The 144,179-nt window shown below is 44.3% G+C and overlaps 1 protein-coding gene across 2 annotated transcripts; it reads right to left on the reverse strand.

Annotated features, from left to right (window-relative positions):
• Positions 1–15,738: 15,738 nt before the first annotated feature.
• On the reverse strand, positions 15,739–77,212 carry SLC41A1 (solute carrier family 41 member 1). 2 transcript variants are annotated; one of them, XM_069238570.1, is made up of 11 exons: positions 77,089–77,212; positions 56,024–57,388; positions 47,437–47,544; positions 36,266–36,337; positions 35,611–35,755; positions 29,335–29,481; positions 28,903–29,050; positions 28,659–28,738; positions 26,520–26,654; positions 26,166–26,314; positions 15,739–19,200 (listed from the first exon to the last, which is right to left on the reverse strand). In XM_069238570.1, exons 2-11 carry the CDS (start codon positions 56,372–56,374, stop codon positions 19,015–19,017), a joined length of 1,521 nt encoding a protein of 506 aa, XP_069094671.1. In that variant the 5' UTR covers positions 56,375–57,388; positions 77,089–77,212; the 3' UTR covers positions 15,739–19,014. The 2 variants fall into 2 exon arrangements, with proteins under 2 accessions (XP_069094671.1, XP_069094670.1); XM_069238569.1 differs by having other exon boundaries at positions 77,104–77,203.
• Positions 77,213–144,179: the final 66,967 nt, after the last annotated feature.

Consider the following 144,179-nt stretch of genomic DNA (forward strand, 5'->3'; position numbering starts at 1 on the left):
TCTGTTGTGAAATATCCTTGTCCCTCACCTAGTATTTACTGCACATTTCTGCGCAAGTGAGGAACTCCTGTCCTTAAACCACTGTAGCTTCCTCATCTGGTGATTATTGCAAAGTTCTGCTCACTTCATAGTACCCCTGCCATATACAATGCTGCCCCGGACACCATGTTCTTGTCACCTGGTTGTTCCTGCAGAGGTCTGCAGACATGTTGGTGACCTCTCCCCTGGAACCTCGTACTCATCCCTGGTACACTCTGCCTTTTACCTACCCAAACCCTTCTCACCTGTTTGTCGTTGAATAGTACTATGTAATGGTAGTACCCGCTGCACTGCACCCTTATACTTGGTAAACTGTCCAGTAACCTTCTAAACCTGGATGTCTATGCACAGGTATGCACAAATGTGGCATCCTCCGCCCTCTACTGTCTATCCCATACCCTCCCTTCTCACCTGGTTGCTCATATACAGTTCTGCCTACATAATGGGAACTCCTTCAATGCACATCTCTGTGATGACCCTTGTAAACAGCACTATCACCTGGGAGGGTATCATGGTGCTGAAGAGGAGGGAGTCTATTCTTGCCTAGGGCAGGGCACAGTCTATTCCACAAGCCAGATCTTCAGTTTCTTGGGTAACTCAAGAAGAGAGGAAGAGGCCTGGATTTGGAGTGAGAGGCCATAGAACGCTTTAAGAGCAGTGTAGTAGAACACTCATCTTCGAGATCTGGTTCTCTGTATGGGATGGAAGGTTTGTGAAAGGAGATGTGATTGTTGAGGTATGCATGGCCTAGGTTGCGTATCTAGCTTATTAGAATGTGTAGTGCTCTGAAGGTTTGAGTGAGGAGTTTGAACTGTGCACGTTTGTATATTGAAAGCCAACGGAGTGGGGGGGGGGGGGGGGGGGGTGATGCAAGTACCAGGTTGGAGGTTAAGGGCGATTCTGACTTTTGAGTTCTGGATGGCTTGTAGTCTTCTGGTGAGTTGCTTGCGTATCCTGACAGAGGATGTTTCCATAGTCCAGCTTGCTGGTGACAATGGCGTGTGTGACAATAATTTTGCAGATATTGCTCAGGAGCCATTTGAAGATTTTCTTCAGCATCTTCAGGGCACAGAAGCAGGATCCTGGTATGGCGCTGACGTGCGTGGTCATATCCAGTTTGGTGTCTATAATGAACCCAAGGTGTGAAATCAATATTTCTAAAGAGGCAAACAGTGCACCGCCGTGATAAAATAAACGGCAACGTTTATTTGCCCAGCTCGAGCATGAACCCGCAGTTTGCATCTGCCAAGAGTTCCACCTGGCTGGGGCTACAGTGAGCTCTTTATACATGATTAGATACTTAGGATTACATTAGAAGAGCTTAATCATCTACTAATTGCATCTAAAAGGTCATTCTCATCGGGCACCTGAAAGCACCAATTTTGACAGCTATGCGGCTTGGAAGTAAATTTGTTACCTATAGCTAATTAGCTGTCTTAGTTTCCGGGCCCCAATCAAAATAAAGCAGATTTTACGTGCCTATTCCTGCATTCTTAAAGTAATTAGACAGGGAGTAAAAACTTTCAGTTGAAGGGACTCACCCACGTCTTCACCTGTATCCTGATAATTGCAAGTGAGTAACAACAAACCCCAAACAGATGAGAATGAAAGGGCAGTCTCAGAATGTTCAAACAAATTTCAGGGAATGATTCATTCCCAGCTGTAATGTAGTCTGATGGGAACAACACGATGTTTATTTGTATTCTGCACCTGCACATTATATGCCAGTCCCTGAAGCTTACCCTGTTAATGAATTGAGAAATATGGTCTTGGTGCACCCTATAAAAACCATTATAGTATTTTACATGTGCAAACGTGAATACATCCATAACATAACTCCCCTTCAGCATCATCAAACAGCGTATCCTGCATATTTATTCTGCCCTTTGTTGGCATCTCCATCCTGTGAATTCAGTCATGATTATTAAAGGGTTGCAGTGCACTTTCAACATGAGGCAAAACTGTAACTGCATTTAAAAGATTGCTAGAAATTCAGTAAATTTACAGTATCTGTTGTGCACTACTCTTTAGTAGTGCTGACAAGTAACACATCATTTATTTTATGTACTGCATCAATACATACCTTGTTAACATGTAACAGTATCTAACTTTTCTTTCTTTTCAAATACCTAACTGTTAATATACCCCAAGGAGCCTTTGTGAAACAATAATTCAGTCCTTTTTGTGTAGTGCATTAGACAAGCATGTTTACCTGTCTGCACATTCTGCTCAGTATTTTGTTCTCCTTGTCCTTCCATTAACTGTTCTTATTGTTGCGGCAAATGCCCTATTTTAAATCCTAAATGAGGTGGTGTAGTTGGACAATGTAGTAATGCCATTCCATAAATTCGACCCTACTTCTGTCTTTGGGGGTACTATTGCCTTTGTACCTTGTCCCTTTTGTACTGCCAGGTCCTGCACTGACAGGCTGCACTATGTATCTCTTCCATCATTTCCCTTCATATGGCATTACTTTCCCAAAAGTATCTCTTGACTCCTTCCACTGTTTCCTTCTTGCATAATCTTTCCATGCATGAAATGCTTCCCACTGTAATAACCTTATCTTATTCCCTTTCTGGTCTCTTTAGGGCTGCTAGCTCCATTATAGTATAGCCTAGATATGTTGAGTTTGGTGTCAAACAACTTGCCTTCTCTTCCCCCAACGTGATTTTCATGTTGAGGGGCAACTGGCATGCCCCCAGGTGACACGCTAGTGCTTGACCGCCTGTTTGCCACCCTTCTTTGTGCTCTGACCGAGCAGCCTGGACTTTTTCCAGTGGTTGCTGCCACCAAGACAGAGTTCTGACCTCCTGCCAGGCAGCCTGGGCACTCCCACAGGTCAGAAACAGGGCTGTAGCGAGCAGGAGGTCACACCTTCCACCCCTCAGCCGGGTAGTGAATAGGGCCATCAGGGAGGCGAGTTTCAAAGGCTACACCATCTCTGATAGCCATCAGTGCTGTCCTCCAGCAAGGAAGTAGCCCTCCCCCTGCCCCCAGGCACATTTGCTCATGGCCACTTGGAAAATTAGGTATACAAGACTGTGCACACCCCGAGCAGGCTCACCACATCTCTAGGGTGAGCAGCCTGGTCTATGCACTAAAGGTTAGTTTCTGCTATCTTAGGAGTGGCGGAATAGAGGGTCCTGGGTAGCTTAAGGTGACCTGTCCTCCCGGATGTTGTCACCTGAGGGGCAGATTAACTGTAGGAGCTAGCTGCCAATTTACCACTAGTCTCCACTCCCTTAACTCCCCTAAATCCAGGATTTGAGGGACACCCCTGTCACCAAAGCCTCAGATTTGACCAACCTACTTTGAAGAAGGACCAGAAGAAGCTCTGCACCACTGACAACCAGACTTTGCCCACTGCTCCAAAGCAAAAGAGGGAAACTCGGTCTCTAAGGCAACAGACTGGGAATTGCGTAATTGACTTTCGTCCTTGGCTGAAACTTGTCATTCCTGACTAGAGGGACACCTGTGGAAGCCAGAAGCACAGTCAGTTTCCCTAGAACTAGCGGCACTAGTCCCCTGCAAATTGCAGGTAAAAACAACTGCTGAACCCGAAAATACACCAGCCATCGGGCCCACCACAGGATTTTAGAAAACCAAGTGGTCCACAGTCTTTTGGGAGTTGTAGTCCAGCTTCCCACCACGTTTCAGGCCACTACCTCACTCCCTCAGATCCCTGTTACTTCTCAAAGGATTAGTGCACCCTTACTGCTTCCAACACTTGTTGGTCGCCAACCCAGTGACTGACACCTTTACTCGACCCTCTGTGCAACCTACATCGGACATAGGCAACCCAGCCCCACCTGGGATTTTGCATCCCCTTTTCAGTGACGTCCTGTCAGTGGTAAAACTGCTTTGGCGCGAGCCTCATTCAGCACCATGGACTGCCAGGACACCTCTGCAACCGGACCCCACAGACCTGCTTGAAGTGAATTGACTGTTGTGGCCTGGTGCTAGGGCCCGCACTAGGTTAACCATGCAAGGGTTCCCCGCAGATCGACCCCCAAGTGGTTGTTTCCCACTGCATCCCTGCCATTGACTTCCATAGTCCTGTTCAGAACCCCAGACAGCCAGAACAACTCTGCACCCGGACTCCACAGGCTGACTAAAACTGCTCTGACTGTCGTGATCTGGTCCCATAACTACACTAACATAACCCCACCCAGCCCCCCCCCGACTCTATCCAGCTTGTTCGATAAGTGCATTTTTGCTATATATTACATTTTCCCCACAGACTTCAATGCAACAATAAAATAACATTTCTGCAGTGATTTTCTATTGCTATCAGCAGCTCTCCTGAACCAATACTGTTTGTTTTGGTGTCTAATTTTATTTAAAAATAAGGTCTATTTTTATAAATTGTTTTGGATTTCTTTTGGGTCATGTCAATTACTTATAGTTCATGTTGATGCAGTGAAATACTTAGCACATGTTCCTCTAAGTAAAGCCTGGCTGTTCTTTGCCACACTACCAGGACTGAGCTTAGGATTTACTAGTGTGAATCCAAGGACCTTCTCTGGGGTATGGTTAGAGTATTACATGGTGAGGATTAACCCCCACACCACATAAAACTTCACTTTCCTCCATACATCAATCCCACAATGGAGAACATATTTACAATAGTTTATGTAAAAACATCTTCTCATTGCAAGAACGTCCCATACCACCATTTGTATTGTGATGACGAAGTTACAAAATCATTTCATGTATCCGCAAAATATATTCAATACATCCATAGTGGAACAATAGCAAACATATGCACAGATCCCGGGCCAGATCATCGTTATACCATATCTTTCAATATTAATACACAAAACAAAATAAGAGTATACAAATGCAACAAATAATATCTATGCGTATTGGCACGGTAAACAAATGTGGAAAACATTGGGGGGGAAAAAGCTTATCTGAGAAAGTGTCCACCACAGACTGTGCAGTGTTGAAGAAAGGGATAGGGCAGAGTCGAGCCCATATGGGCCATTGCTACATCTCACAAGAGATCCCCTTCCTTCTCTTCCTGTGTAAGGGAGACAAGATTACAAGTTAAAAAAAAAAGAGGGATACCCTCACTGATTTGGCACGCGATGTGATGATAGTGTGTTGGAGTTTTTATGCCGTTATACTTCCCTATAAGGTGTTATATTTTAACTTCAGTGTTGAAATTAACAGCTACATTCTGCTGACATTTTTGGAAGAGCCAGCAGCACTCAGGAATATAGTATTAGACTTCAGCTTTGAACTGAGAGGACACAGTGCTGGGATTTTGCACTGACCTGGTTTATCTGACTTTCCATTAAATACATTGGTGCCATGCATAGCTGTTTATACCAGTACATAGCAACAACATAGTCTTCGGTGTGTAGAGGTGGGTGCTCCAAGTCTTATACTGTCAGGTGACCTGACACACCAGTGGGCATGCAGGTGATCTGGGGGTTGAAGGTGATAGGGTAACTACATGATTCTACTTCCTTTTGTAAAAACTTGCATTTGACAATTTGCAGATTTGCTAGTGTGTTTGTCCTGTCTTTTATTCTCTCCCTCTGTTTTCTTTGATAATTTTAATGATAGGTTTTTGGATAAACTAATGCTGGAAATAGCCCTTTTTGAAGGGTTATCCCCAACTGTTTTTGCCTTTCTCCTCCAGTTTTTCTGACCTTTTTGTAGGCTTTAGGACTCGGGCACTTTACCACTGCTCATCAGTGCCAAAGTGCCTGTGCTCTCTCCTCCAAACCTTGGTGTGATTTGCTTACACCTATTTGGCATATTTAATTTACCTGTAAGTCCTTTGTAAAGTGGCATACAACATACCTAGTGCCTGTAAATTAAATGCTACTAGTGGGCCTGCAGCGCCGATTATACCACTTACCAATGTAGCCTTGCAAGCCTATCTCAGACCTGCCACATCAAGGCCTGCGTGCACAGTTTACTGCCACATTGACTTGGCATTTGAAATTGCTTGCCAAGGCCTAAACTCCCCTTTTATTAACCCTAAGTGACCCCTAAGGTAGGCCCAAGGTAGCCCTGTGGGCAGGGTGCACTGTATGTGAATGGTAGGACATGTATTTGTATGCTTTACATGTCCTAGTGGTGACAAACAACATAATTCATTTTTCACTACTGTGAGGGGTGCTCCTCTCATAGGTTAGCATTGGGAATTCCCTTATATAGTTTTAAATGGTAATTTCTGATCTGAAAGAAGTAGCACTGGCCTGGTTGCTGTGTTTGGAATGGTAGTGAAAAATCCTGCTTACTGGTGTAGTTGGATTTTACATTACTGTTTTAGAAATGCCACTTTCCGAACGTTGGCATTTCTCTGTGCTTATAACTCTACTGTTTTGCAGCCTGACTGGAATCAGCATCTAGGACAGAGTGACAGTTACATTTTGTGAATACTTTCCAGAAAGCCACAACACAGAAGGGGCTGGGTGTGACGGGAAAGGTATCTGCATCGATCTGCATACTGATGGTCTTCCTGAGCTGGGAGACAGAGATGCCCTCTGATTTACCCCCTGCTGACGTCTGGAGCCAGGGCTGGGTTGAAAGGGGTGATCAATATAATAGGACTCACTGAAATGTTCATATAACATGTAATATATGTTCAATGCAATTGCATGAGATTGCTCTAGACATTCTGCATTACCTATACTGATACTATAGATGTATGTCGTTTTGAGGCTTTTATTGGCAAGATGAGCACTATCTGAGAAATTACACTGGATGTACAGTATTTGTGATGATGTCATGTTTGGTCTAAGCTATACATATGTATTCACAATATAAGAAGCATATTTTTATATATAATCCTGCATGGAGTTTGTGTGGTGTAATTGTGGCACTCATATGATGTGTGTTGTGCAAACTCTTTACACATTGCCTCTGATGTTAAGCCTGCCTGCTCTGCAGCAACCTACCAGACGGTGAGCACAGGTTTTCTTTAGTGTGTAACGTACTTGTCCTAGCCAACCAAAAGCCCCATTTCTAACACAAAGGATTGTTAGAGCACCTTCACTACTTGACTGATACGTAGTGGCCATCTACTGAATGTTTACATTTTGTTTGGCACTCATGGGCATTGTGTGTAAGGGGGGGGGGGGGGGGAAATCACTATCTTTTTAATGCTTACTGAAGTTATATGTGGTTGTAGTTGCACCACCTACACATCTGACCATGGCAGAAGCCACTGAAATATGTAGAGCGAATTAGGCACAGGCACTGTTTGTATTAAATAAAAATAAAAAAATAAAAACTTTAAGAACAATGACGGCATACAGTCTAACAAGAAGGGTGACAACCTGAATGATCTACTGGAAAATGTATTAAACCAGAAATAGCTAAGAGGTGGGAAGGAGCTTCACTACAGAATTATCTAAATAATTGTATGGTGCCACAAGGTTTATGTATACAGTGATGTATGCTTGGATGGATTGAGAAATCAAAATGAAAGAAATTGCTTCATTGAGGTATCAATTGAAACTCTGTCCTGAAAAAGAACTGGGGATAAATATGTAATAGAAACAGAAGCAAGACTTAAGAAACTTGGGCGTTGTATTGGAGGTATAATGTTTTTGTTTTACTGTATTACACTAGTTTTCAAGAGTCATTTTAACCGTTTTACGTTTTGTGTACTGTCAACTGTATAGCTGTTGGTTCTGTTGTTGTTCTTGTCCAGTCTGGCATTCTCACCTCGAACGATAGACTGGACAGCTGCTCTGACCAGTGGCTCCTGCCTGTGCTTTAGGGTCTTTCATCTTTGAAGCATCTCAAAAAATAAACGCTGCCCTCAACATTATCCTTTGTCTCCTGCCTCCTACTTGAAAATCCTTGCAACACAGGATGAAATCAAAGCTAGAAAACAATGCCTATTTTTAAGGAACAGGCAGGATTATGATGCTGGCAGGATCCTGACCTACAGTCACAGGTTTGATCATATAGATCAGATGTGGCTGTACCTCCTGCATTTATTTTGTTTTGTGATGTTGCTTTGTGCACCCTAAGTGGCAGGGGTATGCCCAGACGTGGGTCCCTTGCTCGCTGCGCCACTGGATTCAAGCTAGCCTGGCTGATGAAGGGTGATACCCTGAAACCGGTCCCAGGATGTTTGTTTCCTGTCCAGGGAGGACCTGGCCTAGCAGTTCGGGCTGGACTGTTCCCTTGAGGAACAGTGTCAAGATTGGGGTGACGTGGCAGACAAAATAACAATGGATTAAACCCAGATCTGTGACTGGGGGTGAGAGTTTGAAAAGTTTCAACACTCCGTCTATCATTTTATTTTGTGATGTTACCTCCTGCCTCAACACCAATGGACAATGTACTGTCTGAAACAGGAGATGAAATGGTTACTTCCATAATGACATCAGGAAGCCGCACATCTGAGATTACAGTATATAGAAGCCTATTACTTATTTATTTTTTTGTTGGAAATTTCAGAATATTACAGAAGGGAAAGAAAGATAATGAATCAACCACCAAAAGGACGAGGATCAAGAGGTCGAAGAGGAACAAGCAGAGGAGGAAAACAAACTACAGCAGTGAAAGAAAACATCAAGGTAGTTCAAACCAATGGGATAAGGTGAGAGGGGTCAACCAGCAAGTCAATGATGGATGGTAAGACAAATACTACTATTGTCTATCTCTCTTCAAGTGCATTAATGACTCCTGAAATATCAGTGCTTAGCTATGTTCTTTCATTTTGTCGCATCACTGGTTTTGACTATGTAAATACACATATTGACCTCTTTAAACTGATTAGAGATCTCAGACCTACGAAATGGCATTATCTGAAGGAAAAAAAAAAAAATCCACTGGTGATAAAAACAGAATCCACAGCATACTGCAGATAAGACAAACAATCTGACTATAAGTGACATTGTTATGATGATCACTTTATATGAATTAGATCTGAATGGAACTGTAACAGTTGACCAAAATAACTTGTTAGGCTTCCTGGAATTATTGAGGATCACTTATCTCCCACAGTACTTTCCAGTCTACCTTCCTGCCTCAAATGGCATACAATGCCATAGACACCCTCCACAAGAGATCTTAAGGAACAATGATAAATACAGGAAGGATAATTTAAGGGTATTTAGTTGGATTACAGATTTCTGCTTTCCTGGAGCAGTTTTTTGTTTTCACTATGGACTGTTTAGGTTACCATGGAGCGGCAGTAGTAGGATTATAAAATACTACTCTTCATTAAAATAAAAGACTGCTCTACTTACAAACATTTAATATTTCAGTATGCTATTCAATTGTATTTATATGTATTTTGTGACAGGGAATTAAGCTAGGTTTGTTATTTACTGTTAGTTTGTCAATAGTAGTGTAAAATGTAGTCATTTTCTGGAAACACTGCTTCATTTTCAAAATTTCCAGGAAATCATAGAAATCGGGATGAGATTTGCCAACGGAGCATGAAAACCAGCTATACCAACTATCAACAACATTTTTAGTTTTTGCATCCTCAAAATAATGTAGCAGTTCCACCATTCAAATTTGTAATCCTTTTGCAATTTGATTTATATAGGCAATCCACATTTCTTCTAAGTTATTTAGTAATGCTGCCAGTTCTTCATTTGGTAGAAAGTATTCTAATTGAATAATAGCTGTGTAGAAATCATCTACAGGTGTAGACAGCACACAAGCTAAGGCACTTAGTAAATTGCAGGTTCAAATAATATGTAGTGACCGGCGAAGGTGGTTTTATTTTTTTTCAAAATTTGCCTGTGAAAAGTGAAAAAAAACAAAAAACATCCCTGAATTGGTCTCTGTATTCCTTTTAATACCAGTTATCACTGCAGTTTAAAAAATTCAATTATTTTTCTCCGCACATTTTTTTTTTCTTTAACAATTGTCAAAAAAAATCACTAAAAGTGGCTTGCTGTTAACCTGAGAGTATGGAGAGTACAAGAAATTAAAAATTTTTAGAAGGTTGCAATTATGATATATAAGAAGAGTTCATGGTTACATTTTTCTGTTTTTTAGGATGGGGAGAAAGACACTATTTTTCAATTAGTTTTCTTTTTTTAAATTTGGTATGTTAGGCATATCTCGTCAACCTGAATAGGGATCTTTATTTTTAATACCGTGCTAAGTACTGCACCACACAGCTCATTTGATAGCTAGCAACTTCAGCAGTAAAATAGTTAACACACCTTCAACGAGCCCTGGGTCCAGACTGCTTGTCCTCTCATTAAAGGGATACTTCATGTTTTAACAATAGGTTCCCTCTTTTTGATAAAAACCAAAATAGTCTCAGCCATGCTCTCCACTTTAATTTAGAATGTTATATTTAAAAAATGTATAGGAAAGAAAAAAAAGTTACTAGTAATGTTAATTTATAGTTATTTTTACAGAGTGCTATTTTTACTGTATTTTGGTGTACTTACTTTCCAGATTGTAATTCAGGTGTTCTTAACTGGTTAGGAAGATTTTCTTTTAAAGTTATTTGCAATCTATTGAAAGAAAGATGAAATTGTAACATTTTGTTTTCGAAGATTTATTTTTAGAGGTCCGCCCCCCCTCCCCCACAACATTGCACCTGCAAATTTAAATTTGGAGTATGTACTTATATTTGTTTGGAGAAAGAAGGTTAGTTTGAAAGTAGTTAATTGTTGGTTTATTTGCTAGATCTTCAAAACCAGCTTAAAATTAACAGTATTTTAGCATTTTCTTTTTTCCCCTTGCATTAACGGTGAAAGTGTTTTTTTTTTTTTTTTTAAATACTTATTTTAAAAAGCATTCGCTGAATTATCAATTTCCGAAAAGGTGTTTAAAAAAAAAAAAAAAAAAAAAACCCTATTTTTTTCCCCCGGTTCTTGACGCTCAATACAATTCAATTTCAGAATCGGTATAGTTCTGTCAATATGGTTCATCGAAAATAAAATAATTAATCATTTTTAATTGATTACTCTAGATGGGTTTTGGTTTGTATCCAGAAGTTCTTCCAAAAGATTGATGGGAGTTAGAAGTCTTCTCAGCTTATACTCTGCAGTAGAACATCCTCCTATGTGTAGTGAGGACTATTCATTTTATAGCAATCTGATTTAGAATGTATCTTTAAAACGCTTTATCTGTGGCTAAAAAAATATTTGATTAAGATTTTAAAAAAAATAAAAAAAATAAAAATATGCATTTCAACCTCCTTTTGTGCCCCATAAAAGTGGCCATCTTGGTTTGTGATGCAGGTCAATGTTTCTCTTTAGAAAAAAAAGAAACCAAATTATTTATCTAGTACACTTCCTTTTTACTTTTTAGTGCATTTACTTTTTTTTTTTTTTTAAACATACAAATGGAAGAAAAAAAAAAAAAAGACATGGCAAAAATATATTGCAAAGTGTCACGTTGTAAGTGACATATTAATATAAATCTACTAAGTTACATGGTAAGATGTACAGTTCTAAAAATAACGTATTGTAAACTACCATGTTGTAAAATGTTTGTGGTGTAATGATTAATATTCCATCTCTACCTGGATCCTCAAGTTCCTATCAGCTGGTTCTTGCACAGGCCTTCCCACATGGTGGTAGCCTCTGCATTGGACCCTCATACTCATGTGGCACCCTCTTTTCTGTACCTCCATACATGGTTCGTTTTGCACCATTCTGCTCCCATGTACACCTCTGCCCTCTACACCTGCCCTTGTCACTTGGTTGTTTTTGTCCCCTTGTCATGTACACCTGATGGCCCCTGCTGTGTAGAGTCCAGCAGTCCGCAACAGCCCTGGGTTCCATGTGCTTCCCTTGGTTCTAGTTGTAAGTCCCACAGATTGTCTGCCACCCACGTGGGACCTGGATGAACGTGGGCAGAGACTGCAGTAGCAAATTAGGAAGGCTGGCATCACTGGGTGCCATTTGAGCCTTACTGTGCAGCAGGCACCCTGAATCTCATTGAGTTGCTGACCGCGTTGACCAGCACGGATAGGAGTACAACCAGCCACAGCACCATTACCATCCCCTTTACCCCACTACACTGGCCACCAGCAGTCAGCTCAGTAAAGCCAGATTCTCCTGCTTTATGAAACCAATTTCATTCACATTGTCAAGAAATACCCAATACCTTTATGCTAGAGGGAGAAACCTTCCAACTACATTACATTATATGCCTTCCAAATTTGGTTATTCACTGCAGTGATGCAGCAAGAATTGCAGACAAAAATGGTTTCCAACTGTTCTGTCAAAGGAATGCCGGCCTTCTGTGACATGGCTCTCTTGGACCCTTCAGTGCAGTGCTTGCTCTGAAAAGGGAGCAGGAAAGAAGGCCCAGAAGATTGTGTGGGTGGTTGGCATTTGGGGCAGGTAAAAGTGACCATATTAATTATAGCTCTACTATTACTTCTCTGCCCAAGCATAGCAGTTGAAGGCTTAGGTAGTTTTGGAAGCCATAGATAAAAAAAGTTAGGAGTTAAAATAAAAACAACAAACAACAACAGGGGTGTTCACCTTTGGTACTGAGTGACATTGTGAACACATTGTGCTTTAGTCTGTTTATATGGCCTCACTCAGAACCCCTTGATGAAAAACATCTGTGGTACAGGGCTAGCTGTAGTATATGTGTGGTACGGACAATACAATGGAATGAGGGAATATAAAAGGTTAGGCACAAAGTGTGGAATTTAAGCATGGAACGCAAGTTGAAGGGAGAACTGGAAGAAAATGACCTCAACTTACCTCTCATTTGTTGTTAGAGGTCGTCATTAAATAAGTTACATTGAAGCTTTGGACTCCATGAGTCTGTTCTTAACACAAAGCTGACAAGCACGTGAAGCAACAAAGTAACCAGCCACATTGACAGACTGAGGATCCAGTAGTTAAATTGTTCTCCTCTCCATGGATACATCTTCGTGTCTGATTCTGCTAATGCAGAGTGTGAATAACTGGGTGATTGGGGTTTGTTGTTTTTGCCAAAAACAAACTAGCATCCTGGGGTCTACCACGGAGGGAACACGCCGCAACCACTATTTGCACTCAACCACAAGAGACAAATCTGGTTGCATGCATTTGATAGTCATGTCAATGTGGCAGTTATTTAGAATTAGGGAAAGCCGTCGTACCTGGATCATGGCCAAACATCATTAAAGACAAGTCATTAGGCTGCTGCATCATCATGGCAGACATTTTGAATTGGGAGACACCAGTGTCTGGGTCATGTCCCACTGCCATTAGAAAGTGGCCGTGCTCGATACCACATTGGATGTTTTAGCAATTTTCACGTAAGGAAATGGGCATATGAGTGGACACAGTCATACAAGAGTATTGTCATCCAGTTGAACAATTAATGTGAATATCAGCATCAGTGAGGTCACAAGGAGCGAGGATTACTTAATTAGAAGTCTTCTGGGGATGGGCACACCATAAAATTACTTGTGACTGAATCAACCATATCACAAAGGAAGAATAAGGAGTATTTTATTGTACTGCTTGCATCTTTCAAGTCAAGGGCACACCATAACGTAGAGAAACTGAGCATCCATTTTTTTGTTTTCCCCCCCCCCCCCAAAAAAAAAAAAAAAAAAAAAACACAACACGGAGGAGGGGAAATATTTTGATTCCACCATTACTTCCCCTGCCACCAATGTAGTAGCTGAAAGAACATAAAGATGATTTTGGGGGCCATAAATGACAAAACCATAGAGTGTTAAAAGGTGAATAACTGGTATATTTAACCTCTGTGCTCTGAGTGGCATTACAGACACCTTGGGGCTGATTATGACTTTGGCGGGCAGAAAAGCCCACCCGCCGAAGTCCAGATGGATAGGTTACTGCCAGTGGGGCATCCTTCCAGCCAGACCCATTACGAGTATCCCGCTGGGTCAGCATGTGGAAACACAGTTTCAGCCCGCTGGCACTGCGGGAAACAGCCTACAGCATTGTCCCTGACTCATAATAGAACCGGCAGCAGGGTGGCCCCTGCACTGCCCATGCCAAGAACATGGGCAGTGTTTGGGAAGGAGGGGGGAGGGGAGAGGAGGGGTCTACCACACCGTTGTGTCAATGAAAAAGTAGCGTGCTGGCGGTCTAGCCGCAGTGCTACCGCTGCAGTCATAATGTGGCAGACAGACCACTACATTGGCAACGGTCCAACCATCACCGCAAAAACAGGGTTGTAATGAGGCACCTTGTGCTTTATGGTCTTTGTCTAACTGACCTCACTCAAAATCCTTGGTGAAAAACATCATGTTATTCGCCATTACCCATCTAGAATTTTACACGTAGACATGATAGGGTGTTTGTTATCCTGATTATAAATGCGCTAAAATAATATGATCAACGTTGTAGTAACCATGGAATCCCTAAATGTAAGACATGTACTTCAGGTTTTACAAAGGTCATTATTAAAACCATAGCTGCCAGCTACTGAAAGATAAAATGTAAGAAAGGAGATGAAACTTAGGATTTCAACACAAAAATGTTGAAAGCCCAGCGTCAACCCAAGATAGGGAAACCTAGGAATATCCATTAATAAACTTTAGGGTCCGATTTTGTTTTCTAATGCATAGAAAAAAAAAAAGAAAGGAAAAAAAAAAAAAAAAAAAAAAAACCACATTCAAGCAGATGGAAAATAAAGGTCAAGCAGTTCTGAAGAGGGCTCGACAAAGTCGGTGACCAACGTATTCTCTGCCTAGGCATCGAGGCAGTAAGTCAAAGAACACTGGTGTACCAGTAAGGAGGAGAACAGCATGCAGCAGATTATTGTCCAGTTGTTAGTCTCGATGAAAAGAACAGTTATGACTGAAAAAGCAACGAAGAACGTGTCCTTCTCGGGCAGTTGAAAAACACTTCAAAACCAGATGGTGAATTTTAAAAAATAAATACAAATTATATATATATTATATATTTTTTTTAAAACAAATTAAGGTGGAGTTGCTGCCTATGCCCACTGAGGAGTCCCGGACATCCATTGCCCCAATGCTTCTTCAAACAGCAGCTTATTCCGAGCCCAACACTAGGTGGCAGGAGTATACAAAGCATGTTTATCTATTATGGCCACAAGTTCTACGAACACGTAATTACAACAGCAGAAGTAATGCAAAGTATGAGCAGCTCAAAGAATAACACAAATTGAGGGAATTATGGAAAAGGGTGTTAAGTCAGTCCACAGCTGGAAAAACTACAGCCATATGGCAGGGTTTTGGAAGGAAACCAAGGAAATTCTGAGTAGCTCCATAAAGGCAAACATCAGAACAGGAATGGTCTGTGTAAAGGTGGCAAAAGGATTAATATCCTGTAAGATCTAAAAAGCAAAATTTCCAAAACATGCGTTACAGGGAACTGACTTGGTGGAACCAGAGGCAGAACAAATGGGTACAGAATGAGGGGGCCAGAAATTGTTAAACATCTGTTATGCAAAGATCAAGTGATTAAAGCGTCTATTACGAAGTTAAATCTCAGTAGTAGGTGGGCTATGGTAACCCTTAAAAAATTGAGGCAAATGCTTTACAGCCTTGTCTGCACATGGGAAAATATATGTAACTAATTATACCGAGGCGATATCAATACAATCATCCAGCTTTAACCCACCCTACATGTTTTCTTGTGAATTTCTACCTTTATATAAAATGCAAAGTTGATATCCATTCATGAATAAAAACTTTTTGAAGGCTCTTCAAATGTATTTAGAGTGTGATGATTTTTTTTGTTTTTTAACAGTAATAGGCCATTGAGTGAAGTTGAGCCAAACACTTACATCCAAACATTTTAAATAAACATCTTTATTATACCAAATATAATTTATTAGCAGACCATTTGTCACTTCAGTAAATTGCACATATAAATAATTACTCTTAAAGACATTTGTTAATTCAGTTTCCTTGCCGAACGCACAAAAGTAGAAAGCGATCTCACTAAGTTCAGGTGCATGGTAGTACAAAACATGCGGGTACCGAAACACCCACACTGGTCAATCGCATCTCATGTTCCCTGCAAATGATTTAATAAAAAAAAAAAAGAAAAAAGAAAGAAGGCTAGAAGCCTCGCAGGCAAAAACAGATCCAAATGGGCTTTACCTTCAGGCCATTCCAAGCCATTCCATGCAAGGGTCTAGGCTCATGACTAAGGAACGTGCATGCCAATTGTAGAGCGCCCACATGTATATGGCCCAGTCTTGTAAAACATTCCAGCTCTTCTGCACCCATTTTAAAGCAGGTCCACGTAGTAGCCGTGTTATGGGTGCCTTTGCAGCATACAAGTATGTGCTAAAGCATCAGGTCTCCACACTACGGTTAAGGACACCAAGATTGAACAGCTAGAACAAAAGAGGCAAATCTGAGCATCTAACCAAAAAAAAAAAAAAATAATAATAATTCTAGTTAATCTCCAGGAGTCCATAACCAGAAAACGGCACCTCCGTAACAAAAGGTGCAATAAGTAGTAACAGTTTTTTGTGCAAATGAAAAGAATAAATGTAAAAGTAAATCAATGCTGAGAAGACCAAGATGAAGAATACTTTGAAAGACATTGCAAATTACACTGCTGTGTACAAATAACACAAAGCATGTACATGTAGTGCGATCCACATCTTCGGCTCCTTCATTATCCGGCATAGGGGATGCCAGGCACAAAGCCCAAACAGTAACCACTAGTGAAAGGCATCACAAAGAAGGTCATAATTGTACATCACAGATTATCTAACGCCCTCCTCCCTCCCCCCGGGGAACAAATCCATCCCACAAACCCATATGAGAGGAATGCCCTGCTCCAGCCCACTGACATGAGGTTCTTGAAGCATGGAGATCCACATCCCAAGTGGGCCCTTTTCAGAATGCCTCACTTTTATAAAGTTCCCATGAGTATTTCGTGGCTTTGGTGTCAATGTGCAACCCTTCCATGGGGCTGGTTCAGTCCTTTTCAAGATCGTCTTGCTCTCGAGTGGCCGGATGTGGAGATGCGGCTGGAAAGCCGAAACCTAGGCACTAATACAGAAAGAACACCACTACTTATCAGCTTAAAAAAAATTAAACACATTATAGGGGATGATCACAGGACTCATGATGTGCAGAAAATGTAATTAATTTGCTCTTTGGCTCTTTCTGAATATTTCACAGCCTACTTTTTAAGTGTTACCCATTTCCATTATTTTGCCATTTAAAAAAAAATACATACACCTCGAAATTATACTGATTTAGTGCAGTTAAATACTTGTACCCACCACCTGATCACCTTGAAGATGAAGAAAAAGGAAAGGCCGTAACAAAGTGAAACATTTTAAACTGCAAAACTCGCGCCTTTGATCGGTCAGGATATTTTAAGATGTTTTACTACTTGGTTCTAATCCCCCGAGTTCTGCGAGTACACTCTTCGAAAGCCCAAGCCCTTCCAAAAGCCTACATGCTCACTTATTTCCTGCATGCACGAACTTCTCTTGCAGACCATGGTTCTCTGGAATAAATCAAATAATGCACCAAATGACCTTTCTAATATCATTCATGCCTGAGCATCACCTGTTTAGACACACCTACCACCATTTGGCAGGACGAACAAACTCTGTAAGCAACATTGAATTTCAGACACCACACTCACCCTAAGAATATCCACTGACCCACAGTGCCCAGATGTCCAATTGTATTGGTTATCTGGTTAAATAGCTGGTTCCTTCTTCACAAGAGCTGTTCTCGAAGAAGGACTCTTAAACAGTGGGCAAGATCACACATTCCTGCCCCCACAAATAAACTTAAACACGGTCATAATTCTTCATTTTGGCTAAATACTACACATAAGGTGGATGTGATTGCCACACATTCTGGCTTAAGGCATCTCGACATGGCCAAGCATGCAATTTGGAGGACAGTAACAGAAGTAAATTAGCAAATAAACACCTAAAACAGTAATTGTGCCAAACAGGGACAATGCATCACGAACAGATAGCAACATAGGGACTCCTTGACCTTTACTACACCTCAAGGTCCTCTTGTTCGAGACCTAAACACATGGTGCCCCATGCACTGGAACATCCACAATGCCTACTTCCAATTTCCAGATTTGTGATGTTCAAGTCTTTGCCACAGCACTCCAGTCCTAGATTTCTCATTCCCCATAACCTCAGCCATCGGGTAGAACATCTAAACCGCGGTTTCCCTTAGCCCACAAATTCCATCCTCTGAACTTCCTTTCCTGTAGTCACAGAACACACCCATTCTTCCTTTGTCCCTGGACTACCCATTACTTGGTTCCTCTGGCTTCAAGACCTCAGCTGGTTGTTCACGGCCTCCGATCCCTTCTTAATTAATGTTGAGGCAAAGGAAGTCATAGAATTCATGTTACTGAAACAAAAGGCTGGGTAACAATTCAACACTAGGCCATAAATACCAGCACACAGATTAAGACGCAGCAATTGGCTAGGATTCGTGTAAATTAAGCCAAATTACACAGCACCTCAAATTCAAATAAAGAGAGAAAGAAGAAAATTCCAGAAAGTTGCTTGGAAGATCTTGGTGTTGTCGAGGTTTGCACTGCACATTTTAGTGACTGAGGAGACAGGGAGGTGGCCCAAAAGTGCATCATGAGGTGAGACAAGCAGAAACCTGGGCAGCACCACCAGTGCACGGCCCTTAAACTCTTCAAATGCGAGAACAGACTTCACAAAGTCCAGCGCTGGAAAGAACTATATTCAGAAATTGCACTTAGTGACCCCCTCTGTCCCCTTACAGTCTGTGGCTTTAAGAGACCAGCTGGCACAGAGAAACCAGGCAAACAGACAGGCAAGTCAATGTTTAGAAAAAGGCAGAGGCACACGTGGATGGTCACAGCTTGGGTACATTAAGAGACACTTTGCCTGTCCGACATTCTCCTGATTTTCCCTTATACCATTTTGAGCTTCCTCTTGGGGTGGCAGAGGGGAGAAACCATCTGTACAAAAGTTTCAGTAGCAGCTCTAAGCAAAGTCCCCATTGGAAAATAATGAGAACTGTAAGCCACAAATCGTCCATAAGTCCACTTGTGAACAAAGTGGTGAGAATAGAAGTTGGGAGGGGGGTTAGTCCCCAACATCTGTGTCTCGGTCCCCAATGAGCCAGAGGACGTGGAAGCTCAAGGCAAGCAGCCCTGTCCCAAGCAGGTCACCCAGCGCCGTCAAGTACGGGATGGCAAAGTTGTCAGGGTCCATGCCACGGCCCCACATCCAGTGAACCATCCAATCCGCAATATAGAGCAGTGTCAGCACCTGCGATTAAAGAGACAGTGTTACAAACAATGGACAGTGCACTTGCCCACGATTACACTGCATGACTATTAAAAACCACCAGAACTCGCAGCCTTCAAAACCTAGCACCATTACAAAATCACGTTTTGGGATAGGATAACCAACATCTGGAATGTTGGTTCGTAGGGATGTCAACTAAAGTGTAGATCATATAGGGTTGGGAGGGAAATCTAAGGGCCTAACACATGGCCTGCATATTATGTCCATATGGTTTACGGCAGCCAGAGATTGTGCGTTATATATATATATTTTTTTATTAACTCTTGCTAGAGGAGCTAATAAACAAAACACTAAGAATTAAGTTGCAAATATCCATATCCTTTTCTTGCTGGGAACGGAAACAATATGCTTATAGAACCACTTATAGATTTACTGCTTGCAAGTACAGAGGAAAAAAAATACTTTGTGCCTTAGAAACTAAGTAGCACGAGGGGCACAATTCTGACCATCAACATATTTTTATTAAATGCGTGGATGGATAGTGTTTTTGGGCAGTACATTATATACCCCTTTTGTTTGAAAGACTGCTTACAGTGAAAGTGGCACTTCGCAAAGGAAGGCATCTACCTAGCACAAGGGGGCTGGGTGATGTGGTTTCCCCAATGATAACATCTGGTCAAGGAGTAACACTAACCAATCCTTTGGTCCTATAGCTTACCAACGGGCTTGATCACATCCCCACGTGGATCCATGAGAAAATAAAGACACCTCATTATCACAATAGATTTTTTTAGGTTGGTCTACACTACCCTTTTGATTTTGGGATGACTGCCTCCCCTACCTCCTGCTCACTAAACCGAACTCTGAACATTCCTGCATATGTCAGATCTATTCCACCATCACCGTTCCCACTACTCGAACCGCCTTATCCCAACAGTCTTCTTCCCAGCCGCCGACTGGCGCTAGGGATAGATCTTAGTTTTCCATGGTATTTTTTTCGTTTTAGTTATGGGCAGATTTTGACATGTAGCTCCTCCTATGGTATTGAACTGTTTTGGTTGACTAGTATGTTGAGGAACCCAGCGATGACTCTACAGCGCAGTTGTCTCACTCAAAAAGACTAGATGTTTTTACTGCAGTTAATGGTAATCAATTGTTTGATCTGGGTGTTCATTCTTGCAATCCTAACTGATTTTGTGTAGCCTCTGAAGGATGGAGAACAAGGTAGCAGGTCTTTAGCCCATTGAGCTATCTGAGCTACATTTAAGGGGCAGGTAAGGTCCTGGGTAGTTGTCATGAACTATCTCCACTGAACTGAAAGCTCTACGACATGCTCTCCTCTGCATGGTGACTCCCTTCTACTAGATAGAATTCCAGTAATCCCACAACAAAGACCAAGTGTCATCCTAAAGTACGAACACTGCATGAATATGATTGGGTAAGAGGGTTGGTTGAAGGAGTTAACTTCTAGAAAAACCTACAGTGGCAGTTTAAGAAGGTGGGCCACAATGCTTACTTTCAGACTCAATGAGATCACCCAGCAAAGTATTAACAGCCACAAATCGAGGTGAAGGGTACAGGCTTGGAATTGCTAACTTAGATGTGAGGGCATGAGGCCTGGAAAGGGCTAGGATTAGGTTTTAGGTAGTAAGGCCAGAGAGTATGCAGTGTTACGGGATTTAAGAATAGCGTGACTAGGCAAGTGCTACCTTATGGACTATTGGTGCAGTGGAAAACTGTGCGACTAGATCTAGTGTTTTTTTTCTTTTCCAGTGGTGCCCAAGCAGGTAAAACTGCCTCTTCTCCAGGACCAGACTCAACATACACATGTTCAGGAAACACTACTACAGACACCCACATCTCAACCTGGCAGGTGTCCAGAACCAGCACCTTGCGGCCTTGGGTTTCTTCTTAGTCAACAAGTAGCAGATTTGAATGCAGAGGACTATCCACCTGGACAAGGTTCTCTTTTGCACTGCCTTGCCCCGACTGGACCTAGTAAACCCCACAAAAAGCAAAAACGTCCAGATGATGGTCTCATGGTCTCACAGTCAAAATAGAAACAAAAAAATGTAGGGTCATACTGATGGAGCCTCTCCTCTTCTTTTGAGAGGTGCCGGAGCAAAAAAAGGCCAGCAAAGTAATTGATTGACTGACATGGAAAAACAGTACCTTCTTTGGAGTCAAAGCAGCCCAATTCCTTTGCACTAATTGGTCTGGAAAGAAAGTGGTGTAGGGAAGTTGCACTGAGCACCTGCTATTCACTCACAGTACAGAGATGTGATGGCATTACAACAGGTAAATTAGCGAGGGTTGGATCAGGCAAGCATAAAAAGGCCGGAAGGGTCAACAAGTAACCCTTAGTTGTGCCCACTACAAAACCTTGCTATGCCTGCAAGAAAACAAGAACTACACGAAAAAGGCTGGCCCGCAGAGGGTAAAAAGAGAACGGATCCCACAAACGTTTTACAGCTCCTGGTGAAGATGGATTTTGTTGACCGGTATTTTGTGGCAAAAACACATCTACCACCTCAGAAAGTAAGACAAAATAACTCAACTGTTGGCATTAAATCTCCACATTGAGGTGTAGGTTGTGGAGATTCAGGCACAGGACCCTCCTCTTTTGCCCAAGATAGGAGATCCTCCTAAAGGGAAAGCCTGATCGGAGGTTAAAAGCTCAGCTGCTCTGGTTAGCTTACACTCCCGGCCCAGTACGGGGCTACTAAGACAACTTCAACCTGGCCCAACCCAATTTCCCTCAAAACTAGAAGCTGGAGAGACAACAATGAGGACACTTAAAGGAGACGTGTGTCCCATCACAGATGGAATTAGTCTCCTAATGAGCTCACTGGAGACACTGTGCAGAATCTTTGACACTGCAAGATCAACAATGGCAAACAGATGCTGCCAGAACATACCCCACTGATGAAAAATGTGCTGTGACATCTTGGAATGAAGACACCAATCACTGTTCGCCAGCCAATGTCTGGCATTCAGGGACCTCCAGTTCGGTGGTTGGGTATCAGAAAGATAGTCCGCTGGTCCAAACACCTTCAGAGGAAAAGAACATCCTGGTACAGAATCCAAGACACCTCAGTCTGCTCTGAGTTTTGTAGGAGCACATGGTTATAGAGGACAGATGGATTATGCAATGCTCTAAAAAAAGGTTTATTTGCAGCTGGTTTTCAGTTGGAGAGCTGAGGCCTGTGATCTTCACCTCCCGCAAGTGGCCCACCCACCCCAGCAGGGACACCTCAGTTATAGCAGTGAAGTCTGGGTAGTAATGGGTCAGACTGGAGCTTATCTACCACCACATTAGGTCCTGGTCATTCTCTTGCAAGATATGGACAGACCGAAAGCCAATACTCATTGGTGGGTCCGCTGAATTCATAGGTTCCACTGCAGGGAATACATGAGAATGGATGCGTTGGCCAGGAGACCAAGACGCCTCCAAGACATACACAAAAACCCAAGATTAAACCTAAAACATCAGGGCCATATCCTGAATGCCCGAGGTTCATTGAAGTGGTGGAAAGTCCTTCAACTGTCATGTGACACTTTAGCTCCTTGACAGAATCCTAAAGAAAACTAGACTTTGGCTATTATGTGGAGCTGGTCTGACTTGAGCAGCCACTAGCTAAAAGGTACAGGATTACCTGTAAGATCCACCAGGAATCCCTGACTTTCAAAGATTAGCTGCAACCACCATCACCTTCGAAAACACTGCCAATGTGAGGTAGAAGGGCAGCACTGCAAATTGGAAGTCCTCTGGCTTCACCGAGAACTACAGCTGACATCTGTGCAATTGCAGGAAGGATATATGAAAATATGCATCATACAAGTCCAGAGACACCATCAAATCTCTTGGGACCAGTACACAGAAGGTCTTAGCCAGAGGGAGTATTAGGAATGTGTCCTTCCAAAAGGAATATAATGTCCTAAGAACAAATCAAAGCAGCTTGGGAGTCACTGTGGCAGGTGAGGAATCAATTTGTCTTTGTTAAGCACTGCTACTCCCCCGTGAGGTTCTCAAGGCACTGAGGAGAGGCCTCATCCGAAGAGCCACGCCTTGAGGTTCTTCCTGAAAATGGTAAGCAATGGGCTTTGTCTTAGATGCAGGGGGAGGTTGTTCCAGCTCTTTGCTGCGATGTAGGTGAAGGATCGTCCTCCGGCGGTGGTTTTACGAATGCGAGGGATGGTGGCCATGGGTGGTGCGGAGGGATCTGGCAGGGGTGCGGAAGGAGACACGGTTCAGGTAGGCTGGTCCTGTGTGGTGTATGGCCTTGTACATGTGGGTGAGTAGCTTGAAGGTGATTTGATTCTCAACCAGGAGAAAGTGGAGGGTCCTTGGTGTTGGGAGATGTATTCTCAGGATGGGAGCTCCAGGATGAGTCTGGCGGCACAGTTCTGGATGAGTTATAGTTTTTTGTTAGGTTTCTAGTTGAGGTGGCAGCGTAAAGGGAATTGCCATAGACGAGCTTGCTTGTGACTAAGGCGTGGGTGACTGTCCTTCAACAGTCTGCTGGGATCAATCTGAAGATCTTCCCAAGTTTGCGGTGTGTGTGCCAGCAGAAGGAGGCGACTGAGTTTACCTTGCGGGTCATGGATACTGATGAGTCTTGGATGATGCCTAGGTTGTGGGGGAGGGGGGCGCTGAGGGATGTGGGCCTCCAGGAGTTGTCCCAAGCTGAGGTGGCGTTTCTGAAGATGAGCTCAGTCTTGTCAGAGTTGAGGCAACTTTCTCTCATCCAGGTGGCGACGGCTTCAATTCTTGAGTGGAAGTTCCTTTTGGCCATGTCCGGGTCTTCAGTGAGGTAAATGATGAGTTGTGTGTCATTTGCATATGACACAATGTTCATACCGGGGCTTCCGACGATGGCTGCGAGAGGGGCCATCTATACATTGAACTGTGTGTGACTCGGTGAGGACCTGGGGGGGGGGGGGAGGGGGTGGGGGGGGGGGGCAGTTAGGGGCCTGCAGTGGTCTCCTGTGGGTCTGGGTGTGTAGGGCGGGAGTCTGACCCTCTGCGTCCTCCCGGAGAGGAATGAGTGGATCCATTCCAGGGCTTTTCCGCAGATTCCTATGTCGTGGAGTTTGGTGCATAGAGTGCTGTGGGAGACTGTGTCAAAGGCTGCTGAGAGGTCAAGGAGTATGAGCGCTGAAGTCTATGAGTAATCAGCGGCGTTGGTGGCTGCCAGGATTGCGGTCTCCGTGATGTGGTTACTGTGAAAGCCGGCTGGGGGCTGACCAGGGAGTTGTTAGCCTCAATTCGGTAGATGTGCGTGGATTGCTTTCTCCAGTACTTTGGCAGGGTAGGGTAACCGTGAGATGGGCCGGAAATGTCATTCGGATGTATCAGCCGAAGTTTTTCAGGAGAGGGAGTATTTTCAGCATGTTTCCAGTCCTCAGGGAAGGTGCCAGTGTTGATGGAGCAGTTCATTGTGTTCAGGGGCTCGGGGCGATCAATGCGCTGGCTCCGATATTTATGTGGTGTGGGCAGGGGTCCGTGGGGGCTCTGGAGTGGGTGCAGTTCATGATGCTGACTGTTTCCTCTGTGGTGAGTGTGAACCAGGTGTGGATGGCTGGAAGTGTTGGAATAGCTGGTGTGAGTGACTTTGGTATACACCACACCCTCTGCCCTGAAAGAAAAGAAAAGAAAAAGAAAAAGAAAAAGAAGAAAAAAGTATGCTGCTGCACTAGTTTGGGAAGTAGGTGCAGCCAGTAAGCGGGTCCTCTGGAATATCCCCCAAGTTTTCGGTGCTTCTGGACGGGACAGGTGGGAAGTTCAGCTCTGTCTCTGGTGAGGTACCAGCCCTTTGGCATTTTGTAAGTTTAAGTACAGCCCTTCTTCAGTGTAATAAGGGACATTAGGTATGCCTTTTGACAGCACTGCTATCAAGGAAGGTATGGCTGTATAACCACTGGTAGAGATTTTAATTATTGCATACAGTGACTTAGGCCTGGAGCAGGTCGATGTCAGAGACTGCTCAGAACAAGGTCCAGTAGTACCAGCAGGGAAGAACTGGCATGAACTTTGGGGCCAGTATGGACATCTGGACTGGAAATAGCAAGAACCGCACCAGGAAAAGTCCAACTGGGTGCCCCAGAGGCTCCGGTGCAGCCTGAAGCCAAGGCAGAGGAAGCAGAGACTCTAGAAAGTATGCAACAGGGCTTCCTAGAAGATTGGTTTGCTGTTGGAAATTTGTGGTTCACTAGAAACAATTGCAGAACAGGCTTAGAGTCGGCAGATGCAGAACCCTTAGAGGGACGCTCTTGCAACTTCACCAGATTTTGTGAGGCAAGAATGGGCAGAGTCCAGCTTGGTTTTCTTGTGCATCATTGACTTTGGCTTACTGGAAAACAGTAGCAGCAGGACTTCAATTTGGACAGACCTTATGACTGCGAATGACCAGGTAAACGGGAACAGGGGTCAGACCTCTGTATTGAACCCAACCTGTAATTGTTGGCAATATAGAGCTTCATCTCCAGGTCCCTGATCATCTTCACATGCGTGAGAGCACAGTTATTGCACAAGTGAGTAATGACCACAGCCCTAGCACCACAGACATGCTGTGCGGGACATCTGCTTTCTGCAGTTACCGCACAGCTTGTTTTAATTGGACACATCTTCCCTTTTCCTTCCATTTGTTTGTCTGAAATTAATTCGGAGTTGTCAGAAAAACAAAGTTGGGAGCAGAACTAAAAGATCTTCATCGAAGAGTGTAGAAAGAAAGACAGACATTGCACACCAGGATGGTACTTTATATGTGGCTTCCCTCAATCACTATGGGGTAGTTTTAAGTAAAAAAACAGGCATGCGAAGGGCTCTGCTAGAAAAAAAAAAAAAAAAAAAAAATCTAAATCCAGTCTGGCACATGGATACATTATAAAGGTTAGGAATCTGCAGTTAGAAGTACCCATCTAATGTTCTATTATACTGCTTAGCCACTTGTGGAAGATCATTTGCAGTCCTTTCGAGAACTTACCTGGAGCAGAGCTGCCGTCATGTAGAAGACAACAAAGATGAGGGTAAGGGTGGTGTGACCAGCCTGCATAGAGCTGATTGTGTAGAGGAAAACGAGATGCCCCGGAACCACCAGGAGGAAGAGCACACGTGCTGATCGAGAGTTCACACCTATAGAATTAAGCAAAGCAAAGGTTAGTGACCAAACAAGTGCAGTTGACAACCAGGCTGCTTCACTCATCTGCAAGATACACCAGTTCCTTAAATCCAGTACAGGCCTAGCTCGTATTTCACCCCACATCACACTCCACATGGTCTTCACCTGGCCCATCATCCATTCACCCTTTCCCACTAAGGTTCAATGTAGCCCACTTACAAGAACTGAAGAAGGTGCCACAAGGGGTTGGGCACTTGCGTGGCACTACAACCACTCCTTCCCCTGGCTTCCCCAACATGTGCAGGTATGTGGAGATCCGGCTCGCCTGCACCGCCACCAAGTTACCACCAACACCTGTAACATAGAAGGATAAGTGAATCTATAAAACTTTGCACAAATAAACTAGAGCATCCAGGCAATTGTGGTCTGAAACAGTAAATGAAGATGTTAAAATTCCCAACATTGTTCTGAGAGCTGTGGTGCAAGGTTAATATTATTTAAAAAAACAAAACCAAAAAAAAAAAAAAAAAGAGAATCTCAGGTTTTTACAAGACCCAAGTAGAGGCAGACTGAAATCTCAGCAAGTCACTTTGATGAGAAGATTGAAATTGGCTCTCTCAAATCACAGGCCAGATCCTGTGGAAACCCATTTGGCACATAACTGGTGCATGTGGCCTTCAATCACGTGCAACAGGTGTTTGCTATCAGCAACCAACATCCAAATGCACATGCAGCTTTGAAAGTTAAACAATTGGTCTACCAGACGGTGCAAAGGGCAATCCAAGCTTTTTAGACCACTAGCCACCCACCCAGTATCGGCATGATCTACCCACATACTGGATCTCACTGAAACCTGAAATCCCTACAATATACTAATCTTACTAACAACCTTCAAAGTTTCATGCACCCATTAAATATAGGCAAAATTAACAGTAAACGAACATTTTGGAAAACCCCTTCATTTTTTTCTGTACTTTTCCCCACTTGAGGGATTTACATGCAACTAATATCAAACATGTTAAACTGCACTTCACACAGTTTAATTACATTTATCTTTATTCCGCTTAATGAGCAAGTATGTACGCAAGCAGCCGTATCTTCTCTTCATAATGCCACCAACTGTCACTCTCGAGTCCAGTGTTTCTTTACATTCTCTTATACACCATAGCATTCTACCTAACAATACTATCTATACATAACAAAATGGAAGACAAGTTTAGTACAGCACTGTGACCCTGCATTAAATTTATTAGCAAAGACAGTTTACCCCCTCCCTTGTAACTTTGTCATGCTTTGTTGGATCTGAAGAAGCCAAAAAAGCCAACAGTGGACTAACCATAATAACAGCGTGCCAAATGTCAGATTCATTCAACAGCACAAAAGTTGCTGGCACATGAAAACTTTCATGCCTCTCCGCCCCTTGCTGAATATGCACAAAACCTACCACACCAACAGAAGATGAATATAATGTGGAGTCATTAAAAGGACGGTAAAAGTAAGATCCGCCTGGATGGATCCGCACAAATTTAAACATACTAACGGTGAACTAAAAATGCAAAGCGAATATCAAACCTTGTGTAGGTGTGATCAAACTGCACTAAAGTTACAGGTAAATCTAAACACGTTTTCTGCTGCCTATAGATCTTACGTTTAAGATTATAAAACCTGTGACAGATTTTTGTAATGCTAATTAATTGAAATCTTATTAACGGGTTTACACCAAACCACGCAAAGGCATTTCCTTGGGTAGGTTTAATTTTCAGGTTAAGCTTGCTTCAATCCCATTCCGCATTTTGTTTTCAGGTAGGGCGCTGCAAAGATTCCGATGAAATTTAAAAATGGGAAATGCTACTTTTTTGGCATCCCTATGCTTATGTGAGACAAGGGACATAAGGAAAGCTGCCAGTTTGCTTACACAAATGCAGGTCAACCCACACAAAGCGACTTTGAAATGCTTGGTGGCCTACTGGCACCATTGCTTCCTCTCAGAAATCAATTTGGTAAGGCCTAAGTGAGTAAATTATAGTTTCTAGTTTCACTGGTACACTACTACCAGTTTGGATGTCACATCACAAGCCATTCATAACAAATCAACTTCCTGCACAGACACCCCGACCCATCCACTGCTCACCCTCAAATGTACACTGGCAGATAGACATTCGGGATGAACTGGAGGCATCTCTGTTACAGAGTAATTTAGTGCAATTATGCCAGCTCCCTGAGCACATGCGTACAGAATTGCAATACTGGGCATTCCAGCCACTTCCACCATAACTCACTATATAGTTGGAGGAAGGTGCATGTATGAAATAACTTCCAAGCCGACAGTGCACACTCAGGTAACTAAAGCCTTCTTACCATTTATAACCGGTGTGAAAACTGCCATTCCAGCAAAGTTCGGATCGGAAACAGTTCTGTCCAAGATGAGACCACCGATGCTGCAAAAAAAAAAAAGAGGAGGATTTTAAAATGTCAGACATACTAGAAATAGATTTTACTTCAAGCACCTAGCAAACATCATCGTGGCCAAAAAGAAAGAGAAAGAAAGAGAAAAAAGAAAAAAAAAAAAAAAGCGTGCAGCTCCTGCAACATTCTCGCTCACCTGCTGATTGCCATTGCGATGATCACAGGTTCCCACCCGGAGTACAGCACTTCACGGGTGGCCGGATTACGCTTGGCAATGATAATCCAGAGTGGCAGCAGTGCTACAAAGAAGGCACAGACCAAGGGGTTGACATACATGTTGAGCTCTGAGAAGAAGGAAAACCAGAGTTAGTATGTGATCTGAAGAGGGAAACAGACAAGTTAAAATAATATATAGAACTAGGGGATTAAATCAGTCTGCCATTAATTCTGCAAATCCCAAAAAAACAGATCCCAAGAAAACGGAGTACTCAGTGCAAAAAAAAAAAAAAAAAAAAAAATATATATGATGAACTAGATTGCAACTTTAAGAAACTGTATAAACAGACAATAGTGGGCAGATCAGCCCAGATCATGTGCACTCTACGGATAAGCCAGAACATCAACTCACTCAGTTCCTTGTAGAGTCCCCAGCTGATGCCAGATAACAGGGCTAGGGTGATTAGGTCTCCAAGACTGGCCGCAATGGGTGTGGCCACATTATCTGGATTTATCCCAATCTTCCTGGATCCGATTATGACCCCAACCATGATCATGCCTAGGAGAAAATGGTAGATGAGCAAAAACGTAGGCTCATACAAACACCAGCGAAGGAGCCTAAAGTATAGCCAGATAGTCATACAGAACAGTTCACTTCTGAATGGATTCGCTGAAGAGAAGTTTCTTGCAAGGGTAAGCATTCTCTTTCCTTTATATTGTATCATGCATCAATGACATATCAAGGTACCATTCAGGCGTATGAACCAATGAAGTAAGTCTAGAATCAGCCCCACTAACAGTGGCATAAGCTTAGATTGGGAGAACGGCAGCACACCTTGCATTTTTTCTTGTATGCAATTATCGTTTAGTTGAGTCTGGCGTGCTGGGATCTTACAGCTGAACTTCTGTTTGTGCAGCTCAATTTGTTTTCTACAAGCTTCAGTATCATTCCAGTTCATCCGCCTATCTACCTAGTTCAGCTGCCCAGTTTTTGTTCTTGGCGGTATATTGGTGTTCTCCATTTTCTGTGTTGTGCTGTCATTTCCTCCTTAGGACAAGGACTGTCTGAAGGCAGCCCACACATCTTGCAGTTTGTCTTTTGAGGGAGACTGTTTTTGCATACATTGTACACCATGCTTAGTAGATATTGTTTCAATACTTGCGTGTATACCTCATGAAAGTTTCACTGTCTGCTAGTACAGAGTAAACTCTCCCCAGAGTAAACACCTAACAGGACCACTTTTCTACACAGTCACTGAACCTACATTGAGAAAGTATGTGGATGTCAAGGGTTTGATACAGTTAAAGAGTGCCCGTAGTAGGGCATTAGTTATGTAACAGGGCTTAGGTTGGGGGGGGTTGCCCTTTCATCTGTGGTTCATAGTCAACATGAACTCTGCTACCCATGAAGTGTATGGTATGGGGTAAATGTTGCAAAGAACACAAACTTGCTTTACCTATGGGGGAGATGGGGGGAGGGGGGGAGGGGTTGTATGTATTATAGCAGGAAAATGCTTCATATTATTCTGAGCTATTTTGATTTTACTTTCATAGCTCTAATGGTATACCCGCTTAAAGAGCAATGTGCACAAAAGAAGTTTGGATGCTGTCATCAGTAATGTCATTTGAAAGGTCATAAATGATGTCATAGAACAGGTCATGAGTGATGTAATATGTCACCTCCTACGTAGTGCATGGTGGGGGGGGGGAAAAATCCTTCTTGCAAAGTTTCTATCCCCATAGTTTGTTTGGGTGGGTCACCAACACCAAAACCCTTGCCTACTGCAGTAAATGCAAGATTCTGTGACAAAATACCTGCCTATTGGCTTTAGCACAGTGCACTAACTATCTGCTCTTTACAGATGTTTTTCGTAAGTCAGGCATACTTGCTTTGACAAAACAGATCACATAAAAAACAAGACATAAAAGCTATAGGCTTCATGGAATCACTGAGAAGTTACCATTAGCTTCATACTAGAAGAGGCATACTGAAGGGTTTATAATTAGGCAACAATGATGCATATTGCATACAGTTATAAAAATTATAAATATGTGCAAAAGCAGATTTATATCAAAATCTCCACACCAAAACCCTGGTCTGTGTAAACAATCTGTGGGATCCCATGTAACAAAATACCTATTTGAAGGCTTTAATACAGGGTAATAAAACAATCCACCCTTAAATGCCTACTGACTAACATATGGGGCTATATTAAGCGCATTCTCAGTTTGCGCCATGGTGCACCTTTCAAAAGATGTGCCAGTCACAAAGAGGGAACGTGCGCCCTATTAAGCAGGATGCACTGCCCTCGGGTAGCCGTGGACTCAAGTGAAAAAAAAAAAAAACGGAGCTGCTGCTTTATAGGCTATACAAGACACCTTTTCTAACCCCCAGCCTCTCTCTGCCCCCCCGCCCCCCACACCTACCTCCCATGGTGGTAGGGGAGACTTCCTTTAGGAGGTGCACTGCAAGTGTGCCGCCTTTGTGTGGCTCACTTTCAGTGCGCCTCCTAAAAGCATTTTTACCTCTCATGACAGCGCAGGCGCTACATGTGCAACAGCGCTATCCGTATTGCAGAAGGGGACGCCCAAGCATCTACAGCCCCTTCTATAATGCCAATGTGCCCCAGGGGCACACAAAGTGTGCGCACATGCCTGTTGCGCCGCCAGGGCACAATGTATATTAAGGCCCATGGTTTTCAAAATAAAAATGTCAGGCCTAGTGCCTTTGTTGTAACTTTTCATATTAATCAGGCCTACGGCCTTTAATCAATGGTTTGTCACCGTACCCAACTCAGATCGGCTGTGCTGGCCATAAGCGTTTGCACAAAGAAACCATCAGATGTACCATAACATTACAAATATATAGAAAATAACAGTTAAAACAAAATACTTCGTATGCAAGTCTGGCCTACTGGCTTTGTCATAACATTTCATAAAAACAGACATCTATAGAATCTAGCCGTACTGCTGCTGGCTCAGGCAGTGCGATAAAGTAGTCGCAGCTGCATAGAAGGGAAGCACCTTCACTGGAGAAAATTAGCATCTGCTTATTGAAAACATACTCCTGTCCACCTCCATGTGAGCAGACCCAAACGCCCCTCTGCAGTGCTTCTGAAAGCTATCTTAGGTTGATCACATAAGGTCCTTCAAATAGCTGCACAGTCAAGCAAGATCTAAACAAAGTTACCAAACAAAAACTTTCAAAGGAGAATTGTAATTACTTCCATGACTCGTGTCTTTACCATTTTATTTCATAAGAACATATTTTTCTTTTTCAACTTTATTTTCCATCCAACCAAGACAGGTTCAGCTTCACTAGGTGATGGCCAAGTTTACATTGTTCTCCCACAGGTGTATTTATAGGTCCAATTTATTGCACATCAACACCAAATTAATAAAGTCATAGTTATCAATACAATCAACATTGAAAACTTTCTGGGTCCGCATTTTCCTCATCCATTCTGCTGCACTGTCCAATGCAAGCAACATAAAGCACTTACTCTTGGAGTACCTGGAACATGTAGGCAAAGGTCCCTCCTGCTCGCAGTTTTTGTTTTATTCCAGTTTTTCATCCCTTCATTCAAACACAACCCATACAAAATCTGAGCCCGCAATTTGATGATCAAAAAGCAGTTTACATGTTACACTGGTCTCTCTGAACTACTGTGATTATAGGGACCCAATTAGGGTAAGTGGGCAAACTGAACACAGGACGTAAAGCTTTCATTTGAAAGCTGTCAAAACCCCTTTTGCAGGGCCACGGGGCAAGCAGGAGTAACTTGGCTCAATCTTGGGGGTTAAGGCCTTTTATTCTGAATGTCCAGAGACTGGCCTACTTTAGGTGCTGAGTAACTGGGCCAAGTACGACGTTATTCGGCAATCCACGCCGAGTGATAGAGAGCAGCCCAATGCTCTTCAAGGGGAGGTAGATAGGAGTCCTACACAGGCTTAAGACTTAAAATACATACAGTATCTGGAAAGAGGCGATTGTCTGGTCAAATACCTGTATATATTTTTTTTTTTTTTTTTTTTTTTTTTTTAAATAAACACACGAAGCACAGAGGCAACACTAAATAATATCCAGAGTCTATTTCAGTCGGTGTGCTATTGCAATCTAGGACATTACTCGGAGTATTGCAGGCTCTTTACAGGGAGGCTGTTAATGCCCAATTTTATAGGGAGGCGATACTCAGATGTGGCCTCAAGTGAGTTATGCACACAGCTATGGAACTCTACATGAGTGGGCCAGTACGCACCACTCGAGTGACACTGGTAGAAAGGCCTGTTCACACTGCTGATCAGTATGAAACAAAACGGGTATCCGGGCACCACTGTGCACATGTCACAACTCGCGGTAAGAGCAGTAGCTCTCTAACCACTCTGAGGGTAGGGCATAGCGTGCCCCTCCAAGCCTAACAAGGCCACATTACCATGAGACGGGCCTAGGCCACGGCATACACACATGATCCATGCCCGCCCGTGACCAGGGGTCCCCATTTCCAAAGCAGCTACGCATTCAGGGCAAGGGTGCACATGCATCAACATACCGGGGGCTTTTCAGCCCCAACAGACAGACAAAATAAACATGTTTATTGCTCCCAGCATGGCAAGCAGCATACTCCATTATTTTGGTGCTGCCTAAACACTTGTTGCAGTCTCTTGTACAGGGTACAATTTCCCATTTCACCTTGAGGAAACAGTAACGTGTATTTCTTAAACTCCTAAATTATCATAACACCTTTAAGACGGCCCTCTAAATTCTTGCCAAGGAAACATTTCTGCATTGCTTTCCTTTTTCTCATGTTAAGGGTCTGAGAAGTAAAACTGTGCACGTATTTGATTGACGTTTCTTGCTCGTATTGCTTAACAGGCAATAGTTTTTGACTGTAAACGTACCAAAATAATCTTAATTTACTGCCTGGTTTGGGGGTCTATGTTTAAATTGCTCCACAGCTGAAAGCTCAGACGTCGAGGAGGAACACTCTACCGAGACTGACCAAACTGTTCATCCAGATGCTATTCCCCGCCGAGGCGATTTTTATTTTTATTTTTTTTTAAGCTTTGCGCTAGATACATGCTAGCTAAATTATAGTGGGTGAAAATGTGTTATGTTAATACTGTAGTATTTATGTAGCTTTCTGTGAAAGTTAAAAAATAAAAATAAAAACGCCAAGGTTTTTATAACTCCGTAAAATGTGTATGTAGAAAACGCCAAGTTTTCATTTGACCTCCAAATCACCAACAAGAACATCTGTAGACACGCACCCAATAATCTTTCATCTTTACCTATTGTGCAAGCCATCATTTCAAAACACCCAAATCAACACAGACAGGAAAGGGGTTTCAAGGAGGACAACCGTCAAGGTAAGAACAGTGTGGGAGGCACCCATCACTACTGGTTGAGATATGCAATGTTAAGACACTGAAAACAAGCACGAGCAAAGCCAATAGGTTTGGGTGCTAATCATTTGGCTTTTTCAAGACTTTTCTTTGCCAAGGTTTTAGGAAAACTATTATTGGAGAAGCTGCCAGGACCTCAGAACAAATGTTGGCGACATCCATCAATTGTAGTGCCTTTGCTCTAAGGGATGACACAGTAAGATGGACACAAGGGAAAAGAGCAGACTACACAATAATGAGCAAGGCTAAAGTGGTACAGGCAAATGTGTTCAAAACAATCACAAAGAAACAGAGCTCCGAAAAGGTCCACACCGATGTAAAGGAGTGAAAGAAACGAAAGTAGCAAAAGAAATCGCTCAACAAAAGTTGGAAACAATGATAATTAAAAGACTGGACATGGGAGGGTCTCAACTCTTCAGGGAGAATAAACATACCTTAGCACGAGGGGCCACATATTGGTCAAATACGGAACTTGAAACAGTAACCCAAGATGAATACTTTATCTGTAGTGATTTTTCATCAAAAGGCTTACAAGACACCGGGCAAATGGAATAGAGTTCTTATTGTGGGTTCTCCCATGTAGAACAAGGGTACAAATGCTCCCAACTCAGTAGTTTTCAATGTTGGGTCTGTTGCTCCCCTCTAACAAATGAAGCAGATTTTCAGAGAACTCCAGCAGTATGAGAGTCTGGACAGGGAATCTGGTACAATATCACATTCTAGAACTACCTCCTTCCCTCTCTTTATCCTCCCAAGACCTAAAAAAAAAAAAAAAAAAAAAAAAAAAAAAAACACAAACAATTCTACAATTTTGCTTCCTTATATCTAATCTCAAAATATAGTGTATCAGACAAAGAAGACAAACTTGATATCGAAGATATCCCTTTAAAATATTTGACTTACCTACAGTTGTACACGTACAAAACACACACAGGTTTTTTTTTTTTTAATCTTACTTTATCTAATCAGATGACTCCCCGACCCCATCCCACTCAATCAGAACAATTAGCTTCTGCAATAGCAATTAGGTCATTTGGGGTGGATGGAGCAACCAAGTTCCTAACTGTTTCTCAAGTAAAGGGGAGAGGGCAAGGAATGAGACAAGTGATGATGCAATGCACAGTACATTGGATGCAGCTCTGCCATTTGCAACATGGTAATGGAGATGGATGTTGATGCGCTCTGCCCAAATGCGCATAGATTCACATCTATCACTTTACAAGTCTCCCATCCAATTCTACAACCTTCAAGTTCGCTCTAAAATGCAGAAGACCACTAAACTTACCCAGGATAAGGGATGCGATGAAGGCAGTGGCTACACTGCTGGCACACAGTAGAACTGCATGGCCAACATCGAAGTTGCCGTCAGGGATCCATCCAAATATCACTGCAGCAAGGGACGCCAGGAACCCCACCACAGTCGCCTGGACCTGAAACAGTAACAGAAGGGCATGAGAACACAATCAGCATGAGGCGGAGGTTGGACAACGGCTAGTCAATCAGATCACACAAACTACAATCCACCTATGTCCAAGGGCAAGAGCACAGATGGTGAGCTCCAGATAGAGAATGTGCAATACACAAGGCTTAAACATGAAAAAGAACACGTGCATCACATAATTCAATCCCCTCTATGCCCCCCCAAAAAAGCATCTATCATTCTCAAAATGGCAGGAATTGTCTGTGAGCAATTAGCTAAAGCTCTCACTTTAAAATGGGGGTACCTGCGACTTCTATCCAGATTGGAGCACAACAGTTATAGTCCATTAGATAGCTCAATGCGCACACTGAATACTCTAACTTACATATGCCTCCAAATTACAGATAAGCACTACAGAATACAGGGAAATGTAGCAAACATAACTCGATACATGGCGAGCAGGGCACCTTTGTTATGCACATAATGATCCCCCTCAACCCAGAATCCTCTGGCCTCTCACCTGTATCAGTGCCATGTTGCCAGTTATCATGGCCAATTGCTCCTTCGCAGTGTCCATCTGACCAATGTTAGCCTATGAGGAGAAATTAAAGTGTCAAACATTCCAAAACTCAGTCATACGTTACTGCAGCGGACTTAAAAACCATTGTACAGAACAGTGCATGTGCAAGATCCTTGAAAAAGGACAAACTCCATTCCTATCCCTCCTTAAGAGGCAGGGGTGCTGAATAGAATTTAGCACACAAAAGTGCCAGAGATGAGTTATAGTTTGGGCCATGCCCGAAGACCCTTAACATACTGGCTCATGTCACTCATTTCATGAACACACCTATTTGGCTTTCGATGTGCTCAAGAAAGCACTACGTCTTGCAGATGTATGTGGTGATGCAGAGAAGTCTGCAGGCAGTCGGTCGCCCTTAAGACCATTGCAGGCTCTGGTCATCTAACTGCTGAACACTTCCACACTTAAAATTCAAGCCTGACGGATTGGCTATGCCAATGTTTGTTGAGTCAAGAAGCAAACAGTTTAAAAAACCTGCTGTAGAGTAAACAATTGCTTTCGGAATGAAATGCGTCTAACATATATCATTTATTGTGTGATGCTTCACTGTACTTCTCATTCTGAAACAATTCCAAAAGCGTAATAAGCCAAACAGCGTGGGGTGAGAAAACTAGACCCCGACAAAGCATACTATGTATATATTAAAGAACTGGTACCAAACAGTATTTAAAAAAAAAAAAAAAACGCAGCATAGTAAAGCTAGACCTAAATATCTCCAGCATGGCAAGATGTGAGATTTTTTTTTTTTTTAATTGGTAGGACAGCAGGAAAGAAAAGAAATAGCCACAAAAACCATAGTCAATTACTAAGGGCAGAAGCAGTATTAGAGACGGGTAAGTTCACCCGTCAAAGAAGTGGAAGGACCTGCTGCAGTATCGGGTTTATACACCATTTGATGCTGGGGATTAGACATGCTAGCTCTCCCATTCTGGGACATGGGGGGCAGAGGCACAGAAAGATTGGTTCATTTGCCCAAAAAGAAACAATGTGCTCACATGGAGAAGCAAAGGTTAGAAGTTAGTTGCCAGGCCCCCTCCTTGCAGGTGCAATGGAGCTCCATAGTATGCTCTCCATACATATAGAATGGCTGCTTTAAACAGCAGCCGTTTTGTTTATATGCATTAATCCTTTCCACATTAAGATTAATATATTCTCTAGTGTGTGCTGGGATATCACAACATGATATTAGTAAATACAAACCGGACTTCTTTGCGTGTAAAGTTTTGAATGTAACTGACAACTTTATACATCAGAGTCTCATAGCCTGTAACATGGCTAGAACATGTGTACCAGTCACCGGAAGGTTAAAAGGCACTCATTTACAACTAGCTGTTGTAGAGAACAGTATCTGGGCAGGTTCTCTCTTCAGTTCCATCACTGCATGTATTCTAAAACTAAATCCAAGTGACTTTGAATCCCCGATTGCTGGATTTGGGGGCATTTTTAAGATGAACGTTCTACATCACATGACCCAGGGTTTTCACACTATGTGGGCAAGCCAATGGACACTCTAGCCCACGGTTTGGCACTGGCTCAGTCCTGGATTTTAGTGGACTGCAGGTATCCAGACCATTACCCATCTTTCCCCTACCTAGTGTAAATATATAATCGAAGACACCGAGGCCAGCGAAAGTCATCTCTACATGGTGTCTGCGGCCTCCTTTTAAAAGTATTTTATTTCATTCACTGTGGTGCTCAACAACTTTTTTGCTTATAGAACATCTCCTTGCACTTAACTTGGTAGTACAGGGACCTAAATATATGCAGTTTTAAGGCATCTTTTAAACTGACCAACATTCATGTTCCAAAAATTGACTTGTGCTTATTTCCGCTCTCGAGACTGTACACTGTATGAAATTCAGACTCTAAACCTGAGTGCCCATTTAAAACGAATCGGGGGATCTCAGACCAATCACTTGACCTCTTACATCCCTGCATACTCTAGGAGTACCAAGAAGGGACTGCGTTCAGTGCGCACGTTACAGAATACACTCAATCACATGTAGTCTTCTAGGCTGTATTGTTGCTCCATTTAGGCACTCATTTATAGTGCACATCACATGCTGACTAGTCTGTTGCTGTTCCAGGGAGGCGTTTTCCATACACCAAGATTAGGTTTAGATGTTATTCGTCTTAATAAACGTCAGAGTAATAAAATCTAATGTGATAAATTCAAAACACAACTGTTAAAAAGCGAACCAGTCTGAATTGTAATGATTTACATCCATTGTAATTGTCCACATGTGCACCATTCGTCTTGCAAAGTTCTTTCAATAGGTTAGTTCGTGTTTTGGCCACGCCAGGCCATGGAGAGGTTCTGGCTCCGCTCTCCCCAGAAGTGATGCTGGTTTAATAGCTAGATGTGGCCAATAGGTCCAAAAAGATAATGGGCGAAACGACAGCATCCCGGCCAGAGGTAAAAGTCTGCCTACTGATTCTATTCTACACACGCTTGAACAGCTATTAAAACGTCTTTGCATCAACCAATGACACCTGAAATAGGAGTTCACAAAACTACCAACAGCAGAAATAAGTGCCAGGAAAATGCAGTACTAAAAATAGGGACTTGGAGAGGTCCCTTTTAAGGGTGTTCCGATTTGTTTTTATACTTTCTACAGTTCAACTCCAGATTTAAAAAAAAAAAAAAAAAGTCTCCGGGCTACTTCCCAAGTGATAATCATCTGTCGCACACAGATTGCCAAAACTAGCTTAACTCCAGAGAAGCAACCTGACCTAGGAGACGACGTGACCTGGAAACCCAAACAGACGTCAGCAGGTTTTTAATCAGAGCCCGGAGGTGGAGAAAAGCGCAGGGAAGCACTCCACTCTAAATAGAGAGCGAAGGGGAACCGCGATACGGAGTGCAATTTAGTAAAGGGTAGAATAGGGGGGCGTGGAGAAGCAGCGGGTGCTGAAAGGGTTAAGGGATAAACTGCACCCATTTGAACGCCACTCACTCACTGCCTCCTGCTGGTGTGGCCCCGAACGACATAAGCAGACGTGGATAGCTTGCAAGCAAGCTGTACTGCCTCCTCCGGGTGAGTGCGGGGGGCTCGTTATGCCCACTGTACTCCTTCCCCAGACGAGAGCAGACCCTGAATCCATTGATATGCCCCAGGAAGGGTGCAGACTAACATTGTGCGGGTGGGGCCTGCTGGGGCCAGAGCCGGTTGTACTTCAACATTACGCAACCCTGCTGCAGGCCCAGGTCGAGTCGTGGTGCCCGCACAGCCCCCCCCCCCCCCCCCCCCCTTAACCACTTGGGGGCCCCGGCTCCCACCCCGCAAGTCTCCACCTTTCCCTGAGCAGGTTTTCCAGGGACAGACATGAACATGGTGTGGACACGAGTAGAATGCCACCCCGCCCTCTCCAGGAGGGGAGGCGCTATGGACTTGCACAAGTTGTGCTGTCTGACGTGTGCAGTAACAGCTGCCACCTGGCATACCAGCTCAGGCCTTTCAATCAGTAACTCGAGCGACAGATAAGGGCACTACGACCCGAGTACCCACCTCAGGGAGGCATCTACGCCACCCCCTCGTACTCAGTAGTCTGAAATCCTTCAATCACCTACCCCTTTAGAAACACTTTACCCCTCGCAAACCATTCACTCCATTAATTCCTTCACCACCGACCCCCCTCTAAAAACAATTAGTCTTGTGCCCCAAGAGTCCTAGGCTGTGGCCTCCCATGGTTTTCACTCCCACCTCTTGCCACCACCGCCGCCGCCGCCCCCCACCCTTCAAATACTTCCAACCCCACCTGCCACCCTTTGAATCTCTCTCAGCCCCAGGCATCCACCCTCTTTCCCACTAGACGCTCACCATTTTCAGATTGGCAGGAAAGCGCTGCAAAACTAGAAATAACACTCTATTCGCAGTTTGGCTATATTACTGGCACCGACACAAAAGTCTTGATACAGTTGTGCCAGATAAGGACGTCCTGTACCTAGAAACAATCGGCAACTTGCAGTGAAAGTCAGCAGGATAAACATAGAGGTCATCTTGCCATGCTGGTCAACTCCACAACATGATGGGAGCCAGACAGACTTGGATAATGTCATTCGGTTATAGGTGAAAAGAGCTGTCAAGGTGGTCAGCTCTACATGCCAAATGTTCTTGTGCCCAGCATGAGAGGCAAGTGCCCCTACCACAATGCATCCAGCCAAACCTGTTTTAAGTCATAGCAGACACTGCCCCAAGTAACTTTCGCCAGCATATGCCGCACACAGACGTCAGGAGGCAATCACAGCCTTACAACCTGTGCTCACTGCGATCCGGCAAAAAGTATAATTTGTCAGCCAAACAAACAATACTTTCACGGGTGAGGATTTTCTAAGTGTGTCATCGTGCCAAAGAACTATCAAAGTACAACCCGATCAAACTTTTTGCCATGGACAAAACACAGCTCAGCCCTTAGGCTCTTAAGTGCAATGTCTGCACCTCTTGGAGGACGGTACTTTGACTGCACCATTAGGGGCATTAAAATGAGGGTGCGCACAGACTTGCGAGGGGACCACTGTTTCAGGAAGCTTTCTAGTGTATGGTGGACTGGACCAGACACTGGTTTGAAGGATGCCAGGTTACCAGGGACTGGAGATCATGTTTAAGATCTTCCAATACCTCCTTGAAAGCAGCGGGTGTATAATGACCCTTGTGATAAACATTGGTATGGCTCTCAAGTTAAAATGCTCGAGACTCTTGCACAGTATCCTAAGTGTTTGATTTTAGTGCTCTGAACTGGTGCAAGCTCACAAGAGCTTTGGTGATCAGGGATTACGGCACTGGAATCCTGCTGGCGACCAGACCCTAGGAGGCGTCAGAAAATCAAGCTCTGGGTTGCTGGCGACTCTCGAAAGGGCAAGGAATAAAGGACCACAGACAGGGTTAAGTTAGTCTGTTACAATTTCCTCCCAGAAAGGTCATTCACTGGCATTTTTAGGAATGCTTTCATGCTTATGCTTTGGTGTCATTCTAGAAGGTATTTTTTGCCAGTGAGCCCGATCTTACATTTCGGAAGGTACTGCCTTTGGTATGGACGGATCATTAGGCAGTCTTTTTTAAACAGTTGCAAGTTGTATTAAGCTAAGCAGGTCACTGAAAACAAGATCTCTGGCGCAAAACAGATACATGTAAGCTAGAAGGCGTCTTATTGAAAGATACTCCTCTAATAGATAGTGCAGGAGATACCGCAGCAGAGAATTCTTACAGCTGGATTGATGCGGCATCCACCCAGTGGGAAAAAAAGAAATACAAAAAATAAGTAAAGTTACTGGAAACGCCCCACCACTCCTTGGTATTCCAGGAAGTTTGTGAAACTGAAACAACTGTGCTTTGGAGCATAAAGGACGGAAAGAGAATGAATGTGAAGCCGGACTGTCTTACAAAGCGGTCTGCCATGAGCATAACGCTGCAATCAAAGGAAGAGACAAAATACTATGCTGAGAAGATAAATTGTGCAGAAAAATTCACAGCAGAATTATTTAAAACTATTACTTATCTTTCTAGTGCGGACCAAAACAAAAGTTTTTACCCCCGAGCAAGCTTTTTGTGATGAAATGATGAAATAGAGTTTTTTTTTTTTTTTCTAGCCAAAACGGTCAGTGCTTTAGAGTCATTTTCGGCTGGATTACCCGTATCTAGTCCCAGTGTCTCTACTTGTCCAAGGTCTGATGAGTCTTATACAGGGAGTGCAGAATTATTAGGCAAATGAGTATTTTGACCACATCATCCTGTTTATGCATGTTGTCTTACTCCAAGCTGTATAGGCTCGAAAGCCTACTACCAATTAAGCATATTAGGTGATGTGCATCTCTGTAATGAGAAGGGGTGTGGTCTAATGACATCAACACCCTATATCAGGTGTGCATAATTATTAGGCAACTTAACAAAAAACAAATATATACCCATTTCAATTATTTATTATTACCAGTGAAACCAATATAACATCTCAACATTCACAAATATACATTTCTGACATTCAAAAACAAAAGAAAAAAACAAATCAGTGACCAATATAGCCACCTTTCTTTGCAAGGACACTCAAAAGCCTGCCATCCATGGATTCTGTCAGTGTTTTGATCTGTTCACCATCAACATTGCGTGCAGCAGCAACCACAGCCTCCCAGACACTGTTCAGAGAGGTGTACTGTTTTCCCTCCTTGTAAATCTCACATTTGATGATGGACCACAGGTTCTCAATGGGGTTCAGATCAGGTGAACAAGGAGGCCATGTCATTAGATTTCCTTCTTTTATACCCTTTCTTGCCAGCCACGCTGTGGAGTACTTGGACGCGTGTGATGGAGCATTGTCCTGCATGAAAATCATGTTTTTCTTGAAGGATGCAGACTTTTTCCTGTACCACTGCTTGAAGAAGGTGTCTTCCAGGAACTGGCAGTAGGACTGGGAGTTGAGCTTGACTCCATCCTCAACCCGAAAAGGCCCCACAAGCTCATCTTTGATGATACCAGCCCAAACCAGTACTCCACCTCCACCTTGCTGGCGTCTGAGTCGGACTGGAGCTCTCTGCCCTTTACCAATCCAGCCACGGGCCCATCCATCTGGCCCATCAAGACTCACTCTCATTTCATCAGTCCATAAAACCTTAGAAAAATCAGTCTTGAGATATTTCTTGGCCCAGTCTTGACGTTTCAGCTTGTGTGTCTTGTTCAGTGGTGGTCGTCTTTCAGCCTTTCTTACCTTGGCCATGTCTCTGAGTATTGCACACCTTGTGCTTTTGGGCACTCCAGTGATGTTGCAGCTCTGAAATATGGCCAAACTGGTGGCAAGTGGCATCGTGGCAGCTGCACGCTTGACTTTTCTCAGTTCATGGGCAGTTATTTTGCGCCTTGGTTTTTCCACACGCTTCTTGCGACCCTGTTGACTATTTTGAATGAAACGCTTGATTGTTCGATGATCACGCTTCAGAAGTTTTGCAATTTTAAGAGTGATGCATCCCTCTGCAAGATATCTCACTATTTTTTACTTTTCTGAGCCTGTCAAGTCCTTCTTTTGACCCATTTTGCCAAAGGAAAGGAAGTTGCCTAATAATTATGCACACCTGATATAGGGTGTTGATGTCATTAGACCACACCCCTTCTCATTACAGAGATGCACATCACCTAATATGCTTAATTGATAGTAGGCTTTCGAGCCTATACAGCTTGGAGTAAGACAACATGCATAAAGAGGATGATGTGGTCAAAATACTCATTTGCCTAATAATTCTGCACTCCCTGTATTAATAAGTGTTATATCGCAGATATAGGAGAGGGTGTCTGTAGAATTTCCCGATCTTAACGGAGGATAACATTATCAAATTATTGGAAACAACTAAATCCGGTTCCCCTGCAGACCCTTGCCTGCCGTATGTGGTACATACTGTTTCAAACATCACAGTACATCTAACAAAACTTCAAAACAATCTATTGATTGCCGGTTAGTTCCCTACAGCCTGGAAAAAAGCATAAATTCTCCCCGTATTAAAAAATCCTCATTAGACTGTATGACTGAAAAATTAATCCGTTTATTTCTAGGTTACCCTCCCGGCTAAAATACTGGAAAAAGCCCTAAATGAGGCCCTTATGACATAACTGGATTTGCACGATGTCCTTGACCCATCCCAGCGTGGTTTTCGACCTAAACATTGTACTGAGTCAGCACTACTTTATGCATATGAGGAAATCCATCAGGTGGCAAATAAGGGCGGCAAGGTGGCGCTTGCCCATTTAGATATCCCAGCCGCATCGGACATGGTAAATCACTATTTTTTGATCAACCGGCTGATGACTATCAGGACTGGTGGCACAGCGCTTGCAATCCTTAATTCCTTCTTATCCAACTGGGGAAAAAAAAGAAAAGTGTGAGATTGAGGACTTTAAGTCTAAGTCTTTATCCTATGAGGGGTCCCTCAAGGATATTCCTTGTCGCTGACACTTTTTAACGTCTATGTCACCCCACTCATGAAGATTATTCAATCTTATGGCTTCTCTGTCATTTCTTATGCAGATGACACTCAGATAGCTACATCATCTATGGAGGTTGGCTAATAACTTCAATAGCTGCCTAAGACATGTCTCAATCTGGACGAGGGACAGCTGTCTGAAGTTGAACTCAGATAAAACAGCCCAGAGTTAGAGTATTTCTTGGTGGCTGAAAAATCTTGGTCTCTTCCCGCCCAGTTATCAAAGCTAGACATTTGATGATCAACTGTTTTTTCAGATCAGGTCAATTCCATTACTTCATCTTGTTTGTATCGGATTACGTTTTGAAAAATATTTTTCCATTCATCCCTTTTGAGATGCAAAAAGTGTGGTGGTTGCCCTCATACAATCAAGGATTGATCATTTTATTTCTTGGTTCTTGGACATGAACAAGCGGTCACAAGCTAAGCTGCAATCCCTACGAAACGCAGCTGCTTGTCTGCTCCTTAAAGTTCCCAAGTTCAGCCCCATAACTAACAAAATCTGGGATTTACATTGGCTGCCCATCTCTGACAGAGTTAAAGTTAAGGCCCTGTGCATTACGCATCGGGCTCTACACAGTAAAGGACCTCAGTACTTACAAAATATTTTGAAATAGTACACACAATAGAGTGATTTAAGATCTTCATGGAACAAACTGGTAGCCATACCCAAGATCAATAGAACAAGATGGGGAGGCAAAAGGTTTTCGTCTCGTCTGCAGACTGTGGAACTGTTTGCCAGTGTCCATTAGATCTCAAGCTAATCTCACCCTTTTCATAAAAGGGTTATAAACATGGCTCTTCATCTTCTTTTCTAAATAGGTTGTTATTTCACTGTGGTCTAGTTGTTGCTAGCGCAAAGACACCTCAGTCTTATAAAGCGCACTAATACTATTAGTTACTTAATCAGTTGGTACTGAAGGGCTGCAAATTCTTCCTTAGACAAGTTCAACTTAGTCCTGAAGTGTTTGTGCACGAAAGACCGTGTGCAGTGCTACAATATTGGTGTCATCACGTGGAGGAACTGCTTAGATTTTTCAGCAGGAGGCCACAGAGATCAGGGAGTGACAGGATCTTTGAACAATGGGACCTACACAGTTTATCTTCCCTGGATAGAAAATGTTCAAACAGGCCTGGAGGAGGGCATTTTAAGGAGAACCATCAGTGGGTTCAAAAATATTCAGTCTTACACAACACTTTTTGCAATGGCAGTTGTCCTCAGATCTCTTTGCAAGTGCAAACATTTCTAGATTCTACCAACCAAGTATGAGGGAGAATACCCTGTTGATCGACTGGCGCAGAAGCATTTGTTGGCATCAGAGGTGGGAGGTCTTGGGGGTGGGTGGATGGGTTTAAATACCAGTAAAGTAGTGATCAAACTTACTCAAAAGCCAGAAGGGTTCGGACAGTGGTCCTGACCATGGTGGTCTGCGGACCATCACCTGTCTGAGCAGCAACACAGAAGGTTGGTGTTCAGGCTGAATCTCCTTTACACATTTTAATTTGGCAGCCTAGCTCATGAACTCCAACAATAAGGGCATATGAACGTACTGTTCAAGTTCATGGATGTTTTAAAAGGAGCAACGTGGCCAAAATGCCAAGCACAAGAGCTTCATCCTCTTGTGAATGAAAGATTCTACAGCTGGTGTAAAAATAAAATAAAAATAAAAGTTTTAATCTGGCTACTGCTCAAGAAGAAGCACTATTGTCATATCTTCTTTATTTGGCCAGATCAGAATTACAATTATCTTCAGTTAAATTCTATTTGGCAGGTATTACTGCATAAAGAAAATGCTATTCAACAACACCCCCACCCCTCCCTGGAGAAGGGAAACTAAATTATTTGTGAACTGTGATCACTTACACACCGAACTGGGTACTTTCAAGTAGTCTCTCTGCAGGTAGATAGTCTATTTCATTCCATCATGCTACAAAATTGAAAGAAAACATTATCTGGTAAGCCAAAAAGCTCACTCTGAAAATAAAGCAGCTTGTTCTGCTTCACCGAGATATGTTTCTATTGTGGAGAATTGTAAAACAGCCACGAGGAGACAAACTGTTTACAAGGTACTGCCATCTTTATTCAGAACAGGCCTACTTAAAAAAAAAAAATTGCGTGCCTCTAATTTCTTTTTGAAGGGATGGGTTTGCTATTCTATTCTGTTTATCAACACCATCAACAGAGAATCACTGAAGGATGTGGAAGGGGATTGCTTAAGTCAGAAGCAACTCAATTTCCTTCACCGGGGAGCAGGATATTTTGTCACTTAGATCTCTGGGCATTTCTAGCTTTTTTTTTTCCTTTTTTTTTTTTTTAAATGGAGTTATTTTTTTGATTCAAACTGAATATAGCAATTTTATAGGCTGTTAAATTTTATAAATAAAATGTATGGTTTTCTAAATAAAGATGAATGCTAAATACATATTCCCTGCTTCGGGATAACGCATGTGGGAGGACCATTTGGTGCTTATTATCAATGGAGATTCCCCCATACGGAGAACGAGGTTTCCAGTAAAGCACATACTCTTAATATTACAAATTAGAAATTATATTATGATCTGTGGTAGTTTCCTGTATCAAGATTGTGTACTTACCAGACAAGAAGTGCTAGGCTGAATTTAGCTCAGCATTAAGTCTCAAAGAGCTTGTACAATCAATGCAAAGGGGCAAACATGAGCTCTCTTTCCTCCTACCCATGCTGCATGAGCAATTCCTTGTGTCATTGCAACACTTTTTAATTAGCAAACTTTCTTGATGCATGGTTCCACTTGTAGAATTTATGGTATCCACTAAGCCAATGTACAAAATTAGATTCAGAAAACTGTGGTTCCGCTTTATTATTTGTGAAACACATTGTGTGCCAAGCCTCTCTGCAGTGACACAGGCTAATTTTTTCAAGAAATGTATGCCATCCCCTCGCTCTTTCCTACACAAAACAAAAAACACCAGTCCCTCTAACGCTCTCCTGTGGAATTCACAACAAAGTAGTCCAACATGTGGTTCTCCGCCCAAGAGCAATACTTGACACAGGTACACAAAGATACACTATATACAGAGTGGTCCAGTGCTCCCAAACTCCTTCCACCCCCAGATACTCAACAGTAGGAACCAAGACACGCCCCCTTAAACCTCATCCCAAGGAATACTCACAGCAGTGGAGAGTCTGGAAGCAAGTGTCATCTCTAGGTTCCCCTTCAACCCCAGCAGTGCCGGCACCAGGATGAAGACCTCGGTCACTTCTTGGAATACATCCCAGTGCTGGAATAGAGGAGGAAGGTGGGTTTAGGAGAGACTTCTGGAGCAACAGGAAGAAGCCCTCTAAATTCATTGAGCTCTCAGAGGGAGCAAAGGTGCAGACTACACAGCACCTTCACCAGTGCCTGGAGAAACATAGCAGACCATTCGATAGGGATATATAGTCCTGGCCAAACAGCTCCCCTGAAAACGGATGCCTACCACACATCATGGTTTTGTACTAGTGCTGGAACACCAAAGTTCAAATGTGCTTTTTCTTCACCCTGGAACTGGCTAGACTGTACGCTCAAAATACCCTTCAAACCATCTCCCATCAGTTTAGTCTTTATACATAGGTAAACCAGCTTCTAGTTTGATTTTTTAGATATATTTCATGATCTCAACAGGATGACATTACACACAAATATGTTGCGAGAAGCGAGCTGTAAAACAAATATAAAACTTTCTGCTTTTAGAATACAAACATCCTACAATGCACAAACAAGGACCTGGTATTGGACAACCATGAATCTATTCAAAAAGAAATTCTGCATTGTCACTGAGATGTTTTTCATTAGTTCCGCCGATCCCAGATGGCGCGGGCAGGTAAAAATGTTTATATTAAACATAGCCCAGCTACTTTTTACTGCAGTGTGAGGTAACCTACTAAAGGCGAAGTTACCTTGTCCCAATGTAACCACGCTCCTCAATGCCACAAATATTTTCTAGTACCTTCTTCAGGAATGGCCACTGTATGTGCCATTGAAGTACTTGCTGATTTTGGTAAGTGCTTATTTTATCTCTGGAGGTTAAGCATCCGAATCCTTTTTTTTGGTCCACTCAAACGTACATGTAAAATTGATGCTTGGGCCTCTAAACTGATATTTTCATCCCAGTTAGCGTTCACACAGCTTAGGTTGGGAAGGTGGCCTCAGTATGATATGGAAACATGTCCGGTCCTTAATTGGCGGGAGGGTGCTTGGAGAGGGGGGTGGGGGGGGGGGGGGGCGTGGTGTTGTGGGTGTGTGTCTGCCTCTCTCCATCTCAGTCGGTCTCAAAGTTCCCCAACAAACATAATTAAAAAGTCTGCTAAAACCATAGCTCTGCTAATTGCCCCCAAAGGGACAAGCCCTTTCTGGGAGGGTCATGGGTGACAGATTTTCCTGTAAATGAGTGGGGATGGAAGAACAGTGAATTATTTGCACGAGCCCTTCACTACAGTGGGAAAGCCACTAAAAGCAGAAGTTAGATGTCTGGCTCCAACTCAGAGGTCCTCTATGATTTTCTGGCCAAAACAGGAGTTTTGGCACTCCCCGCCCGCCTCTCACCGTGAAGAAAACAATAAAAGTATAATCTCAGTCCCAGCAACAGGACAGCAAATAAAGCTGAAGCAATCAGTAATTGGTTCATGCTCCAGACGAAAGAGGAAGTGAAGCCAGGACACGCTGGCCAATTAGAAGGCAGCAAATAAGAGTGACAATGAAGGCAACAAATGTTAAATAATGCGCAGATTGCAATCCCCTTGTTGTATAAAATCTGTCACAACCGAAAGCGCACACGGCGTTGGATGCGATAACAACCTTTAGCAAAGTCAAACGGGAGAGACAAAAGGCTTTCAGAAAGAAAGACTCCCTTGAGTGCTGGGGACTAGTTTGTGAAAGCACATGATACCACTCACAAGTTACCTTATGACTTAAGTGGGCTGATACTCGGTCTTGTGCTGTAGTGCGTGGAAGAAAAATGTGAACGACAACAGAAAGAGGGCTACACTAACATTATACATAATGCTAATATCAAAAGATCTTACTAACGCCGGACATTTAAATGAACTGGTTGCATTTATTATTAAATCAGTTTTAAAATGGGCCATTTCCAGAGAAAGCTAAATCAGATTATTTTAGTATCAATCATCCACACAAAACAGAAACAATCATTGGCAAAGTCAACAGGTTCAGCTCTTAGTAAAGCAATCAAAAACTGGATGCACAAATGATAATGTTGTGGCGATAATGGCAGTTTACATTCCCACTGACAAGAACGCATACAAGAGAAATAACTGAACGTGTGATTGTTTTTTTAAATGCATGGGAGACTGTCACATCTGAATAAAGCACTCAAACACTCCAAAGGAGGCAAAACGACACACCAAACAGCAAACTGAAGGCCGACAATATATGCAAGATAAGTCCAGTTAGTTATGTGAAACTGTTTTATTTTCAATATATGTGGCAATAAACGTCCGGTTAGGAGTTTACAATGCTAATTGCTCGAGCTCAAGCAAACGCGAGGCCGTTTGCATTGCAAATGCTTGTTCTTTTTAGGGGAGAAGTGGCAGAAGAGGAGCCAAGTAGACAAAACAGTCTATGCCAGAATCAACAAAGACGTGTCACATACAGGTTGAAATACTGGCTCCGTCCTAAGTAAACACACACATGTGTGCCCAGGCTTTTAAACCATGCCCATCATCTGCCAAGTGGTTGGTGGCTCTGCCCCTTATGGCCTATTGGTCAGAATACATGCCAGGCCTCTTGGGAGTCTGGAAGGCCAGAGAGCGAGGCAAATAAATAGGTTATTTCTTCTTCACACTAAGCTAGAAAAATAGAGCAGAAAAAAGAAAAGCAATGTTTTATTTTCATTGCTTTAAACAGCTGGTCTGAGATCCGGGCTGCCCTTCACCTCGGTTGCGTTTATAGAGGGATTGCTGCATCCCATGTATTATAAAGAAATTAAGAGACAAGCAAATATACAGCGATTAAATAATCTCATATTAGAAGTGTATTGAAAATCACCTCGGAGTTCCATGACCTTATAAAAGGAACTGTCTTAGGCCTCGTTCTACTATATGGCCACGGAACTCTTTGGTGGCTTTCAATGTTATTATAATGTACAGCAATGTATCACATACGTACTTATGGTCACAGATATAACAAGTGTTGCACTGCCCTTGTTTGTCCGCTGATGAGGGTGCGCAGGTGCCATTCTCAGTGCATAGACTTGAGAAGAGACCGCCACCCCCACTGCACGGTGATAAAACCTGCCTTTCAAATAGGTAAAGGGAGACTTGCACCCTGCTGTAGGCCCAGATCCCTATACTAAAAGGGAACAGCCCGTGGCTCAGTAAGTGCCCCCCTTCAGACTCTACCCCTCCCCCACTTCGAGCACGAAGTTAATAGTCCAGTTAGTAACATCACCACTACCCTAGCAGCCTCTTCCTGTGCTTCACCGACCGACCTTTTCCACCAGGATCACGCATGTGCACTGCTGGGCAAGCATCATGGAAACTGTGGGATGTGTACGGCGGGGGAGGCAGGGTAAAGTTGTCTCGGGAGATCCCAAGACCAGGAAGAACCACTTGTCAGATGTGCTGGCAACGTCAACAGAAAGGCAGGCAGTATCGAATTACAGGACAGGGGTAATCCAACCTCGGCTCTCCTGCTAACCCTGGAACCCCTGGCAAGGAAGGGTAACAGAGAAGACACTTGCTATGGAAGGACATTACGAGAGAAAGAGCACTGCTACCACAAAAACAAGAAGTGGCAAAGCCAATAGGTATCCCCTTTGAGAACTATTGGCTTTGCCAAAGGTCTTTCGGTATGCTAATAGCTAGTCTGGGGAAAGCAACATAGGAGGCACCAGGGCGGTGTGAGAAGGAAAAATAGAACAGGCAAAGGAGGTGACTGAGGAGAAGCAACGGGTGATCAAGGAGGGTCTCGAGAGGGGGAGGGGCAGGCAAGCAACATAAAGAGTGAAGACGCGAAGCAATGAGCGAAACAGCAGGTTTGTGGGGGAGAAGCATGCAAGTGAAAAAACAACGTGGGGTTAGTACATGAGGGTGAGCGCCACATGGAGGAAGGGTGGCAAGAAAGACACATAGGTACATGAAGACAGCTGAAAAGTGCACACAGCCACAGGGAGTGCTTAAACAGAAAGCAAAAATAGTGCTTGAAAAGCAAGTAATGAAGCATAGAAGCCAGACCGTCAAAGGTGATGTAAAAACAGGTAATGCTCAATAAGAGGGACAAACAAGACTGACTAGATGGGACACAAATAAGAAGCAGCTTTTTGAGAGTGACGGGAAGGCCAACCAAAGGGAAGGAATGGGCGGGCTCCACGCCCCTGAATGTTCTTGCTTACAATATCTTTTGCAACACCCCAAACATGCGCAGTCTAGGACATTGAACCCAATAGGCAGAGAGTGGACCTAGGCCACTGATGAAATAGTTAAACTGAGTTTCTTATCCAGTCCAGGAAGGGACCTTTTTTTTTTTTCCTTTTTCTTTTTAAATAAACTCACTATGAAACGTTTCAACCTACTCCAGTTTAGATTAGAGAATAAGCTAGCCTTCCAGAAAGCATACAGCCCTGCTAGCCCCCACAGTGGTATGGGGCATCAGTGTTCCAGTGAAGCGACAAGAGGCAGTTTGATTGCATATGTGCAATTCAATGCACAAGACTTAACTGGTGGTGGGCCCGAAGCACAATAAATCTCAGTTCAGACCAATTAGGTGAAGACTACTGAACGCACTTTAATAACCAACAGTTTAGATTGCACTCGTTAGTCACACTTCTAAGGGAGTCTTCGAAGCTGTGGCCAATGGTGGTCAGCCTCCTTAGCCATCATAGTCAGACAGACTCTGGACAAGCAAGAACTGGACGCAACCAAACCAAGAAGAAGAGTGTATCAAGGAAATGAGAACCTGGGCACGGAGACCTGTGAACATGGACTAGGGATAGTGTACTACGAATAAGAGGAGGGCTTTACAGACAAGGGCGTTGGATTTAGAGTACACCACAAAAGAACACAAAAAGAATTGACCAGGGTATTGTGGCCTGTTTTCCAGGAAATTAACACAATCTGACAATACTCAGCCTATTAGAATATAGGTCCCACAAAAAAAAAAAAAAAAAAAAAAAAGAAGAAGGAGACAACCTGCGCGCGTGCACACACACACACACACACACACAAAAAAAGGTGAGGTGGTCAGCATAAGCATAAACTCCACACTGAATTCAACCAACACATCCTTATGGTAAACTTACCCCCTCTAAAATCCCCACACTCGCAAACCAGTTAGACCCTTCCAGGAAAAGGGCCTAACAAGCCCTCACAGATTTCCTCTGAAGGGACAGGAAGGTCCTGCGCAACATTTTGCGAGCATGCACTCTGGTCCCAAATTGCCCATGAAGTGAGTCTCTGGCATTTTTGTGGCACTTTTTACCTTGACATGCAAGAATCATGCATGTGCACAGATTTCAGATTTAGATGTGTTTTAAGACCCCGAGTGGGGCAATGTGCTCCAGAGGGTCACTCCGTGTACTATGCACATCTGGCAAGACTGTAAATTTGTATAATTGTCAATGACTAACAGTGGCGATAGCATTTATTTAAATATATAATATATATATATATATATATATATATATATGCACCAAGATAGGCTTTTTTTTCGGGAACGGGCTAGTGTGCAAAACTGTTGTTCAGTCTTTGGCAACTTATACATAGTTTGATGGATGAGAACATGTAGATCTTTTCACAAGAGCGGTGAATCATTTGTAAATTTTGTTTTCTTCTCAGCTGTTACCCCCATGAGCATGATAGATGTGGGCGGACTGGAGAGAGTGCAGGATACACCTATTCCAGGTCCTTCTTTTGTTCCCCAATGGGTGCTGCTCTCAAAAGGATGACTAGCAGAGCGTGAAAGCTTTTCTCATTTGGTTTTGTGTCTTTTAGCCATACCCCTACTTCCTGCTGACAAGAGAATACAGACTGTAAAATCCACAATCCCTATCTGGATCCTCCCTTCCCCCCAAAATCAGTGTTGCAGAAACTGTGTGATCCTATGCAAATATTTTATTTCACCAAAACTTTTGTTATCACGCATGAAAGCACTTTCAAATAGATTAGTTCAGACTACCAGTTGTACAAAAACTATCACTTTTAGTAAGTACTTTTCATTGCAGTGCTATAATGTACCTTTTTAATGTCGAGGTTTTCACATGTAAAAGAAATACACTTTGAGTTTAGGAGACTATCGTCTTTTACTTGATGTTTGTTGTATGATTTACATAGCAAGTATTTTCAGGGTTCTGCTCATGCATGGACACAAAGATCCAAGCCAGATCCTTTGCTCTTCCTGTGTACTTCTTGGCTTGCCCACCTCTTCATAATAAATATCTCCATTATGCCTAAAAAGCACCGAGCAGGATTTTAGTTTAAAGTCGCCTCATGCACCAACTTAAAGCCTCCCAATCATGCTTTAATTCTCAATTTACAGATCCTTTTGCAATATAACACGAAGGACAGGATCAGAGTAAATTAAAAGAATGGCATTTTTCACCAAATACAATGATAAATGTATAGAACCCTCATATCAAGTACGTGGTTTTGTTCCATCCATGTGCATGGTTGCCAAGTGCCCCACCTCGAGCGAGACTTCCTGCAGTACTGGCTTGAATAGCCATAAAAAGTTTACTTCTAGGTCCTGTGGTTCTTACCATTATAAGCAGGGGCTTAAAAAGATGGCAAATGCTGGTGGCCTAAACCCCCCCCTCCCCCCCCCCCCCCCCCCGAATGTGTATAAGGCCCGGTCCTAGTGGGTGGGCCAGGCCCGCTCAGACATGACCTTTGGGCGTCCCAGTAACAGCAAAAGAGGCCGTGGAGAAAGCAACTGGTAAGTGCTTCCTCCAGGTCGGCAAATGTGATTTGTTTCCCCACTTTTGTTTAATTATTGGTCAGGGTTCAACGAGAAAGCTCTAGAATACATTTTATAGTGCATTGTTTGAATAGTTGTTTTACCTGTCCAATGATAAGAATCGAAATACTGCCTTTAGATGGATTTCCCTATTTTTCTACTGCCTGAGACAAAACTCTGGGCATGCCTGTGAAAAGAAAAACGCAAGTTGGCGACCTTAGCTCATGTCGGAGGAAAGCTGCAGTGGGGAGGTGCGAGTTGGGGAACAGGAGACCAGTTACCTGCCAATGATGCAGCAGGTGCAGTGGCACCAGAGCCCAGGTTGTAGGCTACCTCCAGAACTGTCAAAAATTGGGCCCACATGGGCCCACCCAAACGCACCCTTGGCTCATCCAGCTATAAATTCCTGGAACAGGGACTGTGTGTATATCACAAACCACAGGCCTCTACGGCTTTGCTTGTGTGCATGTCCTGTTGTGTGTATGTTGTAGTGTTGTGACCCTCCAATTTATTTTGCTGCCAGCCGCAACTATATGTAAAAGCAAGCTGTTAAAGTCTCTGAATGTGCCTGGGTGAGGTATTTACCCACACACAGGCCCCGTTAAAGAAATCACTCAAACATGTGAGACTGAAAATGCTGTGTTCATCTTCCAAGTCCTTTAAGTGCTGCCTTTATAAAAGGAGAATACATTATAAATCCTAGAATTCAAAGAAGAAACAAAAAGGAAAGGAATGCATTAGATGAAACAACTTGAGTCCCCTCAGACATCTCTCCGTGTACAGCAAAGGGAGTCCCCATAATGCTCACTGCTGGGCCAAAAAACTACACATCAGCCAGTCCACTACCGAAGCCCATCGGGCCAGGCCGTCTGCTTGCTGCCTGCACGGACCATTGCAGGATTGGTGGTTTGTGCGAAAAAATGACTGCATGCTTCTAGGTCTTTGAACAGATGCCTTTTAGGCTTCATGACGATGGAGAAGTGTGTGGTCTGCGTGCATGCAGCGTGTGTGCCGTATGTTGTGTGCCTTTGCACACACACTATACAGGGCCTAACACTTTCAGGGGCTGTTCGCCAGTCTAATCCACGATCTACTGTGGCATTTCACAAATTACCACTAGTTTTCAAGGGAGACAGCCAGCAGTGCCTCCAGTTCGATTTACGCATACTGCTTCCACAGACCTAGCTGGAGAAAGCAGAGGTGCACAGACACTAAAGGTCGACACCATACTTAAACACGCTTTTGTAACACCTTTTCTGAAAAGAGCCACTTTAAGACTAATAGTACAAAACACGAAGGCGGTCCTGCTCAGCAGACTAAAGTGCGCAGCCACGATGGTAACAACATTCGCTCACTTTTCTCCAGGGACCAACCTCCTTAAAGTTGGGCCCTCGGAACTCTGTCTCGACTTCTAGTGTGTCACTTACACGATGTCGGTGAAATCCAAACCCCTTCCCACGGGCATAGTTCACTACCCGACATCAACAAATACACTTGTATACATACGTACACAAAGCTCTGACAGAAACGAAAAACCGAATGCAATCCAAATGACAGACTCAAAACATTTTAGCAAATTAGCCTATTTGTGAAACACGTCATAGATTCATACACATCTGCTATAATTATAGCGAGAGAGGCAACGAGATTCTTCCCTGCCTGGATGATGCTGGTGAGTAATTAACAGCATCATCCAGGCAGGGAAGATTACAACTGGAAGGGGAGCTTGAAAAAAAAAAAAAAAAAATGTGTGTGTGTTGGGGGGGGGGGGGGGGGGGGGGTTGGGGGGGAAGCGTCGAAAGGCAATTTACCTGCACTATGTCCAGTACCATCCCGGCACCCACAGTCCCAAACCCGGCTAGCAGGAAAGGAAAGAGGACTTGCAGGCCGATCGAGAAGGAAGTCTCTTTCAGAGGTTCGGTGGGAGTAGGGTCCCGGTCAGTGCTGATGTCATCGCTCTCGGTGCTCTGGCTGCCGTTCTCCAGCAGCGCATCCTCTTCGCAAGTGCCCTTGGCGTTGGCTCGCGAGTCAATCACCGCCAGCCCCACACAGTCCCGCGGCCCCAGGAAGTCGGTCTCCACTTGCTCCAGGTTACCATTGTAGTCCTCATGGTGGGCTGTGCCATTGGCCAGAGCAACCTCCTTATGCTCCACGGAGGACATGGCAGCCACCGCCACTTTGTTGCCTGCGGGCTAATTTGGCATGTGGTGATAACTTGTGCAAGTCGCCGTCTGAAGGTGGCACTGGCACGAGGGCTGCCGTCTCCTAAGGCAGGCCAGCTCCAAGAGAACCTGGCCCTCAACCGCAATACCCAAACCTGCTCGACCAGCGAGAATCCCCATCAAGTACAAAACCCACTGCCAGGAAGCACAGAGAAACAGCAAGTGCTCCAACGAGGGACTCTCCGAGGAGGCTTCACAGCACTGCGCTCATTGGCTCCTTCCAGCTGTTCTTTTAAGAGCTGGGAGGCACAGCAAGCTGCCACCCCTGGCTGGACCACAGCAAACGCAGTACGGCTGCAGTAACAGCAGACTCCCCAAAAGCTCAGCTCCACATTTGGAGAAACGTCTTGGTTCCGATTCTCTCAGACGCCCCAACAAGCTAGCAAAAAGTGATTTCCTGTCCCAGAAGGTTTGCGCCACAGGCTGCTTGAAGTCGAGCACAACGGTACTACTTGGTTTCCGTCCGGTACTTCAAATGCCTTTGATAACAATGTTGTCCTTCCCAGCGAGGCAGAAGGGCGAAGTCTGCCTCACTAGCCTCGAGCAAATGCCGAGGGCTTGAAGCGCACCGTGAAACCGAGATCGCACCACGTACGCCGGGTTTCTCTAGCTGCACGTCCACGTCATGCTCCGTGTGCCCTAGACCGGAGGGTGCGGATGCGAAGCCTGGCCGGTAAGCGGTCTTCCGGTGGGGGGCCCGGCCCTCTGCCTATGTATGGGCTGCACACACACGGCGCGTCTTCGGAAGGGCACAGGAGTGACGCCGTCCCCGCTCCGAAAGGGGAGCTCACCTCTCAACACGTGGCATGGCGGGGGTCGTATTTAAAGTAACAGGAAGTTCTCGGTTGGGTTTCAGACTTGGTCAGAGCTGGCATAGCCCGGACTGGAGGGGGCGGCGTGGGTTGGGGCCAGCTGGCAGCGACCGGCGCCGGCGACCAACTGGAAACGCGTTACCTACGAGACAGAAAGAACAGAGTCAGCTTTTCATACCGAGAACAACACTTTCTCAGAGTTTGTTACAGTGTGGGCAACGAGCACTCAAGGTGATGACGTCTAACGTTATGATAGAAGAAAGTAACTGCCGCCCGAGGGGGGCAGGGGCTGGAAGAAAGGCGCGGAGAGAGGATTTGTTTGATCAGCTTAGGCATCCTAGTTGTAAAGTCTCTTAACAGCCATGCATGCAGCAACGCTGTCCGACATTCCTAAGACAGTCGCCGCCCTCGTAAACCTTTTATTCTACTGAATTTTCCCCCACACAAATACAACACACAGGTTCCTCCCCGAACGTAGAACTTGCATGTATGCAACTATCCCAATAAACTACTATTTACAGTAGATAGAAGACACAATTACATGGTAGTCAAAGTTAACGGAGGGGAGGTGGAATAAAGCTCGATTTCAGATAAAAACCAACAACTAGCAGTGGCAAATCCGATAGATCTGGGGTTGGCAAGCCAGCATTTTCACTTTTTTCAGCAATATACATCAAACTTCTAAAAGTAAAAAATATTGCCACTGACGAGTGGCATGCACACCTTTGCAAAAAGGTATAATAATTATGAACAGAAAAAAAAAACGAACAGTAATTGATCTACCATCCCAGGCTATGAATCACTATTTTTCAGGCACATATACGCATATGGAAGAGCAAAATGCTGGTGTTTTAGGACACCACTATGGTCCCAGTAATATTGAGACTATTGCCAGAATAAAGGCGCTAGCGATGACTCCGATAAGGATACATTGTGGCCGGGAATGAATCGAACTCTGAGACTGACATAGGATCGTGCACTATGTCAAACATGTACATAATATGTGAATTGCCAATATGGCCATGGGTGGGGAGAATTTATATATTCACGTTGGGTTACACAAAGTGTTACTGTAATCTGGTTTTCGGTAAAGGACCCTTAAAATCAAAATAATAAACGGGTAGTCACAATGATTAAGTGGACATGTTTTTTGGAGTGTATGGCCCTCACCTATACTGTAGATCTGATTGGTTACAAGGTCGAGCAACATAAAAATTGGCCAAATACAGGATGCTAAATAGATTGATGATAATGAATTTTATGTTTATCTATGAAATAGAATGGTCTAATGGACAGTTCATAGACATGGGAATGTATTGTTGTTATGTTGTTTACAAGGATGGCATAGTAATCATTGCCCATACAAAGCCTGTGTGCATACAAATGCAGACTTATTATTGAATCAATATTAGTGCTGTTGTAATTAAAGCCACATGTATACAAGCACAGGCAACCTACTCCACTAACTTAACATCTAGGGGACAGGAGGAGGGCACCACCCCTGACTACTACAAACAGTTAATATTTAAATCAGTCATGTCTGATGCTACACAAGCAATCAGGATCCTTCATGAAATATTCAAGCACAAATGAGGAGTTTCATCATAAGGGTCTATGGTCGACATTTTGGTCTCCAGTGGCTCAAAAAGTCCCGAGACCATCCTCAGGACAACGGGTCATGAAGGAATTAATTACAACAATTGTTGTTCCCCGTTTCTGAGACACCATATCAGGGCACTATTCATTCATCCAGCTTTCCATTACAGTGCAAGGATTCACTCAGCTCACAATAATATGCCTTAGACTTCCACCCACAGTGAGGAACGAGAGGGGAATCCTTAATAATGCTTCTACAAAAAAAAAAAAGGCTATCCGGACTTTGATAATTTGTCCTGGTTACAAGTGCGGTACACAGATTCACTGCATTCGGCAAGTCCCAACGGCTGCCAGGATGGTCTCAGAGACTGAGAGAAACTTGTTTGTATGAGATAGACAGAGGGTTGGTGCCCTCATTGTGTCCCCTAGATGCAGGGTTAGTGGGACTGGAATGGGACCCTGGGAGCCATCATTGCAGACAGCAACATCAATGAGTATGCGGAGGACACCAAACTACATTTAAAAAAATCCTCAAATAATGACATGCAGGGATTCAAAGCTTACCTCGAACGCACCCAACGTAGAGATTCAAAGTCCCTGAAGCTAAAGCCACCAAACACCAAATCACTCCTGTTTGCGACCAATTCCAGACATTCTCTGACATAATTAATGGACTTCATATGCCAACTGATAGACCAGGCAAACTCAGTTGGTTCACCCTCGACTTAAACTTTGCACTTACAGGACACTTTCTCGTAAATGAAAAAATATAAATAAATAAAAAATAATAAAACACAACACCGCAGGGCTAAGCCTGCCCCTCTATGTTAAGGCAAAGCCCTGACCAACAGCATCCCAGAGACTGCCCTCCCTCCCTCCAAGAGCATTCTTCACTGAAGAAAATAGCTCATCAAGGAGTTCAACAAATTGAACCATATCACTCACATACTTAAAGAACTTCAAAGGCTCAACTACGGAAACCTGAATCATCTCAAAGATGAGCTGCATCACTTAACAGGCCTTCTACAACAAGAACTATTTCCATAGCTAGCAAACTAACAGTAACTGGAGGTCTGTTCTATACAAGGAGCCCCACACTTCACAAGTTAGAGGCTGAACACTGCAGGAAGCCTAAAACAAGATAACAAGCCTTCTCAGGATACATCCCCAATGATCTGGAACAATATCACCTCTGACAGAGCAGGAGAAATGCTCCAACAAAAATGCATCTCTTCATGGAACACTACCACAGAGCTAGTAGGAGAGGTGAACACTCTGCCTTTTTCTTCCATCTGTGCCATCTCCCCACAAAGGATTACCCACTAAAGCTAGCCCCCTGTGCAGTGGTCTATTCCTGTACATCTAGATTTGCACTTTAGAAAGACCGAAGCATGCATACACCACCTCATGACCAGTCTGGTTCAGTATACTAATTTGTCATGGACTGATGATCACAATTAAGTAGGCATGAGAACCAGTGATTAACAGACATTTTCATGCAGGCTAAAATATGTTGACCTCCTTGTCAGGAGGAAATAATCCCCTGAATTCTTATTTTTAGCCATTCAGACTAGTGACTGGAAAAAAGCGTTTTCCAACTAGTGGCTAGTTTATCCCCTTTTCTCTCCTTCTGTCTAGATTAGGTCCCTTGCCAAAACCATTAAATTAAGCTAGATCAGAACGATTTCTCCAATTAACCGTTGAAGCCAGCTAGGGTACAATACCTTCAGCCAATGCTAAGTGGGGACCTATGATTAAATGTATCACCTTATGGTGGAGAAGGGCCTTCCGTCTCTATAATAACATTGCCTGTCACAGTGACCTTTAGATCTTCCTCTTGATTACAAGAGTTGCGGGATCACACCACGTTAGGTTGCTACCGATAACTTCACAGAGCACTTAGTGTTTATGTAAAAAATTGTAGAAGGGCAGACTCTTGGGTTTTTACGCTCCCTTTTAATAACTTTAGCAATCCATCCTCTCAGTCTGAATGTTGCCTCATGCGGTCCGTACAAGTACCCAACACTGCATTACTTACAACGAATGGCAGATTTGCATAGTCCTCTCCCAGAGGGTGGGCGAGGCACTGCTCAGTGGACAGCAGCTTGCTGGGAAGTGGTGGAGGTAGCTTGAGTGTGTTCCATCCAGCTTTGTAGAGGATGGCTGGTGCGCCAGCACCTGCCCAGTTCTCCAACATACTTTAGAGCATGCCATTCAGGAGGGTGGGTGACATGGTTGAACTGAGTTGGTGGCTGATTTCTTTTGTCCTCTGTTCATGGTGATCTACTCCTACCCAGATACTCCTTATGGAGTGGAGCTGCAACTGTCCACTTCTGCCTAGACCCAGACACTCCTCCTAGGTCTGGGCAGCAAACTTATTGTTTCTTAGACGCTACTTAGGACTTGCCAGGTTGTAACACAGCATCTTTCTTTGTCCAGACACAGAAAGAGATGGTGCTAATATAACATAATCTGGTCATAATTCACACCTCTTAAGTTACCAAAGACAGCAATCAACAGGTGAAAAGTGCCCCATTTAACTTTTGCAAAGCACTGGAAGTTGAATTTAAAATGCAGCACACCAAAATCTGACCAGTTTGAGAAAGAAACAGACGTTATTCTCAAATTACAAAGCGTACTGTATGTGGCAAGAGCAACAAACAATAAAAAAAGCAGCTTACGTTTAAATAAACGTATTTTAAGTACCACCATGTAACTGCATGCGCCATGGGTTTTAACAGGCAGTGGTGGGTGGAGGGACAGGTGAGGTTCCATTATTTCAGTAGCAGTTTAGTAAAATAATTGCAACCCTACTACATAAACTGCTGTCGACCAGAAAGTAACCAGTTGGTCAAGCTGGTTCTCTAGGACAAGTGAGGCATTTCTGTTGCCCCTCAGCCAAGTTGAGTCTAGAAGTTTGGCTGTAGCACTTTGAAACTATCGCTTAATGGTCTCCGGGATTACGTGAAAGTTGCAACTTTCAGCAAAAGAAGTGGAAAGAGGCAGAGCGTGATGACAGCATCCAACAGCTCCAGTCATTAATGCACACTGGTCCTTGGCACCCTCTGTGTGTTCCTAAATGGGACTGTTGTCTTTCTTTAAAGATGCTCTTGTTTCTTTAGGGAACACAGGCCGCTTAATCCAAAATATCCCTCTGGGAATGTATAGGCATGAAAGATGGCCTACTGTTCCTTGCAGGCATACATCCTTGTGTTATCTAATAACAGGCGTGGGAGGTGAGGGGGTGCACTAAAAGCGACCCCAATTATTGTTCTTTAGGTAGGCTGTTCTCCGACTGAACATTTTGTAATGCTACTTATTAATACATAGGTTGTATTGCAATATCAAAGCCTAGCTACAAAAAGGCAATGCACACTTTGCAGCAACTTTCTGCAAGTAGTTGTTTCGTACACCAGGTTCCAAGCTACATTTCTCTGCATACCTTCCTAAAAGCACACATTTCAATGTCTCCTGTGATATATAAATATATCTAAATACAGCAGGTGCTTCTCGATCCTCTGCCACACTGACACACCCGTGGCCAGCTCTTGAAGTCCTGTGCATCAGGACGAAAATATTAACAGCTCATGTTCCTGAATAACCAGTTCTTCGGTTTTCAGCACTGATTCAGTGGTTACACCCAGGGCAGAGTTCTGCAACAATTACGTTCATATTCAACACAAAGGAAACAATGTTGGAGCAAATCCTGCAGTCAATGCAACGTCCAGCAAGGATAAGTGGCAACAGCCAGCAAACCGGCAAATCCTGCAGATAAAGTCTTCGAAAAATCACTTAATGTCCAGCATGTCCAGAAAGAGTATTTGCTTTCGGGGCATGGCCCCTAGTAATGATAACGTGAAGGAAAGATTCAGGAGGTGGTGGTGTGGGTAGGGTCTTTAGCTTCCCACATATCTTACACAAAGTTTCAAAACTGAAATATTTTAAAATAACTTATTTTGCGTTTACATTATGGTGCAGTTCTTCCTTCAGAGTTTTTGGGGGGGAATGTGTGCGATACATATAATCCATGTAAAGGGTGTTGAAAGAAAATTAGGTGGCATTTTGAGACATTTGAATTTTCCCTACAGAATCACTGAGAAAATTAAAGATAATCTACAACATCTTTAAATGGGGTCCATTGGAGTTTAACCTCAATGAGGAACAGGGACAGTATGTGCCAAATGGCACATTTTAAAGCTCAGCAAACCCAACACAATGTCAACAAGATGGAAGGATTCAAAGATCCATCTAGGAGATCTCGCACAAGGAACAGTTTTGTAAATTGGTGATAACTTGTGTACAATGGAACATTAGCCTGGTTTCATGTGTGAAAATGGGATGATACTTAAAAACGTTTTTACTGTAGGTTGGGTGGGGGAACGGGGAGGGTGTGCAGTTCTCCAAAGTATATGGGAAGAATAGCGACACGTTTAACAAAAAACAAAAAAACAAAAATTATGAAAAATGGGGTGCGCTAAAATATAGTTTTAGAGCATGGCTGCAGGATTCTTATTAAATATGTTTTTAAGGAAAGTTAAGTAAATGATAAAATTCAGTTGAAATAAAGAAGCCCCTTTCAATACAAGTTTGCCAGGCAGGTTATATTTTTCCTCATTAATTTACACATCTACCTACAGTCCTGTGAAGCTCATTTAAATTTGTTTAGTTCTCATAAATTAAATACCTTGCATTATGCATGACCATATTTGGCTTTGCCTTATTCGTATTCCTGTTGAACTATACAGTACAAAAGTCTTTCTAAATCTTTACCATAAGACATTGGATTATTGTAGGAAAATGGCTCCTTGTTGCAGTTACCGCCCACTGTTTGACTGATATTGATGCTGACTTGACAGAGTGGGCTGGAACCCTGCTAACTAGGCCCCAGCACCAGTGTTCTTTCACTAAAAATGTACCATTGTTTCCACAAATGGCCCACCCCGGCACACATATAAGTCCCTTGTAAAAGGTACCAGTGGTACAAAGGGCCCTGTGACCGGGGAAGGTCCCTAAGGGCTGCAGCATGTGTTGTGCCACTCTAAGGGACCCCTCACCTAACACATGCACACTGCCATTCCAAATTGTGTGTGTTGGTGGGGGAAAAAAAGTAAAGTCGACATGGCATTCCCCTCAGGGTGCCATGTACACAAAACACTGCCTGCAACATAGGTAAGTAACCCCTCTAGCAGGCCTTAAAGCCCTAAGGCAGGGTGCACTATACCACAGGTGAGGGCATAGCTGCATGAGCAATATGCCCCTATAGTGTCTAAGTCCATTCTTAGACACTGTAAGTACAGTGTGGCCATACTAAGTATATGGTCTGGGAGTTTGTCAAAACGACCTCCACAGTTCCAGAACGGCTACACTGAATACTGCGAAGTTCGGTATCAAACTTCTCAGAATAATAAACCCACACTGATGCCAGTGCTGGATTTTTTTTTTTTTTTTTAAATGCACAGAGGGCATCTTAGAGATGTCCCCTGTATTTTACCCAATCCTTCAGTGCAGGACTGACTGGTCTGTGCCAGCCTGCCACTGAGAGACGAGTTTCTGACCCCCTGGGGTGAGAGCTTTTGTGCTCTCTGGGGCCAGAAACAAAGCCTGCAGTGGGTGGAGGTGCTTCACACTTCCCCCTGCAGGAACTGTAACACCTAGCAGTGAGCCTCAAAGGCTCAGGCTTCGTGTTACTATGCCCCAGGGCACTCCAGCTAATGGAGATGCCGCCCCCTGGATGAGCCCCCACGTTTCATGGCAAGTACAGAGGGATAATGAAAAAAAACAAGGAGTCACCCACCCCCAACAGCCAGGTCCACCCCTAAGGTGACCAGAGCTGAAGTAACCCCCTCCTTGAGAAATCCTCCATCTTGCTTTGGAGGAGTGGGACCAGTAGGGATAGGTATGTGCCCTCCTCCCCAGGGAAAGTGGACACAAGGCGGGTGTAGCCACCCTCGGGGACATTAGCCACTGGCTACTGCCCCCTGACCCTAACACTCCTAAATGTAGTATTTAGGGGTGACCCTGAGCCCAGATCACCAGATTCCTTATGACCTCAGAAAAGAAGGACTGCGGAGCTGAATACCCCGCAGAGAAGAGAAGGAGACACCAACTGACTCGGCCCCAGCCCTACTGGCCCGTCTCCTGCTTTGAAAAGCTGCAAGAAAAGAAGCAACATGTTCTGCAGGACCAGTGACCCCTGAAAGCCTCCGGGGGACTCCCTGCATCACAGAGGACCAAGAAACTCCCGTGGACAGCAGACGTGCCCAAAGAAAAGATCAAGAAACCAACTTTAAAGAGACTCTCACCTCACTCCAGAAGCGTGAGTCCAACTACTCTGCAGCAGACACCCCCGGCCCGTGTCCAAAGAAACCAGCTATCCAGAGAGGACCCCCAGGTGACTCAGATTACGTGTCCACCATGGACTACCCTCTCTGCACCCCCACAACAACACCTACAGAGGGAATCCAGAGAAGCCCTCTGACCACAACTGCCCGGGACAAAGATATCCGATGCCTGGCGAAGGATTGCACCCGCAGCCCCCCAGGCCTGTGAGAAACTGACCACTGGTGCAGCAACGACCAGCAGGTGGTCCTCACCCTTGCCCAGTCGGTGGCTTGCCCGAGAGGCCCCCCTGTGCCTTGCCTGCAACGATTAAGTGACCCCCGGGTCTCTCCATAGAGTTCTATTGAGAATCCGACACCCTGTTGGCACACTGCACCCGGCAGCCCCCATGTGTGTGGTTTTTATGCCTACTTGGGGGCCCTCCAGTACTCCTCCAAACTCCCCTGGTCTGCCCTCCGACAACACGGGTACTTATCTGCAAGCAGACCGGAACCGGAGAACCCCCTTTCTCCATAGACGCCCAAGTTATTCTGGCTCCTGTTTGACCTCTGCACCTGACCGGTCCTGTGTTACTGGTGCTGGGTGGTTGGCGTTGCCTTGAACCTCCAACGGTGGTCTACCTATGCCCCGGAGACTGAACCCGTAAGTGTGGTACTTACCTCAGAAAGTTTACTTTACTTACCTCCCCCAGGAACAGTTAAAAATTGCACTGGGTACACTTTTAAAACAGCTTTTTGCCATTTTAAAGAAAACTGTGTTGATTCTGTTCAAAGTCCTAAGTATTACTATGGAAAGTATCTTTCATTTGATGTACTTACCTGCTAAACGAACCTTGTGGTTCGAAGAATAAATTAACAAAAGAATATTTTTCTATATAAAAACCAATCGGCCTGGAGTTAAGTCATTGAGTGTGTGTTTTCACTTATTGCTTGTGTGTGTACAACAAATGCTTAACACTACCCTCTGATAAGCCTAACTGCTCGACCACACTACAACAAATAGAGCATTAGTATTATCTATTATTGCCTCTGTCAAGCCTCTTGGCGAACCCCTGAACTCTGTACACTAGATCTCATTTTGATATACTATAAACAGAGACAGCTTCCTACAATTATTATCTAGGGTGGGCGACTACCCACTTCAAGGAATAAGCACAACCTTTGTCAGGGTGAACCTTCAATGTCACTAAATTATCCTGAACTCAACCCCCTGGGTAGCTAGGTCACAAAGCATACCAGCTTAGTGCTATGTGTAACATATTTAGGCAGTACCAAAATAGTGAGAAAAAAAAGTTAAACATGCAAAATGAAAAATCCCAAACCAAATAAAAAAATAGAATACAATTTAATAAAGAAAAAAATTACACCAAAATTAAAATAATCCAATAAGGGGGATCCAAAGACATTGTTTTTTTTTTTATTTTAAGTAGGCATAGCACTAAGAAGTACAAATTGCCAATGGTCATGGTAGATTGGGAACAGGTGCATTTTGAGATGACACTGATGGAAAGCGGGTTGAGTACATTAACCACATTTGACCTTGTCAACAATTTTGCCTTCTGCTTTTAGCCCTTTGTATCCCACCCCATTACAGTAGTACATTTCTAAAGTCCCCAGGACCTTAGGGACTCACAGGCAGAGGACAACAGATGGATCTAGTTCAAGGCCATTTGCCACGTGGGTATTTTCAGGAAAAGGCCCCTTGTACCTGTTGTATCCCTGAAGCTTGAGCAAGAGATCAGCCATATGACCACTGGTGTCCACTCTTTTTCCTGGGAAAACGAGGGAGCCGATCCAGACTTTCAGGGCTCTTCTCAGGTCACAGACAGCAGACCCATTCCTCTTCTGTTCCTACTCAGAACCCGAAACTGTAAGTGGGTGCCTGGTGTGCCACATTTATTGCTGGCATGAGCTTATAGGTGGGAATGACTCCTGGGCATTACCTAACCAATGGAGGGAATGTTTCCAGGGCAACCCTACCCACTTTGGCAATTTTCAAGATGGCAAAAGTCTTCCACCACACTAAACAAGGGCACTGAGGGATGTGTGTGTGTGAGAGGGGATTGTATTATGGTAATCCTAGTGTACTACCATATCTAACAGCAAGGGCTCTTTCGCTTAAAGGAGCCACAGACTCTAGCATTAACATACATGCAAGGAAGAGGAAATGAGAATGTAGAATGTCTTTAAAAAAAAAAAAAAAAAAAAAACAGTTCAGAATCCTCATCCTCTCACCCATGAGCACTCGCACCTCTCAGTGAGTGCAGAGAAGAGAAGGACAGTATTAATTTCTAATATTATACAGGCATGCAGGTCTAGCAGCATAACACTGGCCCACTTACATATAGGTAACCATGTACAAAGGCAGACACAAAAATATACATAGGCCTCAAGGCACCTCCCTTCCCAGCCTCTGCCCCACCACATTCCCACTCACTTATGGCACTGCATGGTGAAGCAGTGCAGATTCAGAAGTGGGAGAGAACAGGTGAAGAGACAATTTGTTTTGGGCTGTAAGTTGCGCTGGAGGCTATGAATGTTAGATAGTGACAGATAGAAAACCACAAAACAGTATCTCTCTCAGGTTCTGATATTAGCAAGGCCACAGATCAGGTTGAACCTAGGCTGACTGTCTCTGAACCTGGTGGCACCGGGTCTCGAATCCAAGGCTGCGCAGTGCAGTTTTAATTATAAGAATCCCCAATTGCCCAGGCACATTCTGAAATATTAATTCAGCCTCAGTTTCCCTGCATAAAGCAAGGTCCAGCACCAGAACAGTGATCCCGATGGAAAGCATCAGCAAACTAAACTTGCATGTTGTGGGGATGTGTACTCAGACAACCGACAGCATCTTTGAAAGGGTTCAAGAAGTACATTTCTATAGAAAGGGGAAAAGACATGAGACTATTGGCATCAGGGTGGGTATGCTGAAATATGGCATGAATAATTTTAAAGTTCTGAGACAAAATGTCTTCTGTTGAATTTGTCCTCATTGATTGCTTGGAACATGTTTATTTAACTCAGCTATACGCCTATTGCTAAACTGAAATGAGGATACAGCAGATGAACTATGCCTTGGTGTAGGAAGTTGGCTCTGTATGTGCTATTTCAAAGTAAGGAATAGCATGCACAGAGTCCAAGGGTTCCCCTTAGAGGTAAAATAGTGGTAAAAAGAGATAATACTAATGCTCTATTTTGTGGTAGTGTGGTCGAGCAGTAGGCTTATCCAAGGAGTAGTGTTAAGCATTTGTTGTACATACACATAGACAATAAATGAGGTACACACACTCAGAGACAAATCCAGCCAATAGGTTTTGTATAGGAAAATATATTTTCTTAGTTTATTTTAAGAACCACAGGTTCAAATTTAACATGTAATATCTTGTTTGGAAGGTATTGCAGGTAAGTACATTAGGAACTTTGAATCATTTCAATTGCATGTATACTTTTCAAGTTATTCACAAATAGCTATTTAAAAAGTGGACAGTGCAATTTTCACAGTTCCTGGGGGAGGTAAGTATTTGTTAGTTTTACCAGGTAAGTAAGACACTTACAGGGTTCAGTTCTTGGTCCAAGGTAGCCCACCGTTGGGGGTTCAGAGCAACCCCAAAGTTACCACACCAGCAGCTCAGGGCCGGTCAGGTGCAGAGTTCAAAGTGGTGCCCAAAACGCATAGGCTTCAATGGAGAGAAGGGGGTGCCCCGGTTCCGGTCTGCTTGCAGGTAAGTACCCGCGTCTTCGGAGGGCAGACCAGGGGGGTTTTGTAGGGCACCGGGGGGGACACAAGCCCACACAGAAATTTCACCCTCAGCGGCGCGGGGGCGGCCGGGTGCAGTGTTAGAACAAGCGTCGGGTTCGCAATGGAAGTCAATGAGAGATCAAGGGATCTCTTCAGCGCTGCAGGCAGGCAAGGGGGGGCTTCCTCGGGGAAACCTCCACTTGGGCAAGGGAGAGGGACTCCTGGGGGTCACTTCTGCAGTTAAAGTCCGGTCCTTCAGGTCCTGGGGGCTGCGGGTGCAGGGTCTTTTCCAGGCGTCGGGACTTAGGTTTCAGAGAGTCGCGGTCAGGGGAAGCCTCGGGATTCCCTCTGCAGGCGGCGCTGTGGGGGCTCAGGGGGGACAGGTTTTGGTACTCACAGTCGTAGAGTAGTCCGGGGGTCCTCCCTGAGGTGTTGGTTCTCCACCAGCCGAGTCGGGGTCGCCGGGTGCAGTGTTGCAAGTCTCACGCTTCTTGCGGGGAGTTGCAGGGTTCTTTAAAGCTGCTCCTTGAAACAAAGTTGCAGTCTTTTTGGAGCAGGTCCGCTGTCCTCGGGAGTTTCTGGTCTTTTTCGAAGCAGGGCAGTCCTCAGAGGATTCAGAGGTCGCTGGTCCCTTGGAAGGCGTCGCTGGAGCAGAGTTCTTTGGAAGGCAGGAGACAGGCCGGTGAGTTTCTGGAGCCAAGGCAGTTGTTGTCTTCTGGTCTTCCTCTGCAGGGGTTTTCAGCTAGGCAGTCCTTCTTCTGGTCGTTGCAGGAATCTAATTTTCTAGGGTTCAGGGTAGCCCTTAAATACTACTTTTAAGGGTGTGTTTTAGGTCTGGGGGGTTAGTAGCCAATGGCTACTAGCCCTGAGGGTGGGTACACCCTCTTTGTGCCTCCTCCCAAGGGAAGGGGGTCACAATCCTAACCCTATTGGGGGAATCCTCCATCTGCAAGATGGAGGATTTCTAAAAGTTAGAGTCACCTCAGCTCAGGACACCTTAGGGGCTGTCCTGACTGGCCAGTGACTCCTCCTTGTTGCTTTCTTTGTTCCCTCCAGCCTTGCCGCCAAAAGTGGGGGCCGTGGCCGGAGGGGGCGGGCAACTCCACTAAGCTGGAGTGCCCTGCTGGGCTGTGACAAAGGGGTGAGCCTTTGAGGCTCACCGCCAGGTGTTACAGCTCCTGCCTGGGGGAGGTGTTAGCTTCTCCACCCAGTGCAGGCTTTGTTACTGGCCTCAGAGTGACAAAGGCACTCTCCCCATGGGGCCAGCAACAGGTCTCTAGTGTGGCAGGCTGCTGGAACCAATCAGCCTACACAGATAGTTGGTTAAGTTTCAGGGGGCACCTCTAAGGTGCCCTCTGTGGTGTATTTTACAATAAAATGTACACTGGCATCAGTGTGCATTTATTGTGCTGAGAAGTTTGATACCAAACTTCCCAGTTTTCAGTGTAGCCATTATGGTGCTGTGGAGTTCGTGTAAAACAGACTCCCAGACCATATACTCTTATGGCTACCCTGCACTTACAATGTCTAAGGTTTTGCTTAGACACTGTAGGGGCACAGTGCTCATGCACTGGTACCCTCACCTATGGTATAGTGCACCCTGCCTTAGGGCTGTAAGGCCTGCTAGAGGGGTGTCTTACCTATACTGCATAGGCAGTGAGAGGCTAGCATGGCACCCTGAGGGGAGTGCCATGTCGACTTACTCATTTTGTTCTCACTAGCACACACAAGCTGGTAAGCAGTGTGTCTGTGCTGGGTGAGGGATCTCTAGGGTGGCATAATACATGCTGCAGCCCTTAGAGACCTTCCCTGGCATCAGGGCCCTTGGTACCAGAGGTACCAGTTACAAGGGACTTATCTGGATGCCAGGGTGTGCCAATTGTGGAATCAATGGTACATTTTAGGTGAAAGAACACTGGTGCTGGGGCCTGGTTAGCAGGGTCCCAGCACACTTCTCAGTCAAGTCAGCATCAGTATCAGGCAAAAAGTGGGGGGTAACTGCAACAGGGAGCCATTTCTTTACACTTGGTGAATACTTTGATTCATGGCACCCATCATCTAATGTTCAATTCCAGTTACACGTACATCAGTGCTCATAACCATCCCTATGGCCCACTACCCTCAGGATTAGCAATGCTGATGGTTGGAATTCAACATATTCTTTTGTGAGTTAGAATCACACCCTTGGAATCTCTGCTAGGTTGAGGGCCTGAAGGAAGCTCAGATTTTACACAGGGAGACCAGTTGAAAGACAGCACCACAAGAAGGTGACTTAGCATTGACATCTGGACCATGCCTCCTATTTCTTTATATGTAGACACTTTGTCATAAGACCAGAGTAATGGAACAGCTTGTAGATGGTCATAGACCGCAAACTTCACCCATGGAGAATCCCTCGTGTTGGACATGCTGAAAGACCTATGAGCTATCACAGCCAGTCTTGATCGCTATAGACAGCAGAGCAGAAGAGATGCTTGCTGCAGTACTAGCAATCAGTTCCAACAACTCAGAGGGTGTGCCAGTCTCGAGGCCTACACGAATAAAAAGTTGAAATCTAGGAGCATGGAACTTATGAGGACTGCACGATTGCTTCAATCTTGCACCGCAGGGGAATGGCGGAAAATTTAGGAGACACAGGTAGCGCATCCTGAATAAGAGTGCTTGGTATTCCTCATACAGGAATATTGGAAGTTTGTGTGTGCCTTGGGTCAAAAACTTAATTTGGGGACTCATTCTAATTCTGTCACAAGGAGCGTTTGTCAGCTTGTTGGAAGTTTACATTTGTTTTTAAATGTAAGATTTGAATGGCAGCTTCTCACTGAAGGCTAAACGACTAGTGCCAGCACCAAACAGCAAGGAAAAGGTTTGAGTAAAACCCCTCACTACCAATCAGCTCCCCTCGTCCAACAACTCCCCAACTTCAGGGGGAAAACACATATGCAAACAAGACTATTTAAAAACCATACTTTCTTGTAGTACTGTATGCCGCTCCTCTCCAATTTTAAAGCACTGTAAATAACAGATGTGCTATTAACAAGTTTATCAACTTTGCAAAGATGGAAGGCTGAGTCTGCCCAGCCGCCATGCAAATGTGAGCTGCAGATCACTGTGAATGTCAAAAGGAAGCATGACTGATCATTCTCTCTAGCACTGTGTTTATTATCAGTCTACAAAAGCCCTAGTTGTAGCCATTTCTCCTGTCAGCACATAAATGCCCCAGTATTTACCCCAATTGTTTTCACTGGTGCAACACTAGAACCAATGACAACACATAATGTAATTACTGTAAGCTAGTGCATAAAAGCCTGTAGCCAAAGCAGAAACACAAGCTCACACATGCACACTTACAAAACACACACATACAGACTTCCACAACCAGGTACACAGACAGTCTCCAAGTCTCCTGCTTGCCCCCGTCACCCCCCTGCTGTCCGTCCTTCTTTCACTGGGAGAGAGGGTGGTACTGGAGGAGGACCATAGGCTGAAGCGGGCTTCGGCTTTACTGGCTTTGAAACTGAGTGTGCACATAGGGCAGCAACATAGAGTGCACACTGGATGCAGCAATGCCAGCAAGCACCATTAGAGAGAAACCTGTCCCTGGATGAGAGTATTCCATTGTTGGACCTGGCCCTTTTCAAAGAGTCATACCCAAACTTTTTGCCTTCCTCCTATTTTTTCTGACCCCTTTTTGATGATATTAGGACTTTACTACTGCTGATCTGTGCTAAAGTAAATGTGCCCTCCCTTCTAAACTTGGTATGATTGGCTTTTTAGAAAGTGGGAATTTCTCTGTGCTTATGACTCTGGTTTTTTTGCAGCTTGCCTCCAATCCACGTCTGGGGCAACGCGACACCTAGGCTTTGTGCATACCTTTCAGACAGTCTGTACACAGGGAGGGTGGCGCTGTCACAAGAGTGCATCTGCATACTGAATGGTCTTCCTGGGCTGGGAGAGGCGGGGCACACCTGCATTTGTAAAGGCTGTGCCCTGGCCACACACAAAGGGCTCGTTTACCCCCTCCCCCCCACCGCCAATGTCTGGAGCCAGTGCTAAAGGAGAAAGGGGACAGTCCTGGAACTGGTTAGCACTTTTTGGAACCCGTACTCTCCCTTTTGTGGAGGCTGTGCAACATGAGTATAAGTACAGGGGGGGGTTTCCTCCACATCTTCAGACACTAATGGACTAATGAACTGGACACTGGATGCTGCTGGAAGGACTCGCCAGGAACCACCTTGGGACTGCTCTGCTGTTGTGCAGACTTGGGACTTGCTAGGTCACAGAGGGACTGCCCCTGCCTTCGAGCCTTTGTGCTGGCTTGTTTGCTTGGGCCCTGCAGCCCTGTGCCCCAATTGCTGTCTCCAGGGGCTGGGTGGTGTGTCCCCCTGTATTCCTGTGACCTTAGTGCAACTCTCCTTGGATGGGCACCAGTGGAGTGCCCCCTGTCCCTTGCTGAGCGCGTGAAAAGGGCTTTTTTTTTTTTTTTTTAAGCACACCGCAAGGGAAGCAATTGGGGGCTAGTGATTTCATCAAGAGGTGAGAGCGCTTAGTGTTTTTCCAGACAGCGCATGACGAGCACTTGGTCTGGACAGGCTTTGGTGCGTGAAGAGCACGACTGGCCTGCTTGTAGCTGAGGCGGCGCCCCCACTACCTTTGGGAGGAGTGGCGAGAAGCCCGTCGGCAGCCTTGTGTGAAGCACTTACTGTGCGCTCTTCATTGGGCCCCAGCACAAATTCACTTTAGGGGCCTTCACTGCTGCAATCCGGGCAAGGAGATTGGAAGAGCTGGTCCAGCAGTGAAGACATGCAAAGTAAGGCGTCTGACCAGCGAGTGCAGGAGGGCTCTAAACACACTCCCCAAGGGCATGTAGAGGGCCCCCAAACCAAAAAGGATAGCCGCGCAGTGTAATCACTGGCGGCGCCCCCCCACCATCTACGAAGGAGAAGAAGCCACAGGAGGCCTCCCCAGTTCTCCAGAGAGGAGGGCTACCTTTCTGCCCCCCCCCCCCCCCTTTCCCCTGACAACCGCAGGAGTACAGGTGGCTGGGAGGGGACAGGGACTTGATCATTGAGGGCGAGACCCTCTTGGCCTTCTCCTCTGTTGGAAGGATACATACATCAGGCTGGGGAGACGACCCTCCATGGAGGTCCCCGGTCCTGCCAGGATTATTCCTGTGACTGCCTTTACCTGGTTGGAAGCACAGAAGCTCCTGCACTAAGCCACGGGTGTTTTTTTACCTGCCCCCCTCCCATATTGGTTGCCTACCCTTTCCTGACACAGCTCTATTGGCACAGTGAGCAGGATAAGGTGGCGACCCTCGACAGAGGCCCCCGATCCTAGAGTGATTACCTGCAATAGGCACGCAGGAGTGTTTTATGCAATACAGTATATTTTTATATAACTTGTTGTTGTGTTTCCTTTGTGGTGTATTTATCGAGTCACGTGTGTTGTGCAAATGCTTTACACTTTGCCTCTAGGATAAACCTGACAGCTTGTGCCAAGTTACCAAGGGGGGTGAACAGGGGTGATTTTGGGTGTGTAACTCCTGCGCCTGTCTAGAGTGGGTGGGTTCTGCCTGGCTGAGGTGCATACCCTAGCCAACCAGGAACCCCATTTCTAAAGGCTTGGCTATTAAGTCTCTGGCAAGGCTCACCTGCAGTTCACTAGTTTTACAGTGCCCATTCAAAGTACCAGCGTCCACCATGCTGTAGGGAAGAGCCAGGCATACCATGCAACAGAGCATTCCGCTTGGTAGTGATTCATACATTGCAGGCCTTCATAGATGTACTGATTACAAACTGGCAATGCATGTGTGTGTCAGTGTTTCCTTCCTCATCCAGCCAACTGAATGTGCTGGATTGATCCATCATGTCTCCCAATGTAGCAGTGATGAAACCCTGTGGTGCCTTGTCTTTCCTTGCGCCGCACCTGCTAACTTTCTAAGGCAGTTTATTTCCCAGACAGGCAGGATGAAGGATCCGAGCATTTGTGTGACCCCACCTGGACAGTGGTGGGCAAACTGTCCCCACCCTGCTCACGCACTCCCATGTTACCCGCTCAAAGAGGAGCAGTGCTGCAGCCTCTGAGAATACAGAGGCCAAGCTCTGGGCTAACACACTGGCAGGAAAAAAAGAAAAAAAAAAAAAAGGGAGGGGCCGAGATATAAATATAGGCTGGGTTGGCCCCACTCTGCCCCCGTGGCTACCGTCCTGCTGGCCAGGGAGAAAAATGCTGAAAAGCCTGCAGTGGCTTTCCTCAAATACCAAAGAGTTACTCACTGTCCAGAGCTGTGAGGGGATTCTGGGTGTAACCGCTCCCCTAAAACCAATGGCTGTACAGATAGAAGGCATACACCAGGGGCAGTGCTTGAAATATAAACACAAATCTAGAAGTGTAGGTACTCCTGGTCTCCAGAGTACCTGTTTCTTGCTGAGAAGTGCTGGTAATATCACATTAAAAGCATGATGCAGTGCCGAGAAGCACCAGTATTATCCCTTTCAAGTTAAAGAATTGCAAGTACTGAGTATCTAATAGTTCATGTCCATTTAAATCACTGCCCAGGACCACCACTGGTTAAATACAATAGACCAGTGTTCCCCAAACCCCGGGCCACGGACCGGTGCCGGTCCGCGGATCAATCGGCACCAGGCCGCCCGAGGTCTTCAAATCTTGAAGGCATGTTTAAATACAATTAAATTAAAATTATTAAATCAAAACAAGCGGGCCACGGAAAAATTATCAAACATTTACCGGTCCGCGGCGATAAAAAGGTTGGGATTCACTGCAATAGACCACCCAAGATATCCAGGGGGGTATACAACAACAAACCACTCCGACTACAATGATCCAAGGTGTATAAGCCCAACCCATCATGTGCAAATAACGGATGCAGTACTTTAAATGGAAATATATCTGTGCAGGAACTCTCTATTTAGAGTACCTGTTTGCTACTGAGAAGTGCCGGTACTCAAGCATTGTAATGTAATGCAACAGTGTTGGGAAGTGCAGGTGCTCTCTCTCACCCTTCAAATTAATGAAGTGCAGGTACTCAGTACCGGACAATACCTGCCAATTTAAAGCACTGAACGGATGAATAAACCAAGTTTCCGAATGTATGAGACCAAAGTGCACCCTAAACCGGGCAATAGGGATGCATGCTTACAAAACGGTCGCCGTATACAGACGGAACGCTGAATAAATACCATTAGACACAGGTATGAGAGAACGCAAGGCACGTGTTCTTAACTCCCACGGTGCATGCGAGGTGGAACGGAGTAAATAACTACAAGCCACATAGCGTACGAAGGGCTTAACTAGATAAATGCACCTGATTAGCACGAAATATAAATGCCACAATTTGAAAAATGCCTTCAACATATGCAGTGGAAGGGCCAGACTTGGCAAACACAGCCAAAGACCCAGTTGAAAGGGGTACAAAATCCATTATATCACCGAGTGCAGTCACATTTAATAAATAGCCCCAATGGCTACAGGGGGCAAACACTGAAGACCACCCACTGCACAAGCGAGCCATCCGTCTACCAAACAGTGATCTCTAGCAGGCATCATCGGACGGGTCTTTTACCTTCCTAGCAACAATTCGGCAGTTTATCGCGCCCTCGCGTATCCCAAGCCCCACCCTCCAATCACTAAAGGCCCCTACACAAGCAACAGTCACCAGAGTGGTCACTCCCACCATCACACCTACCCTGCAAGCTCATTAAAACAGCTAGCCTAGGTATTCGCCCCTCGCCTGGTACACTAAAACCAAGGGGGAGTTTCCATTACCCACCTCCCTGACTACCGGTCCCTTGCAGTGACTCTGCTCCCCCATCAAGCACCAACAGCGCACACACCTCTACTGTTCTTTCTCCCGGTATCGCAAATCATCAGATACGCTATCCCGCTCCGGGTACCCGGCGTATCACAAAATCTCTTAACATGGTCAGGCTACTGTACTAACGTATTGCTGCCTGGACTCGCCTCCAGCTGGGTGGTCACCCCTTCAATGTATCGTGTTAATTTTTTTTTTTTTTGCCATCTCTCTGTCTTTTAACCTGTCCATCCATCATTGATGGATGGATGCATCACTTACCCTCGAGTCAACCCCCGTTGTAACTCGTTCAACCCCTCCTTAAACTCTCCAGCTCACCGCTTGCTTTTGGTGTTTACCTGTTCACTACTTACACAAACCGTCCATGAAGCCAGGCTCGAGTCCGCAGCTGATCTTTAAACGAGTGTCATGAATAGGTCCTTAATTTTAGCACTTAAGGGAAGCATACCAACCAATCCCACTGCTGAACACATTCCATAAATCGTCTAGGAGTGGGTGGTACAATTAATGTAGAACATGGCCTAAGATTGGACAATTGGGGGAGCATTTCAGCCAATCAAAGCCGCCATACAGAATTTCTAAGTGCTGATTGGCTGTGGACTCCGCACACGCCTTCGGCCGATTTCCCCTTTGCAGTCAGCGGATGCCGGGTGTTTTGGAATCTAGCAGAAGCTCTAATTGAGTTTGTTTACTCGTTTGGGACGCCAGCTTTGCTCTGGCCAAGCAGACGAGGTTGTTCTCTTTTACTTTCTAAATACGAAAGACGAAATAAGAGCGGTGGGGCAATGGTGTAAGGTCCCAAGTCATTTTGTGAGGGAGCGATGGTTGGACTCCGAGGAGGACGCGCTAATAAATTGATAAGGAGAACCAAGATGTAAGTTCTAACTGATAGGTTGGCTGTAAGAGACTGAGAACATGTTGCGCCTTTTAAATGACTGGCATGTAAATCACGTCACAAGACAACATGTTAAAATATAAGGTGTTTTCGAAATTCAATTGAGTGTATTTCTTTTAACACACCAAAGCTCTTCACCTTAGTACATTATTTGAAAACTATTGAAAGTGAGAGTTTTAAAACATGCACTGCGAAACATCGTGCAATAAGACACAACCACAAGCCTGTTATAGCAGAAAATGGGGGTCCAGGTGATGGCACCAAAGGTGTCCACACCTCGTGTTCTTCGGGTGAGTGGCACATTCCAGGCCAGGAGGGTGAAGTAATGGTAGAAAGATCGGATCAGAGTCACCGGTAAGAGAAACTCCTTTTATTCGATACCCAGCACGGTAACAAGGGAACAGGTCCGCTTCCTCGACACCTCTAGGCTCAACTGACACCAGGAGGATTCCAGCATCAGGGACGCTCGAATCCTAGTGTGTCACCGGCCTCCACATTCTATAATCTAAGAATTAACTCACACACAACACATCCCCTTCCGTAAATACAAATAAATAACTTGGAACAATAAATTAAAATAGAAACACATAAAACAAACATATAGTGATAAAACATAAGAAGAGGACATTCCCATTACAATTATCCGGAGTCCGTGTATGAGGCAGCAATATACCCTAACACATAATCCTTCAAAATATCCTCATTGACTATAGTGAAAGGTGAGCCAGAGTCTGCGTACATAGTGATTGGAATTCCACCTATTTCCATATCACACATTGGTTTCCCTTTTTTTTCAGCGTCTGTTATGTTCAAAATAAAGTTTCCATCTGCAGTATCCTCTTTAGATTCCAAGTCATCATATTCTTGGTGTTCAATTCCTACGTGAGCATTGCCATTTATTATGCATTTAACTATTTTCTTTTTATTCCTACATACCTTTGCAAAATGACCCACAATGCCACATTTACTACATTTCAATTTCAAAGCTGGACATGATTTAGCATACGCTAAATGTTCCTTGCTGTCACATATGTAACACCTTTTTTCACCGTCGTTACTTTGTGGTGTTTTCTGTTCCTTCACTGTTCTATGATTATTTATCCTGCAGATGTTGTCAAAGCTCCTCTCAGCCCATTTTAATTCTGAAACACACCGTTCAGAAATCTCTGCTTTCCTTACACTAGCCACAATTTCCTCCAATGAAGAGTCACCATTAATCCATAATCTCTCTTGAATGGATTGATTGGTGTTGTGCATGACCACTTGATCTCTTATCAAATCATCTTGTATTGAACCAAACTTACAATCAAGGGCCAATTTCTTCAAGTCTGCCACATAGTCGTCAACAGATTCACCCTTCTCCTGTTTTCTTTGGAAAAATTTGTAACAAATAATTCCAATGCAAACTTTGGGTGCAAATTGTTTATCCAAGTCTTGCATAGCTACACCAAAAACACAAACATCTCCACTTATAGGGCTCTTCTGCATTTTGTTGTACGTTTTAAAACCCATAGGTCCCAACAAATGTAGTAAGAGTCTTTTCTTTTGTTCTGCAGGCATCCTGTTTTCAAGATCTATAGCTCCTATATAGTTCAGGAAATAATCTTTCCATTCTGTCCATTTTACCGGTGGACTATTCCCAGCAGCCCAAAATGCTTGTGGCAGAACAATCGTGAAATTGGGCTGCGCCATATCACCCACACTTAGCTATGCGGATTCAACAATAACTGTTTCTAATTCGAGGATCTTCTTGACCTGTTTCCTTGTTTGAAGTTGAAAAAAAAAAAAAAAAATGTATATATATCTAATTCTGTCGTGTTTGTAGTATACTTTACTTCTGTTTGAGCAAAAACAGCCGTATCAGCCACCAAAAAAAAACGTTATACGCAACAGCGTGTAGAATATGTATCTGTTCAGAGAGTCTCTACGATACCTTGAGTCTCTGTTGCCAAATAAACAACGCGCAACTTGCAATTGCACTTAAGGTGTGTTAACGCGTCTCCGTTGCCTAGGAGACGACACGTGAGTGTAAACACGTGCCTGCAGGACGAGCGTATTGACGCGTCTCCGTCAATTGCACTCGAGCGTATTAACGCGTCTCCGTTGCCTAGGAGACAACGCTTGAGCAGCAACTCGCGCCAACAAGTCAATCAACGGTCCGTGCGCGCGCACGCCACCGCCCGGCACGTCTCTACAAAACAAACCCCCCAAAAAAAAATACAGGAAGAAAAAAAAATAACCTGAGTGACGCCAATCCAACAGTGGTGCTAATCCCTTGCACTTAGGATCCCAATGGAAAGTGGAAGCTGAAACCAAGCAGTCAGTGCTTCCAGTGCTTCCCCCATCCTCGTCGCCAGATTGAAGTAATAGTAGAAAGATCGGATCAGAGTCACCGGTAAGATAAACTCCTTTTATTCAATACCCAGCACGGTAACAAGGGAACAGGTCCGCTTCCTCGACACCTCCAGGCTCAACTGACACCGGGAGGATTCCAGCATCCGGGACGCTCGAATCCTAGTGTGTCACCGGCCTCCACATTCTATAATCTAAGAATTAACTCACACACAACACAGGGTCCCCAATTGGTTAGTTTGAGGCAGGGGCAGGGTTTAAGTTGACAGTTAGGTCAGTGTCACAGACAGGGTAGTAGCAGTTCCTATGATGTGGTTCTAGTAGGCAGGCTGGCTAATTTTGTCCCTCCCACTCTCCCAAATTTAAAATGCTTAAGTATTTGTTTGTTACATCATGGGCAGCTTTAGGGAAGGTAGGCAGACAGATAGTTCATCACTTAGGACAGGTAGCAGAAAAGGTAGTTGGGTATGGATAGCTGAGCAGGTAGAGGGCTTTCAATAGACGCAAGGGGGTAGTTTAGTGGCCAGAGATCCCACAGGTTTGGGGACCTCCAGGGCATTGGAGGGCGAATGCTGCAGAAGTTAGACAGCTGCAGTGAATAGTTTGCGACCAGATACAGGTGACCTGGGTCAACCGGCCCGAAGTGAGGGAAGGGTTTATGCGAGCTGGATTAAGAAGATGATCAAAGTGAATTAGAGGAAGGGGAGATACCACATTAGAATGAAACAGGGAAAACGGTCAAGGGAAAGTGGGAGCAAACTAATATTGTTCGGGAATTGGCAAAGAGACCCAGGGCACCTACCAACATTGAAAAATGGACATCAGCATTTTTTTTTTATATACAACAGTCTTTATTGTGAAAAATATCCTGCTAGATTGGTGTCTGTCTTCAAATATATGGACAAAATACAGAAATTTTGTGTGGAGTTCAGGGGTTTTGGCTGTCTTCAATATGACGAGGAGTTCAGGGTCAGAATTGAACTGAGACCAGATAAGTCCTGGGGTGAAGTGGATAGTGAAATATGGGTGCATTGGATGTATTCTTAGAGACCCCCACCTTCCATGTATGGAGCCAGTAAGGTAGCTGTGCGATACCGTCCCTTTCAGGCACGCCCCACCCTTGGGGGGATGGGCAACTGGGGTAGAGGCTATTCATCCAATCAGGGAGCATGTTGGTGTTTCAACAGGGGTTTCTACTCCAGATTACCAGATTTGATTGTTTCCCCATTAGGAGTGGTCCCTAAAAAGAATGCAGGCAAATTTAGGTTGATTCATCATATTTCCTGGCCTGAAGGAGCATCTGTTAATGATTTTATTGACAGGGAAGATGCCGCAGTCCAATTTGTATCACTGGATGTAGCCATTCGCTTGGTGAGGAAGGTAGGTGTGGAAGCTGAATTGGCAAAAATGCGATGTCAAGTCTGCGTTTAGACTTCTTTCTGTTTACCCTGTTGACTTTTCTCTGTTAGGTATGTAGTTCCAGAACAGTTTGTATGTTGATAAAGTGCTTCCTATGATATGTTGTATCTCCTGCAAGTTATTTGAGACGCTTAGTTCATTTTTACAATAGTGTTTCACTTTTCGTCCAGGACATCAGTTAGTTACTCACTATCTGGATGGCTTTTTATTAATTGGAGCAGGTGGCCTTGACTAACTTTCAGAATTTGGCTCAAGAAATGGGAGTTCCACTAGCTCTAGAAAAAGGAAGGTCCAAGTACGAGCCTGGTTTTTCTAGGTATTAAATTGGACACAATCAGCATGGAAGCTAGGTTAACTCATCAGAAGGTTGAAGAGCTAGTGCAATTATTGGAAAGTGCAGTGTTAGCTAAAAAAAAACCCAGTTGAAGCAAATGCAGCAATTGTTAGGTCATCTTAATTTTGCCTGTAGAGTGGTACAAGCTGGCCAGGCCTTTTGCCGGTGACTAGGTTTTGCGATGGCAGGCACATAGTTGCCGCATCACAGAATCAGAATCACAGCAGATTGAAGTCAGATTTTGAAGTTTGGTTAATGTTTCTCGGGGGCTTCAATGGAGTATCTTTGTGGTCTCTGGGCGAAGACTTTCAGCAAATGGTGCAAATGTACTTGTTCAGAAGAATTTGGCTTGTTTTGGGATGGCAGGTGTTGCACAGAGAAATGGCCTTTGCTTTGGAAACAGGAGCTGAGAAGCATTGCCTTTTTTGAGTTTTTTCCCGTTATCTGTTAGCCTTATCAGTTTGAAGCAAGTTACTGGAGACAAGACTGTCGCATTTCACATTGACAACAGGACAGCTGTTGATTTAGTGAATGTTCAAAAGTCAAATGATAGGAGATTGTTAAAACTGTTACAGCATTTCATGCTAGGTTATTTGATGTTTAACATCATTTTTAGGGGCAGACATGTGCCAGGGACGCACAATAACATTGTGGACGCTTTGTTTCTTTCGCAGTGGCAGAGATCAAAGCAGTTGTTTTGAAGACTTGACTACCACCAGAAGTGTGGAGATTAACAGAATGAGAGTTATAGAGTTGGTGAAAAATTCAATATCTTTGAGTACGAAGACTGCATACAGAAGAGGAGTTTTGGCGGAGTGGGGCACAAAAGATGACCCAGGATGATGTAGGTATTACAGTCCCTCAGGGGGATGTGGTACTCTTTATTATGGGCAATTTAGATAAGCAGGTGTGGACACCAACCATTGCAGTTAAGCTGGTAGGGATCAGTTTTTACGGTAAGTTTTCTAGGGGTATGAGCCATCGGCAGGTGAGATGGACAAGCTAATTTCAGCAGGCTAGGCCAAAGAATGTAGAAAGAAGAGGTTTACCATGGAACTAATAACAATGAATCGGCAAGTGTTGCTGATCAAGGGCTTGTTTGACTTTTGTTATTACACTTATGAAGTTTACTTGTTCCAGTTGTGCATATCATGGACTTTTTTCGGAGCATTTAGGATTTCTGAGATACTGGGTGGTACGAGTAGTGGGGGTTTGAAGGTAGAGCACGTAAGGAACACTGACCAGATGGTAACCATTTTTCTTGAAAGGTAAAAAACAGATCACATAGGTAACAGTACCAGGATTAGGTTTCAGAGGATTGGGGGAGGGGGCAATGTGTCTGGTCTCTGCTTGGCAAAAAATTACACTGGTGGGAGGAGTTCAAAGGCTTTACATTTTCAGGCATCAGGATGGGTCAAGTCTAACGGCAGGCCAAGTATAGACTGTCATGTGGAAAGTGCTGGCAGCAAAGGGAGAGGATCCTATGTGTTTTGGGACACAGCCGTTCAGGATTGGGGCAGCTTCTGATGCAGCAAGGTTGGGGTTTTCTTTGAAGCAAGTGCGACTACTTGGGAGATGGGCATCAGACTGCTGTATCAGATTTATCAGGGAGCCGAAGGCATGAGTAAGGATAGTGACATCTCTTTTTCGTTCCAGGTTGTGTAGCAGGACCAATGGCGATGGAGTTCTCTATATGGATTGTCAGTCACTCCTTTGTAAAATGGGCGGCGAAGCATGCAGACCAGAGGCCATACGGGAGGAATTTGGGTTTTAATTTTCAGGACATTAATATCTCCTGGTTGGGGAAGGGTGGAATGAAATGTGGTCAATTGCTTCCTTGGCTGTCTGATCTTATCTTGGTGAGGCCTTGTCCATATGTCCTAATATTGCATTTGGGGGAGAACAATTTGGTTCAGGAGTCAGGCTTAGGTCTGTCGAAGACAATGAAGAATGACTTAGATGTGATAGGTAAATCCTAGGCAGGTACGCAGGTGGTATGGACTGCTTTGGTTCCATGTAGGGTTTGGAGGTGTCCAAGGAAATATATGGCAGTTGAAAAGTCCACGAGAAAAGTGAACAGAGACATGCGTAGTTTTTGTGGCGCCAGGGGAGTTACTTGGATTGAGCACGATGACATTAAAAAAGAGGACTTTGAGTGCCCCTGCCTTGCGACAGGTCTGTTAAGTAGGATGGAAAGGAGGGTGGGGGGGAGGGGTGCAGAAAAAACACATAGCTAGGGTTTTTCCTGGTGGCAGAAAGGGAGGACAGCCAGACAGGCCGGAAGGGTTGGGGGCCTCATAGGATAGACAGAGCACAGGGAAGGCAGGGGAAAGATGGCTGGGTTGACTGATAATGGCGGTGAATGGAAAGAAAGGGGATTGTGAGGAATGATGGTTTGAATGGTGAATTGAGCAATGATTTTTAGTTTTTGGGGGCAGATTGTATGGGTGAGGGTGTCAGCCATGATCCCCCGGGTACCCTCATTGTGCAATAAAAAACAACCACAAGCCTCTTATAACAAGAAAGGACACTTTAGCATTTAATTATTTACAACTTACAAACAGTAAAAATCCCTACTAATACATAATACAAATCCTGACATTCCCCTTCCCTTAAAGACCCCAACTTATGTAACATATCTCCAAACAAACTTCCCATACCCGTAAGGTCATTCTTTCAGCTTTGCAGCCCTTCCTTCACATTTGCCAATCTCACTCTCTCGCACCCAACCTAAACCATCCACAACAAAAGCACTCCTCGTTGTCCTGCTCCACCTCCTCAAAACTAGGTCCTCTGGGCCCCCAACCTCCCTGGGGGGGGTGGATGCACCCGCACCAGACCCTACAACCCCCCAAAAAGTACTGCCACCATGGAAAATCCTGCAAAAGTGTTTTCTTGCCCCACCCACAACAAAAGTCTGCACTCGACGGCTCAAACACACCATGGCCTATCGTTCCACGTACGTGCTAGTAGATCCCTCAACTCAGTCAGATAAAAAGTGTTCCGAAACCTTGACAGATGCACCCCATCAGACCGGAAGAGATGCCCTTCTTCTTCTTTGATTCAAGTATGAGCCAGAACCGTTAAACCAATAGACTGCCAAAAAAATCTCATTGCCTTATTTAGTTTACCTCTGGCTTTATCGACATTATGCATGTTTCGTAGCACCCCTCCCCTTCCTCCGAGGCACAAATTCCATCCAAACCACACTGGTACCCAACCACAGACTTTGAATATATTGTAAATCATCCTTCATCTGCTTCAGAAGTTAAACCAGACAATTGCAGTAAATCATTTTCCCCAGGTGAATAACAGCATATCAGGACAACTTCTGTTGGTAAACCGCTCAGGAAGTAATGGTAGCAGTATTCACAACATTGGGTCACACAACGTACAAGGAAATAACACATCGTACAAGGAAATAAGAAAATTAACAATCGAACACAAAGTGCTCAGGCTTGATAATTGACCCTAACCATTATTTTCTGATATACCTCTCACAGCATTTTGAGCTCCATTTACCCTTCCTTCTTATTTTCCGCCGTGACAGGTCTAATTTAGCTGCTTTCGTTGCTGCCCCAATTAAAAAAGAATTTGTCCCATAAGGCCAACATCCAAACCTAGTCGATCTAAAGCTATCCTCATCACTGCCAACAACTGATACGCTGTAACCTTAGACCCATCCTCATGTGAAAATATCCTACCCTCCCCCTCCTAGGCCACTCGCAAAATCTCACCCATCCTCCAACCGGGCATAAGCCTCCCTCACAAGCTTTATGCAGCCAGATCCATTTCCTCCCTCCTACTGGGTAAGTTTTTGATCGCTTCAAACAAATCCGTAAGTTAAGGGCTTTAAGAAAAACTTACCCATAACCCAAACCTTGGATACTCTGAAAGCACCAGAAAACATCAAAACCATTATTAAACGAAACAGGTTGTCCTCAAACTGGCTATAACAGCACAAAGGTAAACTACTCAACAATTGATCCAGCAAATCTATCATAACCAGGGCCCTAAGTCTCCCATGTTTGGCCTGCTCCTTACCCCAACCACACAAAATTCTCTGCACCAACTCATCGGCAGCTGCATCACAACCATAAAAAGACATTTCTGCCAACGTCCCTTAACTAGTAGTGTGTGACAAAACTCTGTCCATGAGGCTCAACACAAGAGCAATCAGATTCCCCTCCCTCCCCTCAACTGGTCTCCCACAAGCAGCAACATTAGCATGGCCAGACGGCAAAAAATGTTTCCAAGCATTGAAGTACGTCCATTTAGTAGATTCAGAAACTGACTGTTCACCAGTTCCACTATTCTCATTCCTCCCATGCCCAGATGTGGGCTGGTAACTGTGTCTTGTCCTTGTCTGCTTCCGGGGCAAACATGCGAAACCTGTCCAACCAGTGTTGTGGCCACTGTTCAGTGCAATATCTGCCACCTCATAAAATACCAAACCCTCTGGCCAGAGCCGATCAAAATAAATCTGAATTTGCCAGAAAACTCCTGCATCCAAGAAATACATGGATACACCATTGAAATATTGGGTAAAAGATCTACATATACACAAATCAGCTCTGACTACCAAAGTAATCCACACCCTGTGATTGGGCCATAAAGCTCCAGACATGGCAAAACTCAGTTGCCTGCAAAAAGTCATACTTGCTCTGACAACTCTGCATGCAAAGTTCAAATACCACAACAATTTCTGCACTGTCCGCAAAGACACCTTCCTTTCGCCGATTACTTTGTCTAGGAAGCCCACCATCTCACGCATCTTGTCTTCAGGCAGCTTAGCACTCATGAGTACAGTGTCCAATTCAATTCCCAAAAATGTTGAAACTGTACATGGTCCTTAAGTTTTATCTGGAGCCAAAGGTACCCCCAGTTCACATGCAGAGTTCCAAAAATCTCCCAGAACCCAGGCACATGCACCAGTCCCTTCCTGCACCACAAAAAAAAAATCATCCAAGTATTGGCACACTAGCCGAAGCCCACTGAACCTTATCAAAGCCCATTGAGGGAAAGTACTCAACATCTTAAAAAACATGAAATAGCACATCCCAGGGGGAAGACCTTATCCACAAAGATTGTTACATCAAACTGCATTCTGATCACGGAAAAATCATCAGGATGTACTGGCATAATCTGAGAAGCTACTTGAATATCACTTCTTGCCAATTGAGCACCCTTTCTGCCTTTTTTTTTTACCAGCTTAATGGTATCATCTACCAAAGCATATGTCACAGCTCCATCCTCATCTGCAAAAAAATAATTCACTCAAGCTCACTCTGGCCAGAATAAATGGTGAATCAAACGATATTCCCCTTGCACCTTTTTAGGAACAATGCCCAAGAGTGAAATCATCAAATCAGGATTACACCAGTCCAAAAGAGTCCCACATTCCTACCCTTCTTCCATTCTTTGGGCAGTTGTCTCATAACAATCTGTGGGAAGTCCCTATCTGATTTCAAATTATCCACCAACTTGGTGACCTTAGACCCTGGTACCCCAAGCGAAAACTCTCTTTGAAACTCCATTCCAACTTAACTGCAGTCGTCCTGTCTGGGTAAAACTGCAACCACCAAGACAACCAATCCATATTATCCAAAGTAGGCGCCCCTCAGTAAAGACTGACCCTGTTGTCCTCTGCCCCTAGCTGGCCTCCATTGTTCCCCTAAATTAACCATGGTAAAACATTGTGCGAGCGGGTGCAGCCTTCTGCATTTGGAACACTCATTTGGGACAAAATCCTTTGTTAAAACCCCAACAAGCTCCTATATCAAGCATCTGCTCTCTTCCCCCTGAAAGCTCCTCTGCTGGGGTGGACCTGTATAGAAAAGGCCGATATGTGATAGGCAGCCCAATTGCCGTGTGTGTTGTACCAGACAGCTGGGTAGAGGACATCCACTGGAGCCATAGTTCCCAATTTAATTCCCTCCCATGGCTTACCAGGATTGAGGCTCAACCTAGCCTAGAACTCCTCATCATATCTCAATCATGCATAGCCCCCAAAATGCATTTGTGCTTTATGGATCATGTTTATGTACTTAAACAGTACAATGACTCTCTCACTGTGCTTTTCACAATATATACTATCATATATTAATATATTAGAAAGACAGAAGTCCAATTATCCACTGAGATAATTGCTCTAGGCCGTCTCACCAGCTCCCATTCCCTCTCCTTAGACCCTTCTTTTACTGAAGATCACCATGCAATAGCTTAGACACCTACATACTCCTGTTTCCATATCTGATTGTTAGTCTTGTCACATAAATGCAACCCCAGTAGCATGCCTAACTCCATGTATGGCAGCTGCTTCCTATGATGTGCAGAACTGGCCTCACCCTCATCCTTTACTGTATCCTTATCGTTGTCCATCTTCTCACGTCTACTCAGATTTCCTTATCAGACTTTAACTTGCATTCCCTTGTCGACCCCTTATGTGCAGGCCCTCCCCTTGCTGGTGTTTGTGCATTAATGGATTTTTGCCATCCACTGTCAGAAATAACAGCATCCCTCAGCCGCCGCTGGTGTGGTGTTTCTTCTATCTCTCAACATTATCCCTCATATCCCAAACTGACCACCATCGGCCTGTACTTTTTTGCAATCTCTGGCTTCCTCCGACAGGAACACATCTGCCCTCTAACCTGCTTTTCTGCGGTTGTCCTGGGTTTTCAACAGCACTTCTCATGTCCAGACTTGACATCTGAAGAGCACCAACTGCCTTCCTCCCTTGCTTTAGAAATGTTTCCCCCCCGAAAGGGTGCCTTGATCCCACAAACCACCATTGTTCTCATACAATTCTCCCACTTCCAACTCATCACCTACATCTCTGTAATCCAACTCCAAAACATCCACCACATTCACTTCATTCAGACCACTCACACTTGGATGCTCACCATCACCCACATGTCCATCATATTGTCTCCAAGCCCCAGCTGTGCAAGGTAGCAATGTCAAGACACAATCCCTTGTTGATGGGAAAGCGGTTGTTGACCCTCACAATCCTTCAGACCAATGTTAAGGTGCCGCAGTGTGCTCCACAAATGTCTGCATGCTACTGGCAGCCCTTTGGGCTGAAGTTCCTCTTGCTGCCCCCTGTAGCTCGCTTAAAGCCACTGGGAATATTCCACCTAGTAAATCACGAGCTGCACCAGCTCTTCTTTTCAACCCCTGAGTGCTCCCACCAGAAATCCAAACCCGTCTGCCTGCAGTGCCACTAGTGTGCAGTGCAGGGCTCCATCCTTGCCCAGTTTCCAAATTCTGTGCAGGTCCCTCAAAGTCCTGCCACTCAACTACACCATGCACCTGATTCCCCACTCTGTTCCTAATGTACTTATTGGGTGCATCTCCAGTACCCTTAAATGCCCCTATGCTCTTTGCAAATCCCACTGTATGCTCTGTACAACCCATTCCATATTGCCGTCAAGCAGCTCTTGCCTTTCCTCCCTGTCTGATTCAGGACGTTCCTCGCCGCATGGGAGAACTACATCCTCCATGAGGCAATGGGGTATGACATCATCGTGTTGCTCACCCAAAGCTCGCTGCACCTGCAATGCTACCTGTCGACTCCCTCTTGCCACCACACTCTTGTTCCTGTCGCCTAGAACATTCCCGCCTCCCACAGTAAGCCCAGTTTTCCCACACAACTCATCCGCACACGCTGATGGCACTGCCATTACTGAAGCCCCAGTACCACCCAGAGCCACACAGCAACCACTCCTACTGGACCGCCTCTTTGACATGGAATACCCATGCCTCACCGTGGGTGCCTGCACCACAGATACCTGCTTTTCGTTTTTCGGGGGCACGGACCTAACACTAGTCACCTCCCCTTAACCAACCGATTTCCTGGGTGCTTTGGTCGTGTGCAGAGGGGAACATGCAGCAACCGCAGCTGTTACGCCGCTTGAAGCCTCCTGTTTGGGATGTGTCATACATGCGCATCTACAGAACAACACAAGTGCCATTTTTTTAAATTGACTTATCTATGATGGCAAACGCCACGTGGATTTGTTAATAACAAAAAAAAAGAAATTGTAAGTGCGCGAAAGCACTTTTGTGGAGGGCCGGCAGCATTGCCTGACCCGCCCAAAAAAAAAAAAAACATTACATTGAACAGGGGAAGTCAGGAGCAACGGAGGAGCACATTAAGGAGAGGGTTGAGGGAAGGTAACAGCGTGGGGGAGGCAAAGGAGGTGAGCACCACAGGGAACACCTGAGGGAGGCAACAACATTGTCAGGGTGGGGGACAGATGAAGCACACAAGGTAAACCACAGCATGGAGCATACAGAAGTCAAGCACAAGAGAGAGCAACACTGAGCACAGGGAGAGAAACATACAGATGAGAGATAGCAACACGAATCATGTGGCTGGAGAAGCATACAAGGAAGACAGCTGGAAAACACATGCCTACTCATGTAGTGCTTAATAAAAAAAAAAGTAGTTCCCTTAATGTGAGCAGTGGAAGGACAGAAGTGAAGAGGGGATGGACAAACACAAAATGGCACAGGCAAGCCATCAAATAAGAAACAAGCAAATGAGAGTGACAGTAAAGATAACCGTTCATTTGCAAGGATGGACTTTAAGCTCCTGTAGGTTCTTAGTTAGCTAACAACAGCTTGCGCTGTCTGGTAAACTGGAAATAAATATGTTAAACGGACTATGTGGTGGTTGCCCAAAGTCCTCTATCTCTCACCATTCTGCTACTGTCAGTGCCAAAGTTGAATTCTGATGCTCAGAGACAAGCTTGTCATTTGACAAAACTATATTTTAAAAAAAGCTGTTCTTTGTGATAGACAATAATACCACACAACCGAGAGTAGAAATGAGCATGCGTCTCAACCGATTATCTGCACTTCTGCAGAAAAGCTGTGCATATAGCTGTGGTCACATTCATCCATCCATTCATCACGTAGGGCCTGATTTCGAATTTGGCGGAGGGGGTTACTCCGTCACAAACATGACCAATATCCCATCCGCCGTATTACAAGTTCCATAGGCTATAATGGAATTAGAATATGGCAGACAGGATATCCTTCATGTTTGTGACAGAGTAACCCCCTCCGCCAAACTCTAAATCATTAGTCATTAATGCAAGGCAGAGAAAACCATATGTCTCCCACATTTGGCACCTAGTGGCAGGTACTGCAGAATCACGCTGCTTCCAACCATTAAAGTAGTAAAGGGCAATGGTGCCATTACAGATTACAAAACAAGCATTGGCAAAGCCAGTTGGTCTGGTGCTGGCAGTCAGCTTTTGGCTTTGGCAATGCTTTTTCTGTTTTGTTGGGGTTTTTGTAAAAAATTATTTTTAAGGAGCTGCCAGACCCTCACCAACCTAAAAATAAACACTGGTGAAAGGTACTAACATTTCTGGCCTCACAAATCATGCTAGGGAAGGGAACTACTTTGTGTGGATATACTGTTTGTGAAAAAGCAGAACGCTGCCACTCACAGTGAAGTTAGACCATGGTTGTAGTGGGTTGATCTACTGCTACATGCCATATGATATAGTGTGTAGATGAAAAATTTGAATGACACAACAGTTCAGTGGTTGAAGAGGGCTGACTGGTAGACCCTATAAGGAAATATTTTCTACAAATAAGTTTAGTAAAATCGAAAGGTTTTGGCTAATGCCAGCTTTAACAAGCTAATTGGGAATGAGAAAGATAGATTTGTTGCTCATTTTGGGTATTGCTAAAGTTCGATGACAGAGAAGCTGTCATCCATCTCTAGCAATAGGCTGCTCTTTGGTTAGTATAACAAAGAGGAGGAAAATAAGGCATGAAGCACATGGGCGTGCAGCCTAGGAATAGTGTAACAGGTGCAGTGACACCATGCAGAGAAGTGAGAGGGGCCCTCTGCTTCCCAATGATGACAATTTTCACTAACTAACCAGAGGATAGTGGAACACGTTTATCATGTTTACACTAGGGCCATGGCACTGCTGCTAGGCCACCGCTTGCACAGATGACAGCAGATCAACCAATGTTAAGAGTGAATTATAGCCTGTTACTGTGTATTACACAACATTTATCAGGACTCTGAACATGCATATGCGTTCAAGAACTCTGTATTGTATGGCTGTCACTAATAGGATATGTGTTTCACCACCATGGTTCAAATCTAGGATGGAAATATTGTACATTCCTAAGACAGCTGTGTATACCCATGTGCCAGCAAGACATCTGCTATTGCTGCTACTAGCTTTGCTCTGTTGACTCACTGTGATATTGTAATCTCTTCGTTGACTGAAGGCCATGAGCATTATGCCAAATATCATAAAAATAGAAAATGTCTTCGATGTGCTATGAAACAGATATTAAGGAATTCTGAACTTACCAAAAAACATGGACTACATTGGCCTGATGTATTAATACCCTTTTTAGGTTGTACTCTTGCTAAAAACATCTTGGGGACATTCAGAAACCTTCCCAGTGAATACATTTCTCCCGTTGCTTACCATTGGCTTTGTGGTTTGTAACTCACATTTTCTGGGTTTCGATTTACTGGCTTTATTGGTTTTAGGCCTTCCAGGTTCAGTAAGTCCCTCCCAAGGAGCCAAGCCTTTTCACACTACCTCTTCATGTATTCTTCCACGAGTTCTCATTTCTGTAAACAGACCCTTATACTTGTTCTTACCTTGCCACGTTTGCTGTGCATTCAAAAACAAGGCTCAAATGTCAGGCCCTGTCTTCCGAGGGAGTTTGGTGTTTACTTTCTTTTGTCTGACTTTAAGTGAGAGGATTTATGTCAGTGTTGCTGCATACTGGGGGTAGAGAAATTTATTTTTGTTTTAGCACTCAACAACGTTTAAATCAACTATGCAAGTATTTCAGAACATATTGGAATCAGGAAAGCACGAATTAACCATATTTTGGTGAGTTCTGAAGTGTGTTGGGATCAAATACTTTCATATGATCAAAACAAATCAGTACACCAGGCGATGCCATTTCCACTCATTATCATTTGTGTGCTGTGTACTTTCAGTAGTGAAACTGTATGTCTGTGCAAATGTAATGGTCATTTCATTTGAAAAAGCATTGTCTGTATTAGTAGAGTGCTACTACACCATCCATACTCCACTCTGCTCTGCACTACTCCACACCGTTGCACTCTACTCTGCATCACTCCACTTTACACCATGGCACTACAGTCTCCGCCACTTCAATTTACTCCACTCTGCACCAATCCTTTCTATGCCACTGCACTATACGCCACTTCACTCTACACCTCTCTACTCCTCTTCTGCACCACTCTAATCTGTGCCAGTGGCCACTACGCCACTGTAATGTACACAACTTCACTCTGTTCCAACCCCAGGCTAGGCCACTCCACTCTACTCTGCACAACTCCTGTCTCGCCACTCCACTCTACGGTTCAATACTGCACTCTGCCAATACGCTCTACTCCAGTGCACTATACTCTGTACCACTCCACTATACGCCCCTGCACTTCATGCCAGCCCATGGTACACCACTCTAATCTACCCTGCACCAGTGCATTCTAAGCCCGTCCACTCTAAACCACTTCACACTATTAATATACACTAATCTACTCTATGCCACAGCACTCTACCTTGCACCACTACACCAGCCACAACTTCACTCTTCTCTGAAACAACCGATCCTACGCCTCTGCACTCTGCCCCACTCTACTACACTCTGCACCACTCTTCTCTATACCACTGCACTCTACTCTTCACCACTGTAGTCTATGCCACTGCTCTCTTCACTCTACCTCACTGCACTCTACTCCACTCTTAACCACTGCAGTACAAGACACTCGACTCTACAACACTGCGTTGTCCTCCACTGAACTCTATGCCACTCTACTCTGCATCACTCCACTCTACGCCATTGCACTCTATGCCACCATACTGTACACCACTCTACTCTACACCACTGCACTATAAGCCACTGCACTCTACTATGCAACACTCTAATCTGCGCCACTGCATTCTACGACGCTGCATTCTACACCACTATATTCTGCAACATCTATGCCAATGCACTCTACACAGTCCACTATACTGTACACCACTCCACTATATGCCACTTCACTGTACGCTACTCTATGCAACTCCGCTCTGTGCCTTTCCAATACATGACAATTGATGCCACTCCACTCTACGATTCTGTACTCCACTCTTTGCCCGTCCACCGTACAACACTCCACGCCACTCTCCTGTACGCCACTAACTTTTAGCCATGCTGAACTTCAACCACCCTCATGTACAACATGGGTAAAACACATTGGCAAAGCAAATAGTGCTTGCATAGGTGAGACCTATTGGCTTTGCCAATGCTTGTTTTAGGTCTCACCAGGACAGCACATGCACTGTCCTTGTGAACCTATTGCCCTGAATTTAAAGAAAATTTAAAAAGGGCTTAGACCCCACCCACTACTTACCTTGGTTGGTGTTCGACCTGACAGCCTTAGGGTGGTCTTCCCCCAAACTTTTTGCCTGCTTGCCTCCGATTTTGCTGAATTCGTTTTTGTTGGCCTTAGGACTTTGTGCACATTACCACTGCAAACCAGTGCTGAAGTGCTTGAGCTCTCTCCTTAAAACATTGTTTGATTGCTATACACCTAATTGGCATATTACAATTACTTATAAGTTCCTAATGAAGTGCACTACATTTGCCCAGGGCCTGCAAATTAAATGCTACTAGTGGGCCTGCAGCACTACTTGTGCCACCCACTTGGGTAGCACTTTAAAACATGTCCCAAACCTGCTATTGCCACCTGAATGCAGTGTTACACTGCTGTGTCAACTTAGTATTTAATACCACTTGCCAAGTCTTAAACTCCTCTTTTATTATGTATAAGTCACCCCTAAGGTAGGCTTTAGGTAGCCCATAGGGTAGGCTGCTGTGTAAATAAAAGTCAGGACATATACTCTTAAGTTTTACATGTCCTGATAATGACAAACTCTCAAATTCGTTTTTCACTACTGTGAGGCCTAGCGCTCCCCTAGGATAAAATTGGGGATTCCTTATTACATTTAATGTAATTCCTGACCTAGAAGGGATGGATCTGTCATGTTTAGTACCTATGGAATTGTAATGATAAATGTATCATTACAATTTTGAAAATGTCACTTTTAGAAAGTTAGCTTTTTCTGGCTCTTAGCCCTGTGTGCCTGCAGCCTGTCTCCAATATACGTCTGGGGTGGTTGACAGCTCGGCTTTGTGCATTTCTTCTAGACAGCCACACACAAAGGGAGCTTGGGTGTGACTTGATGGGCCAGCCACCTCCTGATGGGCCATTCTGGGTAGGATGGGAGGGAGGAGCTGGCACAGCCTCACATTTACACCTGAATAGGCTGTGTCCTGTCCCTACACAAAGAACTGCTTAACCCCCTGCAGTGAGTCTAGAGCCAGGGCATGAAGGGAGGAACTCTTTGCACTTCACAGCCCTTCTTTGAAGTCTCTCCCACTTCAAAGGCACCGCTGGGTATAAGAACTGGATTTCTGACCCTACCAACTCAATAAGCTTCTGGACCTGTGAATACTTTGCCAGGAAGGACTGCCACTAAGCTGGACTGCTGCTCTGGACGAACTGCTTTCTTGTTGTGCGTACCTGCTGCCCTCCATGCCTAGGTGAAAAGTACTGGACCCACATCAATGAACCCAACACCCAGAGTGACGCCAAAGGCCAGCTGACTGGTCTCTTGTTTTCTGAAGTCTCAGGGACATAAGCCTTCCAATGTACCTGCATCTACACCTGGACTCTGCCATCTGTGAGTGTATCCTGCCAAGTGGTGCCACCCCATTCCTGGACCCTTGGAAGTTAGGCCTAAAATGCTTTTTCAGCCAACCCAAGCATCCTCATCGGAACTGGTGCATCTTCGCTGTTGTGGGGATCGTAACCAGCGCATCTGGAGTGGTGTCACATTACAGCAAAGAAATCGACTGGGTCAGGAAGTAGGTTCAGATACGTTTATTCTCCTTCAAAACAGTATCACGGCGAACCCTCGCTCCGGCTCCAGGTATCGGTCGTAATTGAACTGACTAGCCTGGAACCTTCACAGGGATCCGTCAAGCATAAACACATTCTGCCCACGAGCTGATTTTGCAACATCACGCGCTCGTGCGGAGACGCGCAAACGCTAGACATAACACAGCTTCCCCCTTACACATAACCACATAAAGTTATGTCCCCAAAACAAACATGCTAACCCCCAAGCTAACACTATACAATACCTGTGGAAAGAAATGAAATAAAATCATTACATAATAAATCAGACTGTAGAGAAAAATAACTTTCTTCTGCAAAACCTGTGAACATAAGAGTAACTAATCCAACACATGATCAATTAAATACTTTAATGTATGTATCCTTCTGTTCTCACCTGCAGACACAACAACTTCACCCTCAGTGTCTGCCTGATGTCTTTCAACCTCAATAACCCTACTCCCATAACTCATGTCACCTGCAGCTGACAGCGAAAGTGAAGGCTTCTCTATCTGCATTTGTCTAGTATCTTTGTGAACATTTTGCTTAACCAACCACCATTCCTGAGCACAAAAACCTAGCTTTTCTTCATGCTTAACCACCAACGCATCAATGATCAACACCACACTTCTCTTGCTCCACCATTTTCCATTTTCTACCAGCACAGCATGTTTAGACACCTTGATGATTCGTGTTTTAGGAAATAATTTGGAGTTGCTCTTCTTCGTACCCATGGGTCTTTTAATCTTGACCACATCCCCCACCTGAAAATGTACCTCTTTCACTTTCTTGTCTTTGTCATATCTCACTTTGGCTTTACGCTGAGCGCTTTCCACTTTGTCACACACTTTTTCTAAATCAGGTAACCTGTTAGAAAACTTAGGCCCTTATTAAAACATTGGGGATAAGTTCCGCATACCGCCGCAGCGATGGCCGCCAAAAGACCGTCACAACGGCTAACATCCGTCCTCCATAATATCACCACAGCTAGATTTCCGCCACAAGAGGGGCGGAAATCCGGCTGTGGCCATACTGGCGGACGGTGTTAAGGTGGCGCTGCTACCATCAACAGTGCCACGCCAGTAGACCGCCGCCAGCCGTATTATGAAAAATACGTTACGAATGCCATGAAAACCATGGCGGTAGGCAGGGTCATAATGCCGCCGGAGAGATAGTAGCGCCGCCGGGTTGGAGATGGTTATCTCCAGCCCGACGGCTGCTACCTCCATGGTGGTCGGTGTGGTACATTGGCGGGATGGCTTCAGCCAACCCGCCAATGTCATAATGTGGCGGTATGTACCGCCAGCCTGTTGGCGGTACTACCGCCACATTTACACCGCCCGCTGGGGTCATAATGACCCCCTCGGTGCTTTCCAAAACCCATTAGGGGCTTAACTTGCAAGAACCATATCTGCCTTTAAGTAAAATAAAAGGAGACACCCCAGTGAGAGACTGTGGGGTGTTGTGATAACTCAAAATTTTCTCTTGGATAGTATCTAAAATATCCACACCTGCCATAATAGCCAATTGAATTGTTTCTTTCAACATTCTGTTTACTCTTTCTACCATGCCATTTCCTTGTGCACTATACAATCAATCAAGGATTTATAGAGCGCACTAATCACCCGTTAGGATCTCAAGGCGCTGGGGGGGAGCTACTAGTCGTAGAGCCATGTCTTGATACAGAGCTACTGGTAGGAGTTTAACGTCAAACGATTTCAGGAACGAGTGCATGAGATGTGACTTAAACTGGACACCATTGTCTGTTACAAGAGTATGGGGAACTCCTTCCCTACGAAATATTTCCTTCAGAAACTTCACAACTGCTGATGTGGATGGTTCAGAAAGAAATTTGCACTATACCCACTTTGAATGATAATCCACTAATACCAAAGCGTATCTCATCCCTGGCGGCAGATCGTACATGGGTCCAACAAAATCCATCCCTAATTTTACCCATGGACCATCAGGAAATTTTACAGGATGAAGATGGGTGTTGCGCACACATACTGTTTTGTCTGCCTCACGACAATTAACACATCTTCCTACATACATTTCAATTTCAGCATCCATGCCTGGCCACCAATAATAGATACGTGGATGCTTTTTAGTTCCTGTCATGCCAAGATGTCCTTGATGGGCTAGAGTAATCAATCTAGACATCAGCTCCAAAGGAGGGACTAACAAATTTCCCTTTAGAATGGAACCATCCTCTATGGTCAGCTCACATTTGACTTTGGAAAAGGAATGAAAGCCATCACCAACTTACCTTTCTTCAGGCCAACCCATGATTATGAACTCTTTAACTTTCTTTTGAAATTCATTGCGCTCCAAGCACTCCTTCTAGTCACCTTTGCTGATAGTTCCTTCCAGTGCATGTAAACCATGCCTACTACACAATCTATCGAATCTTCATTCTGATCACATACCTCAGAATCAATTGGACATCTAGATAGAAAATCAGCACGTGGATTCTTCCCACCTGGAATGTGTTTAATTGTAAAATGCATTCTAGATAACAATCGCACCAACCTCGGGCTGACCTTGTAGTGTGCATTTATAGACATCAAATATACAAGAGGTTTGTGATCTGAAACCAGTATGAAACTTTTCCCCCACAAGAAGGTTTCGAAATGTTTGGTTGCCCATACACATGCTAATTCCTCCCCCTCTACAGTACTGTATTTGCGTTCAGTAGGAGACAGACACCTTGAGGCAAAACCAATAGTAATTTCTTTGCCTGCCACTAAGTGTGTAAGAACAGCTCCAAGCCCTACACCACTAGCATCTACTGTGACTATGTATGTAATATCTCCGAAAGCTTGCAACACATGTGCCCCTACTATAAGATCTTTCAAGTTCTTGAAAGCTGATGCTTCAGACTCCTCCCAAACAAACTGTTCACCCTTCCGCAGCAATTTTCCAAGGGGCTCCATCTGGAGTACAAAATTGTCAATAAATCGTGAATAATATTTACAGAGTCCTAGAAACAACCTAACTTGATCCTTATGCTCAGGTCTAGGGCTATTCAGAATAGCCTCTACCAAATCTGCTTTAGGTTTAATGCCTGCCCTAGAAATATGGTGTCCTAAGTTATCTAAACTTTCCACAAAAGATTAGCATTTTTCCTTTTTAACAGTGAACCCCTTTTCATCAAGGATACTCATGACCTCATCCAATACACACATATGCTCATCTGTGGTTTTAGAAAATACTAGAATATCATCCTGATAAGCAAGGACATTTTTGCAGTTACCAAACAACTTGAACATGAGTTTTTGAAAAACAGAGGCCGCAGAGGCCAAGCCAAACGGCATCCTCAAAAATCTGTAAGCTCCAAAATGAGTGTTGAAAGCTGTAAGAGAGCGTGATTCTTCTGCCAATTCCACCCGATGGTATGCCACTCCCAAGTCTATGCACAAAAACACCTTGGTATCCCCTAACTGTGCTAACATTTCCTGTATTTTTGGTAACAGGGCACAGTCAATTAGAATATTCTTATTGAGTGCCCTCAAATCAACGCACAATCTGATGTCTCCAGTTTTTTTTTTTTTAAGTGACGACGATTGGCGATATCCATTGTGAGGAGTCGATAGGTTCGATAAACTTCTTTATGCACAATTTTTCCAAATGTTGCCCTATATTGTTACGGACGCTAAGGGGTACATTGCGCATTTTGTGAATCACAGTTATTGCATTTTTTTTTAGTATAATTTTATGTTCATAGTTTCACACTGTGCCCAGTCGATCCTTGAAAATGGACGCATGTTTACTCAATAAGTGTTGAAAAGCTCCTACAGGTGTAGGTACATCCACAAGTGAAATGGAACACAGTGTGCCTGGTCTCAAAATCATACCAAATATGCCTTGGTCTTTCCAGCCTAGTATATTGTAGCCTCTCTTCGCTACATACACTTTTGTGGATATGGATCTGTCTTTATAATGTATAGTGTCATTAAAGTAACCCGGCATGTCTATGTTGTGTCCACCAAATGCGACTGTGTGGATGTCAGGTGGTCCCAACTTAACGGAGTTCCAATTCTTGTAATATAAATCATCAGTTATAAATGTGATCGGAGATCTTGAATCCACATTGACCTGGACTTTTATGTCACCTATGGAAATCATACATAATGGACCACCTTTATTCTTCGTACACCATTTGTCCTCTGCAGTTTCTATGAATAAAACAATTTTACTGCTCTGGGCGATGCACACTTTATCACCATCCTGAAATTCCAACATGCCAACTTTCTGTGTACTCTTACATACTCGTGCAAAATGTCCAGGCTTTCTGCATTTTGCACAAGTTTTCCCTATGGCTGGACAATGCCAAGTGAGTGTTGTAGCCACACCTGAAGCATGTGCCTTGTTTCTTGGTCTCTGAAGCCTTGAAAGTGACTAATTTTGGTTTGGTTACTATAGCATTAAATGGCTCCAACTCCAAATTGTTTCTGGATTTGTTTAACTCCATTGAGGCTAAAACTGATCTCTCAATACCTCTTGCAATTTCTAAAGTCTCATTAAGGCTGGGGGTTCCTGCAACAAAGAAGTCTTTCTTAAATTTTTGTATTGAAACAGCTTAGCATTGTTTGAATCCTTAAATAGGAGTCAGGGTTGCCATCAAATTTGCATGTAGATATTAATACCTGTAATTCTGCCAAGTAAGTATCCATTGATTCACGTTGTAGTTGGCTTCTGGTGTAAAATATGTGTCTTTCAAATATTATGCTTGTATCTTTTTTTTTTTTAGTGATCCTGAAGTCTACACACTGCTTTTACATAAACATTCCATTCTGAATTTCCATGTCTAGTTGCCTCAGGCAGGTGATCAAAAATACGTTGGCTTTCCGCTCCCAGGCAATTATACAGAAGTGCAAATTTTCATGTTGGTTAAAATTTTGAGGCATCCATTGCTATTAAATAACTTTCAAATCCCTTGAACCATTGTTTCCATTTAATTTTTAGTAATCCAGCCTCTGCCATGAAACGTGTGGGACAATTTATAGACTGCATGGTGAAAATAAGGAGTGGTTTAAAAAATAGATATATTTTCCCAAAAATAACCCAGAAGAAAATCCCTGTGTTTTCCAGCAGTAACCAAAAAAAGATTGGTGTTCTATGATTCCTTGTGCAGTAGCCAATGAGATGGAGTTTCTTAAGTATCACCTTCCCATAATCCACTGGGCTGATACTAGGGAGGAAACTCAAGCTTGCAGTACGATCCTGGTCGGTATGTTTGTACTGATAGAATCACGCCTGAAGTAGAAGCAGGTAAGGTGATAACAAGCATGTGCAGCACTGATGCCAAAGCGAGGATCGGAGATAATAGAGAATACCAGGATCAAGGTGCATTTGTTCAGCAAGCCTAAGTGGGTCCCTGTATCTGCCCTGCACTTTATCACGGTCAGCCTGAACACTTGACTTATCCTTGTCCTGCGTGATCAGATACCCATGTTTTGCGCTTCTTGCTTCTATGCTCTTTTCTACAGTTTCTTTTTAAAAATTCATAAATCAAATTCTACTTAATGGATTTTTGTTGTTTTGGTTTTGTTTTACGTATTAAGTTAGGCTCCCATGTTTCTAACCAGGTGTGCTACCTTTTTATGTGGTGTTTCCAATGTTTTACTGTTTGAAGTGTTGCACAAATACTTTACACATTACCTCTTAAGTTAAGCTTGACTGCTCTGTGTCAAGCTACCAGGGGCTCAGAACAGGTTAATTTAGAGTGTGTTTGTGACTTGCCCTGACTAGGATTGGGGTTCCTGTGTAGACAGGGTGCATACCTCTACCAACCAGAAACCCAATTTCTAATGGTTTGCACGAAGATCAGTCTTATTTGCTTGTTTCTCATTGGTCCATGCCTCAGGTTTCACTTTCTCTCCCTCCATGGAGCTTGGACCAAATACATCTTCCGCTCCATGGCCATTGTCCTTCCACTGGCTACAGGTCTCCAAGAGTACTTTTTTTGTTAGAGTTGTTGCACTGCACAGGACAGCATGTGTTTGTCGATCTGTCGTGTCCTCCTTTCTCTGTTTTTCCTGTGTCTTTCCCACCAACCTCTCCCGGTTGGAGGTGTTGCGATCCACTCCCTCCCTCTGTTGTTTTTATTTTATCCCAGGATAACGTAGCACTGCTCTCAATGTTTGGCAGTGCTGCCGCTGGGGGCGTACTGCCCTTCAGCCAGGGCATCCCCCTGCTGAACACATCCTGCAAGTCCATGAGTGCACATTCCGTGATAGCGGGATAAACTTTAGCCATATATTGGTAGCTTTTAGCTTACGTCAGACCCCTATACGGTGAGCCAGCAACCACAGAGGTGCACCGATCCAGCCCCTTCCTCTTCTTCATAATAAACAATGCACAGCCCAGCCTGTAAAGACTCAAGGCTTTCTTTAGAAATAAGTTTATTCCATACCAAAACATCCACACAGCGAGAACGTATAACCTCTGATCCCAGCTCTAAAATTATGGAATCAGAAGCAGCTGCTCACAACTTAAAGTAACATAAACACGGCCAACACATCTTCCTTCCTCTGTTACAAAATTCAATTTAGAAAAACTATTTATAAAGTAGAATTCCATATAAAATTCTAGCAATACTGAAGTAATAAAATAGAAGTACAAAGAAAATTAAAACAGTGCATTAAGTATCAATGTGTAAAGCATAAAAAAAAAAAATAGCAATACATTACATCAACAAAAACATTTAAGATATTGCATTAAAAGCATTTTAGAAACATTACATTAAATTAAAAGCAAAAACATTATGTTAAAATAAAAACATTACCAATAAAAGCATTTTCACACAAAGCCTTACAAAGCTCCAGCCCCATCCCTTTCCTCTCAAGCATATTCTGACATCCATTTAGGTCTTTAACTTGCTCTTTTGTTTGCATTCACATTTGAAATGCCATTCCTATCTGATATGTTATTACTATCAGGTGAACTTTTGTTGCCATTCACATCTGACACACTCTTTTCCTCATTTACACAATCGTTCCCATCAAGATCTCCCTTCACCTCGTTATTCACACCGCCATCCAATGTATGATTCTCATCATCATTATCTATAACCAAATTATCCTCCACATCCTCACTCGTCTCTCTTTCCACACTTTTTCCTTTACCACCATCCAACTGATCTAGGCACCCGCATACCCTCAAACAATGGATCTTCTTCCACATCTATGTCACATTTATTAGAATTTCTGCCACTCTCATACACATTTTTGTCACCTTGCAGTACAGCAACACTTTTTAAATACCATACTTTCCATCACTCACTAAAACTGCATTCCTCAATACCTGAATGACCTGTAAGGGTTCTGAAATTGACTCTCATCTTTCCTTACTTTCCATGGTTTCCTTACTTTGACAAACATTCCTACTTCAACTTCAGGCTCTTTCAGTGATCACCTCTTGGAATCATAATTTTACTTGTATTTCTTATGGGTACTTTCAGTTTTTGCCTTCAATTTGTCAATTGCAATGCCACCAAAAGACGACTCGGTTAACCCCTCTGGATTTCATTTAGACCTTGGTTGTCTGCATCTCATTGTCTCAAAAGCAGTACAACGAGTCATCTCATTTAATATGGTTCTATACATCCACACTGTTCTGAGTATTTGTACTTCCCAATCATTTTTGTGCTTCAAGGCCAACTCAATGGATGCTTTCAACACCCTGTTAAATCTCTCGATCATGCCATTTCACCTCAGGGTTATATAAGAATGTACTATGGTGTTTGACTCCAACCCTATTAAAGTAAGACAGCCTTGCCAGAAACAAATTGCACCCCATTATCTGTAATGACTTGCAGAGGTAACCCTTCGTTTATTAATACCTTGTCCAGAAATCCAAAACAATATTCGTGTCCACTCTATCCACTACCAAAAAAAACTGGACATCTTGAAAATGGGTCTATCAAAGCAATCACTCATGTCTGTTGTACAACAGTGGGACCCAAAATGTCAACTGCAACTGTTTCCTACACTTTCTTCGAAACTATAGGATCACGCGTATTGGGTCTCAGGGATTTTAATGTGTTTTTTGGCATTGGTACAGTTTACACAATTCCAGCCATTCTTTTGCAAATATCCATGCCTGGCCATTAATACCATCTCTTTACCGCCTGTTTTGTTTTCAAAATGCCACCATGCCCTTCATGACTATGTTTGGAAATAATTTGTCTCAAAGAAACAGGAGGAATAAATCTGTTCCCTCTCATGACTCTTTCCTTACACAAAGTTTAACTCATTCTTGACTCCCCAAAATCTTCTCAACTCCAAATTAAGTCCACTTTTCACCAGCCAAATCTCCATTATGTAGTGTATGACTTTCTGTAAGACACCATTCTTTATATACTCTTTCATTCACACTCTTTCTTCAATACCAGGAATCCCTTGATCATGAATTAAAGCTACATGCCAGTCTTCCCACTCATTACTCACACCCACCCTTATCAACAATGGCATTCTGGAGAGAAAATCAGCAGTTACATTCTTCCGTTCTGGAACATAAACAATTTTGTATATAAATTCCTGCAACATACGAAATAGACATGAGCAATGTGTGAAGAGGCATTATACATTCCCTCAGTTGTAAGTAATTTGACCAATGGTTTATGATCACTCCTAGGCATACACAGTTTCCCTCACACAAATGATCTCAAGTACTCCAACGCCCACACACAAACAAAAGTCTCTTTTTCTATCACAGAATAAGTTTATTCTGATGGTGATAATGCATGAGGTGCATTAGCAGTTACCGTCTCCTGTGCCATGCAGCAATAATGCATGAAGACCTTTTCAACTTGCATCAGTCGTTACTATGCTTAAAAAGTTAGGATCAAAACCACTCAGCACGGGAGCACTATCATTTGCTTTTTTTTATTGCATCAAAATCTTTTGGCACTCATTACTCCATAAACATTTACACTTGTTCTTTAATAAGTGGTAGATATTAAATGTGTTACAAACACATTTTTTTGCATACTTTGTGTAGTATTCTGCTAACCCTAAAAAAGACCTCGCATCATCCGTAGTCACGGGTGTGGGTGCCATTTGAATCACTTCAACCAGCAAAGGCTTAGGGGTAACTCCTTCCCTACTCAGAACATGACCTAGATAAGTTACTGGTTCCACTATAAATTTGCCTTTGGAATACTCCATTATTTATCCTTTTTCATTCAGTAGACTCAGGACTTTTCCAACACCTCATTATGTTTATTGATGTCCTTTCCGTAATCAATATGTGGTCCTGGAATCATTTCACAATGGACATTTTTCCAAATAAATTGTTCATCAACTGCTGAATGACGGCAGCTGTCAAACTGAATCAAAATGGCTTCCTCCTGTATTGGTAACAACCCATCGGGGTAATGAATGCCGTGAGCTTCCTACTATCATCAAGCAAGGAAATCTGATGATACGCAGCCGATAGATCAATTGTAAAGAAAAACATGCCATTTTTTACTAAAGCTAATATTTCTGAGATCATGGGTAGTGGAAACTTATCAATAAGGATGTTATTATACAAATGACATAGGTCAATTCATAGTCTAATCTTGCTATTGCTACCACAATGTAAGAAATCCATTCAGATGATTCCACTCTTTCTATGATCTCTGCTGCTACCAATTTTTCCAACTCTTTCTCTGTCCCACCTCTAAGCAACATGGGAATATTTCTTACCCTATGTATCTTTGGACAAGCATCATGTGCAAGTATGATTGGATGTTTAAAATCATGCAAATGACCAGTCCTACCACTGAACACGTTGGGAAACTTCCCAACACTTTCTCCCTCATCAGTTATCACGACTAGTTCCGGGCTGTTAAGTTTCAAAGTTATGTGCAAATTTCCTTGGTCATACCTCCCCAACACCAACGGTCCTTTCTTTGCTAAATATAACTTTCCAACAGCCTTGCATTTTTTTTTTTTTTACACCTAAACACTACAGTTCTAAACTCCAATAAATCAGTTCTTTTGCCTGAATACTCTTACAGACTAATATCAGGTTTGTCTATCGCAGGGTCTAATTTTTACACAAATTTCTTGTTCCAAACATCTTCATTAATGATTGTATATGGAGAACCTGAATCCGCGTAAATTTGCAAACTCACACCTCTTAGTGACATACAATCTTCTTCAACTCCCTGGGGCAATAGTCTGATCCTAACTCTAATATTTTGGATTCAAAAGCAACGCACAACTTAAGTGGCATGAACATAACTCAGTCCTTAATCTAAACAATCATGTGTAAAGCGTATAGCCACTGCTGCAGATTCCCTTGAGCAGTGCTTTGGTCTTCTTCCTGAACCCCCTTCCACACCTACACAAAGCCCAGCTCTCCCCAAAGTCTTGCTTCAATGTATTCAATAAAGTACTTTGCTTATCACAAAACGTGTGTAGTATCAATTATACATCATGTAATGTATGCACAGACATTTATTAAAAAGGAAACAATGTTTCTTTTAGAACAACTGTTTCTTTTATTCTAAGAGCAACACGTCATATTTTGTATTGTCACAGAGCTTTGCATGCTGAGATTTTTCAGCATACTCAAGTTTCTGGTGTGAATGTCCAAGTAGCAAATCCAGGTCAGGTTATTGCTTTGCATTCTGGGACTTAGTCCTGAGTTTATAATGGCATAGAAAGGCCTACAAATCCAAGAATACAAAACAGACACCTGAACTAAATGAGCTACTTAGGCATAGAAATCAGAAACCTGAGCCCTTCCATTTTTAAAGCCTAATCCAAATCTACAGGACCCATGATGCAATCTGCGGTTGGTTAAAAGTCAAAACTGTCCTAAGGTATTCTATGTGACACGCCTTTTCATTGTTCCGGTGAGCACTAGCATTTGCTTTACAATCCGCAATGACTGAGCTATTTCAAGGAAGGAGAGGATGTGGTGTGAAGGCCAGAGCTGCCAGCTTTGGAACTAGGGAACCAGGTTTGAGTCTCAACGTCGGCTCAACATCCTGTGATTGTGGGCAAATCAATTTATCTACTTGTGGTTTAAAAAGAAAATTAATGTGACCTTGCGTAATGTAACTGGACCTCATATAAAACACTGCAAAGCCTTCAGGCCCAGTTTTCACAATATAAACTGCAAAAAAAAATGCTCATCAAGTAAACTCATTAAACTTCAATTGGATGTATATTTGAAACATTCTTTACAATGCAGTGTACTTTGATACTAACTTTATTAGAAGTTTTGAACCTCAAGGAATGAATAACTTCCAAAGGGTTGTTGCAAATGCATTTTATGCTTTAACTTCAAAGCATACATTTCAAATGTAGTATTTTTTTTTTTATTACATAAGTTGGTATGCCTTACTTTTCAAGGATGTGAGGGGTGATGGGGGCCTGGCTCTTTCATTTTAGCAAGTTCCAGTTCACGGATAAGTTTGACAACCAGTGAAGGTTCATTTATGCTCCACATGTCCTATGAAAGCAGCAAAGTGTTAAATAAGTGTTAAATAAGACCCTAAAATGTAACATTGAAAGTCCCACGAAGTCCATTAACTATGGGCCTAGGATGGATATGGGGCAAGAAACAGGCGATGGGTGCAGATTGGGCTTGTCCCTCGACACTAAGACCAAACCCCTGAATCTCCTACCCCTTCCGAGGGAGCGAGACATGCAAGGATCTCTTTTTTTATTTACTCTTTTAATCGGCTGTGTCCCCCTGTGTGTTTTCTCTCTAGGTTGAACGAGCAATCGGTAGCCTTGTAAGGAAGTGAAGAGGGGGAGCGGAGGAAAAAGGGAGAAAATTATTGCATTATGTACATCTGTGAAAGCAGCAACTAGACGCGTCAGATGAATTAGACACTGCAAAATGCCAAGATATCTGCACCTAGCAGTAGGCAATATCTAGATAGCAAGAGCCACAAAGGCCTTGGTAAGCCAGGTGGCACTTAGAAATGATAAATAATGCATTTTGTAAAGATAACATGTATGAGCCAAATGTGCTTTGTTGGGGGGAGGGTGGCCTAGCATCTAAAGCTACCGACTTTGAAAGTGGGGAACCAAGAAGCTTTGTGCCTAAAAATGTGTAATGTTTATCTCTCCAGTAAAGAGCACTACTGTCCTGAGGCCAGTTTTGCACAATAAAAAAATATGATAAAAACAACATGCTGAAGATCAAAACAAGCTATATCCTTTCTTATGCCGTAGGGCAAAAGCCAAAGTTCACTTCACAGTGCGACTGGAAAAACAGGTGATTTGCTTAGTAGCCTAAGTCAGAAGAGGAATGTATGTTATATTGGGTGCTTGTGATCAGTACTACTTGTACCTGTAAGATACTATCAGCCAATCAGAGCGCTACTCATTTATACTCCAAAGAAGGAACACTGTGCAGGGACTTTGAAAACAGTGTTATAGTTATTATACTGTGCTTTCATCAACCGTGAAAATAATTAATGCTTGAGTGACCCTTGCCGAGATCTGAGCCAACCTGGTGGTGTTTAGGCAGGTGCTGAATCTGCGGCGCTACCTAAACATAATTGTCCCAGAACATGTTGTTTTATGCTATTTGTTATTCCTCAATGATGTTCTACAAATAAGCAAGATCATTTTCACAGGTGATTTTCTAGGGACAAACGCATTAGGCTTTTCCTTTATGTTCACAGTTTGTCAGCACATTGCTCCTGCAGGGTGCAATATCCTCTGGTCCCCTCAGAGCAGGAAAGGAGCAGAAGGTAGGGGAGAAGGGAATCTCCCCTGTCTTCTGTTAGTCACTCGGAAACATTAGTGTTGTCAGACGGCCTTGGCTACTCACCTCCCCACCCTATTCCTCTAATGTGGGAGACGTAGGCAGGCTGTGCTGACAGCAGCTAACCCTGGACTTGGCTATGTGTTTATTAATGATGCATGGCCCTGTTGAGTTAGTTCATGTGAAGATGGGCCTATGTTGCCAGCACCTTAATCTGTTGGGCTACATTTCCTGTGGTCTTCAGGTGTGTGTCTTCAAAGGATGGCGTGGGCTTGTAAATGACCTACTCTCCTCTGTAGTATGGAGGGGAAGGCACAGCACATGATTGTCCACTACACAATGACAAACCATACCATACCACGGTGCTTATTTTCCCCCCTGGTGTAGTTGGGACTGGCATAGGGGTGGAGGTTAACATCTACTTTTGCATGAGGGCTCAAACCTTGAAGCCTTCCCGGCACATGACATGGTAATAAAGGCCTGGAGCTCCTTAGAGGAAGCTTTTACCATCCTATACAAAAGCATGCCATACTATAGAATAGCATACCCACAGAGCACACTGCAACACTATAACCATACAATGGCAGGCCATACCATTCTATTCAATAATATACATACCATACCATACAATGACAGGTCATATCATACCATACCATACTATTCAATAATTTACTGTACTATAAAATGACAGGCCATACCATACCATATGATACTATTCAATAATATACCATACCACACTATACAATAATAGGTCATATCAGACCATACTACTCAATAATATACTATAAAATAGTAGGCCATACCATAGCATGCCATGCTATACCATACAATGACAGGCCATACCTTACCATACTATAAAATGATAGGACACACCATACCATTGTACAGAATAAGAGGCCATACCATATTATACAATGAGAGGCCATACCATAACATCCATACTATACCATACAATGTCAGGCCATATCATGCATACTATTCAATATTACAACATAACATAACATACCATACTATGACAGGCCATACCATACCACAGTGTACAATAACAGGCCATACCATACCAAACAACAGGCCATACCTTAACATACTATAGAATGATACCATATCATTCTACAGAACGTCAGGACATATTGTAAAAAAGCAGGCCGCGGCATACCATGCAATACAGTGATAGGTTATGCCATACTATAATATCTAATGACAGGCCATACCGTATTATGTATACTGTAAAATTATGATATACCATACTAGGCCATGCTATACCAAACTATACAGTGACGGACAATACCATCTATACAATGAAAGACCATATCATAGCATACTATACTATACAATAACAAGCCACACCATACCATACAACAGAACCGAAAAAATGTCTCTCACATAGTCAAGACCTATTGGCTTTGCCAATGCTTGTTTTTTTGCAGTGCTTCACACCACAGTTCTGGCATGTCTGAGTTGTAAACAACAGCTGTTAATTAGCCATTTAATGATACTCGATTTACTGGCCTTGGATGAAAGGAAGCCCAAGTGAGCATCCAGAATTTCCCCTTGTTTATTTCTGAACTGCAGGACAAAACCTCTAAAAATATGTTTTAAAACGTGATGCGCTTCTCATTCTGCAGTGGTGAGCGCGTGCAGCCGAAAATTGTGTCGGAGTTTGAGTGAATGACTAATCCGACCCAAATATTGCTCAGTGAGTTTATGCACGTGCTACGGAGATTTGTGAATGAAACCCAGCCGGGTAGAGTCAGGGGGCGTACAATTAGGACGATTGAATGGAATTATAGCAATATAATTACGTATGCATTAAGGGATAATTTAAGTTGCTGAGTACACGCTGAATAAATAATACGAATGAACAGATCTCTCGAGGAGAAGACACATAACGTTGCTGTACACGTTTCAAACATTGCTGCAATGTTAGTGATTTTGTCTTGTGGGAATATTCCAGGCAATGGAATTGCCGTTCACACTATTTTGCATTTGAAAACGAAATTTGTAATAAAAAAGAAAACTGAAAAAACATAGCATACGCTTTATGACAGCTGGTGCCTAACACGTCATGAACTCTCAGGCAGTCTTATGCTACATGGAATAGAAAGCGATGGACCATTAGAGGCATTAAAGTCAACAAGGCACGCTCTCAGCCACCACTTCGACTGAAGGAAGTGCTTTTTTTAAAGGAAATATAGTGTATCCAAACATATTTGTGTTCTGAAGAAATGTAAAATATGTATGGGGTCTGATAGGTAGCAATAAAAAGCGGGAACAGGCTGGGCAAAGGTATCTCATGGTTTGCAAAAAAAACGCATGTTCTTGTTTCAAAATTGTCAATGAAGAATCAAATCCATAACTAAAGTGCTAAATTCTATGGACTATTTATTCAGTAAGTGGATATCATATATTTATCAAAGGCTTGTTCAGGTGAGTATATATGTTGTACGCTACCTATACATAATGAATAATGATTCTTGCTGATTTATGTACCCCATGTCGATCTATTCTATTTTTGCTTGATTTGATCATAAAGCTCATTCACTGAATGGCTTCGTTATTTGTACAACTTTTTGTTCTCTGTCATGTGATTTCAATGCAGACATTGACTCAGATTATTCCATAGGTTGATTCCATATGTCTTTTTGCATAGGCATACAAAAATGCATAAATTATTTGTTTCTGTAAGTGATCTCCTTGTTGGCCATTTGCCTCAGTATGCTGTGGAATTTGGCAGTTTTGTGCATTCTTGGTTTCTCTGCTCAAGTTTGCTATTCTGATACGATGCACTAACACCTGGGTGGGATTTTATTTTATTTGTGCAGTTTGGATGGCATTCCAATCCTTCGTGGTCCATATTTATTATATTACCATAGTTTTTCTCTAGGTAAGTATTTGATCATGTGCTTCGGCATCACAAGGCCATTATAATGCTTCATTGCCCTATTATGTTTCACTCATTTGCAGCGAAGAATGAACATACTGAAGAATGAACTTTTCAGGTGTCTCTGGTGCTTTTACTGGAGGTATGATAATGACTACAGCAGAAGGATTGAGAAAAATTGAACTTTATCCTTTTTATGCAGTTGTTGGTCTATTGCTTTGCTTTTTTCCTTCTTGTTTGTTGTAGCCGATCTTCATTTTCAACTGCTTTCTGCTACTGTGACAGTCAGTTTTGCATTTCCGACTTCTGTCTCCATGTGCTGGATTGATGACTTTTCTGTTCTGATTGCTCTTTCTGATATTCAGTTTGCTTACAACGATCATGTTTTTAAACACTTAAATAGCTGACCAGATTCGTTTTATGTTCTTTTCAGGCCAGTAAACAGCCTTTTCCATGTGCGATGTCTAATATGAAGTTGTTTTTTTTGTCTAGGTCAGTGTTCAGTAAATAAATAATGACAGTGGCTATCACGTCTGGTGTATATTTATATTCTGTAAAGGAGGGACTATTTTTTTTCCTGAGACAATCAGATGTTCATTTGTTCGTCTGTTGTTGTCATGCCTATTTAGTTGGCCTGTCATTCTACTTATACTAGCTTTCCCATACCTTGTGTTTCATTTGGGAAACGTTAATATCCGAATAAATATAGAACTCGAGTCTGTACAAAAACCCTTTCTCTAGCGAAGTTTGTAGGGAAGTCAGCGAGTAGAAGTTTATTGTTGGCAGTCCACACACTTAACTGTGGGCTATGCAAGTTTTATAATGGTTTCCATGCTTATTAATTGGAATTTGCAACAATTATAATAGCTCATCACTTTTCTAAAATTGGATATTTTAGGTGTTTTTATCAGTCAGGCTGTGACTTGCTTGTGTTTGCAGAAAGTGATCCAAGGCAAAGCAAATGTGTGAGATACCACTACAGCTGATCATACCTGAAGGAAAGAGTCTTGGACCTTTTGGGGATATAGTTGGGTTCTCCGATAAAATGCTTAAACATAAACAAAGAAGAAATAATGCCCCACTTATCACAGATAAAGAGACAGGTGTATAATCACAAAGAGACAATGTATAGTTATGGCCTATTGCAGAATTAATGATATCTTTAAAAAACAATTTTGTGCATATAGCCCTTGGATAGCAACATGTTAGGCATAGACATCAATGCTTAAAAATATGTGTAATTAGTTATATAAATATAAAATCTGCACACCTGAAGATGTGTAAAACCAAGTGCTTGTGAACTGACGCTCCTTATTCAAAGCGTAGCGTACACTTGTGAATTCCTACTGTGGCAAGTATTAATAATGAGGAAAACAAACTGAATCAACTCATAGTAACTCTTGAAAGACAGTAGGACCATAACATGAGTTATTGACACCAGGGCCAATGTAATTGTGATTGTCATTTGTTATAGGCCTCAATGCAGGAGGTTTCTTGTGGTTAGTCCTTGAAGGGGGCATCTTAAAGCTATTGCCCTAATCTTGCAAATTAAATATGAATAAAAATTGAACTATTCTATGTAGGCATTAATATCCGATCTTCATCCTTCGCACAGAACCCTAAGGGACTGATACCGGGATCACAATCAGAAGGGGGGTTTCTATCATTTCCGTAGGAGCTTTATATTTTCTTTGTCGGAACACATGTAACTGAGTATGAGAGTCTGTATGTCATGGAACTGAACTTTGCTGGATTCTAGTGTTAAAGTTGACGGTCCACACATCAGTCTTCTTCCATTGCTTCCAAGGTAACAGTGATTCAACTAAAAGTACTGGAGGCTGTGATGTCAATCTAACATGGTAACTTAAAACAATCTAAATTAACAATCTAAAATAAGAAGTTAAATAGCAATTTAGGTTTCAATTTCAGTATTCATTATTGTACTAATCAGAAGGCCAGATAATAAAAGTAGTGGCTGAGGGATTCAGATCACTAATGTTGAAGTTATTTTTAGTTAAAATAATATTTGCTTGTCAACGTGTGACACGTTTGCTCACCCTTTACTGACTGTGCAATTTCAATTGGTTACCATTGTAAAATTCACAATAAAAGGACAAGATCTGGGAAGAAAGCCAGGTCTCTTTCCCAAGGCTCTAGAGCTGCTGCCCAAGTTCTTATTATTTTATGCATATTCTGGGCTTAGAATATGTTCCAGATTTTTCCCATGCTGCTAATTCCCATTGATTGATTTATTAGGCATTTTGACTGCGTTTGATATTATTAACTATATATATATTTATATAAATAGTTTCAAGTTATTTTTATTGGGATTTTACAAAACCATCAGTACAAGAACAGTACAGAGGAAAGAAATAAAGGCATCTCATATTGGGGTATGATGAATGACATTGGTTACATAATAAATGATCAAAAGTGGTATGATGTCAAAGAGGCATAACGTTGTAGCAAGGCAAGGTATCCTTAGAGCATAGAGCTGTGTTGTCATGGGTATTAAAGGTAATGGAGGAGATATAGGGTTAATTGTAAGCATTGTGTGATGTGGGATATCCCAAGGTAGTATTATGACATGGGAGGGAGGGGAGAGAGGAAAGAGAAAGGAGACAGAGGAGAGACTATATATATATATATATATATATATACACAGTTGTAGAAAGCGTAGGATGTAGTAGAGAAAGGGGGTAGAGGGTGGGTGGAAAGGTGAGTGGGTTTGGGAGGTAGAGGAGGGGACTGGGGGAGGGGCAGGGGAGAGGAGGGAGAGTGAAAGGGGTGTTGGCACCTATGATGATGTGATATTGGGGGTATATTAGTCTAGCTTCAACAAAATGTTTTGCTTTTTCTTCAAGGGAAATTCCCACCAAGCATGGGTAGAGAGTTCGGAGAGTTCTTTCCATTCACAGAGGATAGCTTTAATGCCAATTGATATCTGTATTTCCCATAAGATATGGCTTTCATACTCTAGGCCAGTGGTTCCCAATCTGTGCGCCGTGGCACCCCAGTGTACCAGCAAATCTAGCAAGGGGCGCCATGAACAGATGCACACAGTTTGGGAACCACTGACTGACACACAATAAGGGTAACACCGTTAGTGGAGGGCAGGATGCTACAGACATGGATTTGTAATGAGTGGCATCAGTTTGACTGGATAGCCTACTGCAGAGCCCCAAAGGAGCTGCCTTCATTTAAGGAGTGTGGCCCTGCATCATGGGGTCTTGACACGCATACGTGTCTTGTTGGTGGTGAGGGGATTCACTGGTTTCAGGAACCCCACAGGGCCCACTCCGTCAACGGAATTGTCTGGTGGGACTCAAGTCACTGCGCACCAGACTTTGTGCATCATTTCCAGGGAGGTATGGAATTGGCAACTCTTCGTTGTGTGATCAGAATTATCTGGTGCGCCAAAGTCACTGCACACCAGATGTACTTCATTTCCAGGGAGGTACAGAATTGGTAACTCTTCGTTTGTGTGACTGGAATTGTCTGGTGCGACTCAACCCACAGCGCACCAGAAGTTGTGCCTCATTTCCAAGGACATGCTGAGTTTGCTGCTCTGCACCCTGTGTGATCAGACCTGTTTGATGCGACTCCTACCATCTTGCACCTGACGTTATGCCTCATTTCAAGGGAGACGCGAGAGAGCAACTTTGTACCAGAGTGCCTGGATTACCTGGGTGTGATTTTTTTCAATGTGTTTCCTACAGGGCGCCTCCTCCTTCCGATAAGCTCCCCTCTTCATCTCTCACTCATCAATTGCTCCTTTTGATGCCCTCAGAGCAGCGGACCAACGGCCACCTCCTCACCCAGCCTAACAACTCCTTGTTATCAGGTCATGTTGATGGAAAGGGGCAGCAAGAGTAATTGAGTAGGCTACAGAATGCTTCTGAGAGCGATTGGAAGCAGGTCCCAAGACATGGCGACCCCCCCCCCTCCCCTTGTGCCTCGCAGAACTAGGCAAGTGCCTGAAGGCACAGTGAGGCGACCTTTTATTGAACTTCCACAGGGGTGGCCAAACCTCCATTTATCAACTGCTACCTGAAACTGCCTGTTATCTACTCCCCCCCCCCCACACTTTTTCCCACTGGACCCTGAATAAGTGTGACTCCAGCTGGTATCGGCCTACTGTCCAGGGGTGGAGGAAGGCTTCCTTCAACTACAGTCCATGGGGAGTGGGAAGGTCTGGGCTGGCTGAAGGGTGGAGGAGGGTTTTGGGACCTGAGTTCTGCAAGTACAGTATCTACTGACCTGCCAGATATCAGTGTACCACATTAGGGTGCTGCGTGTGCATCTATGTGGGAGTGAGTGTCATACGAACCTGCCTGATATCCATAGCACTGGGTATCAGTTCTGAGTGAATTCATGGGAGTGACTGCCTGTGATTAACAACACTGCACAGCGGTGTTGCCCTACACATTGATTCTTGACAAAGTGTGTTACTTTTGACATTGGTTTTACCCGTGCGGTCCCCAGCCCCTGAGGCTATTTAAAAGTGTTATAATTACCTATGTGTACACATTACTGCTATCGTTATGAACACGAGTGCCCCCAATAACTATGTGGGATTGAATTAGAAAAATTGCTCGTGTGGGTCTCTTGCTGACAACGTTATGCACTGCAAGAGGGTGCTGGTTGTAAAGTAGAATCTTTCCCAAAGTGTACATATTACTAATGTAATTTTAACTTGGTTGGGCCTGGTACTGCTAGTGATTTTTTCAGGTGTGATTTAAGCCCCAAGATACACAATATTCATGTTGTGTTAACTGTTGGGTTTTGAATATAAACTTTACTTACATGCACCTTGTGTGAAGTCTCTTTTGTGATGCTCAATGTATTTGTTGTGTGAGAGTGCTGTGCCAATGCTTTACACATTCCCCCTGTGATAAGCCTGGCTGCTCAACTACCCAAGGGTGAGTGGAGATTATACAGTGAGTGTAATCACCCACCCTTGAAGGGAGTGATAGGTTCTGCCTGGCTAGGGCCTTGCCTCAGCCAACTAGAATGTGCCGCCTCAAACAGTAATAGTGTGGCTTCTTTCAAGGAAATCTTTGTTTCTTGTAGGAGAATTAGGTCATCCTTAAGTTTATGAAGGTAGTCTAGAATTTTCTGGTGTTTCATGGATGGTTCAGTCCCTTCACCGTAAGGGATAGTATCTTTATATTATACATTTTTGGATGTGTGTGATTCATAAAGATTGTCTGTAAACAAGACATGATGAATTAGATTGGACTGAAGGTGTAGATGCCACCTAACATAGGGGTGGACTCGAGAAGGTAAGGAATAGGAGAGGGATAACAGCAGTGGGGAGGGTACGGAGGTGTGTGAAAATGGGAAAGGATGAAAGAGATGGGTGATAGTTGAGGGAGAAGAAGAAAGATTGAGATTAAGGAATAAAGGAGAAATGGAAAATAAAAGCAGCAAACCATGTTTCTGAAGGGGGCACTCAGGTGAAGTGCTGACTGCAGTGAGAGGTAAAGCGATGCAGGCCACAAGGGGTCAAACTCAAAATCAAAGGCGGAGCGCCACACCCTAGTGGGGAGGTATTGGGCTGTGGATTAAAAGAGCTGGATTTATCCTATGAGCATAGTTAATAATACAGATTGGTAGGAAGGTCAGTGAGTAGAGAGACAATATAATGGGATGAAGACAGTGATTCCGATACAATATAGTATGTTAGTGGAGTGAGCATAGGGGTGTCAGGCAGCTCTGTATAGTAACTGATATAATAGTGCACTTTAACAAGAAAACAAGTAATTTGTTGAAAACTTAAAACTGGTTGAGGGACAAACTATCCCTGAAGTAACTGATGCCTGATAAGTGAAGCATCTGATGTGCACAATGTGCATGGCAGCCTAACATATCATATATCGACCATCATGGACATACATTACAACAATGTCTAGATACTGTAATTTTGAGGTAACTCTGAAGCCTTAGTCACTCATTCTTGAATATGAAGTAACCTGAAAAAGGTGGTTCATTTTGGTCTAGTACACAACACCAAATGGTGACATTTAAGTGCAACTTGCTTAGGTAGGTAATATTGGACACAGTGTAGAAAGTGAAGAAAAAGAAAATGGTGTACCAAAGATAAATAGGTAGGTACATTGAACATCCATTGTTTCTAGTGAACGCTACATTCACCTCTGACTCAACGGTAACCCATAACATCAACGGATGGCTATAGCAACCTTAAACCCTATTAGGTCATCAAATCTGGTGGTGAACATGATGTTACTGCCTGTTCCTGATTGCCAGGTCTGTATGGAAATAGAATCACATATTGTTCATGAAAGACCCTTGTCTATAAATGTCAATGTGAAGGGATGTCTCCTGTGAGGATAGTGTAAGTTGTGGAACAAGAGTGATCTATCCAGTGGAAATCGAACATCTGAGTGAGGGTATGAGACAACAATGTTTTCAAAGGTGTCATGGTCTCAGAGCTTTGATGCAGAGTTACTGCTCTTGGTTAGGTATTGGGTACATGTGTTATCGACCAGTAATAGAACTTTAAAGTCTCAGTGTCAGAATTAGGTATGTGAATGCTCATTGGTAGTGGGCATCTTATTTGGTATTGGTGGTGAAGTTAGTAGTGGTTAGTTGAGGTCAGTTACCACAATTATAAAGGGAAAGTGTGGTAACGTTATATGATTAAGGTATGAGAGGCAAGGCTAGTGAGTCACTTAAGGAGATGGTTTAAACCTGTTTTGGATTGTTGTTTAGTGCTTAAGAGTTTAATTGCTCAAGGAAGGGTTAGCAGTTTGATGATGCGTCACTGGTGATTACAGGCTAGTCGTGGATTACATATGCGTAAATGAAGCAAAAAAAAAAATCTAAGAGTTTATTTTCGGAACCTGAATCTCTGCAATGAAGGAATCCAAGTCTGGGGGGGTCATCGAAGATGGAGGTTTTCCTGTTGTAGGTGGGTTTCAGTCGAGCAGGCCCAACAAAGGAGAATTTACTGCCAGATCATCAGAACTTTCCTTTGAGCAGGGAATGCTTTCCTCCTTTTCACTGTGTCTTTGGAGTAATCTTGTGAGATGCCTATGGACGAGCAGTGCCAGATGATCCTTTGCACTTTCTTCATGTGGGAGAGTATTAGATCTGTGTGTGAGTAGCATAGAGGGCGGTAGATCAGGGCTTTAGGAGGAGAGATGTTTTTTGGCTTAAAGGTGGGGACTCTTTGAGTCCTAGTTATTTCGAAGTCTTTTGAAAAACTTAAGCCTAGAGGTTGTGGGATCCATTTTTCAATGAAGACAGCACAAGATGGGGCCTGATCCTCCACGCCTTCTGGGAGACCAGAGATTCAGAGATCTCCCTTCTATGTCTGTCCTCCAGGTCTGTAAGGTTTCTCTCCAGTCTGGCTGGTCTTGAGGTGTTGATGGACATGGTTTTAGGTGTGATCTGTTTGTGGTCCTCTGAGTAGCTTATAAGAGATTATGCTTCTGTCACTTTCCCTCCCCAAAGATGTATGCCGTTTTCAATGCTTGTAAGGCCGTTTTGCTTAGAGTTTGTGCTAGCTTTAGTGGATTGCGCAAGAATATGCAGTGCATCAAACTTCTGCATGATGAGGTCCAGAATAGGGTTCACATCAAGTTTGGATTTAATCAATGATTCCAGAGTGGGGGGGATCCTACTTGGATCTCTTTGAAGCAGGTTTTGTGTCTTTCAGGCCACTCCTTTTGTCCCCGGGTTCATGAGATCTCTGTCTGACTGGTGATTTCTAGGCAAGAGTGATAGTTCCATGTGTACAAGTGTAGGGGTGAATGAGGTAGAGCCCCCGTAAGAGAGAAAGTGAGGGTGTTGGCTTGTTGTTGCTAGGAGGGTTCCTCCTTCTTTGTGGGTGAAAATTATAATCTTTGGTGCACCATTATAATGAGAACTTGCAAGGAGGTGAGGATCGACTGGGAGCTCCAATTCAATTGGAGTAATTGGCAACAGGAGCAATGGTATGGAGTTTGGATTTGGTTGGAAAGGTGAAAATCACAAAGATTCATTAGTGTTTATGGCAGCCATCTTAAGGTCAGGCAGGTGGCTTCACTGACTGAAAAAAGTATTGCTGCTTTAGGAGCATGTAAAAATGGGGAATGTAGGGACCTCCAGTCTCCAGAACGATATTGGAACAACAAGTGATCCAGGGGTGACTCACTTGCTACCCCCGGTTGTTGTTGTCCCAGCTGTGGCCATTTTAGGGCCAGATGAGGTCTCCCTTCACAGTCAGGCTACTATGCAGTCCTGGACGAACCCCAAGCACACTGCTCCTCTACGGGTCAGAGTAAGGAGCCAAACGATGTCAGTAGAGGCCCCCACTTCCACTGCAGCAGTGGCCGTCATGGAGTTGGTGTGTAGGTGAAGTGTTCTTAGGAAAAGCCATGAGTAGTGGCGGGTTCAGCGGAGCTCCAACTCTAAGTAGCCTTCTTCTTGGGCAGTAGCTTTGCCCCCTAAAACTAACTATATTTTTGACTTCTGTATTACACTTACATTTTTTGGTTTTCTTCACTGTGGGTTTGATTACTGTGATTTTGATGATTTTTCCTGTTTGCAGATTAAAGTGTAAATGTTCATATTTGGCTTTATTTGTGTGTTGTCATCAAAAGGCTGATTCTTTTATGAATTTTGTTGAAAATATTGAATGTTGAGTTTGTTGGTTTAGGTAAATGGAGTTGTTGAAATCCATGATCTCGAGATATATTTTTGATCTTGTATGCAAAGTGGTAGTGTTTGTGGAAAGGCACCATATATTCTATGGGATAGGATATCTCTGCATTACTAAGGGCTTGATTAAGATATTGTTGGAAGAGTTACTTCATCACAAGAGTGACGGACATCCCGTCACCCAAAATATATATCTCAGAGGATATAGGCCCTCATGACAACCCTGGCAGTCGGTGATAAAGCGGCGGTAATACCGCCAACAGGCCGGCGGTAAAGAAAATGGAATCACGACCATGGCGGAAACCACCAACACAGACAGCCACTTTAACACTTCGACCGCCACGGCGGTAGAAACAAACACTGCGGCGGTAACCGCCAACAGACAGGTGGAAGACAATGTACCGCCCACACTATTACAAGGCACCAATCCGCCAGCTTTACCAGGGTGGTACCAACGCCATGAAAACACAGCGGAAACAGTGTTCTGAAGGGAAACGACTCACCTCTTGACACCCAACAAGGAACCAGGACGCCATGGAGCCCGAGCTACAGGTCCTGCCCATGTTGGTCTGCCTCCTCATCTACCAGGAACATCAAAGACGGTGCTGACGACGACGGTGAATACTGCACCTAGTACACAGGGGAGGAGGGGAGGAAAAAGAGAGTGACACACATACGCAACACCCCACCCCCCACCCACAACATACACACACACACATCCAATAACATCACAGATACACCCTGTCACCCCCTGGAAGAACGCAAGGACCAAATGAAATGAGTTTAACGAGTGTAATAATCGAGCAATCAGATTGCCCAAGAGAACTTTCAATCATCAGTATATACAAATATTTACAGCAAGTACACAAGTCTGTACACTGTCCCTTGTAAATGTCAGTGGACCAGTGGTCCCAAAAAGCATGGGCGAAGCCCACACATGACACCTGCCTCAAAACGGAGAGAACACTGGTGGGCATCAGGTCGAGAAAAAAAACAGGCACCTCGGGGTGGGGGGCACCTCAGCCGGATGATGGGACAACGCCATTGCTCCTCGAGGGGGCTCCATGCCCACTGCCTGGTCCTGGGGAGTGCAAAGCCACAGTCTCTCAAGTGGGTGGGTCGCCCACTGCTTGGTCATGGGGAGTGCAAAGCCACAGTCTCTCTAGTGAATGCTGTTCTCCACTGGTTCTGGAGGGGGCTTGGTGCCCAGAGTGCTTCATCCTGCCAAGGACTGGGTGAATGGATGCTGTTCTCCACTGGTTCTGGAGGGGCCATGGTGGCCAGAGTGCTTCATCCTGCCAAGGACTGGGGTAGTGGATGCTGTTCTCCACTGGTTCCGGAGGGGCCATGGTGGCCAGAGTGCTTCATCCTGCCAAGGACTGGGGTAGTGGATGCTGTTCTCCACTGGTTCTGGAGGGTGCCCGGTGATGCTGCACCAGCGGTGTGGCTGTTCCCATTCACTCACATGGGAGTCTGAGCCACAAGAATTACCGTTAACAGGTAGCATGTTACTCCATGGAGGCAGAGCCACACTCCTCCTTGCAACGACTAAGGCTGCAAACTGCTGGTAGTGCCAGTGCTGGTGGTAGTGCTTCATGTAGTGTGTGCAGGGTTCAGGACGTCTCCTGCAGCCTCAGGCGGCTGCCCACTGGGGATGCTGCTGATGTCCGCTGTAGTGGCATTGGCTGGGCATGTCGCGGGGCAGATGGATGCGGCGGTGTCCGCGGCGGAGATGTTGCTGGTGGTGCTGCCGGTGGTGCAGGTGTCTGCACTTGTGGAGGGAGACACTAAGCTGTTTCCTGCAGCCTCGGAAGGCTGCCCACTGGGATGATGCTGGTGACTGTAGTTGAGGCAGCAGCTGTGCAGGTTGCGGTGCAGATGGCGGTGCAGGTGGCGGTCGTTGCGGCGGTGGCCACCGCGGTACAGGTTGCTGGGCTTTCTTGCGAAAGGGGTGACACCAGTCCCTCACCCGGAGGCTCCATGCCCTGAGCTTCCTTCCCTTTGTTCTTGTATCCCTTTCCCACCTTGGAAGTCGCTGCTGGTACCTTGGCACTGTCCTCTTTGGTTCTGGAAGAGGCCTTGCTGGGTGGTTGATGCGGCTTTTCTCTTTAGCATGCTGGCCCCTTCTTTACCTTGGCAGGTGGCGGAATAGGGTGGTCCTTGGCTTCACTAGGTGGCACACTGGCAGCCCAGATCGGTGCCCCCTTCGATGTTCCCAGACTTGCAGGGACCATACTGGACGAGGATTTGGTGGCTGAGGTGCTGGTCAGGGCTCGAGACAACCTGGCCCTAGCGGAAGGACCGGGGAGGGGAGGTGTAGGGAAGAGGCCAATGCTAGCCAGGAAAAGCTTCTTAGACACACTGGGATGGGAAGATGGAGGGGGTTTGGGAGTGGAGGAAGAGGTAGTGGTTGTAGGAGGTGTACGTCTGCTGAGTTTGGGTGAGGGTGCATGGGTTGGAGGCTGTTGTGAGGTGGATGGCTGTTGAGTGAGTGTGTGCTGGAGTTTGTGTACTTTGGGAGGAGGGCTCACAGACACACTAGGAGAGGACACAGAGGACGTGTGCATGGTAGTGGGGGTGGTGATTGCACGTGAGTGGTGTGTGGTGATGGGCGTGCTGGACGTTGAGCGACACAATGGAGGCAGTGGATGTTGGTGTGTCTGCACGGGTATGGTGCTTGTGTGAGTGCCTGTGGGATGTGTGGTGCTTATGTTTGCCTGAGCCACTTTTGTGTGTTGATGTGTGTGCATGCTGGTCTGATGGTGTGCTTGGGATAGGCTGAGGTCGAGGGGATTGGGTCTGGGTAGTGGAGGTTGGAGGGGGGAGGCAGCACACAGGGACAATGGCTGCCATCCATGCTGAGGCCAGAGCCTGAAATGCTCTCTGTTGGGCCGCCACACCAGAATGAATGCCCTCCAGGTATGCATTTGTTTGCTGCAAATGCCTCTCTAAACCCTGGATGGCATTCAAAATGGTTGACTGCCCAACAGTGAGGGATCTCAGGAGGTCAATAGCCTCCTCACTGAGGGCAGCAGGGCTGACTGGGGCAGGGCCTGAGGTGCCTGGGGCGAAGAAGATGCCGACCCTCTTGGGTGAGTGGGCACGGGAAACACGCTGAGGGGCTGCTGGGAGGGCGGTGCTGGTGGGGGGGGTGGCGGCTGTACCTACTGTTGCAGTGGGCACAGATGTACCCCCACCGCAACGGAGCTCCCATCAGAGGAGGAGTCACTGTCGCTGGTGTCCCCTCCTGTCCCCGTCGTGGAGCTCCCCTCGCCCTCCATCCCACTGGTGCCTTCAGACTTCGTACATTCACCCTCCTGGGCCATGTGGGTTGCAGCTCCCTCTTGCTCCAGTGCCACTGCTCGTCCGCCAGATTATGCTAATGCACACAAGGACAGGGTGACAAAACAAAAAGGGGGGGAAAGACAGAGGAGACACATGGTCAATGCCAGCAACACCACTACCGTTGGCGGACACAACACACAGGGAGCAGCCCTATGCACAAGCCCATGCACTAACAGTACTTAGGAAAATCACCTGCCCATGGGGGACTATGCCTAACCCCATTTGCTACACACCTGGAACCCACAGGAGCTTGACTAGTTGTAGATGGCAACTACCACTATTGGGGTTGGAGTGGCACAGAGCCTGCCTAACAAGGGACCTACACTACCACGTTCGTCCTGGCGTAGAGGAAGCCACAGCCCACATCCCCCACCCAGACACCTCGTAAAGAGCGCACAGTCAGCTAAATGAGACTGTACTCACCCCCTTGTGGCTGCTGTGATGCCCTCAAGCTCCCATCCACCAGGATCTGGAACATCAGGAGGGTCATGGTGCGACGGGCACCCCTTCCAGGTTGGGAGGCCATCCCCAGCTGGGCCTCCGCCATCATCTTGCTCCAGCGGCACAGGTCCTCCCATCTCTTGCGGCAGTGGGTGCTCCGTCTATGATAGACCCCCAAGGTCCGCACTTCCTTGGCGATGGCACGCCAAATACCCTTCTTCTGGTAGGCGCTGACCTAGAGGAAAGGTAAAGTAAGAATGGAACCCCCCATCTGGTTCTTCTTACTCATTGGCCACCAGTTCCCAACCATGCCCTGAAACACATACAATGAACATCTTTACATGCAGCACCCCCGGCAACATGTGTCTTCCATCCAGACCACTCCATACATTCATGTCCCATCCATCATGCTCACAGTGTACTCATCTGTTTGTCTGGAGGACCGTAGAGTAGCGTGTACTGGGGGAGGACCCCATCCACCAGTTTGTCCAACTCCTCTGCGGTGAAGGCAGGGGCCCTTTCCCCAGACACTGTAGCCATTGTGGCTTCCAGACTCAGGTCACAGCAGCACTTGCAGTGTAAATCCTCTCCTGTTGAAGGTCAGGTATCAAGTGAGTGAACAGATAGAAAATGGCCGTCATGTCCGCAGTGGTGCATACCGTCACTGCCGGCGTACACTGTCATTGGCTCCTGGAACCCATAGGGCCCAATGATAACCAATGCTGAATTTCACGGCGGTCTTCGACCGCCTACCGCGACGTTGCACAACGCCAGCGCAGTTACCTCATTTCCCCTTGTCCCTCCTTACAGGTCAGGCAGCCGCCATTTCAGGGGGGCACATGGCAGGACACCTAACTGCGTCACAGCACATTTGGGCACAAAAACGGACAGACAACGCACACACCGATTAAATCACATTAGTGCAAAACACCCTTGTGCAACCTATGTGGTATATGACCCTCTGCTCACCATTCTCCTCCATAGGGCACATCCGCTGGGGCAGATGATGAGATGGCGTCATCCTCCTGTGTACAGACCCCTGGTGGACCTGTCGACAATGGAAGACAGACACATCTTTATCACCTACAGACTTGATCGTACCACAATCCAAGAACTGTGTGCCCAATTGGAGCCTGACCTGATGTCAGCTATCCGCCATCCCACAGGTATCCCCCCTCTAGTGCAGGTCCTGTCAGTGCTCCATTTCCTGGCCAGTGGTTCCTTTCAAACAACCGTGGCGATGGCATCAGGGATGTCGCAGCCAATGTTCTCTAACGTCTTGACCAGAGTGTTGTCTGCCCTGCTGAAACACATGCGCAGCTACATCGTTTTCCCCCAGGTGGAGGATTTGCCCACAGTGAAACGTGATTTCTATGCCCTGGGACATATCCCCAACATCATTCGGCCATTGATGGTACACATGTGGCATTTGTCCCCCCCGCAGGAATGAACAGGTGTACAGAAATCGTAAAAAATACCATTCAATGAATGTGCAGATGGTGTGTTTGGCAGACCAGTACATCTCTCATGTGAATGCCAAGTATCTTGGTTCTGTGCATGACGCTTACATTTTGAGGAATAGCAGCATCCCTTATATGATGGGCCAACTCCAGAGGCATCGTGTGTGGCTAATAGGTGAGGCCAAGGTCCCCACACAGTATGAATAGGTGTATGTGATAGTCCCTAAGGGTTGGTGTGTGTCTAACAGATATCCCTGTACATTTGCAGGTGACTCTGGTTACCCCAACCTGTCATGGCTACTGACCCCAGTGAGGACTCCCAGGACAAGGGCAGAGGAGCGCTACAATGAGGCACATTGGCGAACTAGGAGAATTATAGAGCGGACTTTCGGCCTCCTGAAGGCCAGATTCCGGTGCCTCCATATGGTGGCTCCCTATACTACTCACCGAAGTAGGTGTGCCGGATAATCGTGGCATGCTGTATGTTGCACAACCTGGCTTTGCGATGCCAGGTGCCTTTTCTGCAGGAGGATGGGGCTGATGTTGGTCTTGTGGCAGCTGTGGAGCCTGTGGACAGTGAAGAAGAGGAGGCAGAAGAAGAAGATATTGACAACCGAAACAACGTCATCATGCAGTACTTCCAGTGAGACACAGGTAAGACACTGGCACTGCTTCTCTCATATCAGATTACTGTAGGACATTGTATAAGTCTGCCTTTTTACCTCTGGGTATGGACCCTGACAGTTTACTTTGGCTTTCCTTTTCACAGATCTGGGTACCATATTCTGCCTTCTGCTATGTTCACTGCTGCCCAACAACTATCATACTTTGGTATGTGCAAATGAACAATAACATTGATATTTGTCAAAGAGGTTGTAATAATACATTTGTGAAAGTACAGACTGACTCCAGATTGTTTTGTGATTCATGGGTGTTTATTTAAGTGCTAATAAGTGGAGGGGGATGTGCAATGGGCTGGGGTGATGGTGGAGAAATATCCATGGTAGAGTCCAGGCTCTTGCTATCACAGGGGCATTGTCCAAGGGGGCATAGGAAGTGGAGCAATGGCAGTTCAAGGTGGTCAGGGTGACATAGTGGGACAGAAGGGTGACAATCAGGAGAGTCTTATTTCCTGGCGGGGGTCTTGGCAATGTTCTCTGTCTGGTGCCTGGATCGCAGGGACCGTTTGCGTGGTGGTTTTCCTTCTGCAGGGGGTGGGGTGGTGGTGGCCTGTTGGTCCTGTGGCGGAACCTCCTGTCCACTAGCGCCGGCAGACGTGGAGGGCTGTTCATCGTTCGGGCTGGTGTCAGTGGCCCGGTGGTATGCCACGGTCTCCCTCATGGTGTTGGCCATGTCTGCCAGCACCCCTGCTATGGTGACCAGGGTGGTGTTAATGGACTTCAAGTTCTCCCTGATCCCCAGGTACTGTTCCTCCTGCAGCTGCTGAGTCTCCTGAAACTGAGCCAGTACCATGCCCATGGTCTCCTGGGAATGGTGGTATGGTTCCATGATGTTGGAGAGTGCCTCGTGGAGAGTGGGTTCCCTGGGCCTGTCCTCCCCCTGTCGCACAGCAGTCCTCCCAGCTTCCCTGTTGTCCTGTGCCTCTGTCCCCTGAACCGTGTGCCCACTGCCACCCCAGGTCCCTGATCGTTCTGGGTTAGTGGTGTTGCCTGGGGTCCCTGTAGTGGTGGACACACTGCTGATTGACGTGTCATGGGGACAGTGGCATGGGCCCGATGGATGGGTGCTGTGGTGGTGTTTCCTGAGGGAGAGGTTCAGTGGTGGTTTGGGACTGTGGCAGGGGAACCGACTGTCCAGAGGTCCCTGATGGACCAGGCTGGTCATCTTGATCCAGGCGTGCAGAGCTGCTGTCGTCACTGTGGGCCTCTTCTGTGGGGGGACTTTATATGGCTGGCACCTCCTGTCCGGTGACGTTGGGTAGGGGTCCTGTTGGGGTGTAAATGCATAGTTATTGTATCTGTGTGTGCCATCTTGTGCAATGGGTGAGTTTCCCCCTACTCCTGTGCTAGCATTATCGCCTTGGCCCTTGTGTGAGTGGTGATTGTGTGCCCTGGCTGAGTTTCTCTACTGGACATACTTCGGTGTTGGGTGTCCATGCATTGTTGTCCCATGCAGGGCTTTGTATTGGAATGCGTGGGTTGTGTTAGTGGGGTATCTGTGAGGTGTTGGGGTGATAGGTGTGAGGGTAGGGGTAGGAGTTTGTGATGGCATGCAGGTAGGGTGGGGGATAAAGTAGTAAAGATTTGACTTACCAGAGTCCAGTCTCCCTGCTACTCCTGCGAGGCCCTCAGGATGCATGATCGCCAAGACTTGCTCCTCCCATGTTATTAGTTGTGGGGGAGGAGGTGGGGGTCCACCGCCAGTCATCTGTACGGCTACCTGGTGTCTGGATACCACGGAACATACCTTCCCCCATAGGTCCTTCCACCTCTTCCTGATGTCATCCCGTGTTCTTGGATGATGTCCCACTGCGTTGACCCTGTCAACAATTCAACACCATAGCTCCATCTTCCTTGCAATGGATGTCTGCTGCACCTGTGATCCGAATAGCTGTGGCTCTACCCGGATGATTTCCTCCACCATGACCATTACCCTGAGCTCCTCCTCAGAAAACCTGGGGTGTCTTTGAGGTGCCATGATGTGGTGTGGATGATGTGTGAGGTGATGGTTGATGTGATGTGTGGGGTGATGTGTTGGGGTGTGTTCTTTGAGGTGGGTGGATGGTGTTGTGTGTCTCTGGATGCTGGTGTTGTCTTTGCTATTCTCTCTCTCTGCTTCTTCCAAAAATGTCGTTGTAAGGGGTTGTGGGTAATTTGGGTGTGTGTTTTATAGTGGTGTGAGTGAGTGGGTGTGGTGTGTGTATGTGTGTCAGGTGTATGTATTTTTAATTGTCCAATGTGGTTGTGCTTTGTAAGTGTGTATGTATTATGAGTGCGGCGGTGTGTACCGCCAATGGATTACCGTGGTTGAAAGACCGCAGTGTTGATTTGTGGGTCGTGATAGTGTGGGCGTATTCCTGTTGGCGTAACGGTGTGGGTTTTGCTATCACCAGTTTATCACTGACCTTTGGTGTGGCGGACTTTTTGTGGGTGTCTGTATTGTGGCGGATTTCTAGATGGGGGTCATAATACCTGTAGCGGATTTCCACCGCGGCCTCGGTATGTTGCCGGTCGTCAGCACGGCAGTCAGCGGCCTTTAACACAGGGGTTGTAATGAGGGCCATAATGTGATTTATATTTCGGCAGACGGGATATCCATCACCGTTGTGACAGAGTATGTCAACTGCCAAGATCCCAATCGGGCCCTAAGCGTTTAGTTGAATCCGTTTTATCATTGATTAGTGTTTGTTTATTCTTTGGTGGACAAGAGTAAACGTGCTGATCAAGGGTGGGTTACCTTTGGTTGAGAACCTGCCTCAGTGTTATTGACAGTGCCAGAAAGTTACTGATTTCCTTTTATTTAGTGATATTGACTTCCTTTCTTCCTGGTTATTTAGGTAAAGCAGATAGGTGATTTTGTACGTTGTGCACTTTCGTTTATGATCTGAAAGGAATTGTGCTGTGGTAAATTGCTATGTTATTGGCTAGTTGCCAAGGTCACGAAGAGCCGCAGTGCAATAGATTGTCTGTCACTCAGAAGCGGTGCTGGCATTGGTAAGTCATCACAGCGATTCCCACTGTCATTGTCAGATGCTGTTGTAGGCAGTGTTGTGATTGGTTAACCTTTGCCATCGCCACACAGTGATTGGTTAGTTGTTTGTTTTACTTGGTTTGTGTATGTTTGGATCAATTGAAAAAGCCTATGCTTCCTAATATTGAAGGAGAAACTATTCCCAAAGAAGATTTGCCTGCCTTTGCGATGATGTTAAACATGAGTATTCATGCAAGTATTCATGTGATTAAGAGAATGGAATGAGATGACAAGAACTTTTTGTTAGTGTGAGAAATCTGGTTTATTTGAGGCTTGTGGTGTATGAAAGAAAGCCACAATCTAGACCTGTGCAGTTTAACGGAGTGAATTAGTGGCATTGTGGGTAACTGAAAAGGAACAAAAGGAAACTAAAACATAAGTTAGAAATACTGTGAGAAAATGGTTATGAACAAGTTGAGGTATGCAGAGAAAACATGGGAAGAGGATACGCTGTTGGGTTTGGGTATGTTTCTACAATTGTGACTGAGGCAGATAAATTTAAGAATAAAATTGATGAAACTAAAAATGAGAAAGAAAGGAAAGATAAACAGAATGATTTAGATGAGGAGGATTATTTTCTATATGACTTACTAGACTCAAAACCTCCTCCTTTTTCATACTGATGATTCACAAGCATTGTGTCCAAAAGTACATGATACAGGTGCAGGAGAACTGAGCATGAGCACTAATGCATCAGGAAAGCCTAGTGCCCCACCTGATAGTGAAGCAGGTCCTAGCAGTCTTACTATTACTAATGTTGGTGTTACCACACCTACAATTAATTAAGGAGATATTGATGGTTGTACAGACAAATATTTTCTTAAGGGTGGTAGAAATCAGATGGTGAATTTGAATGTTGTTTGTGGTTTGGTTGATGGTGCAAGATGTGGTATCCAGGGAGTTGGTGTGCAGGGACATAATGTGCCATACATAAAAGTTAGGAACTGATTCCACAGGCTAGAGGTAGATGATTTATAAATACCTTGTGGAGTGAATGTGAAAATTTATATCCTTAAGAAAAGCAACCCATGTCATTATTGTGGGCAGGTTGGGCATTGGAAACAAGAATGCAGACAGGATCCAGATCAAATTCAAAATGATCTCATTCCACAAAAGCAGCAGAATACGAATGAAATAACTCAGGGCCTCATTATGACCCTGGCGGTCACCAGACCGCCAGGGTCACGGTGGAGGTCGGACCGCCGCTGTCATGGTGGTCCGACCACCACATTATGACCGTGGCAGAGCTGCCATGGTCCAACCACCGACACTGACAGGCTGCCTCCAGCCTGCAGCCTGGCGGTCCTAGCGGTTGTAAGCAGCGCTGCCCTGGGGATTATGAGTTCCCATCCGCCAGCCTGTCCAAGGCGGTTTACACCACCATGGAAAGGCTGGCGGAATGGGGGGTTCGGGCGGGCCCCTGCACTGCCCATGCACTTGGCATGGGCAGTTCAGGGGCCCCCATGCACAGCCCCATTGCACAAGCCACTGCTCGAATTATGGACAGTGGAATGCACGACAGGTGCTGCTGCACCTGCTGCACCGCCACAGTGCAGCTGGCTCCATTAGGAGCCAGCGGCAATGTTAAGGCCCTGTTCCCCACTGGGCCGGCGGGCAGAAACACTGTTTCTGCCCGTCGGCCCTGCAGGGAGCTCAAATTAGGGCCAGCGGGGTCCAAGCCGCCTGTGTGGCCTGATGGCGGGATGACTTTGACAGGCAGCCTCCGCCACCCGCCAAAGTCATTATGGGGGCCTCAGTCACTTAACAGAGCCCAACAAGCCTCTATGCAAAATGTGCAAAATCTAAGGCACTTCTATTTGAGGATTCCTGTAGCTCCAGTGGAGCAGAAAAATATGTGAAATAAATTGCTTTAATTTCAACAGTTCTGGTTTTTAGCAAAATCCTTTGATACTTAATGGTTAATTTCCAAAGTTCTCTGTCAAAGTAAGTAATTTGCAATGGCTGTGCCTGATGGAGGAGGAGGATTGCATGCTTAGTGCAGTCCTGAAGAAGATCAGAGTGACCCATATGTAAATGGTGAATGGACACTCAGTATAATTTCTAATCAAGACAGGTGCTACCCACTCCACAGTTCGTTCCTTGGAAGTGCCAAACCTGCCCTCTTGGAAAAAGAAGGCTACACTGTAGAAACCAGTAATGAATAAACAACAAATCGGTTTCAGCAAATATTCCTGTAAAAAAAAAAAAGGGTCAACTGATTATGATCACTCAGACAACAAAAAGTCATACAACTGTTACCAGACCTGGTGGTCTTGTAACTTGAATAATCTACTCAACCTAACTGTAATACTTTTTACCCATAAACTGGTCCCAAATTGTGTTATCCTAGGTAATCACTTATTTCACTTAGGCCCTCATTATGAGTTTGGCGGTCCTGCCCCGCCACGGCGGCGGTGGTGGTCAGACCACCAATAGCGTGGTGGGGCAGGACCACCAAATTATGATCGCAGTGGTGAACTGGCTGCATCACAGCCCATTCACCACGTGTACCGCCAGGGCGGTGAGACCACCGAGCCGAAGTTGACCACCTTCAACCCGGCGGTCCACCTAACACTGCCCACGGTATTACAAGTATCATTTCTGCTAGGAATTCCGTGGCAGCAGCCCCGCCACAAAATCCCTGGCAGAAAGGATACTGGTGACAGGAATTGAAATTCCTGTCGCCACAACAGGACTCCCCAACCTCCGACCTCATCACAGGCCTCCCACCCTCCCAAGCAGCAAAGGCTCCCCTTGCCCCCCTGGTTCCCGTACTGATCCCTCCCACCCCGATCCATGCATGCACACACCATACTTACATACATACACGCACACATCCACGCTCATTCATTCATACACACACAACCATGACACACACCCCCTCCCCGCATACATGCATTCATACTTCCCCCCCACTCCCTGCATACACGCATTCATACTCCCCCTCACTCCCTGCATACACGCATTCACACATGCACACAGACACTTGCACACAAACATACACAACACTCCCCACCCCTGTCCATTCATACGCACACCCCCATTCATGCACGCAACACTCAACACCCCCCTCCCCTGTTGGACGATCACCTTACCTGGTGGTCGCGGTCGTCATCCGGAAGGGAACTGGGTCCATGGCGCTTGCTCTGCCGCCAGTGCCCCGCCACACCACGCCATTTACAGTGCTGTAATACAACAGGCTGTGTTGTGGTGATGTGATGTGGAGGAACCTCCACTAGACTGCCAACCGCCAGTATTAATGCTGGTGGCTTTCTGCCCAAATTGTGGAGCAGAGCAGCCAGCATTCATAATATGGCGGTCTTCAGTCCGCCAACAGTGGTGGTCATATTGCGGGCATGAGTTTGATGGTCTACAGAATAGACTGTAGTGAATCCTACTTCATTTTAATGGGATAACAGAAGTTAGCTTAGCCTTTGGCTTGCAGACTCGTGCCCCCGTCACCTAGTGACTTTTCACCTACTTAGCTTGCTCTGTTTTAGCACATTTAATTATTTATTTCTTCTAAAATGGCTGCCGTGTTTAGAGTTAGGCCACTTGTTATGAGTTACATTATCAGTGTCACCGCACTAAGGCGTCAAGAACAAGCACCAAAGACAAACAAACAGTAGGTGTTCACACTTAGGGATTTTCCCTCTCCATACTTTCGAGGGATTGTTTATATTAATTGCCGTCCCAAGCATGTTTGTTATCTATTGTTTGGGAACACACCTACGTCAGGGGTCCTTGAAGATATGTATAAATATATCGCACTTTAGACAGATAATCAGAGGGGTTCCAACCAGAAGGCATCGCCACCATAGCTGATATCGATGCTGCAGTCGTCTTGACGCTGACCCACTTTTCGTGTCCCTGCGGAGTCTAAGATAGAGACCTCATTCCAAGGTAACGAGGGTTGGGGGCTCCTCTCATCGACATGGCATTGGCAGATTAGGTTTAACAAACCCAGCTCTCCTTTAGGTAGGAGGTTAGGCCTTTCACATTAGGGTATTAGGGCATATTACATCTCGTATGTCTTTTCTATGCATTGCAAGATGGTGGGGGTCTTTGTAATAATGACTCTCACCTTCACAATTCTGTTACTTGCATTATTCATTATCATAATCATTGCAGCCCATGCAACTTATCGCAAATTGCAGTTATGTTGAATAAAATCTATTGAAACTTTACTGCATATTTGTCATTGCCTGTGTTTGTATGAGACATGATATATCTGTGAGAAAGGGGTAATCTCCGTTTAACCACAACACTCCCTGAGATGTCTTACTCTCGAGTGCATGCTTAAAGGCTGCCACAAATCACCTTTTATTATTGTGTTTCTGGTGAGGTGCTGCTAGTGAGCCGGTAAGGTTGGGACAACAGTTGCGACTTGTTGTAGGAAAGACGTAGTCGCCTACAAACAAAAGTACTGTCATCCTTTAACCAGCAGTCTTGCCTAGAGCAAGAGTCCAAACTACGACATGGCACCACCAACGATGGTGTTTAGGCACTGATTTAGGATACCCCGACTATCACTGTCTCACAGACAACAGGTACCCTGAGTACCATTATACGGAGACGTCCGTGGTCTTTGGAAAAATCCTCCTCAGCCGAAAAGGTAACACCTAATTAAGCTGTAGGTTGTTCGAGCTCGAACTCTTAAAAGGACTTTACTCCCCATTTTTTGGTGTTCCGTTTTTCTAAACAAATATGGCTAATGCCATTGACATTCCTGAAAATGCTAGACAAGCACTAACACAACATTTATTAATGCATGGCCTTACAGATGAGGGCGGGGATGTTACTCTTATAATAGAAGCTAATGAAGCATACCAAACAGAAACATTTTACTGTTGGGTCACCTTTCCTGAGGTTGACCAAAGAACACATACATTCCACACATATGAAATTGCAAACGTACCTCCACGGTACCGAGCATACCAGTATCATGAAATATCGCTCACATACCAAGAGCATCAGAACTGGTTCGAAGGCGCCCTAGCACATGTACTACAAAGAGTGAGGTTAGGTCCCTTAAGCCTACATGGCCTATGTTTGCCACATACACACCCACCCAGGCATATAGAATATGCCACTAGCAGATCTACGAGATTTATATAATGAATTAGTGACATTATATAGAAGATTAGTTCCGTTCGTAATGCGAACATTAAACACAACACCAGCGCATCCAGCACCTGGTGGTTATCAATTGGCTACTGGGATTAATCTGCAAACAGTACATACTATTATGGGTAAAGTACCCGTGTAACGGAAAAAAATACCGTTCTGGATTGCCAAGAAAACTAATCAGCTGGAAGTTGTGTTTCCCCATACGGGACCACAGGAAAAACATAGACTGCTCACTATGTATTTGCCCTTTGGGATGGTTCCCTCTGTGGATGACTGTACCACATGGGGTACAGTCTTTGCTGCCATATATTCTACCACACATGGTACCCCAACACTTGCCAATTTACCAGAAATGTTAAAACAAATACAAAATGAGCATGGGGCTGCACCAGGACTTGGGGATAAAATTAATGCGTAACTTTGACGCCGTATCCTCAATAATACTCAGTAACATTAAAGAGGAAGCGGTAGCACTGGCAATTTGACAGCATCTCTGAGAAACTCCACACCAGGAGCAAGAGAGACAGCTACCGAAAATTATTTCCGATACCTATACCAGTATAGGATGGGATAGTTTTGGAGCCAAACCAAAGAAATTGGAATTACAAGGTACCGCCTATAAGGAGGGTACAAAGCCGGCACAAGAGGGCTCGAAGAAGCGCTGGGACAAACAAAAAGATTTCAAAGGAATAAGAGAGCTGATTCTCCACACCCGGAGAACTCCGAAAGGAGATACAATCTTAGAAATAGGGAGAACATTAAAACTCCAGACAGATATACTGATTCACGTCCCTCTCGTTCCTTTCAGGCCGCACCGGATAGACGTAGCGAGAGAGGGGGCCGTCAAGATCGAAGTCTTGAATACGTGAAAGAAAAGAAAGACTCTCCGCAGTCTACCATTAAAAAGGAAGAAAAGACTCCTCAGCAAAAGCCAGAGTTTAAAAAGAAGAAGTTGGCGGCACTGACAGCTAAAAATGCCAGTATACTTGAGTACACTGTTGAGGAACAAGATGTGGGCAGTGACTCTGTTAGACAGCGCGGCAGAGGTCACGATATGTCCCCAGAGTCTGAAAGATCATCTTGATGCAACTGCAACTAGCGATTTCATCGCAGTTGAAACAGCGGATGGACGCGTACTCCCCCCAATAGGGTTTATGATTTTAAAATTCAGATAGAGGGAGACGTGGAGCGCATTATTAGTGTGATATTTTGGGATGAACTTACTAGTGATATCCTATTGGCTTAAAGAGACTGGCCACCTGAACACGTCCGCAAGCTCCCGCATGGGGAAGATGTCATTTTGCCTTCTTTCTCCGATCTTGTTCCGGAAGCAGACAAAGAAGCCTATGCTTCTGAATGGGCTTTAGCGCAAGCACCTGCGTTATACCGCAATCATGTAGGTTGGGACAAGGAGCCTCCTTGTCATGTTATTCCCGTTAGGTCTACACCCCAACCGCAGCCACAATATCCTGTTAAACATGAAGCGAAAGCTCCGGTGAGGGAAATACTCGCCCAACTTGAGTTTCGGATCATTTTGGGATTTGCAGATCTCGGTTACAAATTCAATTTTAAGAAAAGCAAGATAGCCTTTTTTAGTGTATTATTCCTGGGATATGAGCTATCAAACGAGGGAAAGAGCCTGGCCCCGCACTTTCTTGAAAAATGTGCTCAACTGCACCCTCCTAACTCGCTAAAGAAACTCCAGTCATTACTAGGTTTCTTTAATTTTGGCAGAACATACATTCCAGATTATGCACAACGGATCAAGTCACTTTATGACTTGGTTCAGCCCAAATTTTCTAGCAGGCACTGGACAATTGAACACACGCACATCCTTAGGGAAATGCAATGGGACATGCTAGAAGCTAAACACTTGCACACACGTGACAATAAAACAAATTTGGTCATCAGAATAATTGCTGGTGCCATTGGATTTACTTATGTCACCTTTAATGAGGATGACACGGTACCCATAGCATATAAATCACATTTATATTCCAATGCCTAGCAGCGTTTTGCACCTACAGAAAAGATTCTGACGGCAGTTCAGATGGCCGTCATAAAAGAGAGGCCGCTTGCCCAGTGGAAACGCATTATTGTTGTCTCCCCGGTGCCGGCCTTAGAGGCTGTCACCAGAGCAAGCGTTCCTAACGCTAAAGCATTACATCCACATTGGATTCAATGGGCAACATCTCTGACCACCACTGATGTCGATTACATTTTTGATCCAAAACTTCAGACACAAGAATTTCTCCAGTACGAACAAGAGTACCCCGCTCTTCTAAATATCTTGCCATTAGACAACTACCATACTGTCATATACACTGATGGTTCAGCACAACCGGCTGTAGGTACTAAACATCAATACTTGGCAGCTTACGCAGCCGTGAGCGGAGTGATGGAAGATGGAATTTTCCACCCTCACAATACCTACACGCAGACCTTAGGGGACTGCACAGCCAAGTTGGCTGAGCTTAAAGTTCTTATTCTAGCGCTCGAACATACTGAGCCAGGATGCCAGACTTTAATAGTCTGTGACTCTTATTACTGCGTCCAGTCATACAATGACTATCTCAATCATTGGAAACTGAACGGGTTTAGAGATTCTAAAGGGAACACAGTTAAACACAAAATTCTGTGGGGGAGGGTGGCTGATCTTAAGGATAAGCTGCAGTGTGTCCATGTAGTCCATACATTGGGACACCAACGTGTAGGAGTACACGTTGCTGGTAATACTTTGTCTGATGAAGCGGCCAAAGCAGCAGTAGCTACGGCTTCTGTGGCTGCACTGACTCGTTCTCAGACGAGATTGAACAATGAAATATTGATTGCCGTTAAAGCTTCGGCTGCAGGCAAGTGACTTCCTAAAGGATACCCTACGAACTAGACTTACCTTATCAGTGTGCAGAATGTTGCTTACACAACAATTCCTGGGGTTGGAGATCGAGTGATTCCCAATGAAGACCAGAGATTAGATCTAATTAAAGCAGCACATGAGGGTGTCGCATCTGCACATGCTGGTATACAGGCCACGATAACACTCCTACAGAAACGTTTCTGGTGGCCTGGTCTATGCAGACAAACAAAGCAGTATGTCCTTTGCTGTGACATTTGCCAGCAGATCAAGGCTACTAACATCAAACGCCCACAGCAGACATCCCTCTTAGTGTCCAACAGGCCACTACAGTGTGTGTACCTGGACCATTGTGGTTCCTTACAGCCTGATGGTGCATACAAATACATTTTAGTCGCTGTAGATTCTTGTTCTAGATTCCTGTGGGTTTGGCCACAGCGGTCGGCTGACGCCCGGACTGTTATAAAAGACTTGCTGATCTTTATCGGTACATATGTGGTTGCAGCATTTCATTCGGACCAGGGCCCTGCATTTGCCTCTAAGGCATTCAGGGATACCATGGGGACGATGGGTGTTGAACTCCATTACTCCTCACCATACCATCCCGAGGGAAATTTGGTCGTGGAGAGGCGGAATGGTGATCTAAAGTAGTCCTTAACAGCTCAAGTATTAGGTTCAGGCCGCAGTTGGTTACATCACCTATATGGGGTCCAGAGAGCACTGAATAATCTGCCAAGACGGTCCTTGGGGGAACGCACTCCATATGAGGTTCTCTTTGGGATACCTATATATGTCCAAGATTTTGATGCCCCTGGTATGGTGGCAGCAGAAACACCATTTTACATAAATGAACATCTCACTGTTTTACAGTAGCTTCAGCAATTTCGTGATGATAAATCATCTGCAAGTGCTGCCACTTTAGGAATAAGGGATTTCGCGAAAACTTCAACTGGCTGGATTCCTAAAGTTGGGGATCTGGTTCATGAGAAGATCGCAGTGAATAAGGAGTTCGGTCCATCATACAGAGCACCTGTACCGGTCTTGGGAATTCAAGGAACCAGGACTGTCATCTTACCACCCTTAGCTGGTTCTAAGACGAATAGATTCATCTCTATTCATGACATCAAACTACACCATGTGGCCGATCCTTCACAGTAGACCAAGAGGTCGCCTGGGTGGTTCCCGATCCCCTCTTACTACCCAACAGGACATACATCTACATAGTAGGATGAACATCACTACTACAGACTATGCAACAATGTCAACTGCTGTTTCAGACACCTCCTTGACCATGGGGAGGACGGAAAATGAACTTTTATTGGTTCCATTCACTACTTCAGTGACCACCCCGGTTCAAGATCTAGCTGTTTTTTACACAAACATATCACAGACTAACGACCCTGTCTATCAAGAGCCCGCACGTGAAGTGGACCAAAGTACGGATGGTGCACCGGCTCCTGTGTTTGCAGAGATTGTCTCTGGCTATTTCATTGACATTAATGATTTTTCTCTAGACTCATCCACTACTGTGATTGACAATGTTTCAAAAATTAGTAGGCTGTATCAATGGCTTAAAAATAACTATTTGAAATACCAATGGAACTACTTGTGGTTCTGTTTGAAATTTTTTGCATTCTTTTTATGGATTGGTTTTGTGACTGTTTTCTTTTTGCTTATAAATGGTCACTATATTCCTGATCGCTCCTATGTGGAGCCTGTTGATGAAGTTTTAACACCACATCATTCTTCACATAAGGTCCGGAGAGATTTGTCCACTGTAAATATTACAGCAATACCGATTTCTGATGGGATTGTGTGGGACAAAGATCCATTCGAAATATACGGGCCTACTGAAATTATTCAAATACCATACGTGTTCAAAATTTCAATGACTGATGTAATTACACCTGATGTTGTCGCTGATGATTGGGATGTCCAAACAGTTGATTCTGTGCTAACTGAGATGAAGGACTATTCCGCTTTCGAAAGTGATGATGTATATGAATATACAATGAATTATGGGGAAATGTTCTGCTATAACAATTGGGGACATTACTACCTACACCGTGCCACCAGATACAGGCCATTATAAAACTACACACAGTGGGAACACTGTTCTACACCACCGGTGGGGAGCCCACAGTATTATAATGATAAATGTACATACTTTTCTGGGCATGACACAAGAAAAGAAAAGTCATATTATTTTAAAATACCTCCGGCACAAATTAGGAAAATTTTGCTAACTGATACAAAACTGATTTATTCAGATCCTTTTGTTTCCCGGCTCGCAGTTGAAGGTTACGAATACTGGAAGAGACCTATTGATTTAAAAAGTGTATGGGGAACACAAGATTGGCAGATACAGGGTAGGGAGGCTTTATTCCGAGCATGCTTGATTCCTGTACAAATGATTTTCTTAAATGACACAATTCAGCAGACATCCTGTCTGGGGTTAGCAAAGATTAAAGACTTAAAGACGCCCAGTATCCCCACCCCGGCAAAGTTTAAAGATTGCCAATACTTCCTCAATATCACCGAGGACAAGCTAGATGCAATGATTAAGGCTGGTACTTATAATTCTTCACTTTCCAGTCCCGGCGAGTGGTTAATATTGCCCAGTAACACAAATGAGTGTCAGGCGCGTTTTTTTAACTCTTCAGGGGGGTTTTCAATTAACAGGCTAGACCCTCGTTTTATATCGGGTCAACATACAGGTATAGTTACGACATACAGTGTGGGTAAGCTGTGCCAGCAATGGGTACAGACCAACACGCTAGCCGAGGTTAAAAAACATCTAAACACTCTTTCTGAAGATATAGACCTGCAGGATTTTCTGCTGGGTCCTAGGAAACAGCGCTCAAAAAGGTTTCTATATGCTATGTACAATGAAATTTGGAAACTTTCCCAGATTTAGGCTGCTGCGCGTTTAAGGCAATTGGATAAAGAACATTTAGTTGTTGTTGACAACGGCATGACTACACTGTCCAACAGGATATATTCACTATCAAATATAGTGTTGTCTGCTATTGATATCACACAGACAGACTTGTCCCGGTTATATCATGGACAAACACAGCAACGTTCTATCATGCAGTGGGTTGGACACTACAGACACAGAAAAATGGCCACATTCCATGGAAGTATGTTAACGGGAGTGAATTTTTCACTGCTTTTAATTTTTCCAAGGAACAACAGACAATGGCTAAAAGGGAGGCTAGTTTCACCATGCTTCGCGTAGAAAAGTTAGATAAATTGCCCTTCACTGTAGCAGAGAGTCCTTCAACTATCTGGCTCTTACATGGCATAATTAATTTGCCGATTTTGACCTTTCGTTTCTCGAGCTGCCTGAAACACCTTGCAGTGGGACGGTACGAGCAACTAGGAGATAGCTATATTAAGGAAGTGTGGGAGTTGCCCTTTGACTACAGATGTCTGAACGGCGAAACAGAGATCTTAGCGGAAGCGAATGTGAGACTGCTGTTCGTTATTTGATGATATGCAAGCAGGTGTCTCTTCACGGTCTTTGCAATGCGGGGGTCGCAAATTTTGCCTGCTTGTTGAGAGGTACTCCCGTCCCTTTGATTCGACCGGTATTTCATGTACTTTCCAATGGAAGTTATGTGGTACTGAACGAGCAAAGTTGTTGCGGCATGCGACCTGGAATTGCCTACGCAATCTCGGTCTCGAAGGTCGTTACGTGTTGTGGACATGTTTTGTTTCCCCCCACACAAGAGATAAAAGTATCTGACATGTGGCCCCACATAGATACTATTTATGTGAACTATGACAAGCTGAGCAGGCTTAAGGCGCTATTGTTTCAAAAACAGGTCGCCCTGACATCCGCAAAAGAGACGTATGCTCTCCAGATTGCGAGATCATCAGCCGAGCTACAATCCCTATTAAATACCAACTTCCCCAAGCACTTTGGAGAGCTGGTATCCAGAATATTCAATGCTTCAAGCACTACTGGGATTGTTCACTTCTTTAAGGCTGTCGGGTCTGGTTTCGTATCCATCTTCCAGACTGTCTTCGGAGACATCCCGCCAGCCATCCTCGCGCTCTTTTCAAGTGTGTTTGGTGGCTTTCCAATTATTTTGGCTTTGGTTGGCGGACTACTACTGCTGTTTCTTCTGATTCACAGTGGTTGTTTCTTTCCAGCTACGCAGAGCAATGGAGCCGCTCCCACCAACTCCACTGTGCCGTGAGCGCATGGTTCGGATCTTCGGTGCACCCTTACTGGTGGAATTGGAGCATGACTAGTCGTTGTCATTTTGGCCCCTTCTCTGGTGCGTACAACCAGTCTTCCGCTGCATATGGTGTCTCTTTGAACATCTGCCTATGGTCTGTCTTGCTGTTGCTCGGACAACTCCTGTGGACCACGCACTGCTGATGTCCCCGAGGAGGATTCTTACATGGTCATGCCCCTTGAGACTGAGGTTGCTTTGCGAGGCCACCTATGAGCCTTCCGTTTTGAGATCTACCATGGATGGGGACACTGCAACGGATAACGTTACACCAGGAAATACTGCTCACTATTGCTCTGTGGATCCGTTTGTCCGCCCATCACTCGATTTTACATCAGATGATGTTGACTCATTTTTCAGGTCCTTGGTTGGTGACTTCGATGACACTCTTCAAGATCATGCGTACAGCACATAATTTGATAATTTGATTTGCCATTCCCATGTAAAATTGTACACTTCAATGAACTTGCTTTGGCAAGCTGTGCTTGTCATGGTTGACATTAACATCTCTGTATGTGTTTTAGTGACATTGTTTTTATTATCTTTTTAACACATTTTAAAGATTTTTTTAGCTGATTTTTTTATGCTTTTAGTTCAGAGCAATTTTAGCGTTTGGGTTCCTATACCTTCGTCATACCTGTTACGGCAATGGGGAGGGTGTAGTGAATCCTACTTCATTTTAATGGAATAACAGGAGTTAGTTTAGCCTTTGGCTTGCAGACTTGTGCCCCTGTCACCTAGTGACTTTTAACCTACTTAGCTTGCTCTGTCTTAGCACATTTAATTATTTATTTCTTCTAAAATGGCTGCCTTGGTTAGAGTTAGGCCACTTGTTATGAGTTACATTATCAGTGTCACCGCGCTAAGGTGTCAAGAACAAGCACCAAAGACAAACAAACAGTAGGTGTTCACACTTAGGGATTTTCCCTCTCCATACTTTCGAGGGATTGTTTATATTAATTGCCGTCCCAAGCATGTCTGTTATCTATTGTTTGGGAACACACCTACGTCAGGGGTCCTTGAAGATCTGTATAAATATATCGCACTTTAGATAGATAATCAGAGGGTTTCCGTCCAGAGGGCATCGCCACCATCGTTGATATCGATGCTGCAGTCGTCTTGACGCTGACCCAGTCTTCGTGTCCCTGCAGAGTCTGAGATAGAGACCTCATTCCAAGGTAACGAGGGTTGGGGGCTTCTCTCATGGACATGGCATTGGCAGATTAGGTTTAACAAACCCAGGTAGGAGGTTAGGCCTTTCACATTAGGGTATTAGGGCATATTACATCTCGTATGTCTTTTCTATGCATTGCAAGATGGTGGGTGTCTTTGTAATAATGACTCATCTTCACAATTCTGTTACTTGCATTATTCATTATCCTAATCATTGCAGCCCATGCAACTTAATGCAAATTGCAGTTATGTTGAATAAAAACTATTGAAACTTTACTGCATCTTTGTCATTGCCTGTGTTTGTTTGAGACATGATATATCTGTGAGAAAGGGGTAATCTCCGTTTAACCACGACACTCCCTGAGATGTCGAGTCCATGCGTAAAGGCTGCCACAAATCACCTTTTATTATTGTGTTTCTAGTGAGGTGCTGCTAGTGAGCCGGTAAGGTTGGGACAACAGTTGCGACTTGTTGAAGGAAAGACGTAGTCGCCTGCAGACAAAAGTACTGTCATCCTTTAACCAGCAGTCTTGCCTAGAGCAAGAGTCCAAACTACGACAAGGCTGCCGAACTCATAATGAGGGCCTAAGTCTAATTTTTCTACATTATTGCATATGAGAGCACCTTTAAACATGTGAGTTCAGCATGTGTACTGTACAAAACACACCTGTGCTTGATTTAATAGACTAAAAGTTTGTTCCATATATAATAAGAGTCTATAGGGAGCATACAACTCTGACTTGCCTCTTAGCTTGCTAATGGGGGCAAGAATGTTTCTCAGTTTATGCTTAAAAACTCTGCCTTATAATAAATTCTCTTAATACAGTGGTCTATACTGACATGCTAGATGAAAGGCTTTCATGTGTTAAAGAAATACACTTTTTTGGATTCAACAAGGAAGGTCACCTAGAGGAGCCTGCTGGTGTGTCCCGCTATGCCAGTCTGAGAGATTGGAGCAGCGGGGGAGTGACTCAGCCAGCTTCTGAGGCAGCTGTTGGGTAACAGTTCTTTGCCACAGCATAAAAAGCATGGGAGAAGCATTTGCAAAGATGGGCCAAATTGTATGTGCAGTGTAATACTGCTACTCAGTCCTGGACTGAGCACTGAGGCAGCATGGACAAGGGCTGGCAAAAGCAGTGTGCATGCTTTCTTGGTCTATATACCCCGCCTTGTAATCAGCCAATGAGAAGCACACTATATCAGTGACTGAAAACACAAATGCGAGCGACAATCTGATTAGCTGATTTCAACTAGAGTTTTGCAGTCTGAGTCCGTACTGCAATCAGAACCAGTGGTGCTGAAACACTTTTCAGAGTTGGGGGGGTTCTGCCATCAATATTACATACCTGAAGTCATAGGTATTATGAAAAATCCTGGCGTCAAACAAAGAACAAGTATAGCGATTGAGCTATGCCCATGCAGCAAGAGAGTGGTAAGGGTGTGGTACAGCACTGGTGGTGCATTTTGGCGCACACTGTTATTACTAAACCATGATATGGTAGCGCACTGTAATTTACATACAGCACATTGTCGACAGAAATGGCCACAAAAGTTCCCACTGACATGACATTTTACTGATAAAACTCCATGGTGTGCAAACAGTAATCTGTGAAAATCATGGTATAGCAAATATTTATCATTTGCACATTACCAAGTAAAGTATTCTGATTTGTTTTGATCCTATTAAAATCTTGTGTCCCATTTCAGAATTACAAAAAATGTGCTTTCCTAAATGCTGATATATTATGAAATATTTGTACAGTTCATTTACAAGATATTTAAATGTTGTGGGTTAGAAAATAATTTACACCCTACAGACTTTTCTTTTGTA

Source organism: Pleurodeles waltl, chromosome 6, assembly GCF_031143425.1.
Source record: "Pleurodeles waltl isolate 20211129_DDA chromosome 6, aPleWal1.hap1.20221129, whole genome shotgun sequence".
Taxonomy (NCBI): Eukaryota; Metazoa; Chordata; class Amphibia; order Caudata; family Salamandridae; genus Pleurodeles; species Pleurodeles waltl.

What these genes read in the sequence shown, in the direction of transcription:
- SLC41A1 (XM_069238570.1), bottom strand. Translation starts at nt 56,374, where the DNA reads ATGTCCTCCGTGGAGCATAAGGAGGTTGCTCTGGCCAATGGCACAGCC. An exon ending in GGGACTCTACAAGGAACTGA is followed by an intron (nt 29,051 to 29,334) that starts GTGAGTTGATGT and finishes CCTTCTTCTCAG; the next exon opens with AGCTCAACATGTATGTCAAC. An exon ending in TTTCACACCGGTTATAAATG is followed by an intron (nt 26,655 to 28,658) that starts GTAAGAAGGCTT and finishes TCTATGTTACAG; the next exon opens with GTGTTGGTGGTAACTTGGTG.